Source organism: Gymnodraco acuticeps, unplaced genomic scaffold (assembly GCF_902827175.1).
Source record: "Gymnodraco acuticeps unplaced genomic scaffold, fGymAcu1.1, whole genome shotgun sequence".
Lineage (NCBI taxonomy): Eukaryota > Metazoa > Chordata > Actinopteri > Perciformes > Bathydraconidae > Gymnodraco > Gymnodraco acuticeps.
This window is the reverse complement of record NW_022990502.1, coordinates 1,072,422-1,216,600: the sequence shown is the minus strand read 5'-3', so window position 1 is coordinate 1,216,600 and position 144,179 is coordinate 1,072,422. Positions and strand designations below refer to the sequence as shown.

Genomic DNA, 144,179 nt, shown 5'->3' with positions numbered 1-144,179 from the left:
TCTATTTGCTCTTTCCAGCGCAGTTTTTGCAGGGGGCTGATTCTGTGAGCTGCAGCTGACCACGCCCCCCTGCAGGAGAGGGGAGCGTGCTCTGAGATCAGCTGCTGGGCTGCAGTGGGGAGAAGAGGGGGAGAAAAAGAGATCTCCGTCTGTGTTTTATTCTTATATAAGTAAGAAGAGAAGTAATGGGGCAGAAACCCTCCTTTTTACGCAGCGGTCCAGACATAGACATCAAACGGCGACACATATTCAGTTGCCAGTTACTTTGGCATTAGGGCAGGGATATCTAGATACTTCCCAAGGTTTGAAATAATGAATTGTGCTACTTTTAAAGCAAGCAACGATGTTTTCAAATCTGTAACCAAAAAGCTCCTCAAAAACACTATCGAAGCAGTTCCTGCCGTTGCTACGTTAGTTCAAACAGTAACAACAGACTATTTTTCTTTGCGGATGCATGTCAATTTAAATCAATACATATAACTTTTTTAAATCAATAAAATCATTTTCTAAATCCATAAAATAATTTCAATTAATATTGGGAGTCATATTGTTACTTTGTTGAGAATGTGGCCATGTAATAAGCGGGATAATGTGCAGCAACTTGGTCATTATGGGGAAAAGACATATGATTATATAGAGTCATTATTCATTTGTTTTAAAGCAGGAGGCGCAAACGCTTGCCTCAGGGAGTGAGAAAAAGAGCCACAGCGGAGAATAAACAGAAGGGCAACCATGCACGGGAAGTCTTCTTCGCTGCTTTTGTGGCAGACTCCAGCGCCACTTACAGGCCTGGCATATGTACTACAGCGTCTCCAGCGCTTTCGAACGGCAATGGCCGCCCGTGACCCAACCTCTCATTCCCCTGATAGGTAGAGAATTGACCACTAAGCGGAGCACCCCTTTTGTGACGTAGAAAATAATTCAAATCTGGATCAGTCTGTATCAGATCCGTTACAGCCCCTTTTTTAGAGATTTGGGTATGGAGGAAAAGAGAGAGGGTTGTATTTTCTGACACTTGGTGAGTTCCCTGACACACCGGGGACACATTCATGTATAAAAGACGTACAAGAGTGCATTTTGCATGATAGGTCCCCTTTAACCTCGCTCCATTGCGGCGATATTCCTGCGAGAGTGCGGAAAACTTACATTTATTTATTTCAAATGTGAAATTTTACCAATATACTCACGGACCACTAGGAGGCGCTCACGGACCATCAGTGGTCCGCGGACCACACTTTGAGAAGCACTGGACTAGAAAGGAATCAATAAGGTTAAAAGGAATAATAAAGTGTGCCGTGTTTCGTTCGGCCTACGGACCTTTATTGTTGTATGCAATCCTTGTCCACACTACTGTATGGTCCGTACGGCACAACATTGTTGTTTGGTGCTTTTCTTCTTTTTTTTCTGGGATAGTTTAAATGTGGACAGACAATTTATACAATATACTAATGTAAAGCAGGTCAAATGGTTGTAGCAACAAGTGCTTAAGGCAATTTGTATATTTAAAATGTCCGGAACTAGTGTAATAGGTTATTTGTTGACAAATTGCCTATAATCCAATGCCAGTGATGAGTAGATGCCCTTCACAGTCCCGCTATAAAGCATTTAATTTCTCTTGACATAATACATTTAAATAAAGTCAACCTTTAAGTTTTTTCAGTGTGTGAAAAGAAGCTATATAATCGTTTCCTCTGTGGAATGCCTTTTGATTCATGTTCACGCCAAGCCTTGTTGTGTACTTCTATTTGTGTTCATGCTGCACACCTTATAGTGTATGATGTATTTTGTTCCATGTTTACTCATAGTTCTGACGGTGTGACTAAGGCATAGAAGAAGCAAATAAATAAGACGTGTCCAAACAGTAAACGCCCTGTTTAAAGAACAGACCTGTGTTGTTGAGAAAGGAGCTACACTTGACAAAGTAATCTTGCATGTTGGCAGTGGCGAACCGTCAGGGCCTTCAAGGTATTCAGAGAATACCCTGGAACACTCAGATAAAACAAACAAAAAAATCGATTTAATTATATAAATAAAATGTATATAAAATTAATAAATGAGAATGGTATCTGTGTTGTTGATCTGTAATATTACAGTGTTACGTTGATTTGTTTGTCCTTCTCAGACCATGCACTACGCATTTCAGTGGTGTTGTGTTAGAAAATAAAGCAACCAATCAGATCTTGTCCTTCAACCAAGGTATTCTACATCCTTGATCGAATGCCCTGGCCGTTGCACTGAATGAGAGCGTACGTTTGGACTGACAGTTTGATCAACCAATCATATATTGATTTGTAGCCAATGGGCGTATTCTTTCAGAGTTTCCCTCGGTTCCAGGGTATTCCAGAAGGCCCGCTAGTTAACTGGCTCGAGACAGAGGATCTAGATGAATGCGACGAAGCAATTCATGCCATTTTATTGTTTTTAACGTTTTAAGTGCAACAGGTGAAGATGAAGTTTTTGCGGAATTGTTGTGAGTACCCTTTTCAAGACGACAATTCAGTGAAAAGACGGACATTATAATGCCGCGGAAGGGGGGCGGGGGGTAGGCGGTGGTGGGGGGGTGGGTGTGTCTACAGAAGGTCCAGTTGTGATAGCCACGGTTCGCCACTGCATGTTGGCCAACTGCTCTCATGGCTGATGTCACTTTGCATTGCATCAAAAGTTGAGCCTGGTTAAAAAAAATGTGCTGACAGACTGGCTCTATTCAAATGTATGAGGGCTGCCTTTTTCAGTCCGGAATTTGCCTTTATGTTTGACCTAGGGGTTTGTTTAAACAAATGTTTAAGATCAGCTACAACGCTACATCAGTTTCTGTTCAACTCCAAAACAGGCTTGGGGAGTAACGGATAACATGTAACATGCGCCATAACTGGTGGCGCGGCACTGCTGCGACCTGGGCTCCTGTCGTGTGCTGCAGTTTTTGTGTATTTATGTCTGGTTAAACGTTTCGTCCGTGATTTAAACCCCACACTGTGTGTATGTTGGAACAATGACGACCCTTGCGAAACTTCTACTGGCACTCTTTATCCTTGAACTTTTTCAACCATGCCAAACATTACGGGGAGGAAACAACTTGGCCCTGTCATACACCAGAGACGCACTGCTGGCCCTCCGTGCTGCGGGAAGCTTCCCAACCTGCTGGAGGACATACGATCTACGGCTCCGAGGAGACGTCTCCGTAGAAGGGGAAGGACGGGAGGAGTACGGCAGCGCCTCAGACGGAGAGGCAACAGGCCGCCTTTACCCTCCATGATACTCAGTAATGTGAGGTCGCTACGGAGGAAAATGGAAGAGCTGCGGATCAACGCTACAGCCTGTTTCGAGTACCGTGAGTCGTCTATTATCTGTGTATTTATCAATGACAAGTGGTGCAGACAACACACTTTGCGTAAGACTATCTGCAGCCCCGACGTTGAATTTATGTGCTTGAGCCTAACCCCCTGATCCCACTGGAAGCGTCTGCGCTGCGGCTGTGCCGCGCTGCGACTGTGCCGCGCTGCGACCTCCTCCTGCGTCATAACCCACCAGGCGCGTTTCAAAACGTTGCGGAAGCGGAGCGTCGTGTGTGCAGCCTCGCAGTTGTTGGATGAACGTTCCACTTCCTGCCTGCGCCGCGCTGCGCCGCGTGAAAAATAGGATTCATCCTATATTTTAAAAATTCCTTGCGGCGAGGAGCTTCTGGGACGCTTTGAGCCGCGGCGCAGCGCGGCGCAGCGGGTCTGGTGGAATAGCACCCATTGACTAGAGTGGCCGCGATCGCTAAAAACGCCGCAACGCAGCGCAACGCAGCGCAACGCAGCGCAACGCAGCGCAACGCAGCGCAACGCAGCGCAACGCAGCGCAACGCAGCGCAGCGCAACGCAGCGCAACGCAGCGCAACGCAACGCAGCGCAACGCAACGCAGCGCAGACGCTCCTGGTGGGATTAGGGGGTAAGACCCCTGTACCTGCATAGAGAGTTTGGGAATATAATTCTCTGCACTGTTTATATTCCACCCAGCGGGAACGCAGCAAGTGCAACAGCTCAAATCACTGACTGTGTTCACCACTACACACTCCTGACGCTCCGGTTTTTATTCTAGGGGACTTTAATCATTGCAAACTTGAACTGTCACTACCCGGTTTTCAACAATATGTTACATGTGAGACCCGGGAAGATAATATTCTAGACAAATGTTACGGAAATGTGAACAACGCATATGTGAGTAGAGCCAACCCCCCGCTTTCAAACTCGGACCATGACACTGTTCATCTAATACCTACCTACAAAACGGTTCTCAAGCGTAATATACCACAGACCAAGACTGTAAAGGTTTGGATTAGTGACAGCATAGCAGAGGTCGCGTTAACCGAATATTTTCCGTCTATGACGTTTTTTTTTTTAACAATGACGGAAAAATCTGAAAGCAGTCCGTCATTTTGACGGATTAGAACAAACTCGGAACAGCGCTAAAGTTTCCCCGCAGCGAGGCTCCGGTGTTAAGCATGCCTGCCAAAAAGGAAATGATACCGTTTCCAAACCCAACTTTGCCCTACAAATCATTGAAATGTCTGTAAATGTTGGCTTTACGCTGTGCACTCCCGCGAGGTGCAGTGGGCATGCATAACACGGCGCTAACAGTTCACAAGCGTGCTCTCCCCCCTCCGGTTGACAGTTCTCTCTCTCACTCTCTCTCTCTCTCTCGCTCTCTCTCTCTCTCTCTCATATATCCACATGCTCAGAGAAGCTAGAAGGACACATAAGGAAATTATTGAACAGAACTTTTCTACAAGGAACTTTGGGACACTATGAAGGCAATCACAAATATGACTCCAGCTAAAAAAACTCAGTATAAATCCTTTTATCTTGAAATGGTATTTTTCGTTTTTAACCAATCGCACTCAGCATGTCAGGGTCAACAATGCCCTCTCAGAGCCCCGGACCATCAGTACAGGAGCCCCCCAGGGTTGTGTGAGCTCCCCGGTCCTCTTCACACTGTACACAAACGACTGTACGAGAATCCACCCGGAGAATTATATCATCAAATTCTCAGATGATACAGCCATCCTTGGCTTAATGCACAAAGGCAGCAGTTCATCGGCTTACCACTCTGAAATAGAGAGATTTGTGCAGTGGTGTGATATTAACCATCTAGTGCTGAATGTGAAGAAGACTGAGGAGATGTTGTGGGACCCAAAGGCATGTGGGTGACCTTAGGCCGGTGGTTATCCACAATGAACCCATAACTCAGGTCAGCTCCTATAAGTACCTTGGTGTCCATCTGGATAATACACTCAGCTGGAAGGCGCATGTTCAAGGTCTGTGCTCTAGACTTCAACAGCGATTGTACTTTCTGCGTCGACTCCGGGCTTTCGGAGTCGACCAGAAGTTCATGTTACTGTTCTATCATGCAGTGTTGGAGAGCATCATGAGGTATGGTATTACTGCCTGGTATGGTAACTTGACAGTGCAGTCAAAGTCACAGATCGCTCGCCTGGTACAGACTGCTATGGAAATGATGGGGGTTAAAAAATACCCATCTCTCCAAAACATATACAAGCAGTCCATTATCAGACAGGCAAAACAAATGGTGTCTGATCCCACTGTTGGAGCACCACCCAATGGCGGTGGTGGAAGGTTCACCTCTGCTCCGCGCGTCCCTTGATGACTGATGATGATGATGATGAGCTAGTCAAATTACAAAAGAAGGAACTCAAAGCACCAGGATAGAGGTTTAAACAATAATCTGTTTTACTGGTAGAAAATAACAATACACAATACAGAACACTCTGCAACAGTACCAAATACAGAGTGCTCCGGGCTCAATTCCTACCACCGTGTGATATACGTACTACGACAGCCAGTCAGGAAGAGAGCGTCGAGCATAAGAATGTTACAGCTTAAATACAAATTCTGTGGGAGGAGTTGTGACTGTTCCTCCTCCCTAGCTATTTGTTATTGGCGATTTCACTTCTGGGCGAGCTAGCCAGTGAGTTGGCAGTTTTCCATTGGTCGGTTTCACTTCTGGGCGAGCCCAAGACAGTGAGCTGGTAGTTCTCCATTGGCCAGTTTCACTTCTGGGCGAGACCCTAGGCAATGAGTCAGCAGTTTATTGATTCCATCTCCTTACAGTGTGTGTGTGTGTGTGTGTGTGTGTGTGTGTGTGTGTGTGTGTGTGTGTGTGTGTGTGTGTGTGTGTGTGTGTGTGTGTGTGTGTGTGTGTGTGTGTGTGTGTCCCTCTTCCCTCAGGCAGATCCCACAGTCATGCTTTGGAGTAGTAGAATTGTACAGACAGAGGACTCTTTAACAGAACGCACACATCTTATCATGTAGCTTATCACACAACAGTCACATGTTTCCCCTCTGAAAGCTATGCTTGTATAGATTTAACCATCAATCATCTCATGACCTCCTTAGGTTTAGTTAACTAACAAAGGTTAACTGTCCTCATACCCTCAGGCCATCTCTGAACTTCCTTTCACTCCAAAGTTAGCTCACTTAGAATGAATGCATCCATTGATAAATCAGAAGGACCATTGTCTCTCTTAACTTGTGTGTGACCCAATTCAGAAACACACATCTTATGGAATATCAGGTGACATAAAAATGAATATACCAGAATTACACTTTGAATTAAACTTCCTGCTATAACACGTTATTTTAATACTTCACCACCCACATACTCCACCCAGAATTCCAGCTCCTACCTTCTGGTAGAAGATGCAGGGTTCCCAAGAGCAGGCTGAACCGCTATAAGCACTCATTCCTACCTATGTCGATTAAGCTTCTTAACATTCACATGAAATGAAATGTACATAGTCAAATGTAATGAAATTTACTTTTTAAATGTTGGCCATGAGGGGTAGTGCAATAGGTCGCCATTGTCAGTATGTGCGTCTGTGTATTGTGTTTGTTCAAACGGTGTATGACTGATGATATGTGTATGTCTCTTAATGTCCACTATGTTTGTATATGTACATGTATGCGGAACTGCATGATGGAGTCCAGAACAAATGTCCTTACGGGGACAATGAAGTATATCTTATCGTATCGTAACATGATTACATAATCAGGAGGAGAGAAAAAAAAGTAACTGTATTCCCTTACAGTTATATTAAGATAGACGTATTCAGATTAATGTTACACTTAAAAAAATGTGGGATCACTTGCAGGATTACGATGTATCAATACATATCAATATATGGGTGTACTGCTTGAATTTTCTTTTTGGTTTTCATTTAGACTACTTTCATTCTTCTTTATTTAAATATATGTTTTTAATGCAGTAGGTGGACACCTGATTTATTAAAACAAAAATACTGTTTGATTTTAATTCATATATTAAACTAAAACACTTTTTGTAACCTCTAATATTATGTAGGTCTAGCATACATTTGGATCCTAAATATGTTGGTTTCTTCTTTCCTAAGTTTACATTGTCTGTCATCTTATTGATATTTATTTTCTCTTTTATTTCTTTGCATTATTTTGGTATTCAGGTAATCCAAAAGGCTTAGGGTTAGTACATTACTTTTATATTGTGATATTTAGATGTGATTTTCTTTTACAGGTAACTAGTAATAGTAACAGATTACATTGTTTTAGTAACCCTCCCAACCCTGCTCCAAGAGCTGTTGAAGGACTGTTTCTAGTTTAACTTGGGTGTTTTAACAGAAAAGTCAGTTTAGGCCCAGTATAGTCCCCCATCGTGTCATGTTGTTCATCTTATCTTTGCTCAGCTCACTCTTCCTCCTCCATGTTGTCTTCGTGTTTCCAGTCTGATGTGGGAAGCTGGCAGAAGATGCTGAGGGTTATTGTCTGTGACCTAGTTTTTCTGTCTCCTCACTAAATTGTTAATAGATCCTGAGTGCCGCATGGAGGCTCTCTGTGGAGCCAGAGTTGCCATAAGAAACACACACACACACACACACACACACACACACACACACACACACACACACACACACACACACACACACACACACACACACATTTCAACAATTCCCTCCATGTCCACACAAACCCTGTTTCGAAAACATACATGGGCACCAATACAACTTGAGTCTGACAGCTGCTGAATGATTTGTATGAATGCATTCTGCACCAAAAGCAATCCCAGTATCACTGTTTCTGTTCTTAAATAAGTAAAACAGCATTTTTTTTAAATTATTATTAATTTAACCCCAATTTAACCCCAAAAGCATTTCCTCTAATTGTATTTATTTTAATTAAAAAAATCACTGAGATGTGGAATGTATTCTGTCAGGTTTTAGTGTGTTATTAACAGTGTTGTGCTAGTTACTGAAAACCAGTAACTAGTTACAATTACTAGTTACTTCATTTCAAAAGTAACGCAGTTACTTTACTAGTTGCTTACAACCAAAAGTAACGCGTTACTGTGAAAAGTAACGTTTTCGTTACTTGAAAAAAGGGCTCCCATTAATGCCCTTATAGCCTGTTATTGCATTGGAGAATAATACAATATGTTGATCAACTTGACATGCATTATATGCAATCTGGATTGCATCGATATTAGCTGGCTTTCCATTTTTGTATATTCTTTCTCCAGGTAGTTGGAAAAAGTTTTCCGTCCCATATGCCGTGTGCCGCCCGGACATGCTATCATGCTAACTAGCTCCCTGAAAGCGGGTGACTCCACTGTAGCAATACCCTGCATGTGTTCTACAACATACCGTGCAATGGCTTTATCGACTTTTCCCTGGCTAGCAGTCCCTTGGTTAAAATCCAGCCGCTGTTGCTTAGGTGGATGTGGAGTGGCATCGGCTGAGTCTCTTTGGTCTTAGCTACTAGCTTCGTCCCAGCATGTTGTTTTTGCAGATGTTTTAAGATATTTGAATTACTGGTTTGGGCAGTAGATAGGATCTTTGACCCGCCAAGACACAAATTACATTTAACTAAAACGTTATTTTCTTTGTGCTCGACAAAAGTGAAATAATGAGAATATCTCCAGGTGGAGAAACTAGACTTGAGCTCCGCCGCCGCCATGATAGTCTTGTTAGTAAACAACACAAACACGCCCACAGCCCGTCTCCGCATGTGACACAGGAAGTATCTAAGTACATTTACTCAAGTACTGTACTTAAGTACAGTTCTCATCTCTGTTCGCCTGGCTGTTGACTATATAAAAAAAACTAACGGAGTAACGCACCATGTAGTAACGGTAACTGAGTTACTGAATTTAAAAAGTAATGCGTTAGAGTACTAGTTACTGCAAAAAATAACGGCGTTACAGTAACGCGTTACTGTGTAACGCGTTAGTCCCAACACTGGTTATTAAGTAGTGTTATAGTGACAAATATAGTCTTTAGGACAGATACTGATATTTTGGACAAGGCTTTCTGTTAAAACTGAACAAGTCGTAGTAGTAGTAGTAGTATTCGTTTATTTGTCCCGAGGGGAAAATGGGTTGCAGCACATCACAAAGGCATTTAAAAAGATAAGACAATACGTCACTGACAACAACATAGACACAGATTAAAACTAACAGACATAAGAAAAACTGATATCAGCAGACATGACAAGGGGCCTAGGCCCTCATTTGCGAAAGGGGGGAGGGTTACAGGGCCAGACCAGATGGGTAAACAGTGCGTCCTAGCCATCATTGATTCAGGAGTTTGATGGCTTGTGGGACGAAAGACAGCCTACATCTGTTCTTTTTTAACAGAGGGGCACAATATCTCCCCCCGGATGGCAACAGTTCAATGTAAGAGTTAAGAGGGTGCCTCAGGTCACTCACAATATTGTGTGCCAATTTAAAACTCTGTCCTTGTATAAGCATTCTATATTAGCAAATTAGATTCCTGTCAATTTACTGGACAATATTATGGCCCTCCTGACTGTCTTTTCTGTGCCTCAGTGGCGTTGCCCAACCAGCATATAATGCCGAAGGAGAGCACACTTTCAATAAAAGCATGATAAAACATCTTAGCCGACATTAAAAGACAATCATTTACACAAAAAAAACATTCTTTGTTGAGACTTGGCATTTACTTTCTCAGACCAAACATCCCATCTGAGCTTGTGGTCAAGCACGACACCAAGATATTTGTACTCAGTAACACATTGAATGGGTTCGCTATTTAAAAGAGTAGGGTTGGGCGACTGTGCTATTCTAAAATACATTTCCATCTCCTTTGTTTTTGAGGTGTTTAAAAGCAGGTTTGACTTCTCACACCAGTTAAAGGTCCCATGAAATGGCCATTTCTATTGATCATAATTCCATTGTTGAGGTCTACTAGAATAGATTTATAGAGTGGCGAAGTCACGCCCATCTACTTCCGGTCCATGGGACCTTATTTCGGAAAAATTATGTATTGAAGTCAATGGAGAGAGAACTTATCTTGAGATCCCGTTTGAATTGTGCCATGAATTACACATATGATGTTTGTCAATCTTAAAAAATCATTTCCATGTAAAAAAAGTCACAGTTTGTCGTAAAACTGTTGAAATATAAGACTATGAAAAATATGCAACTAGAAAGACTACAAATCCCAGAGTTGCATAAGTGATGTCACAATTGTTTTCCTCCACTAAGAGATAGCTAAGATCAGCACCATATAGATATAATATATCTATATGGCGCTGGCTAAGATAAGATAACTTTAACAAGATGCCTGTGTGCTTAGTACCAGGTTGTTATCATACCAGCAGGGTCTTGCTCGTTCTTTCGCTTCCCATCTGATGAAAGGACCCGGAGTTGCTGGATCAAGTTAGCTACCTAGCTAGTAGCTAGCACGTTAGTTAGTATTACAGCCTTGTCATTTTTATTAGCCTTAATATGAAGTAACATTAAGTAACTTAAAATGTTAAACAGTAAGAGTAGTAGGCATATTTCGTGAACCCCTTGAAGAGTACTGTCACCGGTGTGATCATTCTAGAATACACAATTTAAGCCCGGGTGAGAAATGCTAACGCTACGTTAACATCTGCGATCGCCGATCTTTTCTACTTCACGCTATCTGCACAAATGGTTGACATTAAACATTAAAAAGACCAGGCAGTTCAGAGAGAATCAAAGGAAGGCAGGCAGGCAGCTTTGCATGACATTCTTCTGGACGTGTTTCATTGTGGTGATAGTGAGGGTATTCAATCGTTTTGTTGACAAGACAGTAGTGACGGCCATCTTGGTGACGTGTGTTGTTCTGCGAGACCAGAGATTTAGTTCATTGAGCGTTTCACACAAACAAATGTGTTACTTCACAGTTTTACGACACATTTTTTTTTTTGACTGGCAAAATTATTCTATGGGACGTCTCTAATGAACGTTTTCGTTTTTCCCACAATTCAAATTTGCCAGTATTAAACACATTGGTGCTATCAAATGTAAAACATATAATTAATAAATGGGTGAAAATCGCTTGTGTCCATAATGCGCAGCATTAATACCCACATGACAGCTCATTGTTACTTTGTAATTCTACTCCACTACAATTCAGAGGTTAACCTGGTATTTTTACTCCACTGCATTTATTTGAGTTACTTTGCAGATTCTGATTAATTATGTGAAATATAAACAACCCTTAAATCAGACTTTAGTTACACCTGAGTAAAATTCAGGGAAGGTGATTGTCAAGTGCCAACAATCAGGAGAGATATTTGATAGTTGGTACTTGAGAAGACTAAACATTTATCTGCAATTGACATGAATGGAAACGAGTAATAAAGTATATTCATTACTCGTTATTCTCTACTAATAGTTAATTAAAGACTGTATAGTATGGCTATTTTGCACATCCCTTTCAAGATTTTCAAAGGTTTATTGACATATCATATACACAACTACGGTGTAGTTATGCAATGAATGAAACACTTGGGTCACAGGTTCCTCAACAGTGCATTACAAGACATCTATCAATATGTGTGTATACCTCCACCATTAAACTGTCATATTCTGCACATTTCTTATTCTACATACATAAGAGTATAATTCATATGTATAATATCAGTTAAAATAAGTGCTTCAACATAGTTAACATTGCAGGAAAGCAATATATTAGACGTTAAGTACTTTGTCAGGCTTAATATGTATCTGTAGTGTAGAGAGATACCCCCAACGTTTTTTTCTTATTTAAAAGACCTTAATCTGTTATTTAATGTTTAAATAAAGGTTAATTCGTTTTTCTGTGTTGCACCTCCTCCTATTAATATCTTTGTACATCCTGCACTAAACAGTTTTATTGTAGAGATCACTTATAGTATCTTCTTGATTTTTTATATTCTATATTTCTATCACAAACCTTCTACTTTCCCCCTATGAAAGTATGTACTCTTAATATTTTTTTAATCAAATATAACTGTTACGTTCCCTTTTAGATTTAGGAGAGACCGACTGCAGCCTTCCTCAGGTCCTTTATGGGGGCGCTGATTGGGGATTGGGAGCACCTGGGGAGAGGCTGCACCTGGAGACAATCAGAGGGAGAGAGAGAGACACCCACACAAAAGCACCAACTGCAGCACGTAACACCCCCCCCCCCCCCCATAAAACACACCTTATACTGCTCACCAGCAGCCAACACCGAAGCAACCCATGGAACACATACACCACTCACTGAACACAGATCCACATGGCTCTGAGCTAGGTCCACACCCACCGCTTCAGAGACGGAAACACCCACACCCACAGTACTGTCACAGACGGATGCAGAACTTAACTGCAACTCACCACTCTGTCGCATCGCAACCGGGTGCCGGTCTTTTGGCTTTTCCAGAGCAGCTGCCACCTGCTTCTTCTGAGCTACACACTCTGCCTCTAGATGACCAGGATCAAGACAAAAGAAACACAATCTCTTTTTCTTGAGTCCTGGAAGAGAAGCAGAATGAGCATGTGTGGCTATTATGAGCTTTCCGGAAACCAAAATGATGAGGAGAATCGCTCTGAACCAATACACCACTGTGTGATAGCACAATCCCTTTCTCATCCGCCATAGTGGCGGCCTGCTTTTGCTTCCAAGCTGCACAGTCTGCTATCAAATGACCAGGGTTATGACCAAAAAAAAAACAAGGCTTTTCTGGCTTGGGACCTGAAACTGGAAAACTGTCACGGGGAACGTATGTGTCACGAGCTCTATGGTAAAAGTCTCGCTGAGGGGAATCACGCTCTTGATGAGGGGGATCACGCTGGGAAAAAACACTTTTATGTGTAAGTGCAAACTCATCTGCTAGAGTGGCAGCCTGCTGAAGGGTAGTTACTTTCTGTTCGTTAAGATAAACTACCGTACGCTCCGGTACACAGTTTTTAAACTCCTCCAACATCATCAGCTCACACACTGAAGTAATGTCCTCAGCTCTACAAGCTCTACACCACCTGTCAAAGAGGACTTTCTTCTCCCTCGCAAAGTCCACGTAAGTTTGGCCAGAAGTTTTCTTCAGGTCGCGAAAACCCTGCCTGTAGGCCTCAGGCACAAGCTCATATGCCCTGAGAATAGCACCTTTAACCTTCTCATACACCAAACTATCCTCGACAGAAAGAGAAGAGCAAGCCTCTTGAGCCTTACCGACTAGCGTGCACTGTAAAAGAGTAGCCCACACATTTTCTGGCCAGTGCAGGGCAGCAGCAATGCGCTCAAATGCACCGAAATAGATTTCCACCTCTGATTCACGAAACACAGGGACCAAAGAAATATGCCTACTCATGTCAAAGGTGGCAGCAGAACCAGAAGGTGTAACGGCAGAATCACCCACCCCAGCTGCCTGAATCTCTAATTGACGCATCCGGACAGCAGTGTCTGCCTCCAGCTGCTGCTTCCTGATCTCCAGCTCCAGCTTCCTGATCTCCAGCTCCCTCCTGAGCTGAAAATCCCTATCTCGCTCCTCCCTCTCACACTGGAGACGAGCCATACGCACTTTTACCTTAGCATCTAATTTAGGTGAGGATCCTTCCGAAAACAAGTCAAATTGAGGTATGGTGAAAATTCTTGCCTGTTCCGTAGCACCCTTAACACCAGGAGTAACACCAACGCGGCCTCCATCATAAGACTCTGCCGCTACAGCCCCGGCCACCGTGCCAGGAGATTCCCCCAAAGTAGGTAGACTCAAAACCCCCTGTTCAACTAGTCCAGTTAGCACAGTAGCCTTGAGTTCATTTTTAACAAGAGCAGTGGAGACAGAAATGTGATAATGTTCAGCAACTAACCGTAAATCAACCTTCCTACACAAGTCTAGTTGACCCACAGTAGGACTGGCCACAAACTGCTCCAAAACAAAAGCCATCCTTATCAATCCTTATTAACAAACTTCCCCAGATCCTGCCAACAAACTCAGCTAACTATCTTCTGGAGCGTGCCGGGCTCGAGGCGATTTAAAAAAAGGCAAACATCAGCGGCCGAAACCCTGAATCGCCTGCCCCCAACAGGGAATAAATTCCCACCCAGGATTACCCCGAAAATAAAAAAGGAAAAATAATAAATGAGTGCCTGAAGGAAGGACTGATTCAGTCCAGCTAGACACTCCCCTATCTAAACTGAGGAAGCTGTTCAACAGTAAATAATTCAGCCAATGCTACACTTATATACACCACTACTACCAAAGACAATCATCGACACCACACAACAAACAAATACTCACTCCTTAATAATAATAATAATTCATTTATTTTATATAGGCGCCTTTCAAGGCTCTCAAGGTCGCCGTACAAACACATAAAAAAACAAGATACACAATACCCAACACCAGCATAAGAAACATAAACAAGACAATGCAACAAATCAAATAAATAAAACATAGGATGTGTGATGGATAATGATCAGGGTGGATATGCGAGTGTGAAGAGATATGTCCTTGTCTCAAAGAATGGACGAGCCCCCATTTGTTACATTCCCTTTTAGATCCAGGGGCACAAAGGGAAGTAACAGCACGAAAAAATAACCGGCCGAGAGAAAAAGGAGAGGAAACTGAATGCTGAAGCCACAAAGTGAGGTTTTAATTAATAAAAAAGTAAAGAGGCTCACTAGCCAAATTGCAAAACAAACTTAACTAAGGACAACTTTCTTTCAAAAGAAAGTGACTAACATAAAACAATACACAAAGACAAACTGGAGCACATCTCCCAACAAGTAGCAGAACACAGGTTCAACTAGGCCTCACACAGAGACACTACACGACAGCACGTAACACATGCTGCACACATGCAGCCAGAGGAGAAGGAGAGACTGACTGCAGCCTTCCTCAGGTGCTTTATGGGGGCGCTGATTGGGGATTGGGAGCACCTGGGGAGAGGCTGCACCTGGAGACAATCAGAGGGAGAGCGAGACACCCACACAAAAGCACACACACACAAGCACCAACTGCGGCACGTAACAATAACACATAGAAACAAGAATTCAATAACGTGCTTTAACCACTAGGCCAGGGGTGTCAAACTCATTTTCACCGAGGGCCACATCAGCATAATCGTTGCCCTCAAAGGGCCAGATGTAACTTATAAATGTAACTAAATGCAATGTAACTAAATGTAATGTAAAATAAATGTAACTACTGCTTAATGTTAAATAACTCTGAATGTATTACTTATTCAAGTTACAAATATTACATATATATTTGCATAGATGTAAAAAATATGTTTGCTTGTTGCTCTGTTATTATAACATAAATCCTTTGAATTTGTCAGGTTATGAAACCCACATTACTCCATCAATCAACGATCAAACTATCCAAGTGAATAAAGAAAAATAACATCAAACACAAGTTATGACATTAACTTTGTTCAAAACTTGAAATAACAAATAACTATAAAACCAACAATTGTGAGCTGCTAAGAACATGTGTGACAGATGTAGCATTTTATAAAGTTGCAGCCTTGCAGGGGGCATACATCCAACTAATGAGAGATGGTTTGATTACAGTAAACATTTGTCTGCATAAACACATAAAACCTGCAAACACTAAATACATTGCTACACATATAAAGTAGTATATGTAATAAACTAAAAATAAGGGTTGTCTCAGTCCACAACTATATTGGTCAAGTTTTTAGGTTAGTTTTTGATGAGGAGATGCTGCCTGTCCTTGATCACACCATGTGGATCCCCTCTCCACCATCCTCATCCATTGATCATGTTCTGAAAATAACAAACACAAAACAAAATGCAAGCACAATCATTACATTGCACATAGTTTAACTATTCTTCTTCTTGGTTGAATTGCATTTTTTTATATGTTATTAGGTTTTTTAAAATGCTTAAAATGCTTGTTTTCTGACCAGATGTCTGACACCGTTTTTCCGTGGCCAGTGTGTCAATGTCTGGTTTTAGGTCCTGTGCTGTAGCAATCCGTAGAACAGCGTGGAGGTTGCCGTCAGTGATGCGTGATCTGTGCTTGTTTTTGTTTAGATTCATTATTGAAAACATCTGTTCGCACATCTGCTCCCAAACATAGACAGAACACGGGCAGCATGAAGTCGAAGCTGTGGCATGAAAGCAGGGGGCAGTAGACGGTAAAAGTCCTGGATTGTAGCATCCTGGAACTTTGCTCTCAGGCCACTATCGCTTTGAAGCTCTACTAACTCCATCTGAAGGTGTTGGGGTGCAGTGCACACGTTGGTGGTGAAAGGACTAGCAAAAATGGCAAATCCAGAGTGCTGTGCTCTGAAGTCAGAGAAGCGCCGATCAAACTCATTCATCAACAGGCTCAGTTTGGTAGCTAACTGAGCACATGATAAAGTACCGGGACATGAGGCTGAGATGCTCTGACAAACAGGAAAGTGGGCAAGATTGTCCTGTTTCACTTGGCACATCCATAGGTCAAGTTTACGCTGGAAAGCCGTGATCGTGTCGGACATCTGCGTGATGACTTGTTTGCATCCCTGCAGCTTCTGATTCAGTTGGGCGAGATGCTCGGTTATGTCACACAACATAGCAAAGTCACACAGCCAGTTCAGACAAGGGTTTTCCTTTACTCTGCATGAAAAGAGCAATGTCTTCCCTAAGCTCAAAAAATCGTTTGAGGACTTTGCTCCTACTCAGCCACCTTACTTCTGTATGGTACGGCACGTCTCCGTGCTCAGAGCCCATCTCCTGCAAGAACAGCTGGAACTGACGATGATTCAGGCCACGCGCCCGAATGAAGTTCACTGTCTTCATGACCGTGGTCACTATATCATCCATCCCCAGCACCTTCCCGCACAAAGCTTCTTGATGGATAATGCAATGATACGTTATCAGAGGCGTGTGACAGTTACTTTCTTGCATTTTCTCCTTCATTAGTCCAACCAAGCCCACTTTTCTTCCACACATTGCAGGTGCACCGTCTGTAGTTAATCCCACCAAGTTTTCCCAGGGCAATGCGTTTTTACTGACGGACTTCTCCACCGCATCAAAAATGTCCCGTCCCGTTGTGGTCCCATGTATGGCAGCCACATCCAACAGCTCCTCAGTGACAGAGAGGTCCGACTTCACGCATCTAATAAAAATAGATAGCTGCGCTGTATCCGTGTTGTCTGTGCTTTCATCAACAGCTAATGAAAAAGCTATGTAGCTGCGTGTCTCTTCGGCCAGCTGTGTTGCCAGGTTTCCTGCTAGTTCCTTAACTCGGTCCGCGATAGTGTTTCTTGATAAACTGACATTTTTAAAAGTCTGTATCTGGTTGGGACACACCTGCTCACAGACCTTCAGCATGCACTGCTTCAAAAACGTTCCCTCTGAAAAAGACTTTGAAGCGCGGGCGATTTCTTCAGCCACAACAAAGCTAGCTTTCACTGTCGCATTGTTTTTGGTTGTGGCTTTCGCGAACACATTCTGCTGCGATCGCAGTTTGCCTTTTAATTCTTGGGCAATTTGTTGTTTTTCTTGATGGCTAATTTTGGCATACTTAGCAAAATGCCGACGTAGATTGTACTCTTTGACAACCGCCACTGCCTCATAACACAAAAGACATACCGGTTTTTCTCCTTGAAGCACAAACATGTATTCACCTTTCCATCTTTCTTGAAACACCCTTCCATCTGCATCAATTTTTCTCTTCCTTGACATTTTGGGATCATTATTTGTATTTCTCAATTCCACTTGTTGGGAAAATCGCATCGATGTGGAAACACTGCAGTCTAGTGGCGGGATGCCGTCACTTCGCGGGTAACATAATCGGCATGTATTGTGGGAAATGTAGTTTTTGGTCACTGCACGCATTTGACTTATTTATTTTTAGACAATCAGACTTTTTAAGCTCTCGCGGGCCACATAAAATGACGTGGCGGGCCACATTTGGCCCGCGGGCCTTGAGTTTGACACGTCTGCACTAGGCGGTGCACACAAGGTACACACAGCCATAATAACTTTGTATTATTAGTGTAGGACACTTATGTATATACAACATCTGAAGATGTGTAGTTTTATTCATGTTTTCACATAATTTTACAGGATATTGCTATATTATTTCAGACTCAGTATTTACATTCTTATATTCAAAGAAAATCAGTAATATCTTTAAAAACTACAAGTCCTTTTAGATCAGCTGTGCACCATTATGGTGTAAATATAGAGAAAGAGAAATTGAAGATGTTGTTTAATTGTTGATATATTTATGATCCACGTCAAGTGGCGGCATTTCTTCAGTTTTTCCAAAGGTCTTCTGATCAGGGCTCTATAAATAAAGAACTACGGCAGATCTGTAATATGTAATGCAGCCGAACCGTGTATTACAATGCCGTTATGTGATGACTTTCAAAGAGAAAAGCAAGAGCACTCGGAATTAAGTATTCTTTTAAAATGTTTTCCGGATTTCATATAATATAAACACCAAATCCCAGCATGCATTGCGGCTAAAACATCCAATCAGCGAGCTTAAACCATAGCTGAGGATCTTGGGTAATCGCTCGAAATGCCGACGTCTGTTTCCGGTTATTTTTATTTTGAAATTCAGTTCCTGACGGACGCCAAAAAAGCCCGAGATTATGGAATGAAACCAGTGTGTTATTTTTAGATGTTACTCACTGCAAATGAGCATTTTCTGCTTTCAAGACTTAAAGATAAATGCGATGCTCATATTTTTTTTAATGTTTTCCTTGCAGAGGCAGGCATCTGGACCAAAGTCTGGGAACAGCAAAGCATCTGCTAGCCAAGGTATGCTATCATGTTAAGATTGATTTACATATACCAGTATAGCTCATTAAACACATTTTTCCCTTTTGACCGAATAGAAAGTGTGATTTTCAATTATCATCAGGCTACAAAAAATCCTAAACCCCCAAGTGTTAATTGTAAAATACTATGAACTTTGTCAATTTATTAGTAGAGTGTAGTAAAGTAGTAGAGTATACTGTACGTAAAATAAAGAATGATGTATAGTTTGCATTTTATTGTTGAAAATAATCAATAATCAAATGTTTTACTTGTCATTCACATTCCATTTAGAAAAAAAATCCAACACTATCTAACAATATTTTAGATTAGAAGCGTTTCGTTAGCAAATAAATGGACTCCATCCAGCAAAAAATTATATGGGGCATTTATTTTGAAATAGAAACAAGAAGTGTTGTTTTTTTGAGTCAGTGACATATTCCAAACTGTTTCTTGTCTGATCAGACTCTAGCTTAGCTTTGCACAAAGCTTTATTATATCTTACACAGGCTCCGCCCTCTACTGGACTCTATTGGTACTACCTCTTAACCATACTATGCGAGCATTCACCTACTGAGATATCTATAAACTAGGGATGTCCCGATCTCATTTTTTAGCTTCCGATCTGATTCCGATATTTTCATATAGGTTCCGATCCGATCCCGATATTTCCTGATACCGGTTTTCCGATACCGATTTCCGATATCACTTTTTGTGTTGGCAAACAGCATTTAATTTCGTATACATTAAGAAATAGACAGGCACCCAAGCTGTGCTCAATAGATTTTATTCTCTCACTATCACAAATAAGAGCTTTTTTTTTGCAATAATAATGAAAAAAATCCCTTTATTCTGTTAAATAGGACTTTGGTTGTTCAAGTTGCCAGTAGTTAGAAACTATAGTATGAATATTCTACAGGTAAACTTTACTATCCAACATAAAGTACCCTTTACAACTCAAAAGGTTACTCATTTAACAGCAGTAAATACAAGTAAGCTTCACTAAACTTTACTTCTTGGAAGTAAGTAACCATAACTTAAAAATCTTTGCATTAATTGTACACATAAAGTAAACATAACATAACGTACACAAAGTTTTGGTTACTTATTTGAGACAACGAGTTTCCACCCTTTTTTCAAGTAAACTGAACTTATTATTTTTCACAGTGTGGGTAATTAAGGGATCTCAGAGACATGTAATCACTAAACTTAAACATAAACATTGTTACAGTGTAATAGAGCTCCTTATTTCCTCCATCTTAATCTACTGCACTGACTTCTTCAAAGTGTAGTGCAGGTTTTTTTTAATGAAAACCAACACCTGCACCTTATCGGCTGTCAACCGGTTCCTTTTTTCATCAAGGACATTCGACACTGCACTAAACAGTCTCTCACTGTCCACCGATGTACAAGGTGCACAAAGAAACGTCATGGCTGAAGAGGATTCTCTGACCTTGGGATGGTTTGTTCAGCCAGGTAGGCCTCCACCTGAGTGACGACTGCTGACGTACTCACAGGCCTCGACTCCACCACATTCCCCTCCAAGATCTCGTCATATAGACTGACAAAGCTGCTGTTTGCAGCTGCACAGCCTACACCGCTTCTACGTGGTGACTTTCTTGGAGGCTCTTCTGCAGACACCTCACTGCCAGCCTTCCTCTTTCTCTCCATGATCTCCACCTCTCTAATGAGAGCCTCCTTGGCAAGCTCCTGGTGGTCTGGACATGTGAAGAATCTGAAAATGGATAGAATTTCATTTAGTTAAAAAGGATTATTTGTTTCCTAACATATTTTGTCGTTCCCTTAGCATATCGAAGTTATCGTTGTCAATGTCATAGAACAACATTTGGAACATTTATTTTGATGTTATAATCAAGAGGTGAATTGATTAGGCCTGAGCAATTATATATCGCAAAATAAGTTTTTAATCAAACAGGACTTGCCTTACTTTGTATCTTGGGTCAACCAATGTAGCAACGGAGATTTTAACATCTCAAAAGTTGCACTGAATATTTTTCCTACTGATAGGTAGCCTCTCAAAACTAGCTGTTTTGTCATTAATACGGTAGGCTACTTCCAAGTCTAACAAACGTATTGAAAGCCTGTAGTCTTAGATAAGACATAAAACAGGATATTAATGTTTCGTTTTAATTATTTGCTGTCGCAATAACAACTAGTGCTAGTGGCTAAGCTGACGTGAGTTAGCTGACAACAAGCTAGGCTAACTTTTCTGCTAGCCTGTTGACGTGGTTGCCGTCTAAAAGACACGTTATCTAGACATCATTTTAAATAAATCCAGGGCACACGTAATTCTAATTGGGAATAGGGAACATTTAATATACATCCAGTATATCATGTCAAAATCATCAAATGGAAGTTTACCCCATGACCATTCATTAAAAGATGCTGTTGACGGAATTAGCATGAACTTTACTGACGTGGGTAATGCGTAGCTAAACATCAGTGGTCAATAACAAGAAGGCTTACCTTCTTCATGTTGGCGGCGTTGTCCCTCATAACAACATGCACCTTGTCATTATCGATGTCCCACTTGGCGAGCATATCTTCTATAGCATTCCGGATACGCATTGAAGTGTGAGAGCCACGCAGCTCACTTGCATGTAGCACCACGTTGTGCAAAGTAAAACTGGAGTCTATCCAGTGGGCGGTCAGACTGAGGAGCGACATCGGGGCTACACCTGAACTCCACAGGTCTGTGGTGAGGGCGATTGAGGTAACCTCCTTTAGGTGCCGCTGCACTTGTTCACGCACCTAGGTGTGCAGGGCTGGGATGCCTTTTTCAGCAATGTAATGGCGGGATGGCATCCCATAGGGCGGCTCCAAATAATTTATTAGACGACAAAAACCGGAGTTTTCCACAAGTGAAATTGGCTGGTCGTCCTCTGCTCTGCACTCCACAATCAGCTCAGTAATCTTGCGAAATCTCTCGGAGTCTCGAGGAAGTAAATCCTTTCGTTTCAAGCTGTCCCGCAGTGTTTGTTGATGGAGTCCATCAGTCACAGACACTGTCGCTTTACAGTAGGCGGCGTGTTCGTCGGGGTGGTGCTTTTTAAGATGTTTTATTAGGTTTGTGGTGTTGTAGGAGACCCTGTTAGCACCACCTCATGAGACTTCCACACCACAGACTTTGCATGTCGCATTCGGCGACTCACTTCGTTATTTGCAAACTGCAGACATTTTAACTAGCTAACGATATGTGTCCGTTCCACTTTTCCAACTCGATAATGGCGGCTGATGCAATAGAACAACAACGACAAACAAAGTAACAATGGAATCATGGGAAATATTAAATATGGATCGGCCATGACATTTAATTGGATCTGCCGATCCCGATCCACCTTAAAACCCAGTATCGGGGGCCGATCCGGGGATCGGGATCGGAACATCTCTACTATAAACGTAGCCGCCCCTCAGGGCGGGCCTACCCGAATGCACACGCAAGCCCACTGTATATAAGGCGGCCACGCCTCCTGACTGTCATCCTTCCCTCTTCAGCGAGCGAGCAACAACTGAAGTGTAATAAAACGTTTGAAAGAAGAAGAAAGAGTTATCATACCTTCATGGAGTCGCCACTTCTAGATACCCGGGCCTGTCCTTCGTGCTCTGGCTTAATAGCGGGCACCGATCCCCACCACCTTTGCTTCGAGTGTTTGGGGGACCAGGATATGGCCGAGGCGGTGCCATTCATGTTCGCCATTCCAGTGGGGCGGATGGCTCCGTTTGCCGGGGAGGAGGATGACGAGGACTTCTCGTTGTCGGGCACTTCCGGGTCCGGCGTCCATGGAAGTCCACCGCCCAGGTCTGTACTTCCCCCTAGGTGATGACCATGGCGGTGGAGCGTGGCAGCCCATCTGCTCCCAGCAAGCAGCAGGCTGGGCAGAGAGCCTCTGCCCCGTGACAGGGCGGCTGCAAATAAACACGGGTGTGTTGGGCATCTCGCTCATTGCTCTTCCGCAAGATGTCCCCACCTCACCGGGTCAGGGCGATTATTTGGCCGCAGCATCGGCCAAATTAATAGCTTGGTCTATGGTGTGCTATGGCTTGCCGTGTGATGTCCCTAGGGGATCACGCCGCATGGCACTTTCCAAAAAGACCGTGATGATCTCCTGGGAGCCCCCGTGTTTACGGGAGGGCTCTTTGGATCGATTTCCTTGGTCACGTGGATGAGGAGTAGTCGCAGCTTGGCGTATGCTGCTTCTTTCTCATCCTCAGAGGACAGAACACTGTCCCACACTCGCCGCCCCGCTGTAAACTCCAGTAAAGGAACCAGCATGTGGGCGCGCGCACATGAGTGGAATAAACCGCAGAAAGTGCTGTCAAAGCACTGTGCTGGTTCAAGAGACGCTATTGCCGGCGTGCTGTTGTCAGAAAACACACCTTGCCTGGTATAATAGCTCCGATTAATGCGTTTCGCCCCCGTGAGAGTGGCCGCAGTGCGTTCAGGGACCGAAGGCGTGTGGCGTAGTGGATAGAGCCTTGGTGTTGGGATCAGGGGAGCACAGGTTCAAACCCCACTTGGTGTTGGGATCAGGGGAGCACAGGTTCAAACCCCACTGCAGTCAGCATGTCGTTGTGTCCCTGTGCAAGACACTTCACCCCAAATTGCTCCTGTGGGAATTGCCCACAGTATTGAGTATGTAAGTCGCTTTGGATAAAAGCGTCTAACAAGTAACATGTAATGTAATGTAACTGAATTTCAAAATAAAGTCACCAAAAACAGACGTAGGCCTATATGGGACATTTCGAGCATCATTGTGATACACACCCACTGAACTGATTACCCAAGCTATCCTCAGCTATAGTTTAAGCTCGGTGATTGGATGTTTTAGCCGCAATGCACATTGGGATATGGTGTTAATGCGATATGAAATCCCAAAAACATTTGGGAGTTTAGGATGGCCGAAGACACGACACTACCCATAATCCTCAGCTATCGTTTAGGACTAAAGTCCTGTTGCTTGACAAACCCCCGTGATTAATTCAAGTTCTGGGATTGGATGTTGGAGTGGCAGTGCGCCAAGGTTACGCCGAGCGTCAGACCGCTCTTTGAAATGGAATGAAACCCATGGCAGACTATCCAAAATTGGACTCGAATGGGTCCAGCCCCCCCCCCCCAGAACTACACATACTGGCTATTGTGTTTCGCAACATGTTCTATGGCACGTCTCTCGTCTTTGTGGTATTTTGTCTTGTCTTGTTTCATGTTTTATTTTGAAAGGTCTTCACCTCCTGTCTTGCCTGTTTCTGTCTGCGTTGTGTCTTGTTTAAATCTGTCTGTGGTTCCCGGTCGTTAGTTTCCCTGGTGTGTCTAATTTACCCAATTGTGCTCACCTGGTGTCCCTGTGTTTTCTCCTCCCTCCTCACCTGTGTCTTGTTTCTGTGATTAGTCTTGTGTGTATTTAAGTTCTGGTTTTTCTGTCTGTCTTTGTCGGTTCGTCTTTTGTTGTTGACTGTGTTCACCGGTGAGTGTTCTATCTGTCCAAGTTCTATTTCACTATCCTTGAAATAAAGGTATTATCAGTTTAATCTGCATTTGGGTCCTGCTTCCTTCGCTCTACCGTGACAAACTGTGGACATCCCTGGAGGTTTAGGGGATAGGAAACACATTGGTGTTATCACATTAAAAACAAATAATTAATAAATGGGTGCAAATTGCGTGTGTCCATAATGGGCAGCATTAATCAGAATCAGAAACAGGATTATTGCCAGGTAGGTTCGCACATACTAGGAATTTGACTTGATGTCAATATAATAATATATACCCACATGACAGCTCATTGTTTCTTTGTAATTCGACTCCACTACAATTCAGAGGTTAACCTGGTATTTTTACTCCACTACATTTATTTGAGTTACTTTGCAGATTCTGATTAATGATGTGAAATATAAACAACCCTTAAATTAGAGTAAAATTCAGGGAAGGTGATAGTCAAATGCCAACAATCAGGCGAGGTATTTGATAGTTGGTGCTTGAAAAGACTAAACATTTATCTGCAGATTCCTATAAAGCATATTCATTACTCGTTATTCTCTACTAATAGTTAATTAAAAACTGTATATAATTGCTATTTTGCACATCCCTTTCAAGATTTCAAGATTTTCTAAGGTTTATTGACATATCATATACACAACTAGGGCGTAGTTATGCAATGAATGAAAAACTTGGGTCGCAGGTTCCTCAACAGTGCATTACAAAACATCTATCAATAGTGTGTATACCTCCACCATTAAACTGTCAAATTCTGCACATTTCTTATTCTATCTACATACATAAGAGTATAATTAATATGTATACTATCAGTTAAAATAAGTGCTTCAACATAGTTAACATTGCAGGAAAGCAATATATTAGACGTTAAGTACTTTGTCAGGCCTGATATTTATCTGTAGATACCCCCAAAGCTTTTTTCTTATTTAAAAGAAGACCTTAACCTAAAGTATTCTTTAATGTTTAAATAAAGATTAATTCGTTTTCTGTTTTGTACATCCTCATATTAATATCTTTGTACATCGTGCACTAAACTGTTTTGTTGTAGAGATCACTTACAGTATCTTCATGATTTTTTACATTCTATATTTCTATCATTGATCTTCTATTTTCCCCCTATTTTGTAGGTAAATATAACATATTCAACAAAAAAATGCAATAACGTGCTTTAAACACTAGGCGGTGCGGGTTAAAAAACTGTCAAGTTTACAGTGTTAACACATTAAATTATACTTTCCAGTATAAGTTTACAGCTTAGTTCATGACGGATGTATTTTGTTATCCACACATATATTTGTTTGACATTTGAACCTACACCTGCAACAGTCAAAGACAGGCAACTGTTGAGGAGTTGGAAAGGTCTGAAGACGTTACAAATAAGGTACACACAGCATACAATGCCATAATACATTTGTATTATTAGTGTAGGACACTTATAATGTATAACATATGAAGATGTGTAGTTTTATTCATGTTTTCACATAATTTTACAGGATATTGCTATATTATTTCACATGTTTTACTTCTACACATTAATATCTGATTTGTAAAACATCATAGACAGAAAGGTAAATCCATCATTTAATGGTAAGCTATTGAAATTGTGATTCCATAGATGTGTCTCCCATCACCCAAATCCCCTGACTATTCTCTCAACTCAGTATTTACATTCTTATATTCAAAGAAAATCAGTAATATCTTTAAAAACTACAAGTCCCTGTCTATTGGCTGTGCACCGTTATGGTGTAAATATAGCCTATTTACCAATTCGATCAAACATAAAAGTCAGCCGAATTAATGTTGATACTGCAAGGAGACGTATTGTGTGAAGAGAAATTGAAGATGTTGTTTAATTGCTGATATATTTATGATCCACGTCAGGTATTCAGTTTCGGTGGCAGTTCTTCCAGTTTGTCTAGAAGTCTTCTAATCAGGGCTCTATAAATAAAGAACTACGGCAGATGTGTAATATTTAATGCAGCCGAACCGTGTATTACAATGCATTTATGTGATGACTTTCAAAGAGAAAAGCAAGCACATTCGGATTAAAGTATTGTTTAATTTTTTGTAAATGTTTTTCGGATTTCATATCGCATAAACACCATATCCCAACGTGCATTGCGACTAAAACATCCAATCACCGAGCTTCAACCATAGCTGAGGATCTTGGGTAATCAGTTCAGTGGGTGTGTATCAAGCCCCCAGGAAGTGCGCCGGACTCTGATGAAAATATTCGTTGTGTCCAAACGGCGGTACTACAATTTTCGTATCAGTCTGTGACGTCACTGGGCGCATAAATACTTTTCCCCATTGACTAACATTGGGAAAGAGACGTCTGTAAATCGGTGGATCATTTTTTTGAAACTAAATAAACTACCCAGTATGAACTATTTTATAGCCCTTATTAGAATCATTTGGTCCTTAAAGTTATAAAATGCACTAAAAGCCGAATCTAGATTTATTTTCTGTCTCCATTCATTCTACTGAGCTGAGAGTGGGAGCTCGGGGGGCGGGGCTTAAGGGGTGCATGCTCTGTGAGCGCACATACGGGCCGTTTCTCAATGTCGAGTATACCTGCTGCAGAGCCACTATTTAAAGTACTACGTCATCGAGTGGCGCCGAATGCTGGGCATTTAACATGCATTTAAACAGTCATTCGGCGCCACTCGATGGCGTAGTATACTTTAAAGTTTAAATAGTGGCTCTGCAACAGGTTTACTCAACATTCAGAAACGGCCACGGGTTCTTCTGCTTTGACAGCTAGGCATGATGGGTAATCTGTGACGTTTCGCTCTCTCAAAAGTTGGGCCATTTTGTCCTCATGTGACAATGAGCAACTCTCATAGGAATGAACGAGATCCCGCCTCCGACGCTTGTTGGAGATTTAAAGGGATATCTGATCCGCTTTTCAAATCTCCGCGCGTTCCTATGAAGCTGGTTATAATACAGGAAGGAATCCATATCTACAAAGTAACCGTTAACAATAATCTACTTTAATGGCAATATGACAATGCAATACAATCATTACAATACAACATGATATATTACAGTTATATTGTAATGCTTAAGGAGTAATGCCGGCTTACTCCTGCCCTGGTTCGCGTGCTGCGGAGATCCTTCCGCTCGGGCAGCATGTGAAGAGAGGCCGAACGCCAGGGATCCACCGGATATATACCAGAGTAAGAAGGAGGGGTTTGGTGTTAGCTCAGCTGGTCATCTTTTCAGGTCATCTCATTGGGAGACGCAACGCTGGCCAGCAGGAAACCAAACAGGCTCACTTTACAACAAAAGGTCTCAAGGCCTGCATACCTACCCCACAGAGCAATAAAACCCTGTTTACTCCAACCAGCCCAGAATGTTTATAGCCATTTGTAGTCCTTACATTTATGAAAGGATAAAACAGAGAAATCAATATAAAACACAAACACAGGTATTGTTTGAACAGTATTCACTTAACTGCTACTATTGATAACCACCAGAGAAACCCAAGGGACCTCTCTTAATATCATAACCACTGTAGCTCGTACTAAGTTGAATGCAAATCAGGACATGCTCTCACCTTCCCCCATCTTCCTTTGTCCTCAAAAACACATGTCAACAGGCCCCAAATGCAGCTCACAGTTTTACCCAAATGATTCCCATTTTAAGCTTATCCATAGTTTGCTAACATGAATAAATACAAATATAACTCTACAAATCCCCCTTTTTATCTCCTTCTCCAGAGATAAACTTAGACAAGGCATTTTGAAATATACCCACTGTCATTCTTTTCTACTGTGTCCGTAAATCCATCCGAAGCTGGTATTTAGAGTACTTGAAACCTTCATGGAGACAGAACACCACTTTCCATGGCAGTGAAGGAACCATGAGGGGGTAGCTGAGTGCTAGAATCATCAGCCCCCCCCCTCGGAGGAATAGCCCACAAGGACAGCTAATAGGGAGGGGGAGATGCGGCTTTCCCTTCACGGGCGGAACCGATCAGAGAGAAGTAGACTCCTCTGCTGCCTCGACAAGTCCCCTGTGGCGTCCTGGCTTGCCGTGTCTTTGTCCCCCCGATCCGCTGACCGCAGCTTCTGGGCTGCCTGCTAGAGAGATGTCTTTCTCCTCCTCGTCCTCCGGCCCGCTGATGGCGGCTTCCGGGTCGATGCTGTAGAGATGTCTCCAGGGTCCTGCTCCTCCAGTCTGCTGCTTCCGAGTAGTCCACGTCTGCCAGGGCCACGTCCGTCCTGATGTCGTCCCCTGGTCCTAGTAGGTGGTTTCCCCGCCGCACACTGGCTCCCGTGGTACGAGCTGTCCCCCTTTTCTCCCAGGTAGACGGCATAAGAGGTCCGCTGGGTCACTCGGTCGGGGTCGGAGAGCCTGGGGTTGAGCCACTTTGTCCTGATGACTTTCAGCCAGACGAACTCTGCTGTCGGCCTCATGCTTCTCGGGTCCCCCTTTTGGCGCCAGCGACCTGTGTGGAGAAATCTGATACAACTCCCTCAAGCCTACGCTCAGCTGTTTTGACCCACTTGGAGCCTGTTGTTGGGGTGTCTTGAAACAACAGACGTCTGTGAACAGGTTTTCCAAATTAATTGTAGACCTCCTATCTGCCAGTGCAGCTTCAGAATCTTAATACTTGGATTGTGCCAACTAAATAAGAACCTCAACATCTTTAGGTAAACTAAATAACATATTTCAATAGCTCTGAATTTCTGACAAGCATCCGTGTTTATTTTTAAATGAAATCCTATTTAAAATCTAAATATAATATGAACTGCTAATGTTTCTGGTAAAGAAACACACTAATGTTATGGATTCAAAAACAACCAAAATCACGATGCTAACAAAGTGAATGATTTCCTGGTGATACTGCTTCTATCTGTCAGTGCTTAGATATTATCACGCTGAAAAAATGAATACAGAATTCCAACAAACTGTCATCAAATGTCTTTCTATTATACATTTAGATGAAATGTATATCCCCATAATGACCTAAATAATAAAGTATATGGCTTTTACTTCTTTACCAGGCTAGTTACAGGATGTTGTCTAAATTAAATTCTGTCTCAATACACTACTATGTTTTAGCTTTAACTGTAATATGTTTATTCTACATTTCAAACCTCAGTTACTAATGTCTGTTAAAATATTACAAAATTGTTTCATTATCACAGGTCAACTTCTTCGGTTTCACAGTAGCCCCTTGGCCACTGCTTCTTTGTTACCTGTTATAATTCAAATCAATATTTAGAAACATCTCAACATTCATCAAACAGTATCTTATCCCCAGATATGGAGCAGGTTAATTACATTCAATGCTCAATCCTTAAAAGAAAAATTTAAATTGTGAATTTTACAGCCATGTTGACATTTATACCTTATACTCACTCCCCCTTTTTACACATGAAATCATGTGTAACAAAACCCTGTAATAGGAGGGGAACAAAAACTGTCAGGTAATTGGTTAGGGACATAACGAACATTATTTTAAATTTGACATCATTATCATTATTTCCACAGTGAACACTTCAGTGAAAAGAAGTGTTAGTCTCCGTCCTTCCGGCCTAAAAGAAACAGAATCTTCAGATTTTAGTTTTACATTTGCAAACCGCCAACTCATGTGAGAGGAAAATATCACATGTGCGGTTTCCCCTTTTTGTGGAATTTTTAGGAAACCTCTCGTTTCCCTTGGAGCTCCAAAATAATATGTTAGTCCAAAAACATGCTTGGTTAGTTATTGTTTTAGAATCATGCAGTTACACTGATCACATGCCGACATTCATTCACACTCACACTGTCTGGTTGTCATGTCAAGTTTGGTCAGGTTCACCCCAGAGTCAGTCATCCACAGTGCCTTGTCAAGTTACACTGTCGGTCAGGGTCAAAGGTCAGTTGGTCTCCGTCTTTTTTGGCCATGTGTCGTGCTCTGCAGAGACTTTGACATTTCAGCATAGGCCAGTACCCTTTGTCTACAAAAATATGTCACGATTTCAACTATGATTTTCAAGATGATTCTCACTTGTCATTGGGACTTCTGCCTCCCACTTTTCCTGAAACTTGGTACAAAACTCACTTCCTTCGAGTACCACTACTACTGCAATCCAATTACACCTAATTAGTATTAAAATGTCTAATGATCTATTTCAGAAACTTGTGTACAATAACTATTATCTTGAGTCAAAACATTACTAGGATCTGTGTCGCTCTGCATTTCACACTCATTTATCTTTAATTCTGGTCTACTTAAAAAACGATGTTAAACTCTTTAGCAGTGTGTGGAACCTTGGGTGTCCGAACATGCAACAATTACTCCCTCCTTTATCAAGGATTTAAAACCGAAGTCTGGTAATAACTATGCCACAATGGTGAAATCAACACTCTAGATTGGAATTTAATATGTGGCTTGGCACTAGCCATTAATACAAACAAAGATTTGTCCTATAGAGTGGTTCCTAAAACTATCCTTTTAATGGTGATCAATATTGTAACCAATGAGATCACTACTTTATTCACACGTGAATAAAAATGTCTTAAAGAATGATTTGTTAACATGATGAAAATATTGAAGAATATGGTTCTACTCTGTCAGTGTGTTTTAGGATGATTATCATTTTACTTTAATAGTTTCCTCTTTACTGCTATTTTTAATTTACCAAATGATTAATAAATCTTTCTGTCTTTACGTATTTATGAAGTTAATTCAAGTTATGTAAATGTGCGTTTTGTGAATAAGTGTGTTTATGTGTAACTCACTCATTCCCGTTCTCCTTTCCTCCTCCCCTGGTTTTCTCAAGCCGTGACCCCGGCCTCCTCACTTCTAATCGACCATGCCAACTCCTCTGATTCTGTCTTCTCTTCAGTCCATCAGCTGTTGAATCCATCCGCTGTAACTTTTGTAGGCAGCCATTGGCCCAGTTACATCTGCAGCCCCATCATGCCACTGTTGTTGCACTCCTCCTTTACAGTCTCTCTGCTGTTTTTATGGAGGGCGGATTCTGCTCATGTCTATTGTGCCAAATCTCGCGGCGCAGTTTGGAACTTCATGTCCTGTTTGAGGGACCGATGAGAGTTTGCCTCTTTGTCAGCATGCTGGTTTGGTTCTGGATGCCACAGGTGGAGATAGTTCTGGCTGCAGTCTTGATGTAGTCTTGTTGTTGTTGTTGGTTCAGCTCTGGTTCTCTGTCTGTACGATGGAGAAGGAGGAGTCTCCTGTTGGGTTAGGTCTTTTTGTCTGCTTGGAGGGTCGGGATCAAAGCCTTTCTAACTCAGAGGGGGAGTCCAGGTCTCGGTACACATTACCTATAAGAAGTCTAGCCCACTGATGTTAAATAAATCCAACCCTTTCCACTCTGTCTCTTTCTAATCATACTATCTGTCTTAGTTGTTAAATGCCATGTAAACAACATAATTAATGTCTACTTATGATATTACAAAAACTCACTCCAAAAATTGTTTCATCCATTGTTACATATTTACCCAACACAACTCTGAAATACTTACATGTTTCCAGCATCACATATTCCACACACTATGAAAGAACATTCTCCATATCTTCTCTTATTTTAAATCCCACTGTTACTTCGAACAATAGTAAACCTGCAGGGCACACCAATCGGATCACAGTAATGACATTTGAATCAAGTGTAGGCCTATGTCTTCTTTCTGAACATTTATTTATATTGTCTAAATTCCTTGTCTATGATGTGCAAACAGTTCGAGTGTAAAATGTGTTTTGCACAATGTATTTACACTCTACAGATTCTTGAGTTTACTCATCTCCTGGTGCTGTCATTGTAAAAAATGTTCAATCCCTTATTGTTTTGTACCAGTTTTCCAAAATCAGTTCTAATTAATATACTGGGAACGTGCTTCCCGTCTTCAATACCGGCCAGCAATGTAATGATTAAACTCTAAGCTCGCAGAAGTTTCAAGGGTGTGATACCCCCTTTCAGCCACTAGATGGCAGCAGCAGAAGTTTCAAGGGTGTGATACCCCCTTTCAGCCACTAGATGGCAGCAGCAGAAGTTTCCAGACAAAGGGAAACGCTCTCCCTCGATGTAATATATAACAGACCTCTGGCTTTAAGCTTTTAGCATTGGTCTGTTATTTAAACCCCAGTTTTAAACGGCGACTCGATCTGATATATCGAGTTTCCAGGTTTTGTCGTGCAGGAATCAAACCTCGCATTCAAACAAACTGCACCATCTCCACGCCACTCAGGAATAAACTACCTGCAGATCCACGCCAAACTGCTCTATTTTACGTCACGCAGGACTTTCGTCTACCTGTCGATCAACGTTTACGTTTTGTATATAACTTTCCTAACATAGTAAAATATGCATTGTATATTTCATTTAAACTATAAAAACACTGTGAAACGCCTACAGACAATCCTAAAGTTTTAGCGTATCCAATTACAGACAGGCGACTTTCATCGTCTGCTTACCTTATTTGCAAAGTTGCAGAGTCCTGCTGATTGTCTGAGATGTTTGAAAGCGTCTGAATTCTTCCTCAGCTTCGTTATATCTAGACGTCGGGTCACCATTTTGTTGGAGATTTAAAGGGATATCTGATCCGCTTTTCAAATCTCCACGCGTTCCTATGAAGCTGGTTATAATACAGGAAGGAATCCATATCTACAAAGTAACCGTTAACAATAATCTACTTTAATGGCAATATGACAATGCAATACAATCATTACAATACGACATGATATATTACAGTTATATTGTAATGCTTAAGGAGTAATGCCGGCTTACTCCTGCCCTGGTTCGCGTGCTGCAGAGATCCTTCCGCTCGGGCAGCATGTGAAGAGAGGCCGAACGCCAGGGATCCACCGGATATATACCAGAGTAAGAAGGAGGGGTTTGGTGTTAGCTCAGCTGGTCATCTTTTCAGGTCATCTCATTGGGAGACGCAACGCTGGCCAGCAGGAAACCAAACAGGCTCACTTTACAACAAAAGGTCTCAAGGCCTGCATACCTACACCTCCCCCACAGAGCAATAAAACCCTGTTTACTCCAACCAGCCCAGAATGTTTATAGCCATTTGTAGTCCTTACATTTATGAAAGGATAAAACAGAGAAATCAATATAAAACACAAACACAGGTATTGTTTGAACAGTATTCACTTAACTGCTACTATTGATAACCACCAGAGAAACCCAAGGGACCTCTCTTAATATCATAACCACTGTAGCTCGTTCTAAGTTGAATGCAAATCAGGACATGCTCTCACCTTCCCCCATCTTCCTTTGTCCTCAAAAACACATGTCAACAGGCCCCAAATGCAGCTCACAGTTTTACCCAAATTATTCCCATTTTAAGCTTATCCATAGTTTGCTAACATGAATAAATACAAATATAACTCTACACGCTGTATCCAGTTCTTATAATACATCCATGGTGTGTATCGCAATGATGCTCAAAATGGGTCTTATAGGCCTACGTCTATTTCCGGTGACTTTATTTTGAAATTCAGTTCCTGAGGAACAGCAAAAAAGCCAGAGATTATCGAATTAAACAAATAAATAAAAACAAGGATAATTGTGTGTTATTGTTGAGTAAATAACAGTGTGTTATTTAGAAAAGAATAACAAATTAGAAGGAAAAACAGATTTAAAAAAATGCAGATTTCAGTATTCTGAGGCTCTGAGCCACATTTATTTCCCTCGCGGATGGCAAAAAAAAGTCAGACATTATACGATTTAAAATAAAAACAATAATCGTGGCTTGATATTGAGCAAGAACATGTTTTTATGAACCACACAGCTTCCCCTGACCGGACAAAAAGACGTGGTGCAGGCATGAAACTTACTACCAATAGAAATACATTGCTTTTCAAATCGTTCTGTGTGACAAGAAAAAAAGGGGAAAATCGTGTTGGTGAACACGAATAAATAGATTAAATGTCGTGACTATAACATGAAATGCCGAGAGACTGGGTTGAACATTTGCTATAGTAAGCCCTTAACAAAGTGTCCTTCAAACAAGTAGTTTGACCATATGTCTGCTAGTGATACTGTAAATAGATAATTACTTTCTACCTGTCTCTATCAGACTGTTAGCCTGTTTTCGTCTGAGATGAATGATCTATTTTCTTGTTATGTATTTAAAACTTTTTGACAAGTTAAGTTTATCTAAAATAATTTCCGTTTTAGTCTTCCCTTTCCAGAGTTTACCCTCCATTTCAAATACCTCAAGTTTCATTATGGGACAAGATTCGGAAGAGAACAAAACAAATGCTGTAATATAGAAAGCAGTTCCTTGAGCTACGTGCTAATAAAAATGCTTACCTGCTAAAGTTGATCATTTTAATGTGTTAGCATGCTAACAGTGGCACAACACATGAAGTAGCCTTTAACAGGATATGAAAAATAGAAGACCATCACTTATAAGTCTTATAGAGTAGGCTCAAATATGCTCTCTTCTAAGAATGTTAATAGTTTGAGGTTTAGAAATCTCCCTTCTGGAGATCAGAAAGCTAATGCCACATATCATCCTGCAATCTTCTCACCCCCACCTCTCCTCTGCACAGATGAGAAGAACAAGAAGAACCTCCCCCAGGACTTTGACATCGACATGGATAACCCGGAGACGGAGAACGCCGCTGTAGCCATCCAGTCTCAGTTCAGGAAGTTCCAGAAAAAGAAGCAGGATGTGAAGTGAGGACGCTGTCAGCTGCGTCTCCCTGCATGTCATGAACTGCACCGTCATTAAGTGAAGAGGAAGGGGGGGTGGGATTCTTGAAGTTGGAGGTCTGGGATTGGGGTAGTCTGAGGATAGTGTATTTGTGAATGTCTCTGTGTAAATATTAACTTATCATGACTAGTATATCCAAAAACAAACAAACAACCGCTGGATGTGCATTTCAATATTTCCCCACACAGGTAAACTGTACAAGCGCACACAGTTGCATGCAAGCTTGCGCACATACAGAAATTGTAAAAACTGTAGAGATGTGCAAGTTGATTCACTTACTACCAACTTGTTATGGTTAGCAGATGTGACTGCTATTGTCCATTATACTGTACACAGTTTGTAAAGCATGTGCAGTACATCACATTAAAATGGATTTGTAACCATATTGCAATATTTTATTGTATTTTGGATTATTTCTGAACTCCTAAACTACATTTGTAATTATCATTATCATGTGTTTTACACATTGCTTTTGATGTGCAATATTGCGAAATCTAATGGAATAATCCCATTGTTTTTTTGTCGATGGAGCCCTTGTGATGTGACTTCTGGGTCGGCTAACAAAAGTACATCATCCCTGCTCAACTCAATAAGTTGGGCCAAGTGCTTCTATGTCATGTCAAAAAAGCTGGTTGGATATTTAATTCTAATTTAACCTTTTCACTCTTTGGTGTAAACAGACTTCTACTACACTGATTTTTGGAAGCCAATATTGTCATTTTTACTCCTTACTCCTTTTAAACTACATTTATCTGACAGCTTCAGTCAGATTGTTAGCTAATACAATTATAAATCACCCAATAGATACACTTTGATTGAATTATTATAATATAATATTCCCCAGCTGTGATGAATACATGAGTCCATCAATAATCATAATACGGTATGTTATTATATGTACAATTTCGAAATGGGTTATTACACCTTACTAGTACTTTTACTTTTGGTAATTTAGGTATATGATGATATCCTTGGCTTCTTTTACTTAATTAAGATGAATTTACTGAAGCAAAAGCAGCAATACTACATTGCAAATAAACTCAGTCCTGCATTACAAATCTTACTGTAGTAAAAATACAAAAGTATTAGAATAAAAAAATACTTTATGTATCAAAAGTACAAGTTATTGTGCATTATAGCACTTTTCAAAATTACAATTAATTTACTGGATTATTGATGCATTAATGTGTTCCTCACAGCTGGTAAAGGTGGAGCTAGTTTTTATAATTTGGTATACTGCTGATGGAAATCTTAACGTAATGTTAATAGTTATTTATTCCTTTTTGTTTTGTTTATTTTGTGGAAATAAAAAATAAGAATATGTAAAGTAACTCAAGCTGTCAGCTAAATGTAGTTGAGTACAAATTACAATATCAGCTTCCAAAATGTAGCAAAAACAAAAATACTTATGTGAACTACAAGCACCGCAAAATACAACACTTGAGTAAATATACTAAATGATATTCTACCTCTTATACATTTTAACAATTAGGTTTTGTTACTTTTAACTTGATATTTAGTACTTCTTACACCTCTGGCTGTAACCTGTACAGAGAGGCAGATTCTAAATTGCTCTTTTCAAACAGCAGTCTGATAAAAGTGAATGTAAGAGGATGGATAAGTAGGAAAGGAAACCTCAGGCTCGGAGGCTGCAGATTCACAGAAGATGAGCAACATTACAACATTTCATTGCTGACATCCTTTTGGTGCTGAAACAAAGCGAGGGTCGGGGGTGTTCGCTCGGTCTCCCCACCGCTACAGTCACTCATGTCAAACCCGTGGAGGACACTTTGGGGAACAGCCATTTTATTAACCAAATTTGAACTTTGTGTTAGTTTCTCTTTATTTCAGTGCCACCATGGTGAACACTCATGTTAAAAATAAAAAGTGACATTTTCTTTCCGTTAAAATGTATAATCATAATGAAGACAGTTAATCATAGAAACTCATCATAGAAACTGACATAATGACCTCACAGCATTTTGGATCAAACTCCCTTCAGACTAACTCAAAGAAACAGAGAGAACAGAAACAGGCCAGGGTAGACAGGAACAAAAACAGATTCTTTACGTATATCCACTTTTTTTCTTCTTTTTTTTCAGATATTTCCCATAGACATTATAGGTTTGGTTTGAAGGGGGATTCTGCTGGATTGTCTCACGTTTTTTTTTTCCCTGTAGAGGAGCGTCACTGCAATGCAGCGACAGTAAATCTACTGAGGAGAGTGAGAGCCATGAAGACTCTACCTAGTGCACTGAGAGTAAGGGGATCTATCTGGACACACTTGAGTCGGGGTGTTGTGAAGTGCAAACCATTAGTTCTCTAAACCCTCCCTATTCTAGCTAACATCATTTACCACCAAACAAGCAGTGGTAAACTACACCTGAATACATAGCTGGAGTGTGTCCGGCCCTGTAAGTATACTCACAACATAGTTATTTTCATCATTACAGTACAGTATAGAGCAATAGTTTTCATATACTTTTCATATCTTGTTTCATATTGCACCATCAGACAATGGGACACAGAGAAAGATCAACAGAGACTCCATTTCCTAATTAAAACGAGATATGTGCAAACATGACTAAGGACTTTATTAACCAAATCAATTATTCCCTGTAATATCCACAAATAAAAGTGATTTCTCTTTTTATATATATATTTATAGTAATAAGAATAATAAATCTTCACATTGGATCATTTCATAGTGTGACAAAATGCTGACTGGGCCGTCCAGCCACGATCGTAATCCTCATTGTCTTTTAGTTGGTCAGTCCCCATGCATCCATAGGAAATAGATTTTTTTTTTTTTATTCAAAAAAAGTAACAATTTGAGAGCAGCTGAAAAGTTTGGACTGGTGTCAATTGCTTTCATTCAAAGATTTCTCCCGAGTTTGGTTCAGTGTTTCAGAAGGATATTCCATAGGAAAAAAATGACTCCAAATCGTCATCTTCCACTCCAGGAAAAAAAAAGATGTCCGGGTTTTTATGAAACTGTGTGTTAATGTTAAGAATAGATCATTTGGTTATCGATAATTAATGATCATTAATAGCTGACAACTAACAATTAATAATCACTGATTAATTATAAAGAATTAACAATACTCAAGAATAAATAATGCTCCCTCAATTAGTTTGGCAAAACTCCGGCTGGAGTCGTTTCCGATGAGTGCATTTTTTCTCAAGTGAAACAAAAAAAAGAAATACAAAAAAGAAATAAAAGAAAGCTCTAAAATAAATAAAAGGAGATTAGTAAAAGTGACCCCCCCCCCTTCTTGGAGGAGGGTGGACGTATATACAGAACTGCGTGGTGAAGGTCAGTTTACTGCACTTGAGTGTTAAGTCCAGTGTTCGAGTCGTAGTCCTGCCCTCGGGTCCCTGCTGTTATACCAGCGTGTAGGACTTTGCGTAGGGATTGCTGCTCTGTTTGAGATGTCCCCGCGAGTCCAGCAGGGACTCCTGGGAGGTACTGAGCTTGGCGGCCTGGGCCAGCTCTGAGCCCTCTCTGTGGGGGAGCGTGGCTGCGGAGCCAGGCTGCCACTGGGCCGCCTGGTCCCTGCTGGCCTGAGGGGCCTCTGTAGGGGTCGGGGGCGCCATGCGAGAGGGCCGCTTCAGAGAACGGCTTTTCTGGGGCTCCAGACAGGCCTGACCCATGGCCGCCCGCTCCCCGCTCGCTGTCCCCCTGGAGGAGCCCGAGCAGGACATGCCTCGGTTTAACAGGAAGTCCATGCGCAGGTATGGAGGAAGGTGAACCAGCTCGCCCCCTGCAGGACCAAACAGAGATCAGTCAGGCAAAGAGAGCAATTATGCACACATTTCTGGCCAACATCAGCTAAACGTATCTGTGTTTTATGTATTAACTGAAATGTAAGAACTAGTGCTGTCAGCGTTAACGCTCATCTGGATACCCTAATGCTTTAAAAAATCTGACTCAAATGAATCACATTACCAGATTATACCGAAACTTATTGCATGTGAGTGAATAGAAAATAGTTGTGTCATGTTATAATAAAGTTAAAAATCCCTAAAATTTCTCTTAGCAGTTTGTCATGCATCTTTTTTTACAACACCACGCTTGTTTTCATTTTTTCTCTTCTTCTATTTGTAGAAGTCTTTTTATTAACCATTATGGGCAAAAGAAATACAGCTTTGTCAGCTTATAAAATCAATAAACCAATAGTTTGTTGACTATGCTCACACAGACATGAAACCCTAACCCTTGCTGATATTGACCTCATATCTCAAAACACTTACAGAAATATAAAATGACTTAAACCAATACTTCTATCTGCAGAAGGATTTGGATCTGCCTCACTGACAGCGGAGGCTGTATCTAAAAGCATTTTCTTATTAAGAGCTCGGAGCATCCATAGGAAGTGCGGCTCATTAAGTTAAAACCCTCATTGTGCATTTTGGTAAGGAAATAAAATACAATGTATCCTTTAGTTTTAAAACAATATCCATAGTTTCTGCTTTGGCTTAGCAAGAGTATGTATTTTTATAGTTTGAAAAATAATGTTTGAATATTTTTGGAATGTCCTACTTTGTTTACTCAGATTCATTTTCAATTTCATTCTTCCCACTTTCTTAAATTCTTTGACCCAACTGAGACTATATCAGTTTGAATACATTGTGGAACACTTTTTCTGATTCACTGTTAGAGAATTAGAGTCCCAGTTAATGATTGGGTATTAATGTTACACAGGAAGTTAAGCTTTAGTGTATCAGCAGTGTAATGAGGCCAGTTGTAATGGCGGTTAGCATGCGGTCGGGGTTCAGGCCGACAGATCTGGGGCCTCACCCGGTCTGTGGGCCTTGGGCGCGGCCATGTTCATGACCCGGCTGACGTCCTGAGGCTTGGGCGGGGAGGCAGTGAAGCGGCAGATGCCTGATTCGGACGGTGTGCTGGAGGTCAGGCTGTCGGTGTAGTCGTTGGTGCCTGTCGTCATCTGCTCTGAGGAAGTGTCAGAGATGAAGCATTCGGTGATGGTGAACTTGGCGTGGCGCAGCTGCTCCTCCATCTTGGCGTGCTCGTAGGCTCTGGCCAGCTCCTCGTAGGTGGAGGACGCGCTCTCTGTGGACACCATGCTGCTCCGCGCGCGGTCTGGACACGGGCCGGGGTTAGGGGGGGATTAGTGTCAGGGTTAGTGTTAGAGTTCATGTGAAATTTGACAGACAGCTGGTACTGATTTGTTGTTAGAGATGATGAGTAATGTTCAGATGTTGGAGAAGTACTCAGATATTGTACTTAAGTCAAAGTAGAAATACCAGAGAGTGGTAATTCTCTGTTACAAGTAAAAGTCCTGCATTACAAATCTTACTCAAGTAAAAGTACACTGAAAAAACTGGTACAGATTTCACATAACTGTATCAGGTTAGTTGAAAGCAATAATATTAAGTTTAATAAACATTGATTGATTGATTGATTGATAATAAAAACTAAATATTAGGTTCAACTTAATATTATTGCTTTAAACTAACCTAATACAGTTATGTGAAATGTGATAACTGAATACATTTAATTAAAGTCAACATTTCAGTTGTTTTCATTGCACAAAAGTATCAGCATCAACATATAGTAAAAGTACCAAAAGTAAAAGGAATCATTATGCAGATGATATCATATGTTTTGAATATCATTATTAATGCATTAATAAATGTTTATCATAGCTGGTAAAGGTGGAGCCCATCTCTTTATTATTTGATTTACTGCTGAGTAGTTTGTGAGTTTAGCCCAGGTGTAACTAAAGTCTTATTTAAGTGTTGATGATGTTTTGTATCATTAATCCATATCTGCAAAGTAATTAAAGGTATCTAATATATGTAGTGGAGTAAAAGGACATGATTAACCTCTGAATTGTAGTGGGGTAGAATACAGAATGCAGAAAATGGAGATACTAATGTACCTACAAGTTCTACTTAAGTACAGTACTTGAGTAAATGTACTTAGTTACTTTCCACCTCTGGTAGTGTCACACGGATATTTGGCTCACCTGTGTCCTGAGATGGGCTGACGCTGTAGCTGTCACTCTCCTTGTCCACAGAGCCTGCCACTCTGGGGGTGGGCAGCCTCCAGTCAGTGCTGAGAGTGTGGGAGGAGACCGGGGGGTGGGGGCGGTTCAGGGTCCACTGGCTGGCGTAGCGGTTGCGAGCGGCCGGGCCGGCTTTGGCTGTGCGGCGGGCCGTAGGGTCTGAGAGGGAGGAGGGAACGCAGCGTGTTGGTGAGGCTCATGGGAAGGATATGACTTAACTTAAGGAAAGATAAATGAGTGATGCGGGGAAGAGTCCTAAACATGGAAATTAGTTTTAGCTCTTTCATTCCCTTGTCTTGAAGAAAATGTATTTTGAATGAGTTTGCACTGCTGCATCACTATATAGAAACACATTCATCTAACACCACATTTTCATGGCCCAGTGGCCTAACAGACCATCAGCCTCCGAAGCTTGGGATTGTGTGTTCAAGTCCCACCTGGGTCTTTAACTGCAGACAACTGTCATAATATGAAAAGTATAGTTTGATATATAAATGTATAGAGGCTGTATTGCTGGATGAAATACCATGAAGTGTCTAATATGATAAATACATGGATGAAAAAATTAATAATAACAATCATTTCCTCCATATGAAAGCTCCAGAATGTTAACAATCACGCGTTCCTTTTTTATGACACTTTTACATCCACTGTAATGGGTTGAAGTTAAAGGCTTGAGGTGGAATGAGGTTGAATCTCTTATCGTGTGAATGTAGAGTTTTTGCACACAGGCTCATACACACAGCTCATCACTCTCTACAAGGAAACATGAACTTTACTATTGTAAAGCCACTCATCATTGCACGCTTTACTCTAGGGCTGACTGGCCATTTACGACCTGTAATAGGCTCAGTTATCACTACTAGTTCATTTATAAAGTCATTCTGGCTAAGCTGCCCTTCATCCCTCCCTTACTCCCTTCATTCCTTCAACCTTACATCCCTCCCTAACTTCATTCCTTCATTACTAGATCTCTCCTTCCCTACTTATCTCCCAATGAGTTTCCCTCTGTCTTCAGTACGTCTACCAGACCAGATTGAACGATGACATACCTCATTTTTCCCCACCACTTTTCTTTGCATGTGTACGTGCTTGACATCCAACGGCTCCTGTGATTATCCTTAACCCACATATTGTTATGATGTGGTCACTGATATATTTGATGTGTTATGGAGTTAAAAAATCTTTCGTACTGGACTTACTGGTTCCTGGTCTGGCGTCAGACACGTCCACCAGGGGGCCGGTGGCCTGGGACAGGGACTGATAGTGGACCGTGTGAGTGACTGTGGAGGACTTCTGTTTCTGGGTCTCCCCGAAGTCGTTATCGGTCAGTAACACAGTGGACCGGTCGTCTGCGGGACACAAAAACAAGCTTAGCACAACAATAACCAGGACACAGTGCAGTCTGTCCTGTGTCAGCAGAACGTACCAACAGTCTCCATGGTGTCTCTCTCCTCGATCAGCAGCTGGGCTCTGGGGATGTCGATGTGCATGCGGAGCGTCTGTTGCTGTTTGTTGACTGGCTCTGCTGGACGTGTGTTTTTACTGCACAGCGCAACACAAAAAAACACTTCATTATCAGAATCAATTGTCGTAATGAATTCCTCTCAGTTGACAGTGATGTGTCCATATGAGTTTAGTGTCTTGAAAACTCTTACCTCATTAACATCTCAGCCAAACTTTTAGCATCTGAAAAACAAAGAGAGAAGACAGTCATTTTACGTTTTACATAAAAGAGTAGAGGCTTAAATGTGTCATGCTGGATGACCTCTCCTCTCACCTCTGAGCCTCTTCAGCCTCTGCTCCCTCCTCCTCCTCCTCAGCACCAGCAGCCCGATGAAGATTACAACGATGCCCACCAACACACAGGAAATAGTCACCATCATCTTTAAGCCCTCGCCGCCTCCAGAGTGGTCCTCACTTACGTTGGGGGCCTTCACCAAAGGTGCGATCGTACCTGTGCAGAAGTCACAAGATATGTGTGATGATAATGATCTATCCATGTGCTGTAAGACATCATTTTCACTTCCTGAATCCTAACCATTCATGTCATTGTCAAATGATGTAAACAAGTTTAGAATTGTTTTCCAAAGCAATCTCGTACAGTGTTCCACCAAAGCTGCTGAACTCTGTTAATATCATCATGACCTCTTTCAGGATTGTTTTACTTTGCCAACCTGCACTTACATTAAATGCAAAGTAAATAATGCTGTCGAGCTACATGCTCAGGTTGATGGTGTCTTCATCTCCAGGATGTGAGTGAAGGAGTAAGTGAATGGGTTGGAAAACTCTAGGGTGGATTTTGAAAATCGTTTTTGCTTAGGAAACATGAAAGGACCCAAGTCAATTCTCTAGGCAATAGGAAAGGATCCTCAATGCGTTCCACGACAACTCCCTTAGCATAGGATTCACTGGACCAGCCTTTATGAAACAAAAGGAGATAATGCTATCCTACAAGTCTCATGGCCACAATATTTAAAGTGACACACCCTTCAGCTGTTCACGGAAACATCTGATCGTGACCCACAAATGCAGATCATGTAAGTTAGCATTTTACAACGTATTCGTATCCTGTCAAAGTGCTTATATGTTTTGATCTTTTAATAAAATGTTAAACTAAAAGTAAAAACTATGAACGTGACGCTAATAGTATAACATAATCAGATAAAGTCAACATTTAATGTTCTTCACTTACTGTAATACGTTTTTTTTACGTTTTTGCGCTTTTCTTTATAGGCACAGTGCTAGAAATGATTTGTACTATTCAACTGCAGCCTCGCTGTGCTTTTGGCACTTCTCTTTGCCTCAAACTACTATTGAGAGAGACTCAGTGTGCTGCAGTTACCACAAAGAGTCTCTTTAGTTTCACTGTCAGAGTGTCAGTGTTCTGTGGATCATGCAGCTGCAGTTCCCTGCTCTACAGACAGGATATTTCAATGCTTCGTATTAACCCCCGCTATTCTGTTCACTTACTGCCATCGTAGCTGAGAGTTGAAAACTTGACTCTCTTCTCAGCGTATCCGGCGCTGTTGTAGACCTTCATCTGCAGCTCGTACCAGCTGGCCTCCTGCAGGTCGTACAGGATGTAGCTCTTGGTGAGGGAGGTGCGCTGCGCCGTGGTCCAGGAGGGCGCGTCCATCGGTCGGTACTCCAGGGTGAAGGAGGTGATGGGGCAGCCACCGTTGTTCCAGCCGTTCAGGTTGAGCTTCACCCGAGTGGCGTTGATGCTGGTGAACAGCTCCTGCTCTTTAGAGTACTGAGGCTCTGTGGAGAGGAGAACAGGGCATCAATCATCTGCCTTCTGTCTCCTACATTCATACTTTGCTCTAAAACAAAAGGCCTCAAAGGTGTCTCAGTTAAGCTGATGTGTCTTTAAATGCCTTTTTGTCTAACAAACAACTCAAAGAGTGATTGACTATTGTAGAAGAAAAAAATATCAAACTTTTTGGAACTTAAATTGAAGCCAAAGCTGTTGATTAATACCTGGATTCATTTGTGATAATAAAAGCCCATCACAATTGTCTGACAATTCCCATTTATTTGTAACATTTAATTTGACCAAGTAACATTGAATTTGACATTATTAGGAAGGGGAAAAAGTCAAGTGTGATTAAAGAAATTAATTTATTACATCATTGTTGATTTATATAACAGGCCTTTTTCTTCTTTTAAAAGGACAAGTATTTATCACTTGACTATAAGTTACTACTGAGAAGTAAGTCTGAGATAATCTATGGCAAAAAATAAAGACTCTGGAAAGTTTTTTCATTAAAAAATACTGCAATCCCATATTATTAAAATATGCAATTCCCGCTATTTATAAAGTTATATAAAAGACCTCAGTTAAAAAATCCCACCTCTAAATGATCAAAAATAACATTGTGAGTTATTTCTTCATACCTTTCCCATGGGTCTTTGCTTCAATGATCTCACTGATGCGCCCTGGCCCCACTGCATTCTGGGCAGTGAGTGTGAACTTGTACCAGGTTCCACACTTGAGGTTCTCCAGTCTGTAGGAGCGCTCACTGGGGCTGATGGGAAAGTTCCCCCACTGCTCGCTGTTATCCTCCGAGTACTGCAGGATGTAGCCTGGAGGGGAGGCGTGTGGGGAAATGAGTGTAAATGCACAGGAAGAAATCCACAGAAAGGTAAACACTAAAACTCCTGCAGGTCGTGTCTGTCTGACCTCTGATGGAGCTGCCTCCGTTGTCCCCAGGGATCCAGGAGAGGGTTATTGACGTGGTGGTTGTCTTCGTTACTGTGAGGCGAGGCTGGTCCGGTGGAACTGAAGGAGAGACCCAAACATGAGTGATTATAATAGTGATGCAGATAACTGAATATATATAAGTGGATACAAGCACTACAATTGGCACAAATACTCCATGGAGGTTACTCTGTTAGCCACTCAGAAATCCAAGATGGCTATAAGGATTTGTCTCAACTGAAAGCTATGTGTAGAACTGAATTGTCCACCACAAGTTCAATTCAGAAAGTTCTTTATTTTTCTCATACTGCCTCTTTTCACCCTCTGTCTGAAACCAGAGCCCAGTCTGCTCTGATTGGTTAGCTGGCAAACCACTTAGAGTTGTCCAGCCGCTGAGCCTATCATTATCACCTATCAGCCTAATGTGTAGGAACGTTAGCCAATAGAAGCGAGAGTGTGACGTAGTGATGTCCTTATGTTCATGATTGATCTAAGCTATAGAACACATTGCAGGGAAGGGAAACTCCAAAAAGCATGATAGGGCCTCTTTGACCGACTACACGCCAGTGGAAGAACAATCCACTTGGCACTATTATTATGACCCCTTAGTCACATTTAGACTTTAAGATGCAATATATATTTGTTGTGTATCATGTGTGAAATGTATGTTTTGCTGTGTTGTTTTATTTGCCGGTACCAAAGACACATTTTCCACTTGATGTAAATGTAATGCACAATAAAGTATTCTGAATCTGAGCGTCTCACCTTGGACCTGCAGGTTGAGGACGATCTTTTCTGAACCGAAGCTGTTACTGGCAACGCAAGTGTAGTTCCCAGAATCCTCTGCTTTCACCGTGCGAATAACGAGGCTGCCATTACCATGGACGCTGCGCCGGCTGTCAATCACAACAGGTGCTGGGGTTCCGTTGCTGAAACATATATGTGTTTAGAATTCATATCTTTGAAGAGACACATTTGTGAGGATGTTTTTATCCTTTACATCACTGTACTCACATCTCCTTCAGCCACTTGATGGTTGGAGATGGATCTCCCACCGCTTTACACGGCAGCACGATGTCCCTCATCCAGGGGGTGGTGACTGTCCTGTTGAAGGTCAGGATCCGAGCCGGAGCTGCACAAATACACACACACTTCAGCATCAGAGGACATGCAGAAACAAATGTGTTTCAAAAGATTTCACAAAGCACTATCCTTTCATTTCATCTCTTGTACTCCCTTAGCTCACAGAGTCACTGTTTAGTAATTCCTTTCTACAAGTATATACATAAAGGAATCTATTCAAACTTTAGACTTTATATATACATATATGTCCAGGTTTTTGAGGAGTCATCAAAATGCCTCGTCTTTATTGCTTGCCCTGTTTAGGATAGATATGGCCAGAGAATGTTTCAGAACAGATGGAGGCATACAATGTGACTGCACACTTCATCTTCAGTTTTCCTTGAACAAGGCTTTCAATAAACCTTGTCTTTGTGTGTTCTAGTATTATTGCTCAATCTACAGTCAGGGTTACAGTCTCCATCTGAGGAGGGGAGCAGGGGAGGCGGGACATCCATCACCTAGCCCTGCGACAGGCTGCTGATAGGAGGCCATGGTGTCTATCAGCATATTCAATCAGCTTATCAGCTCTCACCAAGCATGTCAGTGTTAACAGGGTCAGACTCAGGGTCATCACATTCAACGGATGCTCCCCCACCTGTCCAGATACTAGGAAAAAGCTACTGTCACACACCCACATGGGGGAAATGAGGTGTGGTGAGAGAAGCTGGAGCAAATATTATAAACAGTTAAGAATTGGGACTACTGCAATAACATGATACACTTTACATGTTAGATCCCAAATGCTTTCATTAACTTACTCCTTGAGCTTCATCCTGATATATTATCTCCGGCAATTTATTGCACTTTTTTACTTCCTTATTTCTTTGTGTCTTAGGAATGTTGTATGTTGCGCTGTGGCTATTGTGCATATGACAATAAAACCTTTGGAATTTGAAAGATTCCCAAAAAGATGCATCCCAAGGACACAATGTGCATCTTTTTCTTGCTGACATAAACCTCTATGCACTTACTTTTTATTTGCCCATAAATCAATTTGCATGTATATCACATTTGGTACACAGTAGAGTACTTTATTCAGCCTGGTACTGCACCACAGAGGAGCACCTACCCTCAGCCATGGGTTTGACAGTGATGATGTCACTGGCGTTCCCCCGGCCGGCGGCGGTGACGGCCACCACCCAGATGCTGTACTGACGGTTCCTGCTCAGGTTGGGGATGCGGTAGAAGAACACATCTGGAGCCGCCTCAAACTCACTGCTCACCTGTGGGAACACATTCATCATATGTTCCATTCACTTTAAATACTGCAAAATGATTATTAAACTAACTAATGAATGCTAAAGAATAAGCCTGGTGATATTATATACTATAAACAGATACCATAAAAACTATGAAATCCTCACAGATACGTATTATTAGAATGATAGTGTATATCAGGTTATCTGTGTGATAGAGAGCTTTACTGTTACTAATACAAACACACCCATTGGCAATTGAATTCTGTTTTTAGTGAATCTAACTTTGTGGTTGAACTCACCTCTGAACTCACCCAGCATTACTGGAATACTGACACTCGACTAATAGCATTTATATCTTATGAATACTAATACAACACTGTAAATACTGTATTTGATTATGTGATGTATTGTAGTACAATGTGCATATTTGTACTTTAACAATCTTATATGTAAACCAATGTTTGAAATGTTTTTGATTATAGGCCATTTTACGTTAATATAATATAATACATGTATTTATTATTTTATGTTTTGATTGCACATTCCTACTTTTTAAATATATGTTCTAATCTAAAGTTGAGCCACTGTCACAAAAAGAAAATTCTCCCTGGAAACATAAATGATTCTGAGTACTGGCTCTTTAGCTGTTATATGCTCCCCAATGTTCCCTGGCTGCTCACTAGCCTGGTCCCCCTGCTGCTTGGTGCTGAATGCTAGTTTAAAGTGGGCTGAACAAACAAGACAAGGAGCTGAAAGACACTATAACGCTGCAGAACACTGAGTGACCAATACATGATCAGTTCTTTTTCAATTCAACTCGTCGGAAATGCTAAATGTGTTCATAGATTTAATTCAAGGAATTGTAATACTTGCAATGTATTGAATATCTCATTCCATGTTTTTGAAAACGTTGACATACCGTGGGGTGTGGGTTGGAGCAGAACACGGTGTATTTCCTGATGATGCCGTTCACTTTGAGAGGAGGAAGCCAGGACACAAACACCACAGAGTTAGAAGCAGCTGCTGCCTTCACCCCCGCCGGAGGCCCGGGAACTGAGGGGAGATAAACATCGAGTTGATATATTTCCCACACTAGGCTAACATCATGTATACACTGATTATCATTTAGCAAGATAACAGATGGCAAATTTCATTTTTTACGGGACTGCATATAAGTTACATTAAGAGCGCTCCGCCTAATCGGTTTATTAAAGACCCTGCAGCTTTCTCTTCTTGTTTTTACCAAAGGGGATCATTACCTGCAGGAACTATTATCAATGTGGCGAAGCGGACAATTCTCATACTAAGAAGATACTTGTAGAAATGTATGCAGGCCATTTAGCAGCGCCTCACAGTTCAGCAGTGTTCTGGAGAGAAAATCATCTTCTTACCGTCCTCCTTGGTGCGGGTGTAGATCTGCTCACTGCGGACTCCGTCTCCCGCTCTGGTGAAGGTCAGCACCTGTATGCTGTAGTTGGTGTACTTCTCCAGTCCGTCCAGCTCCAGAGAGGGCTTAGAGGTGGTCACGTTCCTGATCTCTCCCAGCTCTGATGGACGGGAAAAAGGATGGAGAGAGTTAAGTAAGAATTAGACAGAACACCTCAGGTCAAAGGTATTTTCAAATTCAGGTTTCTTATTAAATGAATGCAAGTAGCACACCTGTATGTGTACAGTAGCAGCACATTCAAATACAGCTTTCAGCAAACGTCTGAAATAATTCAGTGTAACCCTAATATAACAAATGTGTAACTGTCTGAAAAAGACCCATTAGCACTGATGCCCTGTTACACTCTGCATCCCTGTGTGTTACACTCTCCCTGCACCCCCCTCTGCTGGTCAGGGACATTATATCGGGTCATACTGATATACGGCTACATTCTGAGATTATAGATATAATAGTAAACAGTCCGATTTGAAGAGATGCATGTTAAGATGATACATGTGAAGTGTTGACTATATAAATAAAATAAACTTGCCTATATTGTGCAAAATATACTTTTAAAGTTTAACTTTGTTGGCTGCAACACTGTGACAACACTTTTCTAAATACCACTGTGCAATGTCTGTTTTTAAGATATAATAATGTTAGTACTTGATGCTAGTTCACTGTTTTTTATATCCTTTTTCAATTGACCAATTTACCAATTTTACTTTAATTTAATAATGAAGTACTTTTGATTCTGATATGTTCACTAACTCTTATAATGCTGCTACTTATTTTGACACCTTGCATGTACTTGTTCTATTTTCATTTTAATATACGTCTTACTTAATGTTAATCTACTCATTTATTTTAATTTTCTTCACTGTTCCATTTCTGTGAAATTCCACGCTGTGGGACAAATAAAGGATTTTTTATTCTGATTTGAATTACCATGTCATAGTTTTTATTATCTTTACATAGAATATAAGCCAAGCCATTTATAAACAACATCAAAATGTGACCACAGGCTGCACACTGTTTCCATGCAGACTCTCGCTGGCTGTCTGCAGCGCTCACGTTGTGCCGACATGATGTGACAGAGCGGGGGTCAAAGGTAATCGTGCTGTCACAACCGATCACTCGGACACACGGTCGGCCTGTGACATCATGCGCTCTGACTTCAACAGGACCATACAGACTTGGCCAGTATCGGAGGTTACTCAGAAATACCCAGAATACACCTGGATAACTAAACAATATAACTACTCTTAAGCATAGTAGATAATCGTAATTAATTAAATAAATAAAGATTGCATTTGCATTGTTTTTAGCTCATAACCTTTGTCTGCAGCACAGTACATTGTATAGATACAATAATGAGTCATATTACCTCAGCAAACAAACTAATGTGATTTATTGGAATCCAATGTGGTTTTCTACATTAATTAATCATACAAAAACAATTGAATTTCTGGTGAGAAAACTATTTCCATTTAAAACATTTTTGGAAAGCAATATTTTACCATATAATATGATCTATTCTAGTATTTTAGTGTTGGTTTTGTAGTTACAGTACAATGATTGGCCTAATGTTGTCTTCTCATTGTGCCCTGACATATGCAGGGTGAAAGTTAAGCAGCTTAGCTCTGGTTGGTCCAGTACACTTAAAGAGGCCCTGTGAAAGTAGTGGTTTCATTAGCATGACTCAGCAAAATGCATAGTATATCTTTGAAGTGTGACAGGTAGGTCAGGGGGATTTCTCTCTCAGAGAATATGTTTTTGTATTTTAAATCCAGCATTGTGCACATTCCTTCTTCCCTGTCTTTGCTGCTGTGTTGCAGCAGAGCTTGTAGGTGTGTAACACAATATATAGACAATATGGATATGTAATATGGATGTTGTTGCTTTAAAATGTCTTAGGACACTCTATTGCTTCTCAATTATAAGATATCCACCGGACAGTACAGTTTGTTTATTTATATAAATATATATTAAACAGTATGTTTACATTGTTTATTTATTTAATTGTTTCACTCCAAGATTCCTGCAGAAAGAAGAACTTTTATATTATGAGCTAAATGTTATTTCCTTTGCTCAGGTTGCTTGTTGGATGTTGCAGAGAAAATGACAAATGTACTCTAGATTAATCTTAGATTGAATAATAACGAAGACCAACAAAAAACCTGCTGCTTCTTATAGCTGTGTAATAAGGAACAGTTAGATGCTCTTTTAAAAAAGGGTAACGCTTATAACATCTCCATAGCAATACTTAAAAGCTAAAAAGCCACAGGGAACCATACAGATCACAACCAGCTGAGGATGTGTTTGTGTCTTCTGGTTTATAACGGATATATGTGTTGTCTTTTTGATCAATTTAGAGATATGGCTGCTTTTTTTTTAAATACACTTGATTAGAATGCGATCAAGCTGCTTTAGATTAGGAAAAGCAGACCAGGACAAAGTTGATGATGATTTGTGTATGGTGAAGTGTTCATATGTTGTTGTGTACCTCCATCAGGAAGGTTGGCCCAGTAGATGACCCTGAAGCCCAGCAGGTTTCCGTTCAGAGCGTCTTTGGGGGGCGTCAGCCAGGACAGAGAGATGACCTCCGGAGACGAGGCTAGGGCCTGGACGTTCTCTGGAGGGCGACTGGGCACTGAGGAGGAAACAGCTGACGCTTAGCAGACTGACAACATGTGGCAGCACCCTTTGATCTCCACTAGGCTGTGATATAACCCCATAAATCTGTCTCTGTGCTCACCATCTTCCAGCGTGGTTGCAGCCACCTCTGTGGAGGAGGGGCCCGTCCCTGCGCTGTTGCTGGCCTGCACCACCACTCCATACTGGGTGAACTTCTTCAGGTTGTCCAGCACCAGGCTCTCTGCGTTGTCTCCTGTGGTCTCCACGCTGATCACACTGAACTGGTAGTTCCCCCCCGAGCTGTACTCCCTGTAGCCCACCTGGTAGCCTTTGATGGCCCCGTTCTGCAGGTGCCTCTTCGGGGCCTGACAATAAAATGACACGGTTATTCCAGATAATGGGTTTGAATGTCCCTGCACTTTTTTATTTGAGTGCAGAAGTACCACATTCTCCAAGACACATCTAAACATAATAGATAGACACTAATATATCAAATAACATTCTCAGATCAAGCACTATTCTGATGAACTAAAGAAAACTGTCTGGACAGTGTCCCCGACGTTTACACATATATTTCATCATGTTTAGGTGTCAGGAAAAAGAATAAAAAAAGCACAAACATGGTATGGTGTAGCTTGGCAACCTCCATCACACCTACATAGATAAAGTCCCAAGTGTGTTACAAGAGCAAGTCCCTCTTCTTTCCAGTAAATACAAAGTACAACCAGTAAATACACATTGAAATGATCCCTTTGAGTTCTTAAAAATCTAATTTATTATGCAATCTCCAAAAGAAGGGGATGCTTTAAATGACACCTATAACTCTTATAACATATGTATGTAGTTTGATGCCTTCATGGTGCCATCACCATCCTCTGTTAGCTGGCTGAGGGGACCTTGACTGTTAGACAGCCGTCAAGGTTTCCCATGTTTAAACACAATGACAGGGGGATGTAGAATGTGATTACATCATCATTTGAAAACATTCAGATGCATTCTTGTGCAACCTTTGAAATTGAGAATAACACACACAATTTCAATCAAACAAATGTATGATGTGAAAATGATAACCTAAAAAACACTAGTCACCCCACCTACTGCATCAGACATTAGAATAAAGATTTATAATGACAACAAATACAGCATGCTACACACAGTGTTCTTTCAACACCTTCCTTTAGTCGGGAACAGTCCTTGAGCGTCACATCTGGGAGATAATCAGTGCAGCACTTTAATATTCACAGCTACAAACAACACACACTTTCAGCCCACAGAGTCGGATCAACTTACCCTCCAAGCGACTCGGATGCTCTGAGAGGAGAAGGCTTCCAGCTGCACGTCCTGAGGCGGTCCGTCAGGAGCTGAGATCACAACATGTACACATTATAAAACTGTACACAACCAGCGCTGATCTGCACAAAACCTACTAAACAAACGTCCAGAGGAGATCAGGATCCCCCTATCTTGACAGATGGGATGCTTTTATTTATAGTTGAGGGTGAGAAGTGCTCAGTGGGGGGGTTGGAGTATACTGTAGGGTGAGCTGATTTGCAGATGGGGTCCAGCCTCAGTCTATTGACCATAGTGTGACATTTACTACTGAGGCCACTAATTGAAATTGTGTGCGTTTTGTGCGAGGTCAGCACGTGTTCAGTAATGCAACAGAGCCGATGGGGCTGAGGTCACCAGGCGGCTAATGAATTGACTCTGTTAGCCCTTTACCTCCTATTGCCTCGACACACACACTCACATGTTTTATCATTTTAACTATGATATACTTGAATGGTGAGTGTCTGAAACATACACTGAAAAAATTAAACCGTTGACTTTATATTAAGTTGAATCTCATATTTTGTATTTAAACTTAATATTATTGCTTTAATGTGAAATCTGTTGACATAATACATTTCATTAAAGCCAGCAGTTCAGTGTTTTCAGTGCAGAATGCAACACAGACTCTTACCGGCTTCGTCCGTGGTGATGGTGAGCTCGTTGCTGGCCTCGCTCTTGCCGATCAGGTTCTTGGCGAACATGCGGATGTTGTAGGTGGAGGAGGGGTGCAGGTCGATGATGGTGGCCTGGTTGAGCTGAGGTGAGACATCTTTGGTCTTCTGAGCCGTATCCCAGGAGGCTGCGTAGGTTTATTGGGGTTATTGGGGAGAACTCAAAGCTAAGTGCACTTGGACAGGCTATATTCAATCATAGTGCTTAAAGAAAATGAATAGGGGGAGGGATAATCAACCAAGATGGCGGCTGTGGCTCAGGGGATAAAATGGACATCTCCAAATTGGAGGGTCAATCCCAAAATTGCTCCAGAGACATGTAGTGTGCATTGAAATGTACAGTATTTAAGTGGCTTTGGATAAAAGCGTCTAAGACACTAAACTAAATGACACAAAACAACAGATTCTCTACAAGCTTACAATTTTGAAAGGGGACACAATATGTATACTAATATATATTTACATAACATATATTTTCAGGTTCATATCTGTATTTTGTGTACTAATGTAACACTTGTGTACTTTAATGTTCAAAAACCTCTTTTCACCCTCTGTCTGAAACCAGAGCCAAGTGTTCTCTGATTGGTTAGCTGGATGGCTATAATGTAAAATGTGTGGGAGTACTAGCCAATAGAAGCGTGAGTGGAACACAGGGATTTTAGCCTTATTAGACCATTTACATGCACAAAAACCTATACAACACACGGAAAACCCCAAAAAGCATAATAGGGCCTCTTTAACCAATGCTATTTGAAACCATTTTAGCTCATTGTAAAATCGTACCATATCGATATAAATGTATTTTCTTGTACCTGATTTGTTCTTGCTCTCAATATCGAAGCCTGTGATTGGGCTGTTGCCATCGAAACCCATAGTCCAGCGCAGTGCAATGGTCCTGTCCTTCACCTCTCTGATCTCCACCTCTGGGGGGTCCGGGGGCTCTATGAGGCATAACATTGACAAAACGTTGTTATTTCAGTCTTACTGAATTTAAGAGGGCAGGCATTTGTAGGTAAAAAGTGTGTTTTTCTTTGAGCAGTTGAGCTGGGAGAAGTCATACCTTGCACTGTGAGCTGAATGATTCCTCTGTCTTCTCCAAACGAGTTGATGGCATGACAAGAGAAGAAGCCAGAGTCCTCCCTCACTGTGGGCATGATCTGAGGGATTCACAGGAATAAGATGAGGTCAAATGAAAAACACTATGCAGCTGGATGTCCACTGACTGTGGTATTGATTCCAACACATATCTGTTATCTTAATTTGAATGGAGTGGTTTTCTGTCCAATAATGTATCACCACCGCCTTTGACTTGTGACCCCTCACCACAGCCTTGGTGGTGACAAGAGTGGTGAGGAGTTCAACCAAACTATGTCATTAGAAGGAAGTCAGAATTGTCTCCCCAATTCAACAATGTATCTCTTAAAAAAAGGTAATCTTTCCCGAAAATATTCAGAACTCTAAAGGAAGTATCCAGTATTTAATAAGAGAAAAAAACGTTGATTGTGCTGTTGCATCATATATAAAATAAACATCAATAATCCAATATTATATGGCGATAAGTTGAATTGTACTCATCCAAGTGGCGCAGCGTCTTACCTGCAGGGTGGAGATGACTTCATCGCCCACCTCCTTGACAGAAACCACGTAGCGGCTGGTCTCTGGGTTGATGATGCGTTCCTCCTTCTCCCAGCGCACCATGATGGGTTTCTCTCCGTGGGCCGTGCAGCTCATCTTCTTCTCTTCACCCTGAGTGGCCAGCGTGGTGTTGGGGTACGATGTGATCATGGCAGGGACTGGTGAGGAAGAGAGGTGGAGAAAAAGGGATGAAGAATCGGTTAGATTAGTTTTCTATAATAATCAAATTGGTACTTTCAGATTTCTAACTGATAGATGTTTGTTGATAGGAGACACATCTCTCTTGTTTAAATAACCTTTGGATTGACAGATTAAACAAAAGGAATTCTACAGGGAAAGACAAACAATTGTGTACAAAACATTAACTCTGTCTCTTATGGTTGCTAACTTGAACATGCTAGTTAGCCTGCAGTTGCTAAAGTTGCAGAGAAAGGCTTAAAGATGGTGATTGGCTCAAAGGACAATGGGAAGAAATAGGTGTCATAGAGTGGCGCATTGATGAGTGCTGCACCTGGTCAATTGTTTTTTGAATTAGCTTTTGGTGCGATTTCTGAAATAGGGTCTCTGTTAAATAAATACATGTTTTGTGGCTAATGCAAAAAAGCTCAACAACTGTCTTTTGTAAAATTGAAAGCACACGTTCTGGAGCAACTGTGATGAAAAGAACCCTAGCATTCCCAGCCGTTTTAATGTTGTGTAACTGAACGTACAGCCTCCCTGTAACGTTGTATGGAGAGCTGCCTCTGTGCGTCTCTTCTATCTGAGGGTCCTAAATGGCTCAGCGATGCTCTAACAACACTCTGAAGACACCACACTAAACGCACACTAACGACATACATGCCTCATTACACCCACAGCAGAGTGTATAACAACCCTCTGCTCCCAGATGCTCACACACACTCACACCCACGTCCACACACAAGCTCATGCAAGCGCACAAATGTGTGCGAGCTCTTGCATACACACACAAACACAAGTACACAAAGCGTGACTCCAGTGATGTGATGTGAAGTGTCAGGCAAGAGGTTGCAAACATTTAAGCTTCATCTCTTATTCATTCTGCAGCCATTTGGCGCACGGCTAAGGAAAAGAACGCTGATTTATTTTGCATGACAAGTATGAATTTTTTGTGAGACATATTTGGAAAAGTGAGGGGAGGAGAAAAAGCTCAGGCTATATTTAAACGATAACGTTTTAGTGCTAGCTTCTCTCAGTTTGCAGTGAAAGTGGACCAGAGGTGGAAACTGTGTAATGGCAGTAAAATGAAGACGTGTTCTGTAAGGAAGTGGAGGCAATCTGTCAAATATACAATACATGTCTGGTTATGGCACATATTTGTTAATGACATATTGATGCAATTGGTTGAACGATGTAACATTTGAAAAAGAATCCTGCACTGAATCAGAAATTACAACAATATGATGTAAAAGAAAAGGGTTAGGGTTCTTTTTTTCCCAACATATATTTGAAATGTTTAGCATGATCAGCTGTTGACATAAAACTAACTACACGTGACAAACCTTTAGATATCCAATACATGGATAAAAGGGAGCGATACCCTTCTTTTTTAATGTTTTATAAAGGCCAGATTGATGCATTAATCAGATAAATTCTCATTAGTTCCTTTGTTGTAATTATCAACACTAATCTATTTTGCAACATGGCATCCTGAATGTGTAAGGAGGTGGAGATACAAAGCTAACAAATCCTCAACAATGGAAGAGTCTATGCAACATGAAGAGTGCTCAGAGATGAAGCACATGCAAAGTGTGCGTCTGTGTGTAAGTGTGTTTAAACATGCAGCAGAATGTGTGTGTGTGTGTGTGTGTGTGTATGCATGTGTGTGCAGACGTGTGTGTGGGTGTGCAGGCAGTGCAGCTGAGCCAGCCCTGAGGCACACTTTGTGGCCCTGTAATTGTTGTGTTGATGTATTTCTTTAATATCCAGTGGCATTATGGGAACAGGACAACGGGGAGGAGTGACGAGAGAAAAAGAAGGAAGGGAAGAGAGGAGGAGAAGGAGGGAGTCCCCCGTCTCATTAGGCATCAACTCCCCTGATATCTAATTCAGCCTTGAACACAACACATGGGGCAAAGCACACAGCTAACACACGTGTGCGGACAAGGGGGAACTCATCATAAATCTTATTTGATATCAGCCATACTTAACATCAGCTTACCCAATGTGTCTCATTACATCACATGTTACTTGTTAGACACTTTTATCCAAAGCAACTTACATACTCAATACTGTGGGCAATCCCCATAGGAGCAATTTGGGGTGAAGTGGCTTGCCCAGACATGCTGACTGCAGTGGGGTTTGAACCTGTGCCCCCCCGATATGAACATCAACGCACTAGACCACTGCGCCACACACCTGATCATGTCTGGAAAGACTCAATCTCTGTTGATAAGACGTTGTGATGTGCTTAAATGAAGTCTTGAGCACAATAACAGACGCTCAAAAAAGTATATACTTCTTAAGAAACCAACAGTCTTTTGTTGGAAGTGTAACTTAAACAAATGTATTCCCAATTAATAATTAACTGTTAAAAAAATATATATAACTGGTATCCTTATCTCAGTATCACAATATTAAGCTAATGTAACCTGATTACTTTTGGACTACCTCAACATCAAAAGCAATGCAAATGAATAAATATGAATAGGACGTTTCCCTATGTTTACATAAGTGTATTGTGTAAGACAACAGAACAATGTAACATTAGAAAAGAGACGGAATATGCAATTGTTTTAGCATACTACACTATATGTATTATAGCAGTATTTTTTCAAGGAAGGATTCCAGATTAAATGATAGGTTAAATGATATGACAGGCTCTCAGATTATTAAAGTTTACAAATGCTTTTTGTTTTATTCATAAATAAATGAAAAGCATTCAGAGCATTTTTACTTAACAAACAAGTGCATCATGACGTGTCAGCATGTGCTTTATGATGTATGGATGTATATCTTCAAATGTATTGTAACATCATAATACCATTTTTTAAAAGGTACTTCTAAAGTTAGTATTTTTGATGCAACTGTAAGGAGATACAGTTACACTTTTTGTATCCAAATAAGGTCAACCTATAACATGTACGTTGTTACTCCAAAAGCATTGTGTTGCAGACCTAACCATGTCTGTTTCTCAGCATGTAATGATTCCTGAAAATCAGCTGCTGTATTTTTTACATTAGTAAAAGTAAGCATTGCAGCCTTGTGAAGCAAATAATAATAAGTGTAGTGTGTTTTACTACTGTGTCTTTGATGTGGAGGTGAGGAGAGCCCTGTTCCTCCACACAAACCCAGAGGGCAGTGATGATACACTTAAGCCTGCAGGGGATTGTGGGGGATAGGCTGGCTGCTGATAGGCTACTCCCGTGAGACAAAAGCCCTTCCCTTCCTCCCTCCCTTCTCCCAGGCTGCCTTTCACCTGGACAGGTTACCATGCCAACCAGCATCGGACAGTCTCTCCTGCCTCCTCCCTCTCCTCCCCCCTCTCTCTCTCCAGGCTCTACTCTTAGAAAAGGGCCATTTCTAGTAGCCAGGAATAGAACATACCTGCCATTGATTTTTTTACAGGAGTATGATGATGATTACACAATCACGCCCTGAATGTCGCAATGCAGGGCCGAAAAAGAGATACCAAAATAAACTGCTACTGGTGGTGTGGAATGGAGTCAGGAGAGTAATAATAACATCATTACAGCAGAATGGCTACAGTACTTCAGTGTGCGGCTATTCATCTGTGATCAAAGAAAGAAAGCAGTGAGACCAGAGGTTCAATGAGATGTGAGGGGGTGGTGGGGAGATGATCTTCTTTTCTTTAGGAATCATCTCGAGCAGCTTAATTGTTATTAAAAAAAACAAAAAGGAAAGGAATGAAACATTAAGCTCCATTTTCAGAGTCAAACAAAACCGTACCAAAAATAAAATGATTGATGAGCATGATCGTGCATTCGAAAAATAGGGTTTGTAATGCACCATTAGCTGATGGGATGTCATTATTCAAGGTTTGCATCTGAAATAGGACTGTCAAAGTTGTGTCCAATACAGTGGTGCAGCGATTACTTATTTTGTAGGTCGACCTGGATGTTCAACCCAGTCTCACGGCATTTCGTGTTATAGTCACGTCACGACATGTAATCTATTGATTCGTGTTCACCAACACGATTTTCCCCTTTTTTCCGTGTCACACAGAACGATTTTAAAAGCAATGTATTTCTATTGGTAGTATGTTTCGTGCCTGCACCACGTATTTTTGTCCGGTCGGGTCTTGGAACACCGGAAGCTATGGGGTTCATAAAAACATGTTCTTACTCAATATCAAGCCACAATTATTGTTTTTATTTTAAATTGTATAATGTCGGACTTTTTTTGCCGTCCGTGAGGAAAAGAAATGGGGCACAGAATACTGAAATATGTATTTTTTAAATCTTTTTTTCCTTTTAATTTGTTATTCTTTTCTAAATAACACACTGTTATCCTTGTTTTTATTTATTTGTTTAATTCTATAATCTCTGTTTTTTTTGCCGTCCGTCAGGAACTGAATTTCAAAATAAACTATCAACAAAATTGCGTTGCCAGGCAACAGCTTCGGGTGAAAACAGTGTTTCCGGTCTCGAAGTTTTCATAGTAAAACCATAGACTGTATATAGAGTAAAACCAAAAGTATTCCCCTCACTGTCAACTAAAAACACCAGATTATCCTTGTTAATTACACAACATTGATTGGTTTACAATAGGCGCATTCACACTGCGGTACTTTTCCCACAAAGGTTCATGTGAACTTAGTTCATGTGAACTCTTTTATCGCGTTCACACCAAAAAGAGCCGGTACTAAAATTAGTTCATGTGAACCTTTTTACCCCCACGAAAGTCCCTGCTAGAGAGCAGGGACTTTCGTAAGGCTCTCTTGTGAGAAAATAGCTATATTTCTGATTGGCTGGAAGGATTGCAAACCACGCCCCGTAAAACTCCCAAAAAGTTTTGTGAAGCCGCCATTTTATTATCCTCGCATTAGCATTATTAGCATTAGCATTAGCCCAGCGCAGAAACGCAGAGAGACTAATTTATGGCAACACAAAATAAAACATGGGAGCGGTGGAGATGAGGAGGTGTCGGCGTTCTGGCGATTTACTCTGGCGATTTACTTCAGTAGAAGCTGCTGGGAGTCCCAGCAGCTTCTTCTCTAGAATGTGATTTTCGAGCCTGAGACCTGAAAAACTTAACAGGCTAATATTTTTTTCATAAAATATAACATATTCAACAAAAAAATGCAATAACGTGCTTTAACCACTAGGTGGTTGTTGATATATTTATGATCCACGTCATGTATTCAGTTTCGGTGGCAGTTCTTCCAGTTTGTCCAGAAGTCTTCTAATCAGGGCTCTATAAATAAAGAACTACGGCAGATGTGTAAGCCGAACCATGTATTACAATGTATTTATGTGATGACTTCCAAAAAGAAAAGCAAGCACACTCGGATTATAGTATTATTTTCTTTCTTTTTTTAAATGTTTTCGGATTTCATATCGCATAAACACCATATCCCAACGTGCATTGCGGCTAAAACATCCATTCACCGAGCTTCAACCATAGCTGAGGATCTTGGGTAATCAGTTCAGTGGGTGTGTATCAAAATGTCCCGGAAATTTCTGTTTCCGGTGACTTTATTTTGAAATTCAGGTCCTGATGGACGGCAAACAAGCCCGAGATTATAGAATTAAACAAATAAATAAAAACAAGGATATTTGTGTGTTATTGTTGAGTAAATAACAGTGTGTTATTTAAAAAATAATAACAAATTAGAAGGAAAAAAAGTCTGACATGATACGATTTAAAATAAAAACAATAATCGTGGCTTGATATTGAGTAAGAACATGTTTTTATGAAACACACAGCTTCCGGTCTTCCAAGACCCGACGGGACAAAAAGACGTGGTGCAGACACGAAACATACTACCAATAGAAATACATTGCTTTGAAAATCGTTATGGGTTGGGATGTTAGCATCACAAGGGCTCCCTTGACAAAAAACATTGAGGTTTTTGCCTTGGATCTCGGAATATTGCAGAAAATAAGATATGTGGCAAACACACGTTCATATTACTTACACCTTTTATGATTTTTGACGCATACATTCAAATGCATGAAGCAACAAGCTAACGTTAGGCTATAAACGTAATACATAACGGTCAGGGTTAGGGTTAGGTCACCAAGGCTAAGCTAAAGGCGGCTAAAGTTAAGTGTGATGTTTAATATTCTCATTTACTTAGCAACAGCTGTTTTTGAAGCATTGAACACATTGAAGCTTTAGACATTCACCAGTGGGGTATTATTAACTGACATAAAAATCTCTTAGGCTTGTGTTAACAACAGACCTTAATTCATGCGTTCAACAGAATTTTAAAAAATGACTTCAAGACAGTGGAACCGAAAGTGCTAAAAAAAAAAGACTAATTACCTGCACCTCTCTCTAAATAACTTTCATAAAATCCATAATAATATGATATAGATAACAGAAACGAAAGAGTGCTGAAAAATATCTAATAAAATCCCCTCGGTGCTTTTCTCTCAGATGATAGCACTGGGCGCTGTTAGCCACAGGGCTAACCCTGGTTTAAGGGGGCCACAAAGGCCAGACAAGAGAAGACGAGCAGAGATATGTGTAGCTCCCTGCCCTGGAGGCACACTGTAAGTGGGCTGGGGAAGAGACTGTGTGGATGAGGGGGGTTGGGTGGGGGGGGGGGGGGGAGTGACTGGTTCACTGGCTGTCTGCAATGTACTGAAATGATTCCCTTAGCTGCACAATTTGCTTGGAAAGGGAGCAATGCACGGTGCAGAATGGGCAGTGTTTCTGTGCACAGGTGGGGGGGGGAGGGGGCTGGATGCAGATGAGTAAACTAGATGAAAGAAATGGAGATGAGAGGTATGGGGGCCTTATGGCTGTCTGAAGGACGCAGGCTGCTCAGTGACCACAGGAACATTTACCTCTTCTCTTCAGTGAAGCCTCATTAAGCGCTCTGCCCTCATCACTGTCTGCCAACATTATGATGTCTAATAGGCTTGATTGGTCTTAATTGGCCCTGATAAACATTGAGTGGCTGTTGACTGAATCTGATAGCATCCGCTGTGGATTGGTAATGAATTGACTGAATTGCATATTTTTTAGAGGCAAGGATGCCTGAATGGAAATCTTAAATAAATAATTTGTATCTCCGTGAACTGTGCAGTTTGACTGTTTATAAAGCACATAGCTTAAATCACCACCCACATATGGGTGACACGTTGTTAGCTAACTTGATTCTAATTCTGAGACGATTTAATAAAAGCATTTTGTTAATTATTTGATTTTTATGTTAAAGGAACAGCACATATGCTATACATTTTAATAAAACACACATCATTCAATTAAAGTAGTGATCATTACTTGCAAAGAGCGTAATATGGAACCATTCCTCTTATTCCGACATATAAGCATTTACAAACAGGTCAATTCTGACCCAAGGACAACAGGAAGGTTAAGCCTGCACCTGCACCCAGTGTTATAACACAAGAGAAGTTATTTCTCTATATAAAACATGTGCATCTGTACACATGAACAAGAACAACTCCCGGTGCTGAGACTGCCATTTCTACTGGCTGTTAGAGCGGTGGCAGTGTTCCTACAGAATGATGCATGGTGTATTATGACGAGACATTAGCCCATGCACACACTGAATGAAAGTGCCAAGCGAGGACATCACAATAGCCGCAATTCATTTCCCAGGGAGTCCAGCACAATGGGCTAGCAGAGGGGGATCTATCTAAAGCGCTGCATTAGCCGCATGGCCCATTACTCCTTTGTAATGGCTGCATGTATCTGTGCCCTTACATTACGCCTTTGTATTAGCATGAGCAGTGCTTTGTGTGCGCGTGTTTGCTCACCTGCGTCACATGCATGACCTTATAGCATCTTCCCGGTGTACATGTTCACACTCTTCACCACAGAATTTCAGATTGAATGTATTGATTTACTGCTGTTTGTTTACTGATACATCAAGCCACACTGGGACATCCAATAATACACAGCGAGGATCATACTATCCATCACGTGAGTGCTTCAGCGTGCGTCAGCTTGTGTGCCTCCCTAATTGGCTGCTAAGCCTCTTAAGTAGCTGCCACAACTCAAGTGGTGTAGGCTGGCCTGGAAAAACAACATAAAAACAGCACAGAGTCCGACATTACAGGCACACACACACAATCATACACACACTCTGAAACCCGTCAGACATGAAAAGACAGAGATCAATCATCTGTGTTTCTGTATTTATTTTCTAGGATCAAATGTAAATCAGGGATCTGGTTAAAATACATGCTTTTACAATTTTGTGAATTACAAATAATATTTAAGGCCCGAGCGAATGACATATCGAAATCCTTCAAGTTATTATTATTATAACGTACATGAAATGTAAAAGGATTTTTGAGGGCCTAAACGTGCTTAAAAGCTGGATATTGTTGGCACTCTTTCAGGATTGGTCAGGGGTCTAGTTCTTGAGTGTGGGCAAAAAGTCTCTATACTGTACCACCCCCTAGAAAGTTGCTAAAAGGCAGTGGTTTCACCTACAAGTCTGAAACTGGGTAGATATACACTGACAAAACTGAACGTCGACTTTGATTAGATGTATTTTGTCCAGAGATTTCACATAACTGTATCAGTTTAGTTGAAAACAATAAAAAAAAAAAATTAGGTTCAATTTAATATTATTGCTTACAACTAAACTAATACAGTTATATGAAATGTGTTGACATGATATATTTAATAAAAGTCAACGTCTCAGTTCTTTCAGTGTATGTAGCATGGTGAGATGCACTAAAAAGGTTCTTGGCTAGGGCACTGTAAATCACACTTGAATGACTTGAGGGCCGACTGTATTGTGAGTTGCTGCCTCTGTGTTTCTGCACACGTCTGTTGTCAGATCTGTAGTGTGAGGAGCATGCTAGGCTGCAGTCAGACAGGAGGGGTCATGAAGGAGTGACTGTGGCTGGCAGACAGTGAGACGCTCAGCGGGGGGGCCGCTGCTCTGGCTTGATAAGAGCCACAGTGGCATAAGCCTCATCTAGCAGCGCCTGATCAAAATGAGCCCCCAGCCGGGAGGTCACAGTCACACAGGCAAATCCTCCATCACGTGCACACGCTCATACTCACATATACATTACGTGTGTCACTGCAGAAGTATGTAGACTGTCAAACCTATGCTTTTAGGATCTCTCTCTTTGGGATGCTATGGACAGTTAAATCATGTATTAGATGCTCATGGTTTATTAAGTGCTCTTTCAAACTGGAGAGGGATGTGTTCTTCTTGGAAAATAGACAAAGACATTTGGAAGAAAGCAAACATGAAAATGAACAAGCAACTCCGCAAAGAAAGTTGATTTATACATCATGTATATCCCAATAAAATGACATTAAGTCCTTTTGTTGCTTGTTTTTATCTGTAGGTGGTTCAAGTGTATGTAATAAATGTATGTGTGAGCTAAAATCATTTAGAAATATCAGTGGTTATCAAAACATGGCAAATATACATTTGTTAGGAACACATGGAAGTACATAGACCTACATATTGTAAGCTGAGTAACACAATAAAAAAGAGAAGTCATCAGATATACTGTATGGGGGGGAACAGACATGGATAACCCATTCTTCCTTCCACCCCCTTCTCCTCCGCCCTCTTTTCCACATGGCAGCTACTGTCTGCATGCAGAATTCAGGGCTTAATGGAGGGGAGCTAAGTCCTTGGCCACACAGCGGATAAACACTGTACTTTCTCTAAGAGATGCAGTGGCTGTGTTTGTTGCTTTCGTGGGATTCATTCAGGCAGAAAGCACAGAGCAAACACCGTGACAGAATCTAGCTGGTGGCCTGCCTGTCACAGCCGCCTCAGCTCCCCTCCCCTGACCTCTCTGCTCCAGTGTAACTCTTCACTTGAACGGCACTGTACATGATCAGCCAGAGCCTCCAAAGGGACTGTGATGAAAGCAGGCATGACTAATAAACATTTTTGGAAAGCCGACTATAAGAATACACTACACACGTAACCAGAGGTTACTTTGGGAGGTTACTTTAAAAATACATTCTCTTTCCATTACTAATTATCTGTTAAAAAAAACGTAATCCGTAACCTAATTTAAGTATCACAACATAACAAGTTTTTGTTTTTGTCTAAATTCTAAAGTGTCTGCCTTCTGCTTAAAAAAAAGAATGAAAGTAGCATAAATGAAAATCAAAAATGGTTTATGAAGCATTTATCATTTAATGCTTCTTCAAATTAGAAGATTAGTTAAATCCTTGAATAATGACTCTATATTAATAGTTTGAAGGCACTGCTTGCACTGAACTGTATTTGTTCCTATTCCTCCTTTAAACACAAACTGATGGAAACATTTCAACCAGGTGAAACATTATTTGCACTAGAGAGATGATGAACTGGAGGATTAGATATGGTCTTGAGACTCGTTTCACTTGAAACTTGTGAAGTGTTGTAATGTATGCGTATTTACCACGTAAGATATTGTACACTTTTGTTAAATCTATTGTAACATTGTAATCCTGATAGTAATCTAATTTGAAATTGAACCAGTTATCTGATTATGTGTTTTTTGGTGTTCTGATTATGTAATCCGCTACTCTTCGAGCATGTACATAACCCCAAATAAAAAGCGTAATGCAGACGTCACTTTAGAAGCAAGTTTTAAATTGACATTCTAGGTTCTAGGTTTTAAGAGGTGTTTTCCCATGAGACTTACTTTTGACATTGAGATACATGGACTTGCTGACATCAGCTCCAACGTCGTTGCTGACTCTACACAGGTAGAAGCCGCTGTCTTCTTCCAGAACATGCTTGATGAACAGAGAGCCGTTGACCAGCACTTCAATGCGAAAGCCTGAGTTCAGGGCAATGGATCTGAACTGAGGGACCCCGGCGCCTGTGGAGAGCGGACAGAGGGATAAGGATTAGAACAAAAACAGGAAAACATGCAAGGCCGACACAAGTTGTTATTCTTCTTCCTTGTCACAATCACTTAAATGTAAACCCTTCTACAATATGTTCGCACTCGAAGGGGGATGCATCAGTGTCTTTGACCTTTTCAGATATGCCAACACACATAAAATAGATGAAATAAGCATGGGGAAAATACTTTGTGAGGGTTTATTGAAGAACAACAATGATATCATGCATCTGCTGAAGAAGTTCCAATGTTATCCATCAAATCCTCCGTCAATGCTACTCAAATAACCATAAAAGACAAATATTTTCATTTAAATATGTTTTGCTGACAAACTTGTAATCTTTATATCTACGGTATATTTGATTACAATGTATTCATTAGTGTATTTTTGGTTGGTTGAGGGGGGGTAACTGATGTCTGTATTTAGACACAGTGGTGCTATGAGCTAAATGCTTATGTTAGCATACTGTAATGCATACATGCTGATGGTAGCTAAGCAGGTATCATCTTGGATGCTATATTTGTTTAGCATTTTAGCATGCCAAAAATATGTATTAGCAGTTAGCACAAAAACGACTGAGAGGATGGTTATACGTTTATTAGTATTTCATAATTAACTAAAGTATGGAACAACTTGACATAGTGATTGTGCCAGATAAAACAACTGGATAAAAATGCATCCTGAGGATAACATTAATATTTGTTTCAATCTAAAATTTGAACATCATGATCGCACTAGAGGTAAAGTCAGGGTCACCAAAGTCATCAAAGATCAGATACAGATTAAAGTTTCACACATAATCAGTAAGCAATGTCATAATTGACCAAATTTGAAGCAATGGATATTCATTCTTTTAAAACAGTTCCTTTTTGTTGAAAAAAACCCCTGTTATTGTGTTTAGTCAGGATGGGATCATGTAAGTCTAGTGGGTATATAATCTTCCTACTTCTAGAGGAATTAAATGTTCTTCCCTGAACTGCTGAGTTTATTTTTCTTATTCCACAGTGCTTGTTTGGACTAGGTTTTATTATGCATTCAACCTCAAGGCTGTGGGCATTATATTTGTCATGTTAGCATTACAAAAATAATCTTAACATACAATTCAGCTTGGTTGTCAAAAGGTAAATCCAGGTAAACTTAAAAAAACGGTTAAACACGTTCACCAAACCCTGAGTGAAAAGTTGTGTGTTACTGCAGTATTTAATGTGTGTGTGTATGCTATGGGTTTACCTTTCGAGTATTCCCATTGGATGGTAGGAACAGGATATCCTTCAGCAGAGCAGTTTAGGATCACTGCTTTTCCATAGATGCCATCCTGGTCCTTAGGTTGCACCACAAATTTGGGAGGAACTGCAAGACAAGAAGCCATTATATTACTCCCATTCATCTGGACACCAAATATCTGTGTCTATGTCTACTGATCAAAAACAGCTGCATTTGAAAGCAATTTCTTAGGGTCTTTCGATCTTCATTTGGAACGGTGAACATTTCGGCTCATAGTTTCAAAAGTTGAAACATAGTTACATCTTTCAATGTATTCAGGGAGAAATATCAAAGACCAATATCACCACACGAGGTTGGTGGACAACTCGTATTTATTTCAACATCTCTAACCTTAACCCTAACCCTAAAATCTTCGCAATGATTTCTGCTTGTAGAGTTGGCTTCAGTTAAACCATGCCTTTCCATTTCTTCGTATCCCAACTTTCTGTTGACTGCCCCCTCCTTACCTCGGACAATGAGCTGGCTCTGGTGCTCTACGGCGGCGGCCTGGTTGCGTGCAATGCAGGTGTAGTTCCCATTGTGCATCAGTGTAAGGTTGGAGACTCGCAGGGAGCTGGTGAAGTCTATGTTGTCTATGGTGACACCCAGGCTGGCCGGGATTGGCCGACCATCCTTCTGCCAGGTGATGAAGACGGGCTGGTCGCCGGACATGACCACGCAGGGGATGAAGACTCGCTGGCCGATAGAAAACCGAGGAAACTCAAATGGGTGGATGGTAGGTGGAACTGGGGAGGAGACATTCAAAGTTATTTTCACCTCAGACCTGTGGGTAATACATCCCTTTGATTAAGGTCAAACAAAAGCAAATGTTTTTGGGGTAGCAGCTTGAGAATCAAAGGTCGCCTGTTCAAGTCCCAGAATGGACTAAGTACCGAGTGTGGACTGGCACTTGGAAAGGTATCAGTGCGCCTCGTGGGCACTGCAGCCGTGTACTTAAGCAAGGCACTGGCCCCCCTACTGCTAACCGGGAGCTGTATAGTAGCCAAACACTGCTCCTAATACTAGGATTTGAAATGCAAAGACTAAAGGAGTGTGTGCGGTGCTGTGTAACTGTGTGACGATTAAAAGAGGAATTTATTCAAATCCCCCATTTCCATTTGTATACATGCATTATTCCCTCCTTATCACCTCTCTCCCATTAAACATCACACTCTGATTTGATTTTATTACCTATTGCCACGTATAGCGGCTGAATTCTCACTCAAACAACATTCATATTACACTTTCTCACTGTCTTTTGCTCTCTGGGGAAACTGTAGCGATCATGAGAACCAGATGCTTTGGAAAATTAAAATGATTTAAAATAACATTGGAATAAGCTGCACTTCAGCGCTTATTTAATTCACAACAAAATAGGCATAATAGGCTCCTGGGGATTCCCTCTCGGCAGCGATGGAATGCTAAGCAGCCGAGAGGCAAATTAGCCGAGGCGGAATGGCGGCATGGCTTTGCCTACTCTGTGTGATCTCCCCCTCGCACACTTGTTAGCACGTCAAGACCTGCCGGTGAGAAAAACGGAAGGGGGGTTGCCCATCCGACATTTCAAATTATGCAGCGTCATTGAAGAAAGAAAGCCATCTGAGGTTATCATCATACGGCTCAGATCAGCGCCACTGCATATTCAGATGAGCCCCAGATAAGCTGGCTGGGAGGGTGGAGACGCTGCTTTGCTGTCAGAGATGTCTCTGCCTATCTGTGTTTTCTGTGACAGGGAAAGATAGACGCTAAGCGATGCTTTAATGTATCTTTAAGCATGCACGCCTGCTGGTCAGTGTGGAGACTGATGAAGTGTTCGCATCCACCAACCAACAGGTCAATGATGAAGTACCCAGGAATGAACTCTAGGAATCCCTTGGTATGATACAGTGTGTATGTACATCTCAAATAAATGGATGTTTACTTGACAGACAGCTCATATTCATGATGGAGTACCAATGATTACAAACAACTACAGTTAGTTACCTTAATCTTATGCTTGTATCCTATATATACACTGACAAAACTGAAACGTTGACTTTAATTAAATGTATTATGTCAAAAGATTTCACATCACTGTATTAGGTTAGCTGAAAGCAATAATATTACGTTTAAAATATATAGAAATAGGTTTAACTTAATATTATTGCTTTCAACTAACCTAATACAGTGATGTGAAATGTGTGGACATAATATATTTGATTAAAGTCAGTGTTTCAGTTTTTTCAGTGCTGGCTTACTATCCCATGTTGAGTCATGAACTGTGAGTGGAGACAGATGGAGGTTCATACCTTTCACAGTAATATAGACGCTCTGGTGTGTGGAGAGCTGCGGCTGCACCAACACGTTGCAGGTGTATTCTCCTTCATCCACATCCTTCTGCACATCAAACAGCTTCAGGGTGCCGTTGTTCTCAAAGGCCCGCTGCCGGTGGTTGTAGGGCAGCAGATTGGAGTCCTTGTACCACTTGATGGAGTAGTACGGGTAGCCAATGACACGGCAGTGGATGTACATGTCCCGCCCAGCGATGGCAGTGAGGTTTTTCATTGATCTGATGCTGGCAGGCCCTTGAAGAACACATTGGAGAGACAACTCTCTTAAAACGATTTTTAGGCGGGGGGGTGGTATAAAAGATAGTTGTGTTGTATTGTGTATGCTTTTAAGACACCACAAAAAAAATTCTTAATCATGCCTTGCTTCATTCTGATTGACCAATTATTGCAAGAATTTATTTGCAATAACACGAAGGAACGTAAATCGTACATTAATCATAACCAGCATACCCTTTCTGCTCTGTTTTTCTCCATGTTCTTTTTTATGCAGAACCAGGGACTCGTGTACCCTTCTATCCTATCCTGTAGTGATTATTACCTTGCGCTCCAACCTCTTTGGTTCTGGCTGTAATTGCCTATGACAAGCATTAGAGTGGAATGTTCCCTTTCTCCACTCATGAAGCTATTATCAAAACCATTACTCATGTTGCCAGCTTTCGCACACACTTCTGAAAAACCAACAGAATACCCAATAGGCTTCCATAGCTCAGTGTCTATCAGGAAGATGGACGATTAGGCTTCTCTTTAAAGCACTATAGAAGACAGTTTAACTAGGCTCTGTAGTGTACTTCTTATGCACAAGCATATCCTGGGTTGCTACTCTCTTTAGCACGATTAAGGAGCCAACGATGTGAGAAGCAGTCATTACACTTTCCCTGCAATGGCACCTGTGGAGATCTATCTTCATTGCTTCACTGCATTCGGCATCCGTGGACCCTCGCTTAAGGCCTACAGGATCGCCCTATTAGCCTTACAACATGCAAGAATGAACACAATCAAATCAAACCTATAAATGTACAGAATGTAGCCTTCCCCCTCTGCAACAGAGAAATACAAGTAGTCTTGCAACCAGCACAGAACGCTGCCCAGTATTTCTACTACATGACAACAGCCAGACAGCTAGGCTAACAGTAAATCACCCTAAAGTCCTCCCAATATGAAGCTATCAGCAGTAGACAGGCTTTATAAACATTAATGATCATACCATTGATGGTTGATCGTATTAGCCATGATGCTACAATAACACGTTTCTAAAGGAATAACTTACTCAGACGTTCTTTTAACCTCTACAATTCCAGGCACTCTAAAGGTAGCCGATCAAAAAGGTACAAAAGCAGAATAAATCAGGACATGTTGATGTGTATGTGATGGTGTGTTGGAAGAGTTGATCTGACAAGCACCTCTTACGTTTATTCGCGCCTGGTAGGAAACGGTCCCGGCCGAGTTGTTGCAGATGCAGCGATACACCCCTCCGTCTGGCACCTGGGTCTGGCTGATGTTCAGGTGGCTGACCGCATGGCCCTCGGTGTTGCTGTAGTGGGAGATGCGGTGACGGCTGTCCCGTATCACAGGTTCGTCATCCAGAGTCCACGAGACCCGGGGCTCCGGCGTGCCCTTCACCGTGCACGACAGTGACACAAACTCATTGATGTTGTAGACCTTCTCGCTGAATGAAGCCAGGATCTTGGGGGTACCATCTGGGAGGGGGAGGAAGATGTTTATGTCATTACTCTTCAATAATTATTGTCATTGATCATCTATTCAGAATCCAGACTGATTTGCTTTTAAATTGCAATAGATTCATGTCTTCTGTATTAAAAGCAGTATCAGTGTAAAGTAGATTAATACAGCTCCTTTCTCTAGCTCCACAACATCATTGATTATCAATATTCTCCTTACATTGGGGTGTTCATGGGAGGTAGAAATTACAGCAGCCTAGCTTGTGCAACAGTTTGTGAGCCCCTATCAGAAAATTTACTGCATCACCAAATAGCACATACATAGGTTTGATTGGAACATGAACACACAGACAGTTTGTATTTACTTTTGCATACACAATACTGGTACTCACAACAGAAAGAGATTATACACACAAAGTACTGTATAATATCTCCTGCAACCAACACCTCTCCAGTAAGATCACTGTGAATTCTCACCTTCCAGGATGACTTGAACAAAGTCCTGGGCGGACATCTTGGCGTGTCTGGCGAAACACTGATAGGCTCCTCCATCGCTCTTGGCCATACCAGCCATGACCAGATTCTCCCTGTTTTGGCCCGTCATGCGAACGCTGTTGCTGGGGTAGATGAGCTCTCCGTTGCGGTACCAGGATAAGTGGTACTCCTCTGAGCCTGTTACGCTGCAGGACAGTGACACCTGGCTCCCAACGCTGCCTTTCACCTTTCGCGGGCTCACCACAACCTTCAGCTGTTCTGTAGATCAGAGAGAACCGTTGATGTTTTTAACAGATGATTCGAATATTTGGACGTATGTGTGTTTCTGTAGTTTTATCAAGGCATCATGATTGTTTTGCCAGTGAAGGTTTAAAAGGCTACTGCTGTGCCTTAGAACACTACATGTCGTACACTGTGAACACTTGCCCACACTGCCGCTGTGCCCTCACAGGAAGGTTCCTCCTTCTTACCATGTGAGAATATTTACTTTAATGCTAGCTAGCAAAGTAGTAGTTTGAAAAACAGTGATTTATTTTCAGCAACAGTGTTGTGGTTTATTAGATATTGAAGAAAAACATTTGTATAACCTTTATTTGTACAGACTAAACGCAGCGGGTTTCTCCAAGATAGCAATCGTGTGAGAAGTGTCCAGCGTTCCCTAATCAACGTATTGGTACCCAAATGTGCACCATTTGGGTACATACAGTTCAATGCATTTTGCCATACTTGGCATTGGGATGCAATTATGAACTCAAAAAGAGCCCGTGTAATTAAAGAAATACGCTATTTGAGGCTATGTCTTGAAAATCAACCCAATCAACGAATTATTGGGTTGATTTGGGTCACTGACCTATAACCAGCAGCATGCCAGCCACCTCAGCGTTTCCATATCCATTCCACACTTCACACACATACGTCCCTGTGTCGCCGGGCTGGGTTCTCTCTATCAGCAGGCCTGTCACACTCTGTCTGAAGCGAGGGTCGGGCTCCAGCGGCCGGTTGTCCTTTAGCCAGCGGTATTTGGGTGCGGGGTGACCGGAGGCCTTGCAGGGCAACTCCACTCGATGAGAGCCCATGACCTCACGACGCTCGAAGCTGTCCAGGATGTGGGGCGCTGAGTTGGTGGGGTCTGCATGAGCGAATTAGGGTACAGTAAGAGATTTTTGTTATTTTTGTCTCAACACTCAATACAAATAAACCACATTCTGATACATATCGAATAACAGGGAGATTTATGTTTTATCTGGATTAACTCCATCATGCAACTTAATATATTTTCTGTTGAGACCCAATGTGCCCTTCGGACTGTTTTAAACCCAGTCCAAGAGGACCTCATGTTTTCACTGGTTTAGTAGAACCCCTCGTAACAAGTTAACTCTTCATGTGTAAAGTATTTCCCTTTGTATGGGTTTGAGGTAAGGGAGGAGATGTTCTGTCCTGAAGCCATCCCTATAAACTCTGATGACCTTTATCACATGTCATCTCCTCTTTAATTCATGTATTTTTGCTGTCACTCTCCATTCAATCACATGTTCCAGATGTTCTTTAGAAGCAAAGATCTATTTCCAATTGGTCTGCTGTCACTGTGTCGTTCCAACCAGAATCAACATTTAAATTAAAAGCTAAATGAAACCAGATCATCTAATACTGAGCACATTATTGGCTTTTTACAGTAAAACAGATTAGATCCAAAAAGAACAATTTGAAAGAGCTACAGAATGTGATGCTAATGCACAATTTTAACATATATCCATATAATTGTGTTTGAGTTACCTGAGACAATGAGGCGGGCACTATTGCTCTGTCGAGTCTCTCCTGTGTACCGATGGCGTGTCATACACCTGTAGTTGTACAGCCCGTCTTCCATTTGCACATCCAGGATATACAGGGCTCCGGTGGATGTGATGAGAAACCGTGACACTGGAAAATAAAACATCATTCAACATTACTGATGAACAATGCAATTTAAAACAGCTACCCATGAACATGGCTACTACCTGTGGGCCAACCAGAGTCCAGATATTTCACCTTTATTTGACCTCCAAGCTATGTATGGTCAATCAGAATAGTGTTGAACAGTGTTGAGCTTCTAGAGTCTGTACAACACAGTCCATCTGAGAGCGAACACAGCCTGCAGACTGAACGCTCGACTGCAGGATCTGTCACCTGTCCTCATTTAATGACTCCCCACTCAGCTTACTGTACATTGTATTCTTAAGTATAAACTTATTCTTAAGTATACACGTAAGTGCCTCAAGGATGTTGTTTATGGTTCTGTTTTTACAAATGGCACTTTCTAAACAAATAGTTACAGTAAATAGATTACAGAAAACAGTAAATAAATTGGTTCTTAATGTAGAAAATACGAAGTGTATGGCATCTGATTCCAAATGCTGCACAAATGTTACACTTGACGATAAAAATATTTAGATATTCACGTAACAGATGCAAGGCTATTAGTGACTGTTGATAGGAAAATGTCTTAGATCAAATGGTGGTAAAAATGGGCTGCTATAAAACACTGTGCATCATGTCTGCAAGGGTTTTTTTCATCAATAAAAGCATTGAATCATACAGTTGTATCAGGAATAATGATTTGGCTTGGTTAAGCGTAAACAAACAATACATATTATTCTCTAGTATGCCCCATTACAAATATCACTATACCTCAAAGAACTGTTGTACAGACAGACATCAATATTCTATTCAACAGTCATCAGAAAAGTTTATTATGGTGGCATGGAATTCATTACCAAATGTGTTTGATTCCTAAATATGGTAATTGATAATAAAAGGAATAGTGTAGAAAATTAAAAAAATATTGTTATATCTTGTGATATAAATGAAAAGAGCTATCCATGATCTAGTATAGATACTTTGCTATGTGATTTATTTATTTTGAAATGTCACATTGTGAGCAGGAGTGTTAAGGATGTGTAATGTTGTTAAAAATACAAATGATGAGAGAGAATGTGGATCTATATATACACATTAGTAGTGCTGACACAGGAACAAGATACTGGATCATATATCGTTTTTTAACACTGAACGTTGGGACCTCACAACAAATCAATACAATCCTGAAAATGCCCACTTGGATCAAATCTACTTTGTATCCATGTTTTACCAAAAGCAATGTCTGAAAAACTGCAAGTGAGACATGAAACAAACAAAAAAGAATAAGTTGCCTCCAGATTTCATCACAGGAGACAACCAACATCTTATAACCAATAACATTCTACAGTCCTTCTGTGTGTATTCAGTCTTATGCACTCGAATACCTTAAATACAGATACAGAAAATCCAATTTTGAAGTCTCTTAGCAAATATTTGCAAGTCAAGTGAGTAACGCAGCTCTGTGGTTGTAGTCACCAAACATCTGCTGCAGCCCATTTGGCGCAGCGCAGCTCTGAGGCTCTGTGACAAGGCTGTGTGTTGTGCAGCAGTGTAACACAGCTCGTTATCATGTAGCTCATCGCTCTGCTCTCTCTCCCTCTCGCTCTCTGAGGGATCACAGAGCGCTTTGATAAGCCATGGCTGCGCAGGTCGGCTGTGCTCATATAATGCTAATGTTATGCTAATGTGTGTGAACGCATAGAAGTGGAGGGAGGCAGTCAGTTTTTATGAGGAGTGATGTGTGTGCTGTAGCCGGTGGCTGCCGGGGTATTTCCTGTCAGCGATGATGGAGAAGCCAATCTGGGACGGGGATCAAGTGGGGCCGCCATATGCTCGGGGATTAAGGCAATATTGGTAGAGATATCATAATGCAGACTTTATGGGGTGTTGAATTACTCTCATTTTGTCTTGTCATGACAGTTTAACGCAGATGAAGGCTGCTGGTACCAGCCTGTGCACAGTGCATGCTAGACAAATGGAAGGAGGTGCAATCTATGATCATTGTATTATATGCAACAATCAATCATCCATTACTGCTAACATCATCAACATTTATTTTGGTTTCTCAAGAAAATCTCAAGAAATCTGATTGGCCACTTCGAGATTCTTACATTCGCAGACAATGGATGGAGTGGCGACTTCCAACATGTTTACAGACAACAGTAATGGTGCAGTGAGAAAGAAGAAATGAGAGGACAGAGAGGAGTGGGAGGAGAAACTGAGAAGTAGAGGAAGAACACAGGGAAGAACAAGAGGTACACACTCTTATTTGGACTAGTGTAATATCCAAATTGCAGTAAAAGCAATATGTAAAAATATAATTTTGATTTAAGTATTGTGGGGCTGCAGAGATGTTCTGGCTGCTTACAATATGACTTTTTGTATTTAAGTGTACATTTCTGACCATGCCTTCACTTCATCTACTGTCAGTTGTATCCTCTTCTCTTCGTCGGCCCGCCCAGCTGCTTTGGCATCGATGAAGTCACAAACACAAGACCCTTTCATTGGATCCCTACTCAATAGCTTCAATTATTCCGCATATAAGCCACACTAAACCTCCAAGAAGACTCTTTGTTCATTCAAATTTCACTTTACTCTTCCCTCAAACATAACTTGTTTGTGAGACTTAATTAGAACAGTAAGTAAAGACTGAATCATATCCATACAATAACATTGTTAATCTTTGCAGTTTGCTTCTGGTGTAGGGGTAATGTTACTGGAATCACTGGCTAATGTGGCAAGGACTAAAAGGAAAGAATTCCCGATCAGGTTTTATTAGTATAATGTGTAGGAGAGAGAGAGACAGAGAGAGGGAGAATAAAGGATCAAGAGGGAAGAGCGCCTCTGGGATACATCCACTCTCTGTCATCTAAAATGACTTACAAATTAGCTTACAGCTATGCGCTCCCAGTGAAGAAAAAAAGACTTTCATATGCAAAGTCAGATCAGAGCTAAGCAGAGCAATCAAAAAAAATCTGTCAGTATAACAGATCTGAACCCAGTCCCTCTGTCTTTGCTCCTAACACTCTATGCTGTCAGTACAGCATATGAGATGCGGTGAAGATATTGTAAGAAGCTACTGACTAAAAACTGACTTGAGTAAATCTGTTTACATATTAGCAGATCTGCATGCAGTGCAATCCTCTAAGTGTTTCATTGTTTACAGTACAGTACACCTACAACTCCTTGTGTCACCTGAGCTCAGACTTCTATTTTCTCTTTGTCTCAGTCATGGTATTATTAGATGTCAGTGCTGCATTTGTCATAGTTGATGACAACATATTTATAGACTGACTGGAAACTCAGAGGGGCTTTCTGCCACAGTAGTACATCAGTTGGAATCCTAATAAAAGGATAGGAAAATCTTTCTTTCTATGGGTGATTACACATTTGAGCGGTAAACTATGACATGCGGAGTTCCTCAAGGCTACATCCTGGGGCCCTTTAATCTTTAACATCTACATGCTTCCGCTGGCTCAGATTATGGAAAACAGCAACACTAGGGGACTATGTTTCAATAGAAGCACTGAGTAAGTCAAATGAATGACTTCAACATACTACTGTTGGTTTATAAAGCACTGAATGTTTTAGGGCTAAAATACTTTTCTGATCTTCTGCTCCATTATGAACCATCCAGAACATTCAGGGACAGGCCTGCTTTCTGTCTCAACAGTCACAACTAAACATGGAGAAGCATTATTGACTGATTTGACATGTATTTAAATATAATCTTAATGCATTTCATATTTTTTGTAAAACACTTTCAATTGCCTTCTGCTGAAATGTGCTTTAAGTTGCCTTGCCTTTGAACTTTCAAAGCTCTGACCTATCAACACCAACAGTCTGGACGCCCCTTGCAAGAAACCCGTGGAGTCAGCTAAACAATGCAGATAAATTGCTTCCTCATCACTCTGCTGGCAGTGCACCCCCTCCGCCTGTGTAACTGTCTTGGAGTGTATTAGTGAGGGGAGTGTGGTCCCTGGAGACAGTACAGTGTCCCCGTAACCTTGGCTACTCAAAGTCATACAACATGAAAAAAAATAGGGTTGCTGCTCATACTGTACAGTCGCAGCATCAATCACTACGATTCACTAAAACAATTATCTTGAGGTGGTAAATTAATAGAAAAACATAGGGTGCGGTAATACTTCAAACATGTTCTTTTTGAAAATGTGTCTTGACAAGATATTTTAAGATGAACCCACCAATTAGCAATGTAAGATCAATTTGTGCTTGGAATTTATTTATAAATAAAATAATTCTAATTTTTTTGGGAGGATGTTGGTGTTGCATACTCAATAATCTGCATCAAAAGTAATGCAATTCTCTAATTTATTTACGTTTGCATCTGTAACATTCAAAGCAACAATAATATGTCTCTTATTATGATAGACACACAACATGGAACTCCCTGATGATGAGTGTTTGGAAATTGTATTGATGTAACAGTTACACATTCATCAAAAGATTCTTGGAAAGCACTGTCAAATTGAATTCACATTTAGTAAAATGGAAACTGCCGCCATAACACTGCCATATGCGGCGCCACATTGTTTCCCACTATGAAAATGTCACACAGTGACTGGCGCCAGAATGCAGAGTGGTGTGTGAGTAATAATGAGTGTATGATGAGCCCAGGAGGGCCTGTGTTGTAATTAGGCCCGCTCACAGTTATTGGCACACTGACTCCAGTTTGATCAGGCTGGGATAAGCATGTCTATGGAGCGGGGGATCCCACCAATTTAGAGACCCTCTAATAAAAACCATTTGTCATTCTTACAGGAGGCAACCTGACAGCTGCTGTGGTTGGCATGGCAACACACAGACCTCTGTTGCTTACCAAGCAAGATTCCCAGAGTGTACTGTAAATGGTGGACGGGAGGAAACACACAGGTATACTGTCCAGTCAAATGTTTCAACGCTTACACACATGCAAAATAAATATATCAAAATAAAGTGAGAAAATAAAGCAATTTTTCTTTTACTTTGATTTCAATTATCATCAATGTCACATAATACATTGTGCTGAAAGGTGTACAATAGGATTGTACCTATTGTTCTATAGACTCTTCATAGATGTTTATATTATACATACTTGTTCATCTACATGACCCATCCCTCATGGTTGTCCAGACACATTAACAAACAAATACCCAAACATTCCAGTATGATAAACCATTATCATCCATACAAAATAAATCATTGAAATGTTTCATTTTTGATTTATATATTGCAATTTGGGTCAGTAAACATGGCATTCATTGCATGTCTATCAGACCTGGATGAGGGGTTCCTCCTTCTTACCATGTGAGCATATTTACTTTAAGCAACTGTAACAAAAACCTATTTCCTCTAGTATAACTTAAGTGTTCTGATTCTGATTTTTCTCTGACCAATGTTTCTTTCTGTTTTCCTTGTCAAAGGTTTTTATTCTGGAATCATTCCTTGGGAATAAATTGCCTGAATCTTTCTCTGCCCTCCATAAAGACTTTGAAGTAAATTGGGCCCCAGTGAGTATACAAATACAGGAATACAAAATATACGCACTCAAACCAAGCACCTCTCCTCCTTTCTCTTCACACCTGAGCTACAAACCTGAAGCAGTGCGGGTCTGCTCGCTGCATAGTTGAGTCAGATAAAATGGCTGGAATTTGTATTACTGCTCCCAATCAGCGGCAGCATCCCTCTGCTCATTAACTAGACCCACGCTAGCCCGGGGCTAACAGCCTCATATGTCAACCACAGATAAAGATGTCATTTTCTGCTTGACTGAATAAACCGCTATTAAAACTAGATGCAAATGGACGTTGAACGATATTCAAATCAGGAGGCAACAGGGAAGCTTAAACCCTGAGGCGCTTGGCCTCGACGCTGCCCCACATTCCTCTGTCGTGTTAAAACGAAGAGCAGTTTTAGATACTGTCAGAGTGATGTGGAAAATCACAGAGAACCATGAAACAATACAAGAAGGGCATTAATAATCAGTAATGATTCATGATAGATCATTTAGATGGCATCATTTAAATATCACAATCTTTAGCAGAATTGAAGTTTTATTCAGGTGCATTTGCTTATCACCACTGGACACCAACAATGCCAACCTCATTTTCAAACTAACAATACAATACGATGCGACACGATCTGATGTGACAACATACAATACCATATTATACCAAACTATACCATACTATACCGTACTATACTATACAACACGTTCTCACTCCCAACCTGTCACATGTTGACGGACGGTCAGGGCCCCTCCCCGTCACTCAGGGTACCCCTTGAGCGTCAGTTTTCAACGGGCAGGGCGTCCCATTGACTTGCATAGAACTCCCTGAACGTTGGTAATAGAGGAGTTGGGATCGCGGCGAAATGCTCTCCGCAGATCCATTCTCAAACCTTTTCTCAACCTTTTTCTTACTCAATATCAAGCCACACTTATTGTTTTTACTTCTTTATTTTAATTGAATAATGTAGGACTTTTGTTACCGTCAGTTATGGGGAGAGTAGGGGCTCAGAATACTGAAATCTGTATGGTTTCATCGTTTTTTCCTTCTAATTTTGTATTCTTTTCTAAACCGCACATTGTTATTTACTCAACAATAACACAATTATCCTTGTGTTTATTTATTTGTTTGATTAATAAACACAAGTTGGAGTCCGTCAGGACCGAGGGTCGGAGCAGCTTATTTGCTTTAGAGAATTTTACACCCGGAAGTAAGTATTCTCTCCGCTTCGCTTGACAAACCCCGTGATAGTCCTCAAGCTCTGTGATTGGATGTTTGAGTGTGCGCCGTGGGTTACGCCGAGCGTCGAACAGCACTTTGAAATGGGATGGAACCACGGCAGACTGTCCAAAACCGGATTTGAACGGGTCCATAATGGGCAGCATTAATATATACCCACATGCCAGCTAAGGTCAGAAGAGCTTTATTTAACAGCTGGTCTTATGTCTGTGACCCCTCCTGTTGTTAATTGATAAGCCTGAAACATGCACTTGTTAAGGTTCAGAGGCACATTTTGCAAATATGGCAGTAGCCATCGATCATCTTAAGATAAGATATACTTTATTGATCCCAAGTTGGAACATTTGCGTTACATCAACATGTGTAACAGTTGTAAATATGCAGTGGTGTTTATTTGTAAATCATTTAGTATAATCACACAAATTCTGTGTTTTATATTTAATCATTCTGTGTTCTTTATTTATTGAATGTTCAATACCTGACAAGGCCGGAGATGAAAAACTTGGGTCGCAGGTTCCTCAACAGTGCATTACAAGACATCTATCAATATGTGTGTATACCTCCACCATTAAACTGTCGTATTCTGCACATTTCTTATACTATCTACATACATCTTATAAGAGTATAATACATATGTATAATATCAGTTAAAATAAGTGCTTACACATACAGTAGTTAACATTGCAGGAAAGCAATATATTAGTACTTTGTCAGGCTTATTATTTAAACCCCCAAAGCTTTTTTCTTATTCAAAATAAGACCTTAACCTAAAGTATTCTTTAATGTTTGAATAAAGCCTTATTAGTTTGTCTGTCTGTGTCTCCTATTAATATCTAATAATGAAAATAATACATTTCAATAACGTGCTTTAACCACCAGGTGTCCCTTTCTATCAGCTGTGGTCTGTTATGGTGTACATATACCAATATACCAATTGGATGAAATATAAAAGTCAGCCGAATTAGTATTGATACTGCAAAGAGACTTATATTGTGAAGAGAAATTGAAGATTTTGTTTAATTGCTGATATATTTATGATCCACGTCACGTATTCAGTTTTGGTGGCAGCTCTTCCTGTTTGTCTAGAAGTCTTCTGATCAGGGCACTATAAATAGCGAACTACGGCAGATATGTAATATTTAATGCAATCGAACCGTGTATTACCATGCCGTTATGTGATGACAGTACATCTGTCTCATTACTGTGTAACTGTACATTAGTCATGTGTTAAAGTTAAAGGTGGGGTAGGTAATTTTGGAGAAACCAGCTTGAGTGCGTTAGAATTTGAAAATACACAGCCGGAAAAAATCTGCCACTTCCTTACAGAGCCCCTCCTCCAACACACAGGAACGCCCACATGACCAATGAGGGCACGAGATAAGTTTGTGCACAGATGGAAGGCTGACAGGCAGGTAGGCCCATCCAGTTACTTTAGCCGGGCCGGCTCAGATGATTGGTCGGCTTCCACAGATGACATTTTTTAATGGATTTCTTGTCAAAGCACTTAAGATATTCATTGCTATCAGGATGTTAAGAGCATTCCATGGAATATAAGAAAAAGTGTATCTCGAGCCGGTTTCTCAAACTTACCTACCCCACCTTTAACTTTAACACATGACTAATGTACATATACACAGTTACACAGTAATGAGACAGATGCACTGTCAATGGAGAGGTTATTGCACAACACTCAAGACCAAACTTTACATCTATCCTGTAGTCTTCAGAACCGACCAATGCTGACATCACTCGAGGCTGTTATCAGATTTCACACTACTCCCTCTGCAAACACAGCCCCTTTTGTCCAGTGTTTGTATCTTAGCTCCCCAATAGGAACCACTACTCCTGCGTTCCTGTGGGCACACCTGTCTGTGTAGCCAGAGCGATGAAACTCTATCTCATCAAACTGAATCAAACCATGAACAGTGTAATACTACACCAGCTAGTCTCAACCAGCTGTGTAAGCACTTTACCACATGTGTGTCTGCTTTAGGCACAACTGAGGAGGGAAGTCTCCAGCACAACAGCTATCTGTGTGTGTGTGTGTGTGTGTGTGTGTGTGTGTGTGTGTGTGTGTGTGTGTGTGTGTGTGTGTGTGTGTGTGTGTGTGTGTGTGTGTGTGTGTGTGTGTGTGTGTGTGTGTGTGGTGTGTGTGTGTGGATGCATGTGGAGCCTATTTAGCCAGAACTGGAGTCCAGCTATTAAAGCCCTGATGACTGTGTGTTTACAATGCTATCATTGGCCTCTCTCTGGCTAACGCTAAATGAAGCAGTGTTGAGCCTCAGCTGTATAATCATGAATATTCATGGCTCTGTCTGTGAGAACCTCTGTGTGTGCTGCACTGGCAGGCATAAAGGAAGCTATTACTATCTACTCAATCACAATCTGTCACTTTGTCTAGATGATCAGTCAGCCTGACAACAATTCCACTCAACGCCGAAGAAGAAGAAGAAGAAGAAGAAGAAGAAGAAGAAGAAGAAGAAGAAGAAGAAGAAGAAGAAGAAGAAGAAGAAGAAGAAGAAGAAGAAGAAGAAGAAGAAGAAGAAGAAGAAGAAGAAGAAGAAGAAGAAGAAGAAGAAGAAGAAGAAGAAGAACAAGAACTCGTAAAATATGTAGCTTCAAAATGTACTCAAAGTAACATAACTAAAGTAAGTAATTGTGCAGAATTGCTTTTTTCAGAATAAAGTATATTATATCACTGAAATGAATTCTGATTTCTAATCCATTAATGCGATATTAACATTATAAATGTTTGTGTAATTGTGATTTTTATAACATTTTAACATTATTTAGGTGGAGGCTTCATATTTCCCCAGTGGGTTTTTTGTCTCTTCTGAACTGCATATTATTTTGTATCTGTTGTGGATTTTTTAACCCAATAAACAACATACATTAAAACATGTTCATATGTTTTTGCACACATAAGTACCAATTTCATTGATAATGTATGTGGATTTCATAGAAAGGTACACATCTCAGTGTTGATGACATTCCCTTTGAGCGCTTGCTAAACTGGGATAACTGAGTGTAAAGAGTAACTCCCATAGTGCCGTTCCCTCGAGACTTCACGGAGCCAGACTCCCGCTTATGGAAAAGGACTTAAATACAGTGCTCATCGGTGTTTCATGGTAATTTGCGGTGGCAAGTGGAGCAGGCGATGGCGCTGTGCGAGTAAAGAGGAGGGGGCAAGAGGAGGATTAGATAATCAAACAGTGTGCCACTTTAAATAATCTCTGGCTCCTCTGGGGGAGGTGAGACTTAAAGCCGGAGCCCTTCTGATTTAATTGTCTGATTTCCCCGTCATTACGGTTGAGGGTCTCAGTAATTCAGGTTTATTACATATTCAGGAGCCACACTGAGCAGGGGAGGGATGGAGGGAGAGAGATGAAGGTGGAGAGGAAGAGTGTGGGAGGAAGTTGACGAGGTCTGTGTGCACTGAAATATACTTTTGACCCCCACCAAGAAGAACAACCTCCTTTTTTGTATTCTATAAAGGGAACGATTTTGCAGATAATGGCTGGATGTCTGAAGATTTGGGAAGATGTTGGGGACATTTGAATGACCAGTGACAAGGCAGAGGGTGGCGTCAGTTTTAAATGTTGCCAGGTTTGTAAAAGCTACTTTTATAAAGATGCATATCAATAATCTGGCAACCCTCAAACCCAGCTACATTGGGAATGTTTCAGTGAGAGCAACAAATGGTGGTGGATTTAAAGCAATTGTTTCTTACAGTTGCTCACATAGTTCATCACAAAAAAAATGGTATTCGTTAAATCTTCGTAGCACAAACAAGTGATTGTTTAAATATAGTGCAGATGTCACAATGCACTCTTTGTTTGTCTTCAGGAAACTCTGAAGGACTGCACCAGAATCTCATCTGAGGAAACTACCATATGCATATTTCAAATGTAAAAGTGTCAGATCTAAAGGTACATAATAAAATATGAATATCTAAAACAAACTAAATGCAATTTATTTTGTCTTGGAAAACCTAAATAAGCAAATACAAATTTCAATTGTTTTGTATAATCTAGCTCGCGTTTTCATGAAACACTTCAGCAATAAAAAAGGTAGAGAAAAATACTTGACTTAAACGGATATGTATATCACTTTTGGATCATTGAGCTAGAAAACAAAACAATACATGTTGATGTAAAATAAACTACTACTTTGGTCATATTGCTCCAAGAATATAATAAAACACATAATAACTAACGGTTAAAACTGAAAAGGTTTTTCTGTCAGTCTGCAGTTTCAGGAGCTCTCCATGGTGCTGAACTCAAACAGGAAGCTGGAGCTACCGTTCACAGCGTCTGAGTTATCCCTTCAAAGCAATAGCAAACCAGAACCAGGAACCTGCGTAGACTCTTGGACATAGATGTGAAGATAGAGAGATAGTATTACATGTGAATTAAGAACAATTTCATTCGCATGTTAATAAAACTCATCTCCCTTTTCTCTTTAGGCAAGGCAAGGCAAGTTTATTTATATAGCACCTTTCAACACAAGGCAATTCAAAGTGCTTTACAAAAAATGAAAGACATTAAGAAAATGGCATTTAAAATCAGTCATTAAAAAGAAAAGCTAATAAAATAAACATTAAAAGAAAAAGTACATGGATAAAAGTTACAGTGCAGTCTAAGATGTGAATAGTTCAATTAAAAGCAGCGACAAAAAGAAAAGTCTTCAGCCTGGATTTAAAAGTAGTCAGAGTTGCAGCGGACCTGCAGGTTTCTGGGAGTTTGTTCCAGATATTTGGAGCATAATAACTGAATGCTGCTTTACCATGTTTAGTTCTGACTCTGGGGACAGAAAGCTGACCAGTCCCTGAAGACCTGAGAGATCTGGATGGTTCATCATTTAGCAGGAGGTCAGAAATGTATTTTGGGCCTAAAGCATTCAGTGCTTTATAAACCAGCAGCAGTATTTTAAAATCTATTCTTTGATACACAGGAAGCCAGTGTAAAGACTTCATTAACTGTATTAAACGGACAGTACACATCTATGCATGGATTACTCTGTTATTTGATTTACTAATGGAAGTGGAATTGAAAAAGAAATGCTGACAGGTTGGAAGCGCCCTGACATGCTGTGGGTATGAAAGTCTATAAATGAAAGGCCGGCCGAGCACATTAGAGTGATTATGAAGAAGGACGTGAAGAGACGGCTCTCTAATGAGTCGCCTGTGATCATGGCCCCGAGCTACACCAACTGTGTCTCCACATCACATGTCCTCCAGTCTGCTCCGGGAAACACTTCCAATGCAGAGGCAGTCAAATTCCCTCCTGCATTATTCCATTTATGAAAACACAAACAACTATACATCATCAACACATTCCATCTACATCAAAACACATCTCTTACAAAGTAGCTTCATTTCTTTGACGCATTCCAATGCAGGCATAAATAGTATGTAGCTGCTGAGGTGAAGCTACATTTCACTATTGTATGAAGTGATGGGTACTTCAAAGACCATTACAAACAAATGAAACAACAACAGACACATTTCAGTAAGAGTCCAAATGGTGTACCTGCATCAACATTAGTCGGGCGAATGAAGAATCTGTAGTTTTCATATCTATGAAGATCTGCTGGAATGTTATAAAACGCATAAACGCGAGTCATTACGGCTAATAATGGGAATCTGTGAAGTACATACATGTAGTAAGCACAACATTGGCTTCCAAAATGTAGTGAAGTCAAATGAGAATGTAGCATTAAATATGAATACTCAAGTACTTTAACATTGTAATACAGCAGAGTACTTGAGTCAATGTACTTCATATCAGCTGACAATCACCAGCCTTCGACACAGAGAATGGAGACACACCCCTCTTCCATGGTATCACATTCTCCACCTTTCCCTACAAAGGCTCAAAGTCACTATACATCTCTTTCTATTTCCCCTTCCTCACATCTATATCCCTTCCTTTGTCGCCGTCCCCTCTGCCTCCCTGCTTTTCATCTCTTGCCTTTTCTTTGTCCCCCCCCCCTCCTCTCCCCTCTCTACCCCCGCAGAGCATTAGCTTGCAGTGGTCAGGCTGCCTGACAGCTGCTCCACCTGAAGAATATCAATCAATGTTGCTGTGGAGACACCATCAGACTCCTCTCATGTGACTGTTCATGGACGGGACTGATCCAGTGCGTTGTTTCCTCTTCAATGTGTGAATATTTACATGTTATTAAGGATCTTGAAGTGATCTCTCACAGCAGCCACCTCTTGCTGCTAATCTATTTGAGGTGTGACTAATTGAGTAGTGGATGCAAAACCCCACGATGTCAGACTATCGCTCCAGATGAGCCGGGCAGACAGGCGTGGGATGGAAGTGTCTCTCGCTGCTAACACATGACAGGAGAGTGAGCGCTGTACAAATCATGCTGCTCAATATAGGAGCACCCTCACAGTGCGGCTAATCACCATTAAGGACTCTTCTGTTCATCCGTGCAGAGTAAAACAGTAGTCATATTCTGTTTGATATATTTCTGTCAGATGTGGGTATTTATCTGTACATAGTTGCACTATTTTACCTCCTTATTTCTCTGTTGTTTGTAGTATTTTGCAGAGGTGCGAAAAGTACTCAGATCTTGTACTTGAGTAAAAGTAGAAGTACTCAGATCTTGTACTTGAGTAAAAGTAGAAGTACTCAGATCTTGTACTTGAGTAAAAGTAGAAGTACTCAGATCTTACCAAGTACCAGAGTGTAGGAATACTCTGTTACAAGTAAAAGTCTTGCAATCAAAATGTTTCTCAAGTAAAAATATTGGGATCAAAATATACATAAGTACCAAAAGTAAAAGTAGTCATTGTGCAGATTGGTCCATTTCAGAATAATATATATGATATGTTTTGATTATAAATATTGATGCATTAAAGTGTGATCAAAGCTGGTAAAGGTGCAGCTTAAGTACAGTACTCAAGTAAATCTACTCAGTTACTTTACACCTCTGGTTCATTGTACGGTGCACTGTTTATGGGGCTGGGATTTAAAATGTTCATTGCTAACAACAATACTTAACATTTTTTTTCATCTGACAATAACACCTTTGCATCTTGTGGGAACCCATTTACAAAAAAACAACATGAATGTGTGATCTAAATAAATCCTACTATTTTGAAGAGAGGTTGTGATTACATCACCTAGCAACAATTCCTGCTGGATAGCCAAATTGTCAGGAGACCAATCACACACTTCCCTCTAATTGCTCCAATCTACCTTCCCATACGGAGCACAGCCCCCAAAACGGCCCCCGCCCTGCTGCTATACACAACACTCAGCAGTGAAACGGCTCCCTACAGACCCGTCGTCAGTGGCGCCGGTGCCAGGCCCGCCAGCGGAGGGTTAAGTAAATATTGGGCGAAGCAGCTGCTCTCAGAGAACCACGGCTGCCTGTGTTCCCGCCTGGTCCCAGCCTGGTATAAATCACACACAGCAATTAGTGCCACGCCGTCCCCCTGCCCTCGTTAAACAACCTAGCCGCTGATGAAGCCCATAAACTCCATCAGACACCAGCCTGCACGGGCGGAGGAAGGAAGGACATATGGATGGACGGACATCCGAGAGAATGATCACTGTTTCACTGGAATAATTGACTTTTTGAACCACTGCGTTTCACATAAAGCAGTGTGACTACTGTCGGTTGTTCACCATAGAGCTACATTGTTCTTCCACAATACTAAAGGCTCTACTTTACACCCGCCGGAAAAGTCAATGCTAGTTTTAGTCTGACAGATAGGGATTGTGCCATTGACCAACAAAAACATGCCACAGTCAATGGTGCGGTGTTGTTCTGATGTATAAAGGCATTCTTTTGGTAGTTGATGCACATACACAAGGCATTGCAAAGATAAATGAAGTCTCTAAAATGACACTCCGTAGTCGTTCCGATCCAGGACTTGAACCAGCGACACAAGTCATTCATCCTCTGACATTTCCTGGCAATCTATCCAATGACAAACTGTCACTATTTTAGACATTTTATGGAAACAGTTTCGTCGCACGCATCTCTGCTTGTCTAGCAGACATCTCTCAGTGGATGTCTGCTCATCACCTCAAGATCAACCTTGACAAGACTGAGCTGCTTTTCCTTCTGGGAAAAGATTGTCCCACTCTTGACCTGACAATCAACATCGGCACCTCTGTTGTTTCCCCGACTCAGACTGCAAGGAATCTGGGTGTGACCCTAGATAACAAACTGTCAGATACACGCTTTACAACATCAGGAAGATACGTCCCCAGCTGACACAGAAAGCGACTCAGGTTCTGGTCCAGGCTCTCGTCATCTCACGCCTAGACTACTGCAACTCCCTCCTGGCTGGTCTACCTGCATGTGCCATCCGACCTCTGCAGCTCATCCAGAATGCAGCGGCTCGTCTGGTCTTCAACCTTCCTAAATTCTCCCACACCACTCCGCTCCTCCGCTCCCTTCACTGGCTTCCGGTAACTGCTAGAATCCACTTCAAGACACTGGTACTTGCTTACCATGCTGCGAATGGATCTGGCCCTTCCTACATCCAGGACATGGTTAAACCGTACACCCCAGCGCGTGCACTACGCTCTGCATCAACCAAATGGCTCGCTGCACCCTCGCTGCGAGGGGGACCCAAGTTCCCATCAGCAAAAACACGTGGGTTTGCTGTCCTGGCTCCAAGATGGTGGAATGAGCTCCCCATTGACATCAGGACAGCAGATAGCTTACACACCTTCCGGCGCAAACTGAAAACTCATCTCTTTCGACTCCACTTCGAGCGATAGAACTATTAACAAAGCACTTTTATACTAATAAAGGACTGACTTATCTAAAGCCAGTTGAGTAGCACTTGAAATGTTTTAGCTCTATGAAACCTGATGTACTTATATGATTCTGTTTTCTTCAAGGTTGTATCTTCTTGGTCGAACGCACTTATTGTAAGTCGCTTTGGATAAAAGCGTCAGCTAAATGCAATGTAATGTGATGTAATGTTGTAAATGAGTGGAGTTATGGGGAATCCCAATACAAAGAAAACACGTCTTTAGAGCTACGGTAGATACTCACTACTATCACCTGTCTAGGTGACCACTAGAGATGATGAACTATAGGGAGGGACTTTAATGAGGAGTGGCTTCAGTTGACTTTGGAGATTTGTCCTATCGTCTAATTGGATAAGATGATGATGAACCAGTGGTTAACCATATCACTGGTTGTCTCTGCAACACGACAGATACTTTGATATAACCAATTTGTGGATGTTCATGGCTACTTTTGCCAGAAACTTGATCACAGGTAAAGATCTAAGTTGGATCCAAGCTAATTTTAACTGAAGGTAAGAGTTAGGGTTAGGGTTATAAAGACACACTAATATATATATGCTATTTTGTTTAATTTATTCCTAATATTTTTATTTTAGATACAATAAAAAATGGTTCAGTTGAGAAGACCTCTTGTCGTGTCAGGGATAGCAGACAGCACAGATTGTGCCTTCAAGAGCAATTGCGCCTTGCTAATTGTATTTAGCTTAAATAAATAAAACAGCATGAGCCAATCATGCTCTAATTTATGATGCATGCTCTGAAAAGCGATAATCAATGATCACTGAGCTGATTTTTATAATGTATCAGCTGTGATGCCCGCAATCTAAAATAACCAATTAAAGCTTCAATGTAATACAGCTCATGAAAGAACAAAAACAGTCTCTGGTGTGAGGAGAATAGCCATCAGCACCCCTATTACCATATTGCTCTGAATTACCACAATCACCGGGAGAGCATTCAACATGCCACTACCCACTGGGAAAAGATGGTCTCCACAAATACAGTCAGAACCATGTAACTGATTTATATTCGCCTCTGTTTGTCATTGTGCGACCAGTTGCTGTTCTGTCGGGATAATCAGGAGGTCATGACAGGGTAATTGGGCATTGGGAGCATTTAGAGACAGACAGACAGAGAGAGACAGACAGACAGGCAGACAGACAGACAGACAGACAGACAGACAGACAGACAGAGAGAGACAGACAGACAGACAGACAGACAGACAGACAGGCAGACAGACAGACAGAGAGAGACAGACAGACAGACAGACAGACAGACAGACAGGCAGACAGACAGACAGACAGACAGACAGACAGACAGACAGGCAGACAGAGAGAGACAGACAGACAGACAGACAGACAGACGGACAGACAGACAGACAGAGAGAGAGACAGACAGACAGACAGACAGACAGACAGACAGGCAGACAGACAGACAGAGAGAGAGACAGACAGACAGACAGACAGACAGGCAGACAGAGAGAGACAGACAGACAGACAGACAGACAGACAGACAGACAGACAGACAGACAGGCAGACAGACAGACAGAGAGAGAGACAGACAGACAGACAGACAGACAGGCAGACAGACAGACAGAGAGAGAGACAGACAGACAGACAGACAGACAGACAGGCAGACAGACAGACAGACAGACAGACAGACAGACAGACAGACAGACAGACAGACAGACAGACAGACAGACAGACAGACAGACAGACAGACAGACAGACAGACAGGCAGACAGGCAGACAGGCAGACAGACAGACAGACAGACAGACAGACACACAGACACACAGACACACAGACACACAGACAGAGAGACAGACACACCTAAACGTTGACTTTAAATAAATATATTATGTCAACATATTTCACATAACTGTATTTGGTTAGTTGAAAGCAATACTATTAAGTTGACATACAAAAAATATAAGGGTCAACTTAATATTATTGCTTTCAACTACCTAATACAGTTATTTTACATTTGATGACATAATACATTTAATAAAAGTCAACGGTTCAGTTTTTTCAGTGCTCACAGACAGACACACACACAAAAATGGCTGTCTAAGGGATGACGCTGTATGGCCAGACTCAGCCACCTGAGTGCCACTCACAGACGACGAGGCAGAGGAGAGGGGGGGGAAGGGGGTGGGAGGACTGCTATGGGGGATGGGGAAATATGGCTGGAGCAAGTGGGGAAGACAGTCTGTCTGTCTGTGTGAGGAAGGAAGCTTGGTTTGTGGTCGGTCTTGTTCACAATGGTCTCATATGTCTTTATTCCCTGCTGTATGTCCCTCGTTCATTTTGCCTTGTCTGCTCTTTGGCACGTGCATGGTTACACATTTTAGAAAGGAAGACAATTGTGCAACAATCATTCTGAATTACGCCTCCCTCCGATTCCTCCTGTCTCTGTCAGACTGAGAGAGATTCAGGTGCATTGTGAGAGGGAGAAAGACGAAGAGAGCGAAAGAGGGAGAGAGAGGTGAGCTGGTTACTGTGGCAACCAGGAGAGTGACTCTAAAGGCAATGGCATATGCATATGGGGGAGAGAAAGGGGGAGGCAGATCAGAGGGAGGTGTCAGTGGGTTACTGCGCACAGAGACCCTGGCAGAAGAAAGGGAGGCAGAAACAAAAGGATCTGTGTTTGAATGGTGGCTGTGGACTGTCAGTGAGTCCTCTGGCTGCTGCAGGGGAGCTCAGGGGAATGCACCACTCATTGGAAACTAATGGATCTGAGCATCGAAATGTTCCGCATATATGCCACACTTGTGTACATTTTTAGATGATTGTAAACTGTTTCATTTGAGGCTGTTCATTTTCATTTAAAAGATAAAACTGCTGATTATTCTCGATTGTTGGATTTGTACACATCAAAAAACATCCAAAACTAACCTTACCATTTCCTAAAACCCAAGGTGACATCCTCATCGACTTGTTTAGTCCATTTCTTTGTCTAAACCTCGAAAAGGGTTGAAGTTATTTGTAAAGTTAAAGAGGCCATTTATGTTTCGGGGTTTTCCTTTTCCTGTAGGGGTCTACAGGTTTGTGTCTAAATGCTCTGCAAAGGCTAACATCCCTGTGTTCCCTCCATAGGGAGTTTCTCTCCCACACATCCCCCCCCCCCTGCCTGAAACGCCTCCATTGGACTCCTTTGTTTACTTCCATAACATAATGACATCACTATGTAACACTTGCACTTCTATTGGCTAGCGCTCCAACACATTGTACGTGATAGGCTAAGGGGCAGGATATCTCTAAGCTGTTGACCAATCACAACAGCTAACCAATCAGAGCAGACTGGGCTCTGGTTTCAGACAGAGGGTGAAAAGAGGTGCTGCAGCACAGGCAGTATGATACAAATAAAGAGCTGTAGAGGCACTAAAATACAAATATGAACAGATTGAGCAGATTCTCACATTTGAGAGGCCAGACCCAGAGTATGTTCCCCATTGTTACTTGATCAATTCCTTAAAGCCTGAGCCTGTGTTGCTTTATAAAGTATAAACAACTGGCCAATGTTTGAGAACTGTCTGCCTCGATGAATATTGACTGATTGTGCTACTCTCAAAGCAGACACTGTTATTTCATAGACAATGTGTCAATTGTAGCCAATGGCTGCTGGTCGGCATACTGTACATAGTCATGATTGTGTCAATTGTGGGATAAAAGTAAAGGGTACAAAGTGATGTCACTAAACTGGCTCAGTGATGTCACATACACAGAAATATCTTAACTTAAATTTGCTGACATTAGCTAATATTGGCCTCGATAAGTTACTTTCTCACCAGACCCAGTAGGGCTTTAGCACCAGATTGTACTGAACTGAAAGAAGGTGTTGATTATTCCTTTTAAAGTAATCCAATATGTGTCGCAACTCTCATTTCAAAGATCTAACCAAAGCTTGGTGCCTCTGCCTGCAGGACAATCTGATCATTACACATTTGGCCCCATCTGTCACGTAAACTTGCCATTTGTGTTTTGATGAAGGCTATTAACCTTTTAACTCTTTCCAGAGGCATTATGACTTTGCTGGCCTGTTGAGAAGACAAGAGGAGGATGATAGTAAGTAGCCTCTGACCTTCTGACAGGAGCCCACAGAGAAACAGACTGCCAGAGACAAACAGAGCCATGGGGTGGGTGTAATGAATATGCTGCCCCCTATGGTGGGGATGACCTTATAAACAATAACTAACGGTCACTATGGCCAGGCCTGCTGGGAGCTGCCCTCTGCGCAAGGGCACATGGCCTGGAATATAGTGGACAGTCCGTCAGTGGATGCGATCACATAGAAGAGGCTTTATAAGACTCTTCCAGCTGATGAGACCACATGAGTTCCATGTTAGAGGTTCATCAGTCATTCTTACGATGTAGTAAATAGAGGGGTGCAGGAAATGAGTTAGCATTCTCCCGTCTTGAAGTCAATCGTTTCTGAACATATTTTTGTTTTGTGGCCTGAAGTAAGGTCAGTGGTTAACACTAGTTTAAGAGATGTTCACGTGTTGTTATCCTACATAGCACACGTCAGTAATAAATACCCCACTGGTGAATGTCTGAAACTTCTATATGACGTAAAAACGGTGGTTGCTAACAGCTGGCTAAATGACAGGGCTAAACGCCATCATGTCGAACATTAGCCGCCTTTAGCTTAGCCATGCGACCGTGATGTAGTTTGTTCATAGGCTAATGTTAGCTTTTTTCCTTCTGGCGATATAATTTATACTTTGAAAATCATAAAAAATGGTTTAATGTGTGGAGATTATCCTGCTCAACAAACTGTGTAAGTTATATAAATGTGTGTTTGCCAAATATCATTTATTTTTTTAATCTTTCTAAAAAGAAATCCCATTGTAGTCCTTGTGATGCTAACTACACTGGTGAGGATAACACATCATAAGTCATTTCTTGTGTTACCCAGGTAGATCATCAAAAGTCTTGGCGATGCCGCCGCGGTAAATGCGCTCCCGCTGTTTCGTGTAACGCTAAGTGACTGCTTTTATTATACAAGACAAGCTACGCCCGCAATCGCTGTGATCTCAGCCAGCCGTTCTGAATCAAACAGCAGAGGAGAGACTTCCTCGTGTTTCCAGGGGGACTTTCATGTCACCATGAAGGAGACAGGAAGAGCAGCGGCGGAGGGTTAGAAGTCACAGAGAGGCATATGGCATCTTGAATTTTGGGCAATGAGAACTGACAGGTTAACTGAACATTTGGCGAGTGGAAAGGGTGCGCAGGGAGTGAAAGGGAAGAGGAGAGGTGGGGAAAAGAGGTGTGTGTGTGTGTGTGTGTGTGTGTGTGTGTGTGTGTGTGTGTGTGTGTGTGTGTGTGTGTGTGTGGTGTGTGTGTGTGTGTGTGTGTGTGTGTGTGTGTGTGTGTGTGTGTGTGTGTGTGTGTGTGTGTGTGTGTGTGTGTGTGTGTGTGTGTGTGTGTGTGGGAGGGGTAGGTGGGTAAGGTTGCTAAACACTCCCATCTGTTCGTCTCCCGAGGCGCTACTAGGGGCAGATAGATACTGTCTTATGCAGATGAGCTGGTGCAGTTCTTACACTAACAGCAGATACATAATGATATAAATAGATTTGAATAATAGGAATGGCCGGATTGGAAAATAAGTAGCAGTTTTAAGCCGTTTCCTGGAGGGTTTGCTATTTACAATCCAATGATCACAGATCTCTTAAGATGTAACTACGTCCTCATTAGGGTTTACTTTCCACCGTCCCAGGAGAGAGATCTGCTTAACACGGGGCCTCTACGCATATAAACATGCATTATATGAGCTTTGAAAATATGGTGGAAACCAAACAGCTTATGTCATTGTGTACTTCAGACATCAGTGTTCAATGAACAAGCATACGGTACCGCAAGAGAAGGCATTTCCACACAATTACCGGCGATTTACCGCATCCAACCCAAGCTGTCTTAGTCTATTACAATAAAACTGTAACTTCCTAATGAAATCATTTACATGTATTATACTAAACACTCCAACAATATCTTTCTAAGTGATCCCTTTGAGGTTTCTGTTAACAGTGGCTTCTGGCACAATTAGATAGTGAAAGCCTTCTTGTAAAAAGACGTATTAACTGTAACTGTAATACCATTTGCAGAAAGGAAAGTCATCAATAAAATAAAAAGGTGATGATAAGCGGTTAACAAAATGGAGTTTGCTTTGTAGATCCTCTGTTAATTATAAGGAAAAGGGCATATGTAATGTATGTTATTGTATGAACATCAGCTAATCATTGCTAATCTTCTGGAGATCCACACTTTCTCATCAAAGTCACTTAAACTTCTTGATTCCAACCTACACAATGGACTTTTCAGATTGAAGGGCGTTTTAAGGGGTAATTCATTGAGATTCTTGCATCAGCTACATCCCTGTTCTTAGACACACTAATGTCATGTGGGTGCAAATGATTGCATATTCAAATGAGGATAAGGAGCTTTTGATGGGATGAGGGTGGATAGGAGGAGAGAAAAAAAAAGGTTGAAGAAGTGGAGGAAGGAAAGCAAAGCTGGACTGATTTGAATCTGGTAAACTGTCAGAGAGAGGGATTACCCCTCCAAATCCCCGGCGAAAATAGAGGCCCGATTTATTTACTAGCCTTACAACCAGCTGCAAACCATCTGTACGTAATTGTAAGACACAAACTTTATGAAGATCAACTGGGGATTTGCCTCGAAAGCCTCTTACGCTGCTGAATTGGTGTCCCTGCTTCGAGGGAGAGTATGGGAGGGTTCTCGAGACAGGTCACGTGTTCTTGGGAGAATTTTGATTAATACATACAGAAACTTTGTATATAAGAATAAAGGGAAAAGTGCAGGGGCAGAGAATTACGTTTTTCTTAGTATATATGCTTTTTTGGACAAGAAAACACAAAAAGTTCAATGTACACACGTAAAATGTCCTACAGTACACAGGACAAGACCATGGCCGGCATTTAAACATTTAATTGGCTTAAATTCCTTTTAGCATGGGACCAATCAAAAGATCCCAATTAGGCCTGTAATTGACCCAGTAACCTTCACTTAGTCTTAGAAATCAGCACAGGAAGACAATGCCTATAAGACCCAGGCCCGGGACAGAGCCTGCATGCGGCATTGTTTAATGTAGGTCGCGGTGCATTCTGTTGTTCCTGGCAGCAACCTGGAGAGATAAGAAGTCCTGTCCCAGCCACCGAATGGCAGGTAGCCAGCTTAATCCTATTTAACAAGATCTGTGCTGAATCTGGAGTGGAGCGTGTTGGTGGGGTCACACGAGGAGCCCGGTGGCGTCAGGCCATGGCTCTGTGGGAGGTGGGGGTCCCGGACATCTGAGGAACAACACTGTGCCGAACGGTGACTCTAATTAAATGTATTATGTCAACAAATTGAGGGAGTTGAAAACATTACAATTAAGTTGAACCTATGATTTCTTTAAACTTCATATTATTGCTTTCAACTAACCTTATACAGTTATGTTAAATCTGTTGACATAATACATTTAATTAAAGCCATTGTTTCATTTTTTTCGGTGAATCACATCTCTCTGCCTATCAAACCCTAACCACTGAAATGCAGCATAAAACGTGTCCTTTGTTTTTGTAATTTGTTTCTGAAAGCGAGAAGAAAATAAAGACTCTCTTCCACTTCTAAGAAACTCAATGGGGTCACCCAGGAACAAATAATGTGGGATCTAAGCTGCTGGTTGCTTTAACTCATTTATTTTCTTCCACTGCGCTAATTCCTACCAACTCCATATGTTAAGGGGTGGAGAGGGGAGGGTTTTTTGTGTGTGTGTGTGTGTGTGTGTGTGTGTGTGTGTGTGTGTGTGTGTGTGTGTGTGTGTGTGTGTGTGTGTGTGTGTGTGTGTGTGTGTGTGTGGTGTGTGTGTGTGTGTGTGTGTGTGTGTGTGTGTGTGTGTGTGTGCGTGCGTGTGCACACGTGTGTGCGGGCATAGGGGCCGGCCGTGTCAGGGATTAGCCACCCTGTCTGGACATACGCCTTGTTTAATTACGCTGAAGGGCTGCTCATTGTGCATCTCCGTCCAGTCTGCACACACCATCATAACCTCAATGACCCCCCCCCCCCCCCGAAATGAACACTAATGTACATTGTGTTGAAAAGCCCTTAATACAATAAAGGACCAAGAATGTTACAATTTGCCAATGTGCAAATAAATCTGACTTTATATACTTTTTTTATAACTCCCTCCGCAGAGTTTTAAAACTAAAGAATCTGCATCACAGAGGATATTAAAAATACATTATACAAAAATAAAGTGGTTAAATAAAATATAAGGAATGAAGAAAACTGAGCATTTTAAATATTCTACGAAAGATGCCATTAATGGCTGAGGTATACAAATGTTTATTATATATACTATTAATGGTTTATCAAAAAATGTCTTTTTATTATTAAATACATTATGTCTTAACTGTATTTCCTTTTGTTGTGTATGGCCTGTAGAGATATAGTTCCTTAAAATCTAAATAAAACAAATGCAGTCCCATGAAGCTCGGTGGAGGACCTGTAGCTGCGTCACATCATAACTTGTAATAAACCTTCAACCCCCCCCACCCTTCCTCCGCCCTCCGCCCCCGCCCCTCTTCATTAGGTATAATCCCTGATGGCCCATCTGCCAGACGCCAAAGCCACAAAACACCGAGCAAACAAGGCTGCAGAAGCGGGCCATTACGGCCTCTTTCAACGCGCCCAACCATCACTTACAGGCCGTGTGTTTGCTCAGCCCCATGCACACTGCAGCACCACGATTTCCCACACAGGGAACTATCTGAGCCTCGGAGAAAGGATTGTAGCTGAAGAGAAGTGCACCTGCCTCCTTTAGAGGATAGCTGAGTGGCTCAGACTGTAGCATTAATACATTGCAGGATACACTGAATGTTAGTTTTTCTTTTCCTTTTTTCTTGTTTTAGACAGCGAATGAAGCCACACATTTTTCAACGTCACTCTACAGAAACAGTTCACTACAATTCAAGCATTCAGCAACCTTCTGCAGGTCCCCACCACATGAATAATAATAAATGCTCTTTCCAATGTTGCCTAAGAACCAGCGCTGTGCTAGTAACACAGACTGACGAACACAAAATGGCCGCCTTGGACTGAAAGAGTCAGAGCAGCAGCAGCAGCAGCAGCCAGACAGAGAAAAGCTTTTACTGTTCCCGTCTTTCCTTTGGATTAACAAATTGCCGTTAAATCACCACTTGATTGTTTTTTAAATAAGTACCACTGTCAACATATTTAAGGGCTGCAGTGTGACCCCTTATCAGGATTACGTTGTGGAAATGTAATCGAGGTTTGGGGGGCTGAAGAGATCAAAGCACTAGAAGACACAATGTAATCAGGAGAAATGTCTACACCCCAAGAATCAGGCCGAAAGATAAACCCAAGCAGAGGTTTATCCACTATTAGAACATATGCTGGGACTCATTAATTGACGGATGACATATTGATGGAATGATGTCTGCTCACGAATGCTGAGGTCAACACACGGAGGTCAGTAGATTTTTAAATGGTCTGCATTGGTATTAGGTTGTAGTAAAAACAATTACAAAAATCCGGAAAAAGCTAAAAAGTATGCCAAGGACAAAATCAGCCATTACAAAAAGTGCACTGAACAAACTCAAATGGTGTCTTCAATGAAATGTACAATATGAAGTAAACAGATTTCATATAACTGTATTAGGTTAGTTGTAACTAATCATATTAAGTTGAACCAAATATGTTTTATTTCAAATTAATATTATTGCTAACAACTAACTTACATTTGAAATCATTTGAAGTCAACATTTCAGTTTTTTCAGTGTGGTCCGTCGTGTTAACTATGATTTTAGGGATGTGTTGAAGGCAGTTTAATCTCAAGGTATATTTGATACAGATGTTGTGTAGAAACTGCGGGTGTGCACAAGGTCACATGATCTGGGTTCCATGTTGCAGTGTTGTGCAGCAGCTTGTCCGACACACCTGGGACACAGGAAGATAAACGCACACGTACAGTATAAGTTTAAACCTGCGCCTCACTCACACTGAGAGCAGAGGCGGCAGCTCAGAAAGTGGCCAACACACACAGCTAGAGGAATATCTGCTGAGAGACAGAGCAGCTTATCTTCCCACCACAGCTAATATGAGCTTCTCAATTAGATGAAAGGCTCTCTCTCTTTCTCTAATTTTTTGTTCAATTTCTCCAGGCAATTTATTTAGGGTGGGAGGGGAGAAAAAAGAAAAGAAAAAGGGAGCTGAACCCGAGGAAAGCGTATTGGCTAAACGCAAGACGAGTCATAGCAAGCTGCAGCCAATCAGGAGCCGCTCACAGCGTCGACTCAGGCCCTCAGCAACAACACCACTATTTACTGTATGCAAGAGAAAAATCTATTTGGGGTTCATCACTGCTCCTCCAACAAACCACACAACAAAAATACGTTATATTTAATTGTCTTTACAAATGAACGTTGTATATTTATACAAATTAATGCATTTAAAACAAGCACTGTAATTGTCTGTAAGTGTGTTTTATTTATTGACGGCTACAGAAAGAGCATAATGCTATTAAACACGGTTGTGTTACTTTCAGAAGAGATATCTTTAGTTCATTCTGCATTATGGATTAACTCCGATTGTGCAAAGGAACCTTCATGCATATATTTATCAGTTTCATTTCTTTGTCCTCTGAATTATGTGGAATTTAGTGGAACTAAAGGATTATGCAAGCGTCTCCAAAAAATCATGTTTCCTCACCTTTGACAAAATAATGCAAAGTTGGTTGGCAGGAATATTTTATCTTTATTCTTTCAATACCAGGAATTTGCATGTAGAATGACATTTTTACATTGTATTATTATCATTATTAATATTATTATTTTAAGCCATTCAGTTCAAACATGCAAATATATCTTTAACGAAGTATTGCATAATCAGATCAAAGGAAAGTCTGTAGCACAATTAGTAGCCCTAGAATGAATATACATGTAGCTATGTTAAGTTTTAATTTGATCAAAAGAAAACATTTGATTAAATACTTAAATAATTACTTATTTACATTACTTAAATATTATTATTATTATTATTATTATTTTCTATTTAATAATCAGATGAATCTTGCAGTGAAAAGAAAATTAGCATTGCATTTTTCTTCAGCTAAAATTGTGTATACAATACAATTGAGTTAAAATAATAGAATAAATAATTGTTATATATATATTTTGCATTATATCTAATAATATAACATCATTTATATTTAAAATCAAGATTACTAAATAAAAACATCCACCTTTTGTATCTAAGTTCAATCGGTTCTGTTAAATACCTTACTGTTGGAAAAATGCTCGATTACAAAAACTAAATGAAAAAAAAATCTTGAAATCACCTTCAATAAACGGATTCTCTCATCCTTCCTCACCATCTGCTCCTCCTCTCATTGTATTCAGAGTCAAGGTTACACATCACAGCCTGAACAAATAGTGGTGCAGGAGTGTAGCCATACATGACAGGGCACCTGGGCAACAACACCCCCCCCCCCCCCCCCCTGCCTGATCTATCACAGTGATTCACGACACCTTTCCCACAGGTCACCTTTATCCTCGCACCGCTGAATTAATCCACTTCATTATTTGGGAGGAGGGAGGAATCATTGTTGCTATAATGTTCTGAATGACAGCTAAGGTTGGCATCTCCTCTTGCAAATGTTGGATTTAGTTGCCCATATTTTAATTTCATGAAATATATTTTCTTGCAACTGAGGTGATTTTGTGGATTGGATTTAGCTTAAGTAGAAATGAAATATCTGTGAAGGATATCAAGCCAAATTTGAGGCCTGCTGAGCTGTTGCGCCTAAACGACCATGATTTATTGAAGTGTTAAAGTGTCAGTATTAACAAAGGGAGGCCCACGTCAGGCGGGGCCATGAGGTGAGTCTTTCAATTCTTCTTGTCCCTTGTTACTATCATAAGGAATTAAAACAGAGGCATGTCGTGAGTCTGCATCAAAGTCATGATCCGTCTTTCTTCCTTGCCGTAAAATGCTGTACAGAGAGGTACACGTCCGTTTTTAATGTGTGAATATTCTGTAAAAATGCTTTGGCAAAAACATGTTTTGTCCATGCCAATAAAGCTTTTGAATTGATATGGAGGGAGAGGCTGTGAATAGACGGAGTGAGTGGCATGCATGGACAGCCCCTCTGTCTCTCAGACACTGCAGCAGCTGCATGCACGCGATAAGAGCAACCATTCACAGCCAAACCCCCCCTTTCCTCCTCCTACACCCCAACACACACAAATGCACTCTTCTCCTTTCCCTCAACAAACACACACACACACACACACACACACACACACACACACACACGTGTATATGCACACCAGCCTCTCTGCAGGTTCCGCACATAGATGCTGCGATTTGGAGCAGCCTTTGTCGCCAGTCAAAGGTCTTCCCTGCAAATCATTTTGTTCTTTTTCTCTGACGTCAAAGTACAGCCGGCTGGAACACGGTGAGATGGAGAGGTGTGGGGGGAATCACCTTCTTTTTGTTATCACTCACGTAATACTCGGCAGGCAGCAACACACTGACTGACTCTCATCTAGCTGTGCCTCACTTCTGATTTTTTTGTTTTTTCTATCACTGTCCCATATTGAAAATGATGTTTAAATGTCTCTCTGTTCAATTATCTTATGTCCTCCTTTCCTGAAAAGTGTGTAGAATCATCGTCTCTGCACCAAAACAGCAACACGTATTTCACCATGCGTTCCAAAGATATGGGTCCCTAAATGCATCATCCGTGTCATGTTGCTTTATCCATGCCGTGATCTTTGTGGACCAACATCCCTCCATACTCGTGCATACATACTAATTCTGTATATTTATATTGTGCTCCAGAGATTCTCTAATGATATTTGTGACTCATATACAATGCCTTGATGTAACAACAAAAAATCGAAATATGTTCTTTTCTGTCATCCTCTGCCATACTTTTCTGTAAAGTGGGTATCATCATCATCATCATCGTCTATGCACCAAAACAGCCACTCAAATGTGTCACTGTGTATTCCAAATATATTTTAGCCTGAATGCATCATCCATATCATGTTGCTTCCGCCATCTTAGACAGGAAGTGATCGTTGTGGACCAACATCCCTCCATTCTTGTGATTCCAAATGTATTCTGCATATTTATATTGTATATAGAGATATTGTATGTATTTATGTTACATTTATATTTTATTTTTATTTTATGCATGCTGCTGTAACAAAACAGTCTGGGATGAATAAAGAACATTTAATCCAATCTAATCACACAAAGACACACAACCTGCCCATAACTTTATCTAGCACCTCATCATGAACACAACTACATTGTTGTATCAATGTGAATATTCAGAACTACCTCTATACCAATCACTTTGATCCACTGATAACATCCAGGCCCAAATCCATACCGTCCACAGAATATCTAAGTGCCAATTAATTGGTGGCTCCTTCCACGATTAGCTCATGTTGCGCTTATAGCTAATCTGTATCTTGGCAGGGAGCCACGCATGACCTGGCTTCCCTCCAGGTCTGGGAGCAGCCATGAGGCAGCACGGAGCCGCCTGCAGAAGAGGAGCCAGACTGCAGCGGCACCGGAGACCTCACTGTTTATCAAAGATTAAGCAGTGTTTAGTATCTCTACCCCCACCCTCCTCCTCCTCTTGGCTGCGATCAAATATACACACACACACACCAACTGCAGCTCACACCCTAATTGTTCCCAGCCCCGAGAGTTTAATAAAGAACAAATTGTGGTTATTGGTTAGCAAACAGCACAGTACAGAGGTGGGAGTGCGATCATTGCAGCGGCAGTGCGGTAAGAGACAGAAAGGGCATCAGCCGATTTAATGAATCTCTCCGTCAGTCTCAGCAGGCTGGGTGGAGAGAGCTGTGGTGAGCACTATGCAATACTCATCTTATTATAACGGCTAAATGTGTACCTGTAATCTTAAGGTAATGTCAGGTCTGACACAATCTTAATACCTGACTTATCCTAAAATAGAGGGCAGGAATGAGTCCATTTGTGATTGCTTCCTTCGACTCATATTCATCGTTTTTAACTAACCTAATAAAGTCATTTGAAATGTGTTGACATAATACACTTAATTAAAGTCAACGCCTCAGTTTTCTCAGTATACTTAACGTCATTGCGCCAAATATTAGCCACCTTTAGCTTAGCGGTGGTGAGCACAGCCATGTGACCATTATGCAGTTTGATTATAGCTTAACGTCAGCTATTTACTTCTGGCATCGCATTTACATTTCAAAAATCATAACAGTTCTGTTATTGTGGAAATGATCCTGATGAACTAGTTGTGTTTGCCTCAGATCTTGTTTTCTGCAATGTGCTTAAATCCCCTAAAAATACCATTGTTTTTCGTTGAGGGAGCCTGCAATGCTAACTTCCCGGTCGGCCTACAAAAATACTTCATCACTGAACCAGCGTCACTCTATGTCTACACCTCTTTGGATTTCAACGCAGTGGGCAGCAAGACAACCCATCATGCTTCCAAATAGCCATCCATATTTTATTTGTGGAGAGGTGGAATGGTATTCCACTATTATTACTAGTGTTGTCACGATACCAACATTTTGGTTTCGATACCGATACCAAGTCAAGAATTGCGATTCCGATTATTTTTCGATGCCGGTTAGCGAGGTGCTTAGCGAAGTTTGATGTGTTGGCTCCCTTGGTTTGCAGGGATCTAAAACATGTCTTACAGACAGGCCTCGTGGTGTCCGTAGGCTTGCCCTCACTGTCAGAGATATCGCTCAAATACTACCAAATTTCGCTTCTGGCGTCTTTTTTGTCAACAAGCCGAGGCGCAGCGGCAGTTGCACTCCCACTTGCAGCCATGCTTCTCGTTTTCTCACATGCTCTGGCAGCTAGCGCATGGCCGCGTGCACGAGAGAGGGGAGGCACTTGAGCGTGCTTGAGAGGGAGGGACTGCAGGCACGGCTGCAGTGCAGGGAGTGGAAGCAGAGCGCTGAACACACACGGCTCTTATTAAAACAGCGCTTTCTCACCGGAGTACTTTTCCCCGTCATTCTTAAAGTACCGATACTAATGAAACGGAGGAATCGTAAAGTTTTTAACGGCAGAGTATCGCGGTACCTTTCAAGTATCGGTACACCGTGCAACACAAATTATTACATAATTGATCAACCCAAATTGTGCACCAACTGTAGCAATAATACATTGCAGTATCTTATTTGATCTTATTTTCACATTTTTGTTTGTTCTTACCTACATTTTCTCGATTTTATGTCATTTTGTTAATACAATACATACATTTCCGAAAGGTATATAAGTCATATAATATTTTCTTTAGGACAATTATAGTGTAGCAATACCTATATAAGTATAATTATATATTGAGTATCACTCAAATCTAGGGGTGTAACGCTATCCGTATTCGTCCCATACCATCACGGTTCGGACGTCACGGTTCGGGACATGCAGTCACACGACTTTTTTTACGAGTGGGCAGTATCCATTACATTATATATAATCCAGCGGGCGGTATTGCGCCTAAAAGCTGTTTGCCTGCCGCCCTTAAACAACAAATGAAGAACAAGAAGAAAACACAACAAAACTAACAAAATACAAGAAGAAGAAAAGTTAGGCCCTTTCTCATTTCATCAAATCCCCCTCCTCGACTCTTCGGTCCTCCGGTAGTGACCCGGAAATGAATTTCAGCGCGCCATGTTGAAGGACATCTCATTTCTCTAAATGCACTTCGAGGACCGAGGATCGAGCGTCGAGGAGGCTCTCTGGAGGAGCTATAACCGAGGATACACTGATGGGTCCTCCACGGCTCCTCCACGGCTCCTTCGTGGATGCATTTCCGGGAACAGAGATGTTTCAAAGAGTCGTGACGCACGGCCGCAGTGTTACGTTATTATGAGAGTGCTCTGTTTGATTCTGAAATTGTATATATTTATATAAATATATACACATATATACATATATACTGTATATATATATATGTGTGTGTGTGTGTGTAGCCTGTTATCGTCTCATTATACCGCACTGTGAATGAATCAAAGTAAATATATAAGTCGTCATGAACACATCTGTCCATCAGACAGAGGGCTGCTGTGCCTCCTGTCATCATTAATGGACGTCTCTTTAAAATGACCGCTCAGAGGAGAGGAGTTCTCCTTTCTCTAACCGCCTGCTGCTTCCCCTCCTCTCTCCTTGGTTCCCCTCCTCGGCTCCTCGGCTCCTCGGCTCCTCGGCTCGCATCTCCTGTGGGCGGGACTAGGGATGGGTACCGAGCCCCGGTATTAAAACGGGCCCCGGGGCTGAATTATTAAGCTCCGACGTTATCGGTCTTTTTATCGGTACTGGAGACATCTAAAAAATGTATGTCATATGTATTATTGCTACACAAACATTATATTGCAGTTTTAGTGTCGCCAACTCCGTTTCTAATATGCAATAAGAGTACCGTTAAAAGACCGGACCGATAAGCGGTATCGATAAAAGTAGTAGTACCGTTAAAACCTTAACGATACCCATCCCTAGGCGGGACTAAGTCTCGAGGATAGGAGTCGAGGAGGGGAGTTAGAGAAATGAGAAAGGGCCTTAGTATTGCGAGTTCAGATAACACACAGGAGCTAGAACCCACCTGCTTCTTTTAAATCAGCTGTGTGGGAACATTTCGGGTTCCCTGTGGACTACAACAACGATGGAGTGCGAGTGGAGGATCGGACGAGGACGGTGTGTCGGCGTTGTTCGACAGCGGTGCGGTATGCTAATGGTAACACACGTCAAACATGCTAAATCATATCAGAAGGCATAACCCAGATTTGCCAATCACCGGAGCCCGGCAAAAGACAGCAGCAGTTCAACAGTTTCTCCCCGATGTTTTTAGGAAGACAATAGACATGAAAGCCGAGAGACCAAAATAAATAACGGAAGCTTTTGGCATATATTTTTCAACGGCTATGGCTAACGGGGTCCTCTACTATTGCATAAGGGCGCACCCTTATGCAATAGTAGAGGACCCCAGCTTTTATTGATTGTGATTGAAAGTGATTGAAACACTTTGTTATTATTTATTTTATAATATTTTCAAGACATTATTTTTAGTTTTACAGCTTATTGAACCTTTTTGTTTGACATCAGCCATTATAGATAATATGGCCATCTGAGTGTGTGTGCTACTGTTTGTGGTTTGTTTTTCACTGTTTAATACAGTTAATGATTCAAAATGTTAGAGTTCCTTAATTTTAAACTGAAACTTGCACTACTGTTCAAAATAAATTACAACAATCCTGGAATTATACATTTGGGACTTTTTTTTGCTTTTTCTTGTTGTACCAAACCGTGACGCCCAAACCGAGGTGCGTACCGAACAGTGTATTCTGTGAACCGTTACACCCCTATTCAAATCCAAATATGTATTGCAGGTTAGATTTAAAAAAATCCTATATTGTTTATTTTGTGACAGTCAGTAGATGTCATCCTAGCAAAATGGTTAACAAATAAATCACAATAGTAATGAATACTTATATCCATATTATCATACATTGTTACATCAGGTTTTTTAACATCATTTGAAATTGTTATCATGGGGCTCAGTGTGTTTGTGGGTTTTTTCATCGTAAAGCAGAACCTGCTGTTTGCAACCCGCCCAGCCCGAGTGTATCTATCCACCCGTCATGTTCCCATAATGCTTTGTGGCAGCTGCAGCCAGATTCATGCACACAAGTATTGATTTTCTTCCCAGTTTTTTTCTTTTTCTTCCATCAGCGCAACCCTTTATTTATCTCACTAAGCCCCTGCCACTGGGTGTGAGACGAATTCAACACGAGAGCCGCTAACCTGGATCCATTCTCATGTATCTGCTGTTCCTCTGCCGCAGAGTGTAATCCTGCACTGTGTGGGATGTATGTGTGGGTATGCACGTGTGTGTTTGTGCCGTCCGTCCGCACAAACACTTCATTCTCCACAGGCCACCTGACCCATTTTTCTGAGTGAATAACAAAACTCCAGCCAATCATTCCGGAAAAAGACTGTCACACGTCAGAGTCCTAACCCTGCCTGTCGACAGGGATGCAGAAAACAGAGTAAGTTAACCTCCCCCTCCTTCTCTCTCTACATCTCCAGCACAGAGGGACCAGTAAAACCATTACCCACCCACCCCAGCTCAAGGTTGTGCTGCGCCAATGGCTGCACTTCCTACATAGCATGCTAAGAAAAGGGCAAAACCAACAGCGAGCGAGGCTGCTCCTGACAAAAGGCATTCATTATACCGCACCACCTCCAGCTACAGTTTAACGCAGATTACATTCCACCCTCCAGATAACAGTTACAGTAAGTCACCATCCTCTAAAAATACACCGAAGCTTTGATGAAGGAAGGCAAAGATTTTTCTTTTTAATTTGCATTCATTAAATGTTAATGAAATATTTATGTAAACATGCTTAACACAGGGTTGCTCACACACCTGATTCAGAACACCTCAGGGTGGACTCAATGTATCCATAGTGACAAGCATCACTTGCATACATCTACATTTGCATGGTTCCAGCCCTATTCTGTAGCTGTCTTGGAATGGAAGACAGTAGGAACGTCCAGCCTTTTCCTAGTAAGTTAACCCTTGGTATTTACTTCAAGGGCCCATTATACACAGACAATTACACGGACATGGTGCGCCTGGCTCCCCTCCCTCTCCAGACTGGCAGCAGAAATAACTCCAACACATCCCAAATGTCAACAAACATGACATGACAACTGGTAGATGCACAAGCTGCCTCAGCAAATGTTCAGACTCAAAGCATTGGAGCAATCTCCTCACACAACTATCTCACTATCCTAACAACCAGCAGCACTGGTAGAATAGAATAGAAAATATATGATAATCACACAGGTCGTTGACACCGGAGACATGCCACCACCATGTTTTGAATTGGCTGATTTTGTTGTAGCAAGAAATGTGCCAATGAAACGCTTTTAAAAAGGGTTATTTAATAATAATAATAATAATAATAATAGATTTAATTTGTTAGCGCTTTTACAGGTGCTCAAAGACGCTTGCACAATAAGTTGACTAAAAATGCAACATGAATATTCATGTGGGTAAAAAACACTGTACTTATATAAAATGACCGAAAATGGATGGATGCACATTCTAAAGAGGGAGCATGAGCAAAAACAGAATAATGGAAGCTGCAGAGAGATGAGGGAGCAGAGAGAATCTGTGTGATGGGCGGCGGCCCTGGTGCTTCGCTCATGTGCTGAATGAAAAGGAGCCCCTGTGTGGGTGTGTGTGTATTTATGTGTGTGTGAGTCTCTGCAGTAATGCTGGGGGTCAGCCCCCTCTCAGGCCTACTGCTGCTGAATGCAGAGCAGGCAGCATTGGGCCAAGGCAAATGACTACAAGGCCTCCTCAGAGACTGTAGCGCGGCTGCACCTGGGGAGGGGCCCTGCTCAGCAACACAGCCTCCGCTGGCCCATCAGCTACACTAACCATGACCCAGGCCCTTCAGCGGGCATATGTCATGTCTAAAGTACAAAAGTGTGGAATCTGTTCCTGACTGGATAAATGAGTTATAATCCCTCAAAATCTGATCACAGTGATGATCAGCTGGGCCTGCTCATACTGGGACCTACATACAATCCAAATAGTCCTGTGCTATTAACCTAGATGCACAATATGTATTTCAAGCCACACAAATGCATTAACTCACATGTCAAAGTCAGTTCATCCTATTGCTTCTTAGTGCTGTTTCTAAACCAAGCAACTGTTAAATGAGCATTTTGTTTTCAAACACCAATGTTTACTCAAATTGGTCTGACAGGTTTCATTTTTCACAGCATGTCCTGCTAATCAACCTTGTGTCAGGTCTTGGGTGTCAGAGTACACCACAGCCGCAAGTGCACACCAGAACTGTAAATCAATCTGAGCTCTTAACTACAGTACATTACCACAGATGGTGAAAATGCCCACTGAAATAAGCTAAAGATAGAGAACTGAGAACTTAAATGATCTTCTTCAAACAGGAAGCAGCAGTCGCATGCAGAGCTTGTGCTCCGGGCTTTTGACATTCTAATATAGCCTACTGTAGATGTACACAGTATTGCAAGTAAAGTAAGTCATTAACAACGTTTATACAGCGCCAATAGTTATGATAGGCTTTTCATAAGAGCCTCAAGGCTGCTGGGGCTTTACCAGAACTGACCATCACTCCTATAAGCTAGCTAGCTAGCAAAGATGGTTTGCGGTACCACACCATTAAAGACTGCTCAAGTGACCGTGCAATATTAATGGTGCCTACGTTTGGAAACCAGTCCAGTGGTACCTTACTTTAATAATAATAATAATTCCTTACATTTATTATAGCGCTTTTCCAGATGCTCAAAGCGCTTTACAAATACACATTACACATATCATACATGTAATGGTCATGTACTGTGGACAATACGCACAGGAGCAAGTTCAGGTGAAGTGTCTTGCCCAAGGACACACCGGCTTTACAGACGCAGCAGCGGCGGGTTTCACCCCTTGATCTGATGATCATTGCACAGCGCACTGCGCCACACCGTCCATCTTCACGCCTCGAAGTCATCGAGGCGCTTTTACAAGTACACATTAGTATTATACATGTACTGTGGACATTACCCACAGGAGCAAATCCGGGTGAAGTGTCTTGCCCAAGGACACAACGGCCTGACGCAGTGGCGGCAGGAGCAGGTTTCGAACTGGAGTTCCACAGCACCCCCCTTGATCTGATGACCAGATGCACAGACCACTGCGCCACCCGTCCCGGGAATAGTAAAAAAAAACATTTTAAACTTTTATTTGTATAGTTCTCTTTTTACTAGTTGCAGCTAGTTGCGTACCTTCCGTTACATAGCCGAGATGGCGATTGTTGGGTGCAAGAAGTCTACAGGGTTCCACATTCAACTTTTACACCATCCAGGTACAAGCACGCATATGACACACAACTGTTCTCATATTAAGTCACAAATGTAAAGGAAAATAAGTCAGAAAATAAAACTCTGTTGCAACATTAGCACAATAGCAGATAATATATTTCTTCCTCCTGGTAAAACAAGTTTAAAAGTCAAGAGCAAGAAGTGGATATTTTCTACAGTGGTTCTGTTCAAACACCAGACCACGCTATAAAACTTCTATAGAGTGCCACAGTGACGCGTCCTAAAACCAGGAAGTAAGTTAGCATTTGACCACTTCCGGTTCCTTCGACAAAAACCAATGCAATTTCTCCATAGGATTTTGGAAAATAGCTCGAAATAAGGTCTGTGGTTGACACAAATTGAAGAGACAGATCACGTTTTGTTCAGCCGGATATTATCCACATGTCTACCCTACTTTTGTAATTTTCGAATCATAAATCTAATCGATAGATTTATAATTGATAGATTTATGATTATAAAATGATTAAGGAGTTTCCTTCCGGGTTTTAGGATGTGGCACTCTATTGGACAGCTATACTATACTGTAAATTGTATTGAATGTCCTGACCCCATGCATTTTTTATCATGATTTGCCATTATTTTCTAATGGACACCAGGGTTCATTGTTAGTCTACTCTGCAACAACTCGAAAAAGGTAGACCAACACATTGAGACCAACACAGGGCTGCACATCATGCTACACTTTCCCAACCGAAGAGCCACGTTAATTATTCATTGCAAAGACAGAAAAGCTTCATTTCACAAAGTTTTTTGTTTCAATTCCAAGTGTTGATAATATTTTTGTCCATTAAAAATTAAAATGTGTTGAAGCTCGGTCATGGAGATGCGGGGGTTAAGCCATCTTGCATTGAGCTGTCAGTTACGTGCACATAGACTTACAGACAAGGACCCACGCACACAAATAGTGCACTTAAAACGTGTGTAGCAGAGGATGAGGGGAATGGACGGTGTGTCAGTAGGATGCGTTCACTGAGACGTGAGGAAGGACCATTTGCTCATGGATTCATAGGCTTCCGTCATCCATTATTTAGCATGGAGACGAGCAGTGGATTGGTGGCTGGATGATTTTTCTGACAGCGTTTACATGGCTGATGGCTACAGACATGACGATTTTTGCTGCTTTGTTTTGATGGTGCAGAAACTTTTTTTCTTCAAACGCACCAATGTATTCTCAATAAGAAAAGTATACATTCCATCCTAGCATTCAGCTATTTTTGCAAACACGCTTGCGGCAAATCCATTCATGGACAATTAAGAGATTGCTATAAATTTCAACATGGCCAATTTTGCCTCAGAGGACAATTGTGAAACGTCAACAAAAAAAGCAGTTGCTGGCCAGCGTTTGCCCTCCATGCAAAAGCTAAATGACATTAGCCTTTGTCTATTGAGTTTGCTAAATGCCCCACATGAAGTGTATTTGCCCCCCAGGGCTGGGAAACAATCGTGCAGGCGAGCGTTCCATTAAAGTGATTTGAATGATCAGAGTATTGCAGTGCTTCCTAGCAACCAGAGAAATGGGTCAATACTGTGAGGCTAAGTGACATGGTTGGCAGCCTGCGCTCCCGTGGAAGAGGAGCGGGACCTCACTGTCACTGGGTCAGACAGACTGGTAACATTCGTACGGTTAGCTCAGACAACAGAACTCATCCCAGGTCAGCAAAGAGGTAAACAACAGAATCCTTATCAGTAGCTTAATACTGACGCCACATTTCCAACTCCCACACACTGAGCTTTCGGACATTGAGCAGTGGTTAGTGTAGTAAAGAAAGATGCCATGACTTACTTTCAGCGTTGATTGACATTGTGTCTTTCTCCCAGGACACAACAGTGATGTAGGCCTCCACTGAGGAAGGGATAATGCACTTGAAGACCGCCACATTTCCTCTCATGGCTTTCTGGTCCTCCACCCGGACAGTGTAGGGCTCTCGTAGGACTGACAGGAGGGGACAGATTGGTGTTTGAGACAGAAAAACTGCTTGTAAGGCAAGCTCATAATGGACCATGATTGATGGATTGATGAAGTGTAGAAATTCAAACTTACCAGCCTTAATGTGTACATCTTGGCTCCTGATTCTCCCTGAGGGGTTCTCTGCTGTGCAATAGTAGGTGGTGTCGTGGATGAGTTTGCTAAAGCTGGAAGGGGGGATATTGAATATCTGAAGGGTGCCATTGGGGTGCACATGGCGGATCCCTGGCACATCATAGATCTCCTCGCTGGTGGCCAGGTACCAGCGCAGCGAGACGGGGGGCACGCCTACGGCGGGACAGGGCACCAATGTCCCTGTGGTGCTGGCAAACACTACCTCTTGCACAGATGCATTGACAAAATATAAGCTGGAACGTAGATCTTCACAGAAAACTGCAGAGAGAGACAAAAAAATAATGTTAGACAAGCTCCTTTTTAACCTCCTAACAAAACATAAACATAGAGTGGGCCGACCCGGAAGTTAGCATTGCAAGGGCTAACTTGACTAAAAGCCATGGGATTTTCCCATCTGATTTCCAAATACTGCAGAAGAAAAATATATTTTGCAAGCACATGTATATGATACTTAAACATTTTGTTCAGCAGCATCATTTCCACATATTAACACTTATTTTATGATTGTTGAGGCATCAAATCAATCACCAGAAGGAAATAACGAAGGGCTATAAACAAACTACATCAAGTCACATTGCTGTGCATCACCAACGCTAAGCTAAAGGTGGCTAACGTTCGATGTGTTGAAGTGTATGAGTCTCATTTAGTCAGTTATTAACTGACATATTTGATGTTGTAAAACAAAACATGATCATACAAAGATCTTATCTTCAGGCATCTAACCTAAAACATGTTCAAAAACCTGTCGACTTAGAGATGAGGGAACTGGAAGTAAAATGCTAAATGCTATTTCAGGTTTCAGAACACATTTCTGCACCTCTCTATTGTATGCTATAGGATTTTAATTAAACTGACCAGCCACTATTGTGCAAGCTACCCACTACATTGCAGAATAACAATTATATCTGACAGAATTGTGCTATCTTTTCTTTGAATTTAGGCTGAGTGTGTTTTTCTCTGGTTGGACCATTGTGTTTGTTCCCACTGCAGTGTAGGGAGGCTGCAGGAGAGTGTCTATGAAGAGACATTGCAGCAAAGCTGTGGGAGAGGAGGCGTGTGGCGCAGTGGATAGAGCCTTGGTGTTGGGATCAGGGGGGCACAGGTTCAAACCCCACTGCAGTCAGCATGTCGTTGTGTCCCTGAGACACTTCACCCCAAAGTGCTCCTGTGGGGATTGCCCACAGTATTGAGTATGTAAGTCTCTTTGGATGAAAGCGTCTAACAAGTAATGTAATGGAGAGCAGCAATGGATGTGAAACAACAGAGCCAGTCTGTAGACACATCCGTGCTCTAAAGCATCTGTGAAAACAACCCTGAAAAGCTGACTGAGACAAAGGAAGCTTTTCTGATGATCAATTGCACATTTTAGTTGCAAGGATGTAAATTGTCTTCCCTGTCGTATATACTGACTAAACATATTGTGGTAGTTGACTGTTTTTTTAACAAAACATGACACCCTACAGAATACACACAAATATATCCACAACTTTCCAGGCTTAAGAAACTCTTCTGAATAAAAAATAGTACATGTTTAATATAAGGTGCTATATTGTGTGAGTAACAATCTTTGAAAGACATTTTGGTGTTCTCAAGGTTTTATTTGTCTCCTTTCCAATGTGTTTGTCAATTGTTCTCATGACAAAGTCACTGCATCGATACTTTCATTAGAATGAAAAGTGACATTGCTTCTGTGGCTTCCAAAAGGTTTCATATTAGGTAATCCTGTATTGTAACAACTATACTGTTGCTGTGTGAGAATCAGCTTCCATGATTATAATCTGGATATTGGCAACCAAATGGTCCTTACAGCCGACTGCGGACGGTGTTTCCAAGTCATCTTAACTGATGAGGCATGTCAATGCAACTCTTTGCTGTAATGGACAACCCACACTGCTGGCACCAGGCCAGGATATGTATACTGGCTGGATCCCAAGAAAGGGCGGAGGACTTTAATACATCCTCTGCCTTTTTATTTGTGTACTGCTGTTTGAGTTAAACAGTAATAATAATGAGAGATTACTGCAGAACCCAGTTCGAAGGATATTTCCCCAAAAAAGGTGTAGTTTTTAGATGCTCTTTCTATTCTGATGTTGAGATAACTAAGACAATATATATATATATATATATATATATATATATTTATTATCATATAACTAAATTAAGAGCTTTATCAACATTTCCCCCATTAGTACCAGTACATCGAACATAGTTATCACTATTGTGCCTATTGTCATGGATCACCGGTTATGCACACCTTTTTACTCTACCTTTCCCTTACATCCAGACCCTGAATTGCTTAACCCAGTTGAATTATGCTTCTGTTTTATTTAGTTATTACTTGAGGTGGATTTATGGATTGTATCCTTTAATTGTCTTCATGTGCTATTGCTTTGTGTACTTCTCCATTCCATAATGTATTTATTTGTATCTTTTGTCCCCTCACTAAAAGTTCTTATGTGAGAGGTGCACAAATATAAATGTATTATATTATTTTTCCTATTATTATTATTATTACATTATGATTATTAGTAGTAGTGTTTTATTATATGTATTTATTATACTAAATAATACATTAAATATGAATGGCAAATGAAAGAAAAAAATGCTTATTTTATTTAATAAATGGTATTTCGTCTGTGGAGTTGAACAGTGTGTGTGTGTGTGTGTGTGTGTGTGTGTGTGTGTGTGTGTGTGTGTGTGTGTGTGTGTGGTGTGTGTGTGTGTGTGTGTGTGTGTGTGTGTGTGTGTGTGTGTGTGTGTGTGTGTGTGTGTGTGTGTGTGTGTGTGTGTGTGTGTGTGTGTGTGTGTGTGTGTGTGTGTGTGTGTGTGTGTGTGTGTGTGTGTGTGTGTGTGTGTGTGTGTGAGAGATACAGGCTCTCTGCTCCTGTCGCCAGCCCGCCTGTACGACAGCTGCCAATCCCCCTCCCCAGAGACCAAACATTTTAGCGCTTCATAAATTCCTAATGAGCACGCTCAAATCATCGCCACTTCCACCCACTGGTCGTTGAACCTGTTAAGACAAACAAACAGCGCGGAGTACACATGTTTCCGCACATTTCCAGCTGCACTCACTTCACACATGCAGCACTCTGAGGGCCCGGCCTGGAGCTGTTGAAAGGCCAACAGTTGTAGTTGTCAACAGCTACAACTCTGTGGTTTCTTATCCAAGACGAGGTAAGAAAAGGCAGAGGAGCAGTGACACATGCCTCTTGGGGGGGGGGGGGTTTATTGAGTGCCAGATCGGCTAAGCTTAAACCTGACCGTTAAGTACTTTTCAAAACTGATTGGCAGATGGAGAGTCAAACATTGATGTATAAATTCACCAATATATGAATATGTTTAAAAGTGTTAAAGCTTAGCAGCAGTACACAGATATACGTTGTGTTTGTCCCTATGTGCTTGTAGGGTTAGGGTTATTTTGTTATTTTGTGTGTACATTGTGAAATGTCCTGTTTTGTAGTTGACTTGATGCAGATAATAACCTCCAGCTTTTATTGTCCTGTCATCAAATTTCTCTGCATTTGTACATAATTCAAACATTTGGAAACATTTTTGATGTAGCTGTAATAATCTTGTATGCTTGCAAAATATATAACGGTTAAAAAAAACGAAGAGAAGCACAAGCCAAAGAAAATAACATTCTTAAATGGCTCATTTCCCATAATGATGCATGAAAAACTCGCAAACACAGAGTAACAGCTTGTCAGTTGTTTTCTCAAGTAGGAAAATGTGTCATCAAGATGATCATAAAATCCCAGCATCTGTTACGAGTCGCAGGGAGACACAGACACACACACACACACACACACACACACACACACACACACACACACACGGCTGTTATTGTGACATTGTTTAACTGCTTGTAGTTACAGGTTATTAAAAATGCATCATCCATAGAAGCATTTGCAGTCGCTGATTTTTATTTTATCTGAGTTGAATTTGAAACCTCCATTGTCTAAACTGTATTGGATTTTAGACTTTTGTTTGTTTAGCATTTTACATGTTGGAGACTCCTTGGTTAATCATTGTACCTGGGTTACTTTACATTACATTACATGTTACTTGTTCCAAAGCGACTTACATACTCAATACTGTGGGAAATCCCCACAGGAGCACTTTGGGGTGAAGTGTCTCAGGGACACAACGACATGCTGACTGCAGTGGGGTTTGAACCTGTGACCCCCTGATCCCAACACCGACACACTAGTCCACTGCGCAACACACCTCCCCACTTTAATGTTATATTGTATTTCTGAACTTGCATTGATCATCTTACAAAGTCATTATCATCAATTGTAGGCGGTCATGTCTTTTTATTTGTTTAAAGTCACAAGAATACAGTGAAATACACAAATATAAATGTACAGTAGAGCGGTCAAATGTAAAGCTCTTCTCTGTGCCTGAATGTATTGTAATTGAACCCAAACTTTAAAAATAATCCTGATAAAAGCTTAAAATAATATAAGATACACTGTAAAAACCGAACCGCTGACTTTAGTTAAATTAATGATGTCAACAGATTTCACATAACTGTATTAGGTTAGTTAAACGCAATAATATTACGTTTGAATACAAAATATTAGGTTAAACTATATTATTGCTTTCACCTAATGAAACATGTGACATTTGTTGACACACAAGTCACGTTTCAGTTTGGTCAGTGTGTGTGATGGAGGCTAGACCAGAGCAAACAGCCATCACGGTCTGATTGTTTATAAGGTGAGTGAAGATGAAAGGCTGCTTCATAACTGCTTTTGTCCAAATCCGCTTTGCACCAACTCATAAAAAATGGAGACGCCCACCAGCTCCGCCTCCACCACCAATTTCTGGGTGGCTGGTTCCTTGAGATTGGAAAGCCTGATGGACACAACCCTGGCAGATCCCAAACGTTCAGAGAGATACAGTGGAAGTGCATTTATTTTTTAGCGCAGCGCCAAGAAAAGCGGCGAGGGCGGGGTTTGAGTGGGGAGGCGGGAAAGCTGGAAAGCACTCTGACAGTGACACGCAGGCTGCTATTAAAAGAGAGAGCCTGGACGAGAATGTAAAGAAAAGGGAGAAGGATAGTGGAGGAGCCATGACGGAGGTCAAAGGCTCGCTCCATCTCAGTTGTATACCACAAATTAATACTTTCTTTTTCCATTTCTCCCTTTCTCTCCAGCCTCTTCCTACAGAACTCGTTTCTCCAGCCCAGCCTCCTCTGTCTGCATAATGTTGTAACCTTCATCTCCCCTTCACGCTCCTCTGAACCTGTCTCTCACATTCGGACTTTCTCCACCTTCACATGAGGATGCAGGTGCAAAGAAAACAATGCATGCACAGGGAAAGAGCTGCAGAGTAGGTCACACTGCAGTCACTGTACTGACTGATCATCTCTATTTATCAAACACTGGACCTTCATGAGTCCCTGCAACAGCAGAGCAGCCCAAAACCAACGTGCTGCAGGAAACACAGCACATCCTCCTTAATACAGTGGTGCAGGAATGAGTCCAGGTTATAGCCATTAAGCACTTTTTTCCTCACTTCGAATTCTAACTTTGTTTTAAGATAAGATTTGATTTTGATTTGATTTGATATACTTTATTAATCTCCGTGGGGAAATTGTTTCTCTGCCTTTGACCCATCCTAGTGTTAGGAGCAGTGTGCTGCCATTTTGAACGGCGCCCGGGGAAGATAAACCTTTATTGAACCCAGTAGGGAAATGCAGGTGTTTTACAGTGATAAGAACGGCAAGATGCCTTAAAATAAAGGCTGGGGTTAACACAAACTGAAGAGTTTTTTGTGTGTTGTCCTGGAACATGAAATACAATAGTAAATAGCCCACTGGTGAATGTCTGAAGCTTTTATGTGTCATGAAAACAGAGGTTGCTCACAAGTGGCTAAATGAGAATAGTCAACATCATCACGCCAATCATTAGCCGCCTTTAGCTTAGCGGTGGTGATGCAACAGTCCTCTGGTTTGTTTACAGCCTAGCATTAGCTTTTTACTTCTTGCAGTTGCATTTACGTGTGTTTGCCACAGATCTTATTTTCTGCAATATTCCAAAATGAAAATAAAAAACCCCATTGCATATTGTCGAAGAGTGCTTGCGATGCTAGTTTCTGGGTTAGCCTTCAAAAGTACGTCATCAATGCACCACTCTATAAAACATGACCTTACTTTAAGTACCTTTCCAATTATGCATTCAAATCATGAGTTCAATGGCAGACACTCCTTGCAGTATGTTACCAGAATTTGTACTTTGGAGGTATTTTATATGAAGATTTGGTTGCAAAAGAATTGCCCGAGACAAACCGACCCAGTTTATCATAATGATTTGGCTGTTGGTCGTCACACTTTTTTTTTTTGTGAAGCACTGTTAATTAATAATCTCATTTAAATCCTCATCTCAGAGAAATGTAACAGACTGTTTTTGTTGCAGACAGAAGAGGCACATTTTGGAGGATTTATTGTTTAACTGGGAACCGGATGAATGTAGAAACAGAGATTACAGATGTATGTGCAGCCTATCGATAGTCAGCCTGCAGATTAAAGCCTGCAAGGCTTTGGTCAGAATCTCAAAGGATTTCTGCCTCTCTTGTTGATTTTACTTTAAAATGAATGATCTTCTTAAGATGTTGCAACTGCTTTTTGAAAACTATGATTGTGCTGTTTCTTGTTCCCTTTTATCAAATGTTCCTTCCTGTTCCTGAGACTTTTGATGAAGACAGTTTTGTCCTCAAATGAACAAATTGTACAAATCCTTAAAGTCATTATATCTTAGTTATTTTTGTCAGCATCACACACACAATATTACACCAACACACTCCCATGCCTATCATGACCCCCCCCCCCCACACACACACACACTAACTCACTAGCTATGTCAGAGCCCATCTTATTCTAAGTCAGTTCTCCCCGAGCCAAAACCATAAAAAGGAAAAGGTGATATTGTTCAATTATGAATCAAACATGTATAATAGATGCATTCTCTCTTTTATTTTGTTTTTAGTCTTAGGAAAGCTCAGAGGAGGAGCAAGAAGGGGCCGTCCTGTGTGGTTTGTGAAGTGGGTCCCTTTTTCCTGCCGGTTCAAATAATGCTTGGCACAGTCCCAGATGTCAGCACCCTTTGGTGGAAGGGCCTGCTGAAGCCTCTAACTGTGGATTGCAGGTGAATCCTAATGCAATGCTCCCATTGCGGAACCTCTGCTGTCGGAGCTCAAGGGCACTAGGCGAGCCTCGGTCAAGGAGAGTCCAGGCGGGCGTGTCAGAGGGATGTGGGGGGATGAGCGCTAATGTCTGGTAGCCCACTAACAGAGAGGCTGACACAGTCTCCGGCTGACAGCTGAGACAGTGAGGAGTCGATGCAGGCAGTAATGCTGCTGGGTTAATCTGCCAACATTACAGAGAATGCTGGGAGAACAGGCTGCAAAGATACTTCATAATATTCCAAGCAAGCCTTTCCCCAATATTACATGTTCAGTAAGACCCGTGAACCTCCGTTCTTACAATGTCAGCAGTCGCTTCCAAATAACCCAGGCAATTTATTTAAGTAAATGCCTGATCAATACAGGTCCCACTAACACACAACATTAACAGGCCTGTGCATTAGCCCGCTGATGACTGATGTGTCAGGGCTTTTTGCCAGGCCTGTGTTTACCTCAACCAAACACCATTAATCAACCTTAGATGAATGGAGCCTCTTGTTTAAATGTTGAGATGGCAAAAAACTCATGGATGCTTCACATTGTCTCATAATGCCCTGGATGACTGCAACAACATTCTGATATAAAGCTTTTGTCTCTTGATTTTCTCACATCAAATGATCTGCCCTGCCTGAAGCAGCTAATGTATTTAAACATTGCAGTCCAATTGGCTCTCAGCCACAGTGTGGCCGGCACCAGGAGATCTCTGTGGTGCTACAGTGGACACCAGGGCATCTAAACATTAGGGCAACTCTACTGGGGAAAACAGGCACTGAGCCACACTGACAGCTCATGGCAGGCCATGCAGGTAATTAAGGCAGAGCTCTGCAGAGACGCCTAGGGAGGGGAGGGGGGTTGGAGCAGGGGGATTGCAAAAGAGGGAGGGATAGTGAGGGGTGGAGGACAGGACGGCCTCATGATGACAGTGAGTAAGCATCCAAACCCCCCTTTACCCCTTCCTCTCCTGCCCTAGGGGCTTACACAATAATCAGTAAAGAGAAGTGCAGCGCAGATCCGAGATGCACAGATTGGAGAACAGGGTCTCCTCTCCCCAAATCACCTGCTTCCATTTTGCCCTCATGAATAATGTTAAGCAGTGCGCTCAGTGCCATGCAGCCGCTATGTAAAACCAATGATACCCTCCTCTGATGTCAACTCTCTGGAGGGCGAGACGAGAGTCAGCGTGGAGTGGGTTGGTTGATGCATATGAACGCTCATTTACATGAGCGCCAACAGGAGAGGAGGGAGTTCCCACTACTTTGAAGACCCTAATCAGTTATATCGTCAAGGTCTAAATGGACAAATACTGCAAATCCACTGGGACAGAGGGTTAGAGAAATAAAAGAGAGATGACTAAGGAGTGAAAAAGAAACATTTTGAGTGAGTTAACAAACTCTAGTTGCTGCTATGAAGCCAATATGCAAAGCTATTGAGTCAAAGAAGAGAGGTACAACATCAATATGAGACATGTATAATGCTTCATTACTAGGGATGGGTATCGTTAGGATTTTATCGATACCGATACTGCTTATTGATACGGGTATTTTTCGATACTTTTCAATAATTTGGTGCTCAAAATTATAGACATGATTACAAGATGTGAAGATTAAACAACAGTCATGTTATTGTAATTTATTTGTATTTATTATTTAATGTAACTTTTTCAATGTCATACGAAGCAGGTATGAGTGTGTTTGACAGTGTGTCTCTGGAAGGCGGGCGGTTATTAGGGGCAGTTCATAAATCCATGTAAACATGACCATTATTCAGTTAAAACGAGACACTGCGTGCGCACCTCCTAAACCGGAGGCTCCGGTCGGCTAACTATTATAATCTTTATTGCGTTCATTATTTATTATTTATAATTATAATGATGGATTTTCAGTAATCATTTTAAAGTTACACAGAGACATTGGAATAACCGTTTGTATGCCCTTGAACACAACTTTTGATCACAAAACAGCAAAGGTAAGACATCATTATCATCATGGCTACGTAAAGTGAAGTTGTCTTCTTGCTCTTTCCTGGCTTCTAGTTCAGTGAGTTTTGGTCGTACAGTGATGAGATTTATACCAATGGAATATGTTGTTTGTGCAGATAAAATGACGGTGGCTAAAACATCCAATCACCGAACTTAAACCATAGCTGAGGATCTTGGGTAATCAGTTCAGTGGGTGTGTATCGCAATAATGCTCGAAATGTCCCTTATAGGCTCTACGTCTGTTTCCGGTTATTTTTATTTTGAAATTCAGTTCCTGACGGACGCCAAAAAAGCCAAAGATTATAGAATTAAACAAATAAATAAAAACAAGGATAATTGTGTGATATTGTTGAGTAAATAACAGTGTGTTATTTTGAAAAGAATAACAAATTAGGAGGAAAAAAAGATTGAAAAATGTCAGAATTCTGAGGCTCTGAGCCCCATTTTGCTCGCGGACAGCAAAAAAAGTCCGACATTATACGATTTAAAATAAAAACAATAATCGTGGCTTGATATTGAGTAAGAACATGTTTTTCTGAACCCCACAGCTTCCGGTCTTCCACGACCCGACAGGACAAAAAAACGTGCTGCAGGCACGAAACACACTACCAATAGAAATACATTGCTTTTAAAATTGTTCTGTGTGACACGAAAAAAAGAGGAAAATCATGTTGGTGAACACGAATCAATAGATTACATGTCGTGACTATAACACGAAATGCTGTGAGACTGGGTTGGCCCCTATGGTCTGCCCCCGGGAGTCTCACAATAATAAGAGCGCTGTTATGAGAGATGACGAGTGGCATTCACAGTGGCCAATCAGAGTGGCAATCAAACCGGATAGGTCACACGGGATGAGGGTTCCCAACCAACCAGAATTGTTTAAACTAAGGAAGTAGCGTAATTCATATACCGATAGCAGCACCGTTTGACCAGCGGCTAAACGGTATACCAATACCGTCCAATCAGGTACCGGTACTGACTTAGTACCGCTTCTCGATACCCATACCTATTCATTACACTTGTTAGAATTGAAATTGCACTATTGTCCTCTGACGCATTACACTGCATTATATTTGTGTCCATGACAATCACTTTTTCTCCTTAAGCGGGTTTAAAGCCATGCTAGATGCCTTGAGGATTGCGATGTTGGTCTGTCAGACTAACCACTTGTACCCTATAGCTGAAACATCTCTTATATTGGACTCTTGTGATGGTGAACACAGCAACATTATACCTGACAAACTTCACAATGCAAGCATTTTCATTGTTAGCATGCCAATGTTAGTATTAAGCAATTTTGAGTCTATGTATAACCTCACAAAACAGCTAGCATGGCTGCTTTTATAACAAGATAGTTGTTGACTATTTGTACAAGTACTGCAGTTTAAAGAAACCGTTTTGGTGGATTTTGGCAGTCGTCAGGGCCAAGAAACATCCCTACGCACTCAAACACTGATGGCACACCCATCTCAGCCATCAACAGCTATTTGGGGAAAGATATCTTGCTCAAGGATACTTTGAGCTGTAGGCTGCTCCAGCTCCTGAAAACAGCCACCCATATACAGTAACTCAGCAATAGTCAGAACAGTTCTACAGTCATTGAAAAAATGTTGTATGTAACAATCACAGCACATTTTAAACAGTTTAACTAATTGGTTGGTTAGGATTAGGGTTGGGGAAACATTATTTCTGTTTCAGTTAAATGTTAAACTCTGACTGAGCTGACAGACAGGGAGAAGGAGAAGGCAGGTGGATTTCAGGTGAGCCGAGAGGAGGACATTAAAGTCAGCAGGGAGGGGATGAACCACGAGATTAGCTGAAGGAGGAAGGCTGACAGCTTGAAGATCATCTACATATTATATACAGCACAGAAACTGGTCTGTGGTCCCGCTCATTCCCCCCATCATGACATCTATACAGGGGTTAATATTCATATATGTCAGCCGTTGGAATAATATTAAGGCTTTAAGTTTCACAAAAAAAGGGTGTGGACGCTTTGAGTGACAGGTGGGGGCCATCTCAGGTGGCTAGAAGCTAGCTGGCTGCTCTAATTCGTCATATAGGCCCACGTAAGCTCCACCCACTTTCTTTGCCCACTTTTGGATTAGCTGGGAGTTAGGCGTTGCTAAAATGGCGACAGTTGAAGCCGCCCACTTTGAGCCTCACGGCAGCTCTGCAGCCTTTCTTTATACATTCTATTATAATCGTAATGTAATATGTACTTACATATAGGTACAGCATCATAAGGGAGTAACAATTGGGATTTGCAGAGGAAAGAAGAAACACGCACTGTAATTGTTTACTTGGTACTTTTGGGGTGCAGTACTGTTATTCAGTGTTGAGCTTTAAGAAAAGGGTCAAGCAGCTTAAAGTGTAAGTAAAGGGTAGGAAGATATAAAGGTGAATACGACGCCTCCAATTTTACAATGTAATTGAAGGTTAGGAAGACGAAACAGACTCACAGCACTTTTACATTACATGCTAACATCTACCTATTCACATTCAAATGCAAATAATACTGACAAGGCTGCCATACAATATGCCAACTCGCTCATCATAGAATTTAATGCAAAAGGAATTCTAAGAACAGAATCGTTATGGTTCTTCAGCTTTGGACACAAGAAAAAGAGGGGCTTTAAGAACTATGAAGAAGTGAATTCCTTATAAGTCAAGGGCTGTTTTATAAACAGTAAATCCTATGCATTGGTCTGTTTGTGTTCTCGTTGCAACATGTGCCCCTGGAGACCCCTGCTGTGGCAGGAAGTACCCCAGAGGAGGTTTCAGTACTGTGCATTGTGTTCAAATGTCTGCGGACAGATATTGTCATGTTACAATGATGCAGGCATAAATAAAGGTTAAGTTTGAACATGTGCGTGATCCAACCAATAGGGTCGAAGGCTTGTATTTGCTGCAAAGCTGGGCTATGGAACCCTAATGCTGATCTTCCTGTTCACAAAAATTGGACATCAATTAAATATCAAAATCCAATTTAGTCAATGGCCAGTTTTGTCCTTTCCTATTTTTGACTTGAACATAAAATCCACGGTAGGAAAAACCAGCAGTAAGATGTTATTTGTGTTTGATTCAGAAACAGTTTTTTTTATAAATAAACTTGACTGAAGGCAAGTGGTGACTAAACATAGCAACTCAAATGCAACATGGATGGTGAGCTAACCACAGGCCGGACACGTGACTGAAGAAGCACAGACAATCCAGAGTGCTGCTGTTCAGTTTGTTTTCAGTTAAAGGCTTTATTTAGCACTCAAGTGTGTTCATTTCTGCCCGATGTGTGTCTATTTAAACATTATTGGAGGGTGAACATGGAAACCAGCCAGTTATTTTAAGGGGCAGTTCTTAAAATAACAACAATTTGAGAGGAAGCATTGCTCTTCCTAAGATTTTTGTTGATTTACTCCTCTATTTCAAAAGAGAAGGATGCGGTAGGCTACTAAATGATTTTAGCATCACAAAAAATGAATGCAATAAATAGGATAAGTAATACAAAAGACTATTTTGAAGTTGTGTGTATCCTGCAACACTAGTTGTCCATACACACATATTAGATTAAACATTTTTATATTGTCGCTGTATAAGTTTACATGGTTTACATTACATGTTCTCTGTTAAGCCCCAAGGTGCCCGCCGGCGGGTACTTTTTTTTTTTTTCACGACACTGTGTCTCAGGGGATCTTAATATTTAAGAACCTATTAATATGTTATACCAGATTAACGGGAATAATCTCAGCTAACTGACGATACAAACCATTTTTACCAAAACAAAAGACAAGTCTCATAAGAAGCATCTAAATGACCCCTGAGCGAAAAATGCTAACGCACTTTGGCACAGAACTCAAGATAAAAGATACCCTTATTACTTATCGTAGCTGCACATACAAGATATCCGATTAAAGCTGAGGTTCCACAGATTATGTAGGTATATAGTATCATCACTGAGTGATCCGGACTCGCGACAGGGGAAGCAAACACAGACATCACAACACGTACCTTTACGGAGCTTTTACGGGAGATCGTCTCACCGTAGCTGTCAATCTGATCAAAAGACGTGTTCAATGGCATTAAAACGAGAAAAAACGCGGCTGAATCGGTTAATCCATAGGTTGATAATGTTTCTGGGTAATATTTTTTTTTTTTAATAATCCATAATTCCATTTTTATGGAAAAATTGGAGAGTAAAAGTTAGCTGCTAATGGTAGCCACAAGAGTTATCGCAGCTTCCGGTCTTGGCTATGCGGCAGTCTAACACACACACATTATCAAATAAGGAGTATGTGGGAGTTCCCCTCGATTCCATTGGCTCTGACGGTTAGAAAGAGATGTCAATCAGCAAAATCGACCAAGGGGGGCCAGAGATAGGTCAAATCCACCCAAATGACACCAGAAGTGTTTTTTTTGTGCTAAATCTCTCTAAAAAGGTCAAATTTCTCTTGTTTTGCATCAATCTTGATACAGGGTACTTATTATATGTTGTAGTTTGGATTCCTAAAGCTTTTAGTCTACCATCCCATCATTCAAGGGTGCTTTTCACTATAAGTCATTTTTACTGTGTTCAATCTGAATTTACTTTCAAATAAAAACATCTATATTGATTCTGACACTTCTACATCCAACTCACAGGTGTGACCTTGCTTTGAGAAAAAAGATTATTAATGTAACCCTTTTAGAAGGGAAGATATGGTCATTTGTTCTGGGAATGTCATTTTCGAGCCTGAGACCTGAAAAACAGGCTCGGGGCTTAACAAGGCTTTATAGAGAAGTATTAAGGTGTAACAAAGTGATGGTTTACATGCATTGTATTATCAAGTTTATACAAACACCCTATGGCTAATGCAGTAAAAATGGATTCAAAGAATATCGGACTCACAAGAAGAGGTTGTCTGATATGTTGAATCTGTAATTTGCAGCCATTGCAGTGCTGTTCTGCATCATGTGGGGAAAATAAAAGCCATTTGTACAAGAGAAACAAAGAGGCGGAATAAGCAGTTGACAGTGGAGGGCAAATCAAAGTCCTGGGGTTAAATGGAACTGTGGGTCAGATGACTAGACAGCACTGCATTTCCGCCTAAAGCCATGCTCCTGTGCCTCAGACACCCCCCCCTCCACTCTCTGCCTCCACCCCTGCATCCCCTCCCCTCAGCCTTCCATTTGCCTCTAAGGCGAGAGTATTTAATGCTCAGTAACCCCACTGCGGGAGAGAGTGGTCTTTTGTTGCTTACAATTTCTATTATTATTTAATATCTATCTATTTTTGTTCAATTCATTTTGTTCGTAATTATTATGTTTTATTGCCTATGCATGAAATGTGCTATATAAATAAACCCACCTTAAACACAACACCAATCTATTACATATGTGAATTTAGGTGTCTCCATCCAGGGATTTGAATCCCAGAATAGTCATGACTCTTATAGTGGGCATACAGTACATGGGCCCTCGTTATGTAGTCCTACAGGAGCCTGTCCATACAGCACCCTTATAAATCACCCTGATGGATACACGGTTAATTGAGAGCAACACAGACAGCCAATGGTAAGAAAATGGCAGCACTCTGCATTAGAGCTGCACTCAATCTAAACACAGGAGTGATCCTTTAACACTCATCATGTTTTCTAGGATTATTAGCAGCAGTATTCCAGATCATAATGCACCCTTCCATCCCTCCCTGTCCTACCTGGACTGTGTGCATCACACAGCCTGCTGCAGGGGGCTCTGCAAACACTGCCAGGCAGCAAAATACACATCAACGTATTCAGAGCGTTTAGTGCCCGGGATTAATCAAATTATAATTTAATCATCTGATCAAACAGCAATTAGCATAATCACTTCTGTGGAAGGCCTGATAGAGCGGAGACTGGAGCGCAGTGGAGCTGGGGGCTAGCAACACTTTAATGAAACATTTGCCAGAATGTTTGAAAATGTTACACATTCCGGGCTGTGGAACAGAGCTGGATTCAGAATGCTAATCAGCGTTGTTTGGTTATGCCTAATGAATACGTCCAGTAGGGAGCCACTGGGGAAGAAATGGACAGAAATTGCCATGATTTATTTTTGGTGTTCTATTTTCTTCACATAAAGAATAAATCCCTTATTATTGCTACATCAAATTCTTCAACATCTTATCTTTTTTAATGTATTTTCATGCCTTATATTCCATCCAAAGAAGCCAGACTCTGTAGAGCACCATGTTGGGCCTTCTGGTGTTTGACTAACGCTTTGATACTGTTGCAGAATTAGCTGAGCATTAATAATTTGCATTGAAAATATATTGATTGAAGTCTTGTTTTCAATGAACAAACTTCAAGTTTTGTTCTTTACATTTTTTTTTAGATCATACATTTTTGGTTTACCATGCTTGTTGCCCACTTATATCTCTGTTTGTTGTTATTCTTTAAACGGGTTGGAAGGTAATACATTAAATGTTGAGAACAGCAATCATTGCAATGCAATGTCTTCTTTTTTTTTACTTCTATGAGGGGAGTTATAGGAATCTGAAATGTCATTGGTTTCAGAAGGACACCAGACCCTCTGTTAAAGTCTACATTTTACAGAATTGTATGAGAATATACCTTTTGCCTCAGAACAAATATACCACAAAGTTAGATGAGACACAATCTGTCACCTGTAAGTGATTTGACACTAAATAAACCATACCAAGAGGGCTAGGAAGACACCTCTCTGTAGGAGTCTTTAACCCCAGTGTTCAACATTTTCTACAAAGGACAATATTCATAATGCATCTATCTAAAGCATTCTGCAATACATAACAAGGTTTGAGGATAATTCAAGGGCACCTAAATATTAAATGAGTCCTAATATTCACATTGAACATATGCAAAAGGTGCACTAGTGGGGTATATTGTAGATTCAAGGCAATAGCAATCAAAATACATAGAAGGGTCAAAGTCAACAATGCATAACTCTGGGGAAACTGTCATTCTGCTCAAGGCAACTACAGTAAATCATTATAATGATTTGGGAAGCTAACAATTATTTTTGTCAGATTAAAGAAAAAATGTATGCTGGTCGAAATATTGGTCAATGTAGGACTCTACAGAAACCATGATCTGTGGATTAAGGTAAACACTTTGTGAATGTCACCGTGCCAGTAAACATAAATTATGATTGCAAATGTGTATGAACATAAGGCATAATGCGCAGACAACTTTAGAGGAAGCCCCCTGATACTTCCTCCTACATGTATTGCCTCTGGCTTTTAATATGTTCATACCTGACAGCAGATCTCTGTTGTAACTGGTGTGAACACAACAAAGCTCTTTGCATGTCTGTCTTTATTATGACTGCCTTTCTCAGGAGGGGAAGGGGGGCTGACTGCAACACTGATAACATGTATGCGTTCTGTGCTGAGCTCAGTCTAAACTACATTTTACAGAGGCTCCTCTGCTGTGGAATATTAGCAGTGGGTCAGTTTAGCTTATCCCCCTAAATTGTAGTAATGTATCAGTGAGTATTGCCTCATTAGAATAGCAAAGGTAAAAATAAACCAAAAACAAAGTGTTATCACTGCGTTTGGATGCTAATTCAGTCACTGCTGACAACTTACCAAGACATTAATCCGTTATTCTGACATTGATATGACCTGGAAAACACACAGAACATTAATTTGTTGTCTTATTATCTATACAACATTCACTAGCTTTTCATAATATCTGTTGTAATATCTGTTTTTCTATGAATCCCAGAACATTATTCCAAACCAAAATGTTCTTGATCTGATTAAATTCAACTTCATATTTTCCTGACATTAAATACATAATCATTGAGTTCTAATGTCAGCTTTTTTTGTATCATTTAATCACACATACATACGGACACAGATTGTAGCACTGAGGAGGAAAAGCTGGGTATTTTTCCTTATTGTTGTTCTGTTGTTTTTATGTTACATGTGTAACTAATGTCCTGCAGGTCACCCTTGAAAAAGAGATCTGTTGATCTCAAGGGGCTTCACCTGGTTAAATAAAGGCTACTGGATATGTAATAGAGAATGGTGAGATTTAATCAGTATCCAACATATGATACAATACTGGATGTGGCGACTATAGGGCTGTTTCTGCATGGAGAAGCGGCTGATTTGATATGATTTTTAGAGCTTTAGATTCCACATTACACAAGCTGACTGTGTCCCTCGGCCCCCTCTCTGCCTCCTCTTTTTCTGCCTCACTACACACTATCATCTCCTTAAGCATTCTGGTCTGGGTTAAATGAAACCTTTAACAGTTCAATGTGCAGCCATTAACATATGCTTGAGCCTACTCTGGTCTGAACAGCCCAGCTAAGGCACAAGCACAAACATTGGAGCGACACAAAACCCTGACCTGATGCCATTGACACATCCTGGTGTGATTAGAGAGGCCCTGAAAACAGCATGACACTTATACCTTTGAATCTTAGTCCTTTTTCATAATCTGAATTCTTAGTCTCGATAATATAAACATCTAAAATTTCCGTAAACACCTTCAAGTGACTGGATAAAGTCAATACAAAAATGTATTCAAGCGTTGCTTTATAATTAAATGTCAATTATCATAACATAATGTAGCCTAAAGCTAAAGAATATGGGTTAAATGAATGTAAGAATATTCTAGCAGCATTAAAGGTGGGGTAGGTAATTTTGGAGAAACCAGCTCGAGTGCGCTAGAAATATACACAGCCGGAGAAAATCTGCCACTTCCTTACAGAGCCCCTCCTCCAACACACACGAACGCGCACATGACCAATGAGGGCACGAGATAAGTTTGTGCACAGATGGAAGGCTGACAGGCAGGTAGGCCATCCAGTTACTTTAGCCGGGCCGGCTCAGATGATTGGTCGTGCTTTTTACAGCTTCCACAGATGACATTTTCTATGGATTTTTTGTCAAAGCACTTCAGATATTAATTGCTATCGGGATGTTAAGAGCATTCCATGGAATATAACAAAAAGTGTATCTCGAGCCGGTTTCTCAAACTTACCTACCCCACCTTTAAATGCAGTTTCTCTGCTCAGAACAACAAAAAAACACGACTTCTATTTACTTAACAAGAGTAATCAGAGTATTTCCAGTGGCCTACATCGGTGTGCTGATATTACTGTGCAGATGAAGAGCGTGTGTTGTCGTGACTCTGTCAACCCATCCTGGCATACAAGAAGTGACAGATGGATACCAGAGAACACCAGTCTCCACAGACCTACATTCCCACTGGCCTTAATGTAACCTCTAAGCAGCACTGTTCCTCGGGTGATAATGGGACAAAACAATGCGATTGTCTTAAAGACTAAACTAAGGTTTCACTAAAAGTTTCTTTTTATATATTTTGGTGGCATTTATATGACATTTGAAGGAAGAATAGGCTAAATATGTCCCATGTCTCCTGGAAATGACTATGAAACTGTTAAGCTAACTTGGCCAACACATTTTGGAAAGAAATTACATTTTCTCGCAACGCGTTGGAGTGAGTGGGGTCTGCTGGTATTTGTATGTTGATGAGTGCTTGCAAGTTTGTCTTTCTGATTTTCAGTGTTATACTGACTTTGATGAATTTGATGTTGTTGCTTGTAAATGTTTTATATTGTCTACTGATTGTTCTGTGTGGAAATACATTTATCTGATAAGGCATACATTATTTCCTTTCTTTTTGAGATAATAGTGTTTCATGCATGGTTGAAAAAGACAAATAACTATACTATAGCAGTCAAAGAGGATGTTAGGGTCTACATCCTCAATGGGATAGGTTGAGGTAACAAAAGCACTTTGGTTGAGGTTAGGGAAAGACTGTGGCTTTGGTTGAATTTTAACAAAGTAAACTTTGGACTTTAAAGATTCTTAAGTTACATTCAGAGCATGAATAATAAAGCAAGCACATACAGATACTTCACTGTCTACCTTTAAAACCTGCATTAACATCAGTTGAAGTAAATTATGTGTGTTCATTTGAATTAGTCAAAGTGATAGGGCAAGTAAATACAACACATTTTCGTTTAGTAAATTCAACATAACTGTATTTAGCATAATTGGAGTTAAGAAATAAAACATAACATAGGTAGATTGAACATCATTGTATAATGTAGCATTGAAAAAGGATGGTTTGGTGAGATTTGCTTACATTTAAGAAGTACTATTTAGATTTCTAGTATTTTTCCCAATTATTCAACATAGTTAACCGGTTGATATTGGTTTATTATGTAAGCTAATTTAACATTATATCTTTGAGTGTAGTGAAGAAATGTATACATGAGCAGAGAGGGTGTTTTATCCCTAAGAGTGTTGTAATCTCAGCTTTTCTGTTTTCTGGTTAATAGCCGAGGACACGTGCAGTCTATGGTTCACATTAGCAAGCTAATAGCCGCCTCTCTGCACTGCGCTCAGTGGTTACCGCTAACCAACAGTGTTCAAGCTCAATGACCCCCTTCCGATTCCCCCTCAGGTAACACCGTTAGTTCAGCGCTTCTGTTCTTTATGTTAGCACCATTAGCTGCTAGCCGCTGGCTTAGCTTGTTGCTAAGATGATTTGTACGAGGAAACTAAACTGTGCTCCTTCATTAATCATGTTTGATGTCTGAATCAAGTCCTAATGAAAACGCTGATCTTTTAATAAGCGGAGGAACCTTTTCTCCAGCAGCCCCTCGTCATCCTAAACAGAAATCTAAAAATACACATGCACAGAGTGATACTAAGAGCCAATGCAGGAGCGCCGCTGTGTATTTATACAGCTTATTAGTGTCCAATTGAGCATTTGTCAGATTCCCACCCCCCCCCCTGGCGCAGCAGAGCAAAAACAACATTATGCCACTTCCCCAATTTATCTCTTCATAACTGGAATATGTTGTCCCCGTTCCATTTAGGTTTTAATAGACACTTCTGCAAGGGCACTTTAAAAGCTCAAGCACCACTGAAGTGAACTCTACAGCAGATTTTACTCTGTACAGCGCTGACATGTTTATATCTACTGTAGATGAGCTGGCAAATGTGTCCCATAATTCAGAGCAAAAGTGCAGATGATTCTATTCATACATGACCACTGCAAGGTTGTGGTTTTAATCTCCTAAAGACTCACTGAAAAAACTGAAACGTTGGTTAGCTGAAAGTAAATAATATTGAGTTTTAATAAAAAAACATTAGGTTCAACTTAATATTTCAACTAACCTAATACAGTTATGGGAAATGTGTTGACATAATAAATGTAATCAAAGTCAATGTTTCAGTTTTGTCCATGCATATGCAAATATCAATGAACAAATAAACAGCATATAAAGGGATTATTCCCAAGTAACTGTTATTATGTGGAAAGAGTGCAGCATTAGGGTCACCTGAACAGAGTGCGGTGCTGCTCTAGCCCAAAGCCCACACTGCAGCACTCATTAGGTCTCCATAGAGACAACCTCAGCACTGGACCAGAGCTCTAAAAGCCCTGATTTCAGGAAGCTCCATCCCCCTGTCCTGAAGAGGTTCTGATGCAACTGCTCATTAAGACTAATCTTTGCAGGTCTGTTCGGGGAAAACAAATGTGCAACTGAGAGAAAAGCGTCTAAGATCAACAATCACTGCCCTTTTATTCAGTCAATTTAGCATGGAATAGAAAGAGGAACATTACAAAGAGGGGATTGTCATAGGCCGATGCACTCTGGGTAATTCTAATTGCTGCCACAAAAACAACATTTGATTCTCGGAATCAATAGAAAAGGTCAGTGTCAAATAAGCCCGGTCTGTCGATATGAATGGCACCGCATCAGCAGCGACCACAAACGCAGCGTTCATCACAATAACAAGTGCTGTGCTGCCATTCAAAGTTTCCATGTAGATGTCTACAGCAGCAGCCATTTTGCAGTGCTGTTGCCTGGACCAAAGAGACTGAGCGAGCCATTCAAAAGCAACATCATTGAGTGAGATTTGAAACGGACATCGTCTGTTTCTCGAAATGGTCTCTCGTCAACTAAAGAAAGGGTCTTTGGTACGCTACCGTCACTGCTTTGACTCCATTCTCTCCTATAAATAAGCACTGCCTTCAAGGAACCCTTCAGCATGGCCACAAAATGGTTTTCCTGTCATCTTCGCTTGACGCATCGCCCTCTACTCTCACATTGTGTCCACTTAGGATTTTTTCTTAACCCCCCTTTTTCCTTCGTCTACGTCTTTCAAAAGATATTCTAAATACACCAATTTTCTTTCGAGCTGATTTATGCCCCCCAACACACGCACAGAGCCACCCCCCCTACCCCATAGCCCCCTGTCCTCCTTACTGCCCCCCTTCCTCACACACCCTTCTTGTATTCGCTGTAAAAAAAAAAAATCACCTTCCACACCTACCTTTTGAGGATTTCCCTGTGCACAAAATAGGATTTGAATGCATTTTGCGTGATGTGCACTTGGGCAAAGGGTGATAAGGACTTGTCTTTTATTTCCAATCCAAAATGAATCCATGTCTTTGCTTCTAATATGGCGGGTGCATTGACAGAGAAAAAGCACAGTCAACCTATTTAATCCTTTTTCTAGAAGACGCTCGACAGATCCAACAGAAAGCATGCAAACATGCAATCTCCAAGTTATTCCATACTTTAAATTACAAATTCATGAAGGCCCACTTTACATATTATAGCATGCATGTAAATAAAGTACATTTTTTTATTAGCAAAAGTGTTAGTTTGGTGAATTTGGGATTTGAAATGTAATTCTGTTGTCTAAAAAGAAATGATTTTAGTTTCATTAGTGCATTTTGTTTTCAGTTTGAATCTAATTTACAGGCAGGTTTGAGATTTAAACAAACGGTGAATGCACCAGGTGTAACATGCTATTTGTTACACACAATTATTCACAAATGAATCATTTGTAATAATTCAACTGTGGGACACGGTGAAAGGTAAACTTATTAATATGCAATTTGAGCATCTCAAAATGCTGTCGGATAATGCACCCAGACTGAGGCCCAATGCAGTTTGATAGGAAGCAATTAATAATGCTTAATTGTACAAACTGAGAATAAAACCAAATAATTAAGACGTTTCATTTCGGGTCATATCATTTCCAAACAAATCATTAGGAAAACAAATAACAAACACATACAAAATGTCCTGTTCCTCATGCAGTGCAGGCTGCACCTAACGCTCAACCTACATTGCTCCTCTCCCTCTGTGTGTGTGTGTGTGTGTGTGTGTGTGTGTGTGTGTGTGTGTGTGTGGTGTGTGTGTGTGTGTGTGTGTGTGTGTGTGTGTGTGTGTGTGTGTGTGTGTGTGTGTGTGTGTGTGTGTGTGTGTGGTGTGTGTGTATTTCTCCCTCGCTCTATTTGATAAAAGGCTAATCTTAAATGTGGAAACTGAGTGGTAACACGTCCACAACCTTCATTTTAATAAAGGTTAATGTGGATTGAAGTAAAGAGCCGCAGTGTGTGCAGGACACAGCAACAGCCTGTTCCGTCCAATTTTCCAGGACAAAAAAAATCAATATCTCCAATGTGCAAATGCTTAAAAGCTATTTGTGATATTATGTGAACACTGTGTCTGGTGGCGTAATTAACCTGCACCTGAAGTTTAACGTGCACAAATGCATCACCTACCATTCAAGATGCACTGGGAAAAGATAAGAGCCAATATCCACATGCCCCGCTCCGTTCAATATCCAAGCTTATGCTTTTTCTTCTTCTCTCCCCGCACTCTTTCCTCTTGTTATTTCTTCCTTTTATTTCTTCAACAAGTCAATTGCAATGAAAGAAAGAAAGAAAGAAAGGGGAGCTTGCAAATCTCTCTCTCTCCCTCTCTCTGTTTCTCTTTCTCCCTCTCTTCCTCTCAATCCTTCACGTTGGGAAGAAGGAGATGAAAAGGAGGAGGTTTGAGCTTCTTCCTTCTGCTGGTACGGGAGACAGTGTATGATCCACAACTGTGCGTCTCCGCTTCTTTATTTTTGGACTGACCGCACCGCACCGCACCGCACCGCGCCGGGCCTCAGCGCAGCCGTCCCCCCGTGTCGGAGCGCTGTTCTGCTTGGAACATGAGGGATCTCGACTCGGTATGCTCCGGTCCAGGTGAGCTGTGCCGCGGCTGCTGCTGAGTCAGAGGCTGGAGAAGCATAGGACAAACTACCTGTGCGCACACCCAACTCCACAATTTAAAGCAAAAAAAAAACCCAAAAGGTTCCAAAATCGGAAAAATAATCAATAAATGAAATAAATAAATTCACTGAAAACAGACACACATGTCCTCTCAGGTAAATGAATAAAATGCGTAAAGTTGGATTTGATTGTTAGCTGCGCTGGAAACTCATTCTCTCTTCGCCGCCTCTCTCCGTCCGGCGAGCAACAAGCACACGCATCTTCCCCCCGCAGCCGCACACACAAACTGCGCACACTGGTCCATGCGCTTAAAAGCTGCCCTGCCTCAGAGCACTGTGGAATAAACCCTCGCCTCCTACTCCGCAGCCGACTCTCTCGCTCTCCATTGCCTTAAAGGTGCAGGGGTGAGGGGCGCACAGCTGAGCCTCTGGTTTTAAAAAAAGTGTCTTTTGTTTCAACACAGAGGTGGAGGATCAAGGTGGCCCACGTTAACAACAGGGAAAACTATACAATACCACAAGCTAGAGAGAATTAGCCCATGCAGGACCTCCTTTCTATGATTTGCTGGTGCTGCTGTGGTGTAGCAGGCTGGAGGATGGATGCAGAAGGGGGAGGGATGGAGGGAGAGGGAGTGATGTAGGCTTCACCTGACTGGATACAGTGTACGCTTTGCTGAGGGAAATACATGCTAAAATATCTTAATTGCAGGAGTTCAGATCCTGTATTTTAATGTGTTTTTCTGGATAATTTATGAGACCTGGGGGCATTGTGGGGATCCTGACAGCCTAACCCCTGCATTCATTAATTGACCTTGACAGCTATAAGCAGCAACCCCCCTAATGCACCAGGGGGCATCAAACAGCGGCCATGTCAGACATCCACAGCCCCCCTGCATGAGTTCACCTCCATCCAAGACACACAGGAGGAGGCTGTGGATTAATATGTAACATCTAAAGCCCTCCTCGACATAGTATTGTAAATATATTTTATTTGGGATAATAAGGTGACTTGATATTAAAATAGTCAAAAATCCTGAACATGAAGGTACCATAAACACAAAACTGTATTTCAATTTTGAGTCTTCAGCAAACACACATCCCTGTTGTGTTTTTCAGGCACAGTGTTGTGATAAGAAAGTCACATTTGCATTATATGTGGGAATTGAAATGCAGTGACATCCGCTGCCATGTGACTGTTTGAATCTAGCGTGGCCCATTTATGTTCAAATACTGTAGCAGGCGAGCCAGGCTTTATGCCCAGATACACTGTTTGTCTCTTAGACTCAGCGTCCACATCAGACCTGCACATGAACACACTCTGCACCAGGAACACAGGACCTGTCACTGCCTGTCTGGCCCCTGTGTGCACTAACAGCCAGGCAACCCCAAAATAAAACACATCATCAGCACTGATCCCATCCCAACCAAGGCGTCAGACTGGAGGAAAACATGCTGCTGTATTCCTCACACTTTAAATACATGTGTTTGTGTTGAATCTGCCTAATCCCCCTCGCTGCAGGGAGGAGGGGTGTTGTTCTTCCAGTTCTGCTTCTGTGAGGATTGTGTACAGCTCTGGCCTGCAGCCTGGCACCTCACCACTCTTTGCAATGTGTTAGAAACCATTTTATGACAGATATACAGTAGGACCTACTTAAACTGGTTTACACAGTGACATCTATAAATGTTGGTTGTTTGTGTTATTTCTGTGATGTACTTTGAGATCCCAACATTCCCCTTATTTCATACATTTTTAGTCAAGTCAAAAGCATTTGCATCAAACCTGAATTGCATGCCAAGCAGACCATGTCATCGTTTAATTGCAGCTAATTTTTGTAAGCAATTATATGATTCATCCAAATTCAAACAACAAAATCTAAAATATTTAAAATAGACACAAAAGACAAAGCAAAGAGCTCCAATGACCTTGAGCCATTCCCCATCAGTCTTCTTGATGTGTTGTCTTTTTAAGTTGTATTGGCTTGCTATGTCCAATTTATTAGCCATATGTTAACAGTACAAATATTGGATTAAAATGACTGGCTTTATGGTCATAAAGAGGTCAATCCCTATTTCTATAATCCCTGCTTTAACTCCATGATATGTTATGAGGTTATGATCTAATCCAAAGGTATTATCTTCTTTATATGTACACCCTTCTGTTATTTAAACATTACATCTTCACAGGACCTTTTGTAAATAATTGATTTCCCTGACAAACTTTGTGTACTGTGTATCTGTATCTTTGTGTATCTGAGACAAAGGGTTTACAATCTAAGAGTCTAAAGCCATGCTTTAGCTACATGCTCATGTTAGAATGCTAAGATGTTCACAATGACCAAATAGTTCCAAGACTGTCACAGGTGGGACTGGAAGGCAAAAGCATATGCCCATCAAGGTTGGCTGCAGGGGCTTCGAGGGGCAATCAATCTTCAAAGCCCTTAGTTCACTGGGCATCACTAGTATGAAGAAGAGGAGAGTCATCAAAACCATCACAAAAGCAACAGAGAAAGCCTATAGATGGTTCTGGATCATGGCGAGGAGCAAATGCCACCCAAACACAAGTTGTGGTTTGTCTGTACCTGAAACACCCCATGACCCCTGGTCACACCATGTTGTGTTCAGGAGCATTAAAGAGATGGATATTTACTGTTCTAGAAATTAGTGGCAGAAAAATACTTGATAACCGCCAACCATGAATAGGTTGGTGATTACTGGAGAGACAGTGGACAGTTCACAAAGACGACCATCAGGGCGGAATGGGTTGGAAACCAAAACTGCATCCTCTGAGCGAAGAAGACCAGACCAAGGTACAAATCGACTCTTTCTCAGGATTGGAGCCTCCGAGTGGCTATTCCCCCATAACAGATGCAAGGCGCTGACCAACTTCCTGTCCTACAATGGCTACATTGACACCTCAGTACAGAAGGGAGGCTTTTCTGGAATCCCAGGATGTCTAGATCACCCTGGTGTGTTGACCCTGCTCATCTGAGAAATGAGACCTAACAATGCTTTGGCTACCTGGCCAACGCCTATAGGTCTAAACACCACACCAGCTGATCAAGACAGTCAGCTCAAGCATCATGTGCTGGGTCAAATAGCAGCGTTCAGTATGGGGATCTCATCAGGGTCATTAATATCAGTATGGCAAAGACTCAAAGTTGGAATCATCATGGGGTGTACAATCTCTGTGATGAGTCAATTCTGCTGAACCTCAGTCCCGCAGCCCAAGTCAGGATACGCCAACCACCAATCAGCATTGAAGGGACACCAATCCCAACTGTCTCAGAAAAGCCAGTAAAAAGTCTTGGCAAAATGTTCAATTGCATCCTGAAGGATACAACATCAGTCCAGACAACCTGTCAGGAGCTGGAGGGCTGGTTGACTGTGGTGAACCATTGGTGAAAGCTTTATTTGGCATCACTCCAGAAGATGATCTATCAAAACCATCCCTCGATATGGCTCTGGATCAATAGTAAGGGTCTATGGGGAGAAGCAAATGCCACCATTTTCTTAATTTTTTTTTAATTGCTCATCATCTTAGTTTGCTACATGAACATTCTTAATTTTCTTATTAGTGCTGGACACATTGGACAAATTATTTCTGACCTATAGTGTGAACAGTCAGAAGGTACCAAAATTATTACTGTTGGTCTCGACAAACATGGTGGATATTTACTCACACATCACCATACAGTAACATAGATTAGAGGTAGTGGAAAACAACAAAAGGGACGTTTTATAGAGGCAATCTGCTAGTAAAATGTGGGTAAAACAGCAAGTCTGGACTGGTTATTAAACAGAGAGCAGAGAAAGACCTTTAAATATCCCACAAAGCACATACTGAGACAGCCACTGTTTTTACACTTTATTTTCACATTACAGTTGTAATGAGACCAGAACAAATACTGTATAAGAGTTGTGAAGCTGATAGTCATTAACGGATTCTCTGGGCAGGTTTATATTCTTCTTTCTAAGCTGTATATTCTAGATTTACAGAAGAATGTTCTGTAGAGAGCCTTCTCTATATTAATATCCTGTTTACTTACAGTCCCCTGTGTTGTTCAGGCTTGTAGCAGCTATTTTCCGACATAATGTATGTACATAATTTCAACAAGAAGCCAGTGTATATGGAGAGTAATAATATCCATTATTCTTAACTACAAAGAGCCAGATTCCCCAAGTGAAACTTTAATGGGTTTTATTAACAAAATCCACTCAAGCACTATGATTATATGCAAACAACCTCATAAAATATATACCTGATAATGTCTTAAAAATGAAAATGATGCAGCTTCCTCTCAATCTGCGATTCATCAGGAATAAGAGCGCTTTGCTGCCGGTGGCGGACAGCTGAATCATTCAAACCACGTTACGAGGTAGAACTGGAGGAACAGTAGTCTAATCAATGTACATCCTGAGACTCTTCTTTTATTAGCTCATCTGAATCCTCTGGAACGTGAAGCAAAGTCACAATTCAAGTTTAATGAGTGGACATCTCTCCTGAATAAAGAAATTGAGAAATCGTGTTACCTTTAAGAGAAGTATAATTCAATGCCATTAGAGGATACAAGCTGTCTGCTTTAAAGTAAGCTGTAACCATGAGCAGGTTGCACAAAAACTGTGCTGGGCTCAACGCTTCACTTTTGGCCTCAACAGATGACAGTACTTGTGAAAGGGCCTCCAACATGTATGTGTTTTCATACTGTATGAGCCATCTGATTCAAATGCGTGTTCTGCGTGCGTACACACATGTAAAGAAGACAAAGGACTTGCTCTGTTTAACATTTTCGCCAATTCATGATTAATGTGTAGTGAAGTTTAGAAAGCTGTGGTTAACTTTGTTTGCTGCAGTTAGCAGAGCTGGTAACCTTAAAGACTTTTAGGCAATCGCTTGCGTCTGTGCCATTAAAACAGGACAGTCCAATGATCAGAGAGTTGTTTGATGCTGGAAGCTGCAGTGGTCCTCTCAAGCTCTCCTACGGTTGGCAATTGGGGTCCAGCCTAGCGTTTTAGTAGTGCATTTGTTTATCCAATTTTATTCTCTACACCAAAATGAGTGTTGTCGTTCTAAGAAATAGAGCGTTCTATACATAGACTGTATATAAATGGACGTACGGTCCGTGACGTCACCCATAGGATTCTGCAGAGTTGCCGTGAAGCCCTTAGTAGGCGGAGTCGGCCACTAACGGCTCGACAGTGAGGTCAGAGTTCAACTCCCACCTGCTCCAAATAAGGGCAAAGAGGCGGAGCCGAGGCGGGACCTCCTGCCACCGAACTGGAAGTGCCAGAGCTAGCTGAAGCTACCAAGCTCCCCATCTGCACACTGCCGTCACATTTTACGTTTCTAAGGTAAGCGGACATGAAACTATTCAGCAAAACTATAAATAATAATCTAAGTTATCGAGTTTTAACATAATACTTCAGAATCTTAAAACCCCTTAACGTTTGTATGCAATTGTGCTAAATTCAACACTGGAATCAAGCAAATATTAATATGTTTGCATGACATTAGTTATTTATATTTTGATATCACTTAACTATACGTTTAATATATTTAAGTCAAGCTAAGGTACATGTGATGGTAGCTAGTTAATGCTCTTACCTGTGAGGCCTCCTCCAAACAGCATAATAACCAGACTGTATCATTAAAACTAAGTACCAGTTATAGATCCTTGACTTTAGACAAACAATTCAAAAGACAAAATGTATTTAAAGGCCAATCTTTATTTGAATGTGCCTCTTAACCTGAGATATTAGTTATACAGTAATAGTATTGACAATCTAAAAAAACTGAGCAACTCAACAGTCAACTTTATGTTTCTTATTGTCTAAAACATTTATTATTTTCATTTTCCCAATCTCATATTCAGTGTGGACGGATTGAGACAGCATGGTGTCCAGAGAGCTGCAGAGACTTCAGGGAGAAACCTCCGTGTGATGGACGTCCTGTCTGTTGGTTTGGAGAGGACTGAGGGTCTTTCCTCTGCGAGGAGGACCAGGGCTGATGAAGGAGCCCATGCTGGGCAAAGCTGATACCAACTGCACAGGCCTAGTCTGTCACTTTATTTGACTAAATGTGTTTACATTTAATAGGTTTACACCTTCTGTCCATGTGTGCTTTTTATTTAAAAAATGTGATTAACTTTTGGTTCACATTTCAATAAATTGTATTTGTATTTGTCCATTATTCTTACTGAAAATGTTAGATTACACATTCACATCTGACTGAAGATTGGCCCCATTTATTTGTGACGTTGCAAAACAAGGTACATGTTGTGAAGCTCATAAAGTGAGGCAAATAGAAATAATCAGCTGATGGAGTGTAGATGTGGAAATAGCTGCATTCGATCAGCTGACTGTTTTTACAATAAAAGTAGTTTCTTAGTGAATGTCCTGTACTGGTCTTAAAATCTCATAACATCAGCTTTTAATGTTCCTCTTGGATGTTCTTCTTGACCCTCAGAGAAGGAGAAAATGTCGTGTCTTTCAGGCATGTCCTTTCCTAACAAAAATGACAGGAAACATAAAACATATTATTGCAGAACAAGTGTGTTATTTATGAAAGCGGTGTGTTTGTGTGTTTAGGGGCTGTAGATATAATTATTTTGTAATTGTAATGTTTTTATTTTATTTCAACAGTGATAAACATCAGATTATGAATGAACAGTATGAAGTTCATCAACATTGAAATACATGTTATCAAAATAATATTTAACTGTTATCAAAACGTAGTGCAACTGTAGAAGCTTTCTCTGTTGTCTCACTGAAATAATAACTTTTACCACGTTTTTTACAGACAATATTGAGAGATAAATAGTAGCAGTTCTCACTATGTGTTAAATATCTTTGCCTTCAATACATTAAATTAGAAAGCTGACAAAGTCATATTGCTAAATATCTAAATGTAACTTTTTGCATGGAAAAAACCCTCAACTTAACTGATGTGTAGGTGATCTAGTATTTAGTATTGTTTAATGGAATGTATATCAGTGTATTCAAGTCAATACTTCATTTATTTAAACCAATATATTTCTTGATTCTTTGTACAGTATGAAAAAAGAGTCTTTGTACCTGTGCTGAAGTTCACTGCTGTGAGGAGTCCAGTTCTGTCTCTCACTCTCTGGTCCAGCCTGTCTGCATCACCTGGACACCTTAAACAAACAGATATATATATATATATATATATATATATATATATATATATATATATATATATATATATATATATATATATATATATATGTAAAGTACCATGTGTACAAACAATATAACTGATTCTCTTCTGTTGAACATGTTGGATTGTGTATTGTCCGAGTCAGGGTCCTTTTTATTTTACTGTAACTTTGAAAGTTGTGTTACCAATGCTTACTGTTTATTTGATACCTATTTGGTAATGCAATTAATAAAAACAACAAGGTTTGGGTTCGTTCTTCAGATGACTGTGACGTTAACGTGTAAGCTCAATAATGAACTCCAGCTCAACCAACCATATTGTAATATCTAAGTAATCATCTTGAAATATGACATTAATAATTGTAATATACACACATGTTATTGTGAGGTTGATTTCACATACACTACTTCGACATTAGCTTGTCTACATACTTGAGCATAGCCAATTTAAATTAACCTTAGATGCATACAGTTCTACCTATATAATAAAATATCTCTAAGTTACAAGGATGTAACCTTATTTTATCAACCTCAAACAGAAGCCGTTTGTTCAACAGTATTATCCCACTTAACACTTGTCTATTTAGTTTTAACCTTTATATACAGTCTATGATTTTAACTTGGAGGCTACGATTACAATCGTTAGCACCGATGTAGCTACCACTAGCTTACATGCTAACCCAAGCCTTACCATTCATTACGTGGCTGATTAAAATCATTAACACATAAATAAAGCACTAGAATTTCACTTACCGCAAAACCGCATTCATGCACCGTCTGTTTTAACCGCAGAGCGAGTCACAATAGTCCGATATATAAGCATGAAGAACAAACAACCACGGCCGGCTACAAGTTGTGTTTGCTGGATGAGCTGAGCAGGCAGAGTCCCTGTAGCTTCACGGAGCAGCTAGCAGAGAGACAAGAAGCTAACAGCGGCAGGCACTTGACATAGCCGTCACTCAATGTGACCACGCCCTAATTTATGCACAAACTTTAAGACCTAATATAAATAAAAGGGTCGCGTTAG

At 41.1% G+C, this 144,179-nt stretch overlaps 1 protein-coding gene across 4 annotated transcripts; it reads right to left on the bottom strand.

Moving 5' to 3' along the window:
• Window positions 1–37,027: 37,027 nt before the first annotated feature.
• On the bottom strand, window positions 37,028–136,525 carry dscama (Down syndrome cell adhesion molecule a). 4 transcript variants are annotated; one of them, XM_034226855.1, is made up of 33 exons: window positions 135,489–136,524; window positions 112,698–113,015; window positions 112,440–112,589; window positions 74,035–74,181; window positions 73,112–73,390; window positions 72,244–72,519; window positions 71,488–71,784; window positions 70,046–70,321; window positions 68,225–68,503; window positions 67,725–67,844; window positions 66,290–66,469; window positions 55,458–55,654; window positions 54,922–55,018; window positions 54,674–54,802; window positions 53,822–53,989; window positions 53,149–53,219; window positions 51,980–52,223; window positions 51,728–51,874; window positions 49,187–49,342; window positions 48,715–48,848; window positions 47,666–47,819; window positions 46,489–46,606; window positions 46,240–46,403; window positions 45,457–45,555; window positions 45,171–45,359; window positions 44,244–44,534; window positions 43,051–43,227; window positions 42,929–42,959; window positions 42,700–42,815; window positions 42,464–42,622; window positions 41,232–41,429; window positions 40,040–40,342; window positions 37,028–39,002 (listed from the first exon to the last, which is right to left on the bottom strand). In XM_034226855.1, exons 1-33 carry the CDS (start codon window positions 135,529–135,531, stop codon window positions 38,623–38,625), a joined length of 6,087 nt encoding a protein of 2,028 aa, XP_034082746.1. In that variant the 5' UTR covers window positions 135,532–136,524; the 3' UTR covers window positions 37,028–38,622. The 4 variants fall into 4 exon arrangements, 3 of the variants coding, with proteins under 3 accessions (XP_034082746.1, XP_034082747.1, XP_034082748.1); XM_034226856.1 differs by having other exon boundaries at window positions 42,473–42,622; XM_034226857.1 differs by lacking the exon at window positions 40,040–40,342 and having other exon boundaries at window positions 135,489–136,525.
• Window positions 136,526–144,179: the final 7,654 nt, after the last annotated feature.

Excerpts from the sequence above, each read along its gene's own strand:
- dscama (XM_034226855.1), bottom strand. The coding sequence starts at position 135,531 with ATGTGGATATTGGCTCTTATCTTTTCCCAGTGCATCTTGAATG. Across the intron at positions 48,849-49,186 it reads CACCCGCACCAAGGAGGACG|TTCCCGGGCCTCCGGCGGGG; the intron begins GTAAGAAGATGA and ends ATCTCCCCTCAG. Across the intron at positions 45,556-46,239 it reads CCTCAACCTGCAGGTCCAAG|TTCCACCGGACCAGCCTCGC; the intron begins GTGAGACGCTCA and ends TCTCTCCTTCAG.